We start from the raw sequence: 123,677 nt of genomic DNA, 5'->3' as shown, positions 1-123,677 counted from the left end.
GAGAATATATCGATTGCGCTATTTCTTGCGCCACCTTGCCACAGACTGCGTCCGTCACTAAAACTTTCGTCAGCGCTACACATAGTTTGTCTCTCGCGCGCAACCTTATTTTCGTAAAGTCCGTGGTGCTCAGTTTTGACACTTTAGCGGGAGAGCTTTTAGCGTCAGTCCTCTCCGTCACTCTCCTTCGTCGTTTCATGTCGTCGTCCACCTTGGCCAATTTGTGATCGTCGGAATGACTCTGATCCGGTGTTTGATATTTACGTTTTTCGGCAGAGACCTTGTGTAGATTCCCTTCCCCAGTTGATAACTGAGTAAAAGCTTCCTCTGCTGGCGCTGTTAATTTTTTTCTTTTTTCCTCGGACATTGCTATGGCGCTTTTCACCAGAGGCTTGCTGAAGCTTTTCACACTAAAAGCTGAAAGCTGAAAGCTTTTCACACCCGAATCTTCCTTCGGTTTGCTGGACGGCGTATGGGTGCCGGTGGAAGACTTCTGGTTGAGGCCTCCAAACGGTGAGACAGATTTTACGTCAGAGCTGGAAGAAGGAGAGGTTCTAACCTTTGGCTTCATAATTTTTCCTGTCGGCCCCGATGCAGGCAAAGTTGCAAAAGGCTCACGTCCAGGGTTGTAACCTTTCTTTTTCCCTGGTGCGTCTTTCGGCAGGACGGGCACCACCGCTTTCACAGATGTTACCTTTGTTGTTTTGATGGAACGGCTAGTTTGGCACTTTTCACCAGAGGCTTGCCGAAGAACCTCTTCAAAGCTTTTCACACCCGATCTTCCTTCGGTTTGCCGGACGACGCATGGGTGCCTAGGAGGGACTTCTGTTTGAGGCCGCCATCCGATGTAATAGGCCAGAGCTGGAAGAAGGAGAAGGTCTAACCTTTGGCATCACAGTTTTTGATGTCGGCCCCGATGCAGGCAAAGTCACAACGTCACCCGGAGGAATACTTTTTTGATCCTTTTCATTTGTGTTACTAGTAATCCGAATTCCAGTCTGATCTACGTCAGCACTAGCGAGGTCATCGTTGCTGTGGTAAGTGGTGGGTGTCTTCAACGTAGATTGTTGGTTTCTGATACTCGAACGCGTTATTGGTCCACCGCGAGTAGGACAATTCGATTCATGTTTATTGCAATTTTACGATTTTGGCTGAATCTTTCTCACATTTGGAGAAGTCCGACCATCGATTAAAGTATCAGCAGTTGGCGTGGCTGTTGCAATTCTGGTAATTTCTACCTTTGGCAATACATTTTCCAACTCGGTTGAATTAGCATCGACCGCTTGAATTTGTTCCACCGAATCATCGATGGTCATATTACGATATTTTTCAAACAGTGGATTGCTCAAAACCGCAACAGCCATCATAAAATCTGCTTTACGGTCTTTTCGTAACACTGGAAAACGGAATATAAAAAATAAATTTAACTATTTAGAAATGAAACAAATTTAAAACACAAATTGCAAATTCAACGTACCTGGTTTTACGTAGTCCGCCAAACCACACGGGTAAGACCCGTCTTTGCCAAGGGGAAAAACGCATAAGGTGTTGACTGGCGGCGGTAGAATGCGGTGTCGGTGGTTGTGGATGATGCCAACCGTGGAAACTTCACTTAAACTGTCATAAACAAATTTATAAGCGGGGAGGTCCATTTCACTAAAGGGAGTAATTTGGAAAACGACGACGCGTTCGCCAATCGAGAAGGGTGCTAAGTTGAAGTAAGCGGCAAACCTCTCCAATTTCCCCTCGCCCACGATCTTTAGAGATGTTGGCATTACAATTAGCGGCAAAAATTCAGCTGAATAATCCTGCAAAAATATAACAAACAAGATAATTGCGTATCAAATACTTGGACCTGATCGGAATACTTACATTCACGCAATCGAAGCCAACCTTTAATGCCCTTTGCATAGAGTCAGTGTTCCACTCCAATAGATTCTGTCCCTTTTCGTTTTGGCAAATACCATTCCAGTTTTATCTATCGCATTACCAGACAGCTCCTTACTTTGGTTCCTTTCTGGATCTTCACTGTGTGACGCTATAATTGGAAGGAAAAACATGATTATTCAACAACAGAACCTGAACGGCAACGAATAGAATACCAGTTTCAGATTTGTGACATTCGGATGTGCGTTCCTTGGGACGCGAGTCGAGACGTAGAGAGTCAACACCGGCAGAAACCGCCGAGACTGCCTCCGACACTGCGGTGGGACGGCACACGCTGCTTGCTCCTTCCCCGTAGACTGACACCATGATATATCGAGTCATCCGTAATTGACAATGAAATAAAAACATGAAGAATTAGCACGACCAAAAAAAAACAAGAGTGCAACATTTCCCGCCACGCATTTTCAATATTCCGCTCCCATTAGAACGGCAATGCCTTCAAAAAAAGAGGAACAGCCATCACAGGGCCGTCCATCGGGTGGAGTACTAGGGAAGAAAAAGTTTTACCCACTCTTGTAAAGAGTGTCGGACAGCGCAAGTCACGCGCTGCCCCGACTCCGCTCCCGTTTCAAAGGCAATGCCTTCCAAAAATAAGGAACAGCCATCACAGGGCCGTCCATCGGGTGGAGTACTAGGGAAGAACAATTTTTTACCACTCTTGTAAAGAGTGTCGGACAGCGCAAGTCACGCGCTGCCCCGACTCCGCTCCCGTTTCAACGACAATGCCGTCAAAATAAGGAACACCAACCACACGGCCGTCCATCGGGTGGAATACCAGGATAAAATTTGTCACCACTCTTGTAAAGAGTGTCGAGCAGCGCAAGTCACGCGCTGCCCCGACTCCGCTCCCGTTGCAACGGCATACCATCAAAAAGTAGAAAAACAAAAAGCAACCAGCATTGCGTGCCCACTCACTCTTCCTTTTTCCCCTTGCTCACGCAATAATTGTTTTAACAGAGGAAGCTAAGAAATAAAAGAAAACACTTACCGTTTGAAGAAGAGGCCGCATTGAAAGATGATGTTGTGGCCGGCTTGCACACTCGGGCATTCCCCCAACGCCGATCGTGAGGTGGAGACATTCTAGTTTTAACAAACGGTGGTGGACGGCGCAGGAGTAATTGACGGCAAACCAGGAGAAGTAGTCTGGCCCAAAAAAAGAAAAAAAAAAACAATATTAAGAAGAAATAATTTAACGTTAAATAACAACGTCACACTTACGATTGATTGATTTAAAATAATAAAAGGACGCAACTAGCAGTCAAGTGAAACAAGCCTACGCGTAACAAATTCAATTTTTTTTTAAGTTGGTCCTCAAACACGTGGCCATGAAACATGGCGGCCATGTTTAAGCTTTTTGAGGTTGGGGGGGGGGGGGGGGAAGAAGGGGATTGCAACAGAGAAAAGCACGATTCGTGTTAAATGGTTAAACCAATTTACAGCACACCACCTCACACAGACAATGCATCACATATTTTTCAATTAACAGTGTGTGTGATGTGAGTTACGGGCTCATTCAATCACAAGGTAACTGGCTAGCAAACGTGGGCGACACGAGGAGTAAACGTGACACAAAAACCAACAAGCAAAATGGGCGAATTACCTTGACAAAGAGAGTCGCCGAATAGAGTCGAAATCAAAATAGCAAGGCCAGCAGGGAAAGGTTGCCCGTGAATTCACAGTCAGAAGCGACAGTTGTTTGGGAAAAAATCAAACTTTCAATCAAATTTAGTAGACACAACAGAAACCAAAACGAGACTGCTGCGGTGACTCAAGATCCGTTACCAAAGGCCGCTTCCGAAAACCAAGTTGTTCATTCCGAAACTAGTTCTTTGGCCCTATGCGCTAACACAATTCGAGGAAACGAGAGTCAACTCTTCATCTCGGAGAGTGCAATTCAATTTGTTTCGGAAGTTGATGATTCAGTCGTAGTCGAAGTCAGTAGTCGTCGCCAAAGCTGTGGAATATCCGTGGAAGAGCCGGACAAACCCGTCGACAACGCTCCAGTCTCCAGTGAATTTACCTCTCCTGTCGTCTACGTTCCAGACGATCCGGCAGTGGTCTCTTAATCGGATAATGGTCATTCTTCCGTCTCGAACACGTCCGTCTGTCCGTCGTCACTGTCCGTCTCCGGGCGGTTTTTCCCCTCGTCCAGTCCCGAAGATCACCGCATAAAGTTTCTGCAATTCGAAGAGCAGCTGTCGACGTCTTTGCAAGCCATGAATTTGGAATTGGTACTAGTTCCGGCTGATGGGTAAATCTCCATTAAAAATAACAATTGGTTTTTTCTAAGACATCGACAATTTGTTTTTCCTTTCAGAAATTTTTTGTTCTACGCTCTGGCACTCCAAAATACGGTGTTATGGACTACCATTTCTACATTAGACAAACCGTCGTTGAACATATTGAGTTGAACTCCAACTTTTATAAACCATTTCACACTGCAAAGGAATCCTTTACCAAATACGGTATTTTGTGTTTTTTTTTAATCATCATCAATTTTTTGCCAAATCATTACAATTTTTGTTTACTTGAAAACAGTAAAGAACTTGGAAAAGATGGAACATACGTTGACCATCACGTGCTTGCTGCGTTTTCCAAAGAGTTCAAAGTGAGTTTAATGTTCTTCCTTTTCTAAATAATTCAGTTAGTTTCATGTTCTTGTCTTTCTACTGCGTTCAAAATCAACACACTTGTCTATGCTGTTTTGCGAAAGTTTCACCAAATTTCTTTGTACTCCTGTTTGTCGATCAATAATTTTCAACGTAACTATTTTCGGCAAGTTTCTGTGAAGATTTTCCAACCGGATGGAAGTCACCATTTCCTTGAAAATACAGAAAGTCTTCTTCCCACTGTTCAAGTAGCTTACAACAGCTACAACCACTATTACAGTGTAAAATGCGAAGGAAGAGCTGCTGTTTCTGCTGCCGTTGGTTAAGGATCAATCAATCCCTTTAAAGGTCTTACTTTTTCTTGGCTCCTCCTTCCCCCCCCCCCCCCCAATTTTTTATTGAAGTCTTTCTTTCACGTAAGATGATTGAAATTCAGTTCTGAGCTCGGCTACGTTTTTTTTTTTCTTTAAATTGTTTCCGCTTTTTTTTTGTTCTCTCTTCAGAGAGAGAGAGAAGAGAGAATTTCGAATATATGCTCATCTATGCTCATCTCCTACTGAAAGTTTAACATTTGACATCGTGATACTCAAAATTTTAAATTATTGCAGGCGGCGGTGAAGTATAAATTTCCAGAGATGACGGTCAACCTGGACGCAATAGCTCAAGCGAAGGATACACCAGCCCATCCGGAGGCGACGGAGCTCCAGATCAAACAAGAACCTCTATCTCGCCCTGTGTAACAGGGCTGTCTGTCAGGTTCCTGGGTGCTAGGAGGCTTTCAGTATCCCAAACAGGTTTGTTTTAAACTGACAACTAGTTTGAAGGAATGGTGATAAAGAATTTGCTAATAATTTCTGAACTGTAGTTCTCTCTGCTTTTAAAATATGTTAATGTAAAACAATTTAGATGTAATCAAGGGGGTGTCCGGTGCTTTTTTATTATTGCAAAGAAATTATTACAAGATTTGGGTTTTTCTTAAAAGTATGTTTGAAAGTTAGTGAAAAAGGTAAATCCACGCGATGATTTTCACTGTTTTTTATATTACTAGATAAAAAAAATTGAATTTTTAATACGTATTGTTTTATTCAGCAGCATATTGCTATGTAACAGACGACTCCTTTTTATTTCTAGAATAGACATGTTTACAGATGATTTGTCATTATACAAGGAAAGAACCAAATTCTTTTAGCAGTTTTCTTCTCTCATTTCCCCTCGTGCAGAGTTGTCGCATCATCCCAAATCTGTATTTGTTTTTTCCCTTTTTTGTTACAGTTGGCGGGGATTTGGAATGATGCGACAACTCTGCACGAGGGGAGAAAACGGTCAAAATAAAAAAATAAATGATTTTTAATTTAAGATTTAACAGATTTTAAGTTATTCGAAAAATCTGGAACTTGTTTGTGATCTAGATGCAACGCGGCTCTGTATTTCAAACTAACTCTATCTTCCTAGTTTAACCCGTTCTATTTATGGGTCGCCAAAGTAGTCCTTTTTCAATAAGACTAAGGCTGAAGCTAAAAACGGTAACCATGGCAACGTAAATCGAATCTACCACGTACAGCCAACTAGCAAAAGCATTCTTTTAATTCTGAGCCATGGATACGAGAAGAGTAAATTTATTCTGCTTTTTCCCTCCTAGTGAGATCCTAAATCGTAAGAATAAATAAGTCAGCAGTCTAAGTACTAACTGACAACTGTGCTTACTCCTAGTAAGCAAGCTCTTAGCATTACTTTGTGTTCTTTTTAAACACATGCCGCATCTGCTTCGCCACTCTGCGTTGCCAGATAATACTGCAAAACAAATCTGACCACGAAGAGCCCAATAATGAACAATCGGGACAAAGGTGTTTTTTTAAGTGGACGAATGGAGAACAGAAAAAGGAGTCGGGGGTATATAAATTTATAAACAACTTGAACATAAAAGTGGTTGAAAATTATTGGTGATTAAACGCTGAACAATTGGCAATTGAAAAATTAAGGTCAATTATACCATGTTAAATTTCCCAAAAGGGGATTCAACGGGAAGCTACTTTTTCGCTGAGGCTAAGACTTTAGCCTGCCGTGGGCCTCCAAAAAGGGTTCCTTTACAGCTCAGTACCCATGGAAGGAAATGAGAAAAGCCGGAGCTTAGAGAGAACCGAAATCGGGCTGTGTTGCGGTCGTGTTGATGGTACTTTTTGATAGAAGGCGGCCGGTGATTAACACACTGAAAGGTTTAATGGAGGCTTATTTAAAATAATTAAGAATTCATTGGAATTATTTAACCTTTCACAATCTAGTTGCAGATTCTTAATCTGTATGATCGGTTGAGATTCGTGGATGGCAGTTTTCTTCGGTCTCGGCATTTTAGAACTAACCAAATGTAACCTTAATTCGTTTGCTGGATGAAACTTTACGACTGGTGAATGGGAAAAGAAAAGGGTGCTACTTATAGGTATCATTCGGAGTAGGATGGCCGTTGATGCTAATCCTGTGATGATATCGACGACGGCAGTGCGGGCTGTGAAAATCGATGGGCTTTCGCCGAGTTTGTCTGCGACGCTGCCGTGAGAAACTGGGAAGCGATAAAATGCGTCGACCTCGATGTTGAGTTTACCGGGAATCCATTTGGTGTTGAAGACGCAGCTTGACATCTGGAGGCAAAGGCGCAGTAGGCGCTGGTTATCCAGTTTTTCCAACGCGTAATCATTTAAGATGGGCACTAGTGGTCTATGATCGGTAAATAGATCAAACGATGTGAGTCCTTTCAGAAACTGGCGGAATTAACGTACAGGGCTGTCGGGTGGCCTGGGCCGTAAAATGCTAATTCGGGAACTATTGCCAGTTCTGTTCTTGCAACGACAAATGCGGCTTCGTGATCTGGGGTCCAATCCCAAGCGATGGTTTTTTTGAGGAGCGGGGTAAGTGGCACGAGGCTGCTGCTATCATCGGGCTGAAATTCCCGACTTGTTGGCAGAGCTCAAAAAAAGAACGAAGATCGGTTACATTGGAGGACTGCGGGAATTCACGAATCGCTTGAGTAAGAGCGTGGTTGGGACAAAATCCGTGCTCCGATACCACGTATCCTGCAAACACTCCGGTGTGTGATGCGAATACTGTCTTATTTTTATTAAAGGATACGTTGTGTTTGTCAGCAGTGCGGAAAAGCAGACGGAGGAGGCAGATATGTTCTTCGTAAGTACGGGAGAAGATTATGATGTCATCCATGCATCGTGAGGTGTTGGGGGATATGACCAAAAATTTCATGAAATCGGCCCCCATAGTCGTCTCTAGCGTGCGAAATCCCCATCGGAAGTCTCGTGTATTGGTGTAAACCTTCGGGGTGGAGAAAGTCGTAAGGGCCATAGACTCCTCGCAAAGTGCTCACTGGTGGTATCCTTTGAGGGCGTCTACCACGGTGAAGAAGCGAATACTCTGTGGGATGGAGTGAACTGACTGGAACGGCGTAGGATTTTCGAATTTAGCTCCAATGGGAAATTTGTTCAGCGGTCGGTAGTCAGGGCAAAAGCAAACGCCGCCCTTTTTCTTTGGAAAAAATCAGACTCTGTGGATCCACGGTGTTACAGCTTTGGGTGGGACCTTTCGGATGATGGACTTGGTCGATTTGAGCGTTGAGTTCTTCGCGGAACAAGATTTTTAGTGGCTCCGAAATAAGGCGAGATCCGCTAATTTTCACCGGGATGGCATCGTCACGTAAAACAAAACGTTAGGGTGGGCCATCCATGACTGTGCAAACGCCGTAAAATATTTTTGGAAATTCGGCCATCAGAGACGTCAGATTTTCTTCCTTCTGTGCGTCGGACGGGTATGGTGAAGTCGGCGAAGAGAGTTGGTAAATGCGGGCTTGCGGGTAGCTGTCGTGTAAAATGCCTAGTTGACGCTGTGTCGCTGAGCATAAAACTGGCTGCTGAAGGTTTTACAATACGTGAATGGTGGTTTCCATGGGGCGAGATGAACCATCGTCTGCGGACCAGTCGATAGTGGCTGTGAAAAGAAAGTAAAGATGGGAGAAATTTATAAAAAAAGGGAGAGATAAATTTTTTTCTTTTAAGTTTCTCCCATCTTTACTCTGGGCATATTATATTTGCTCTCTCCTGATAAGTTTCCTCTCCTCATTACCTAGAGAATTTGTGATGAAATGCTTGCAGTAAACTGAAACGACATTTTTTTCTATTTATTATTATTATTTTATTACCTTTTTTAACACCTTCCTTTCAACCGCCCCCCAAATTTTTTTTCCTAATGCTACCCCCTTGCATAGAGGTTACATTTCATTCTTCATTCTCTCTCTCTTCGTTTTTAAGATATCTGTGGCTCCTCATTTGTTTTCTTTTAGAACTCCACAGCTTAATAACATTTGATATCTTATGGTCGGTCGGTACTCATTGCCCCTAAAAAAAGGGATACGTTAGGCCTACGCCTACCTTTTTTCTGTTGACTATCGCCCTCTCTTTCCCTCCTCTTTTCAGTTTCCCAACATTTTTTTTAGGGAAGCAATGAAGGAAGGGGAATACGCTAGTGAAACCACCAGCTCGATAAAATGGTAAAATCGATCAAGGGCACGCTGCTCAATGGGTACGAAAGGGAAAGCCGTCAAATGACATGAGAGTGCATAACGAGAAAATTAATGACAAAGAACAGGAAGTGGATGGCCTACCCAGACCCTTGGTAACAAAAAAGGGGGTTAAAAGAAGAATGGTTATATCGCTAAAACCGTCGGACGTGTGTCCACTATAACAACGAATTAGCTGAGGCAACAACTGCTGCTGCTAGTACACTGTTATAACGCACACGTTGGAGTGTGTCACAGCGACAATAAAAAATTCAATCTACGGAAAAGAGGATAATTACGGATATACTTCCTTGAATTGACATGAAGGAAGAGGAAAACTGTTAATTCTTACCTCTTTTTTTAGAAAACCAATTGAGCAAGGGATTTTTCAGGGATTTCGTGCATGGAACGGAAATTAATTCCCTATGGTCCAATGGTTCGCTCATATCTCTGCAGAACTCTGAACAGAAAAATCTCCTGGAAATCAAATTGCACAACGGGGAATAACAAGGGGAAACGCCCCAACTGTTAAAAGGCAGATATTTCACGAAAGGGAAAGAAAAATAAAAGAGATAAAACTGGGATGGGAATATCAGAAATATGAAAATATAACAATCATTGACGAAGTTACAGAAACCCCGGTTAAATTCAGGGGATGTCACCAAATTTCCCGCTTACTAAAAATCAAACGCCGAAGCTAAATTGCGGCTGGAAGTCGTTTAAACCAGTCTCCAGTCAGAGGACCTTCTCTACAAATGTTTACTTCGGAATTTTTTTGAAATCCACATAGACGGTTACAAACTCAAATTTGTTCACGAATAGAATGACGGAAAGAATTTTAACTGTAAGAAAACGCCTTTAGTATCGTTCAGACTAGAGCTCTTTTCTACGTATAACGTATTACGTTAAAAATTTACGTTTGTACTTCGTAAATTTTGCTTCATTTTTTACGAATCAAAACTTACGAAAAATTGTTCGTAGCCTGTTCAGACTACACTGTTAACTTATGGGAAACAGGGGGAGAACTCAGGGAAAACAAAAGAATGGCGTGAAGCGTATTGCAAAACGGATACGTAAAACGCTCGACTTCGATCAATCTCATTTTTACGTACGCTCAATTTTGACTTCGTTTTGACTACGTAAAGCGTTGTGTCTGAACATTCTTCCGTTCGCAACTACGTAACTCAGAGCGTAAAAACGTTATACGTAGTACGTAAAACGCTCAAAAAGGCTGTAGTCTGAACGTGGTTTTTGGAATAGACGGACTGTTACTGATCGGACGACAGTTCCATCAAAAAGAATTCCTACGTCCATCTATTGCCCAGCCATTTTTTGTCCCATGAGTTTGCATTTTGTCGTATAATTCGCATTTCGCTAATACAAGTTAACGACATAAAAAAGTCTATTAGGAAAAACGCTGTCCTAATAAGCTGTTTTACATGTTTCAACATTTCATTCTGAAAATTACCATTTTTGACTTGTGCATTAACCTTTATTCAAATCTATAAACCTCCAGTCCTTTAGGGGAGGGTTAAACAGGACTTTTTTAACTTAAATGAATGCTCTTTTCGCTACATAAATCATTATAGAAACAACTGCAAATCGCAATACTAGTAGTAAGAAGAAAAAAAATGATATAGATCAGTTTTTCAGTATTGACATTGATTTCCCTCTTTTCTCTCATAAGGAAATATTTGAAAAAATACCTCAAACAACGTCACTAGTCTTCGAAACTTGTATTTCCCGCAATTCCTATATTTAACAATGTACTTTCTTCTTGACCTATAGATGTCACTGTGCAGTGTTCATATCTGTTTTTTTCCTTTCGTTCGCAGGAGGGATTACCAGGAACAAGAAGACCCACCTAATCAGTACTGGCTGCCACTTTCTTGATTGATGTCTAGCTGCGATGTTGTTATCAGAGAGAAATATGCTTTACAAATTTAAATTAATTTCACATAGATTTCGTAACACTCTAACCAGTCCACCCGAATTTTTTTGGTTATTGGCGTACTGGCGATGCTTTGCTAGGTTGGAGGGGCTGAGGCTGTAGAAGCGCTGAGGAGGGAAGTTTAGGTGCTAGGCGTGCTGGGGGAGACGGAGAGGTCTATTTGGCTGAATTTGGTGTGATTTAATTTAACTTCAAATTTTTTATTCCTGGATAGGGAGGACTTTCAATTTCAATTAGGAACACTTTCAAGAGGATTTAAATTGAACCCTCGATCCCTGCTTTCTGCTACTCATCATTTGATGGCCCCATCATTGGAGAATTTTGTACCAGTATTATATATTAAAATAACTCTCCATAGTGTAGTGGTTAAAGATATGGAATATAAATCCTTAAGGTCAAAAAGTCAATGGTTCAAATTGAGAATCAAAGAGAAGTAGAGCTACGTACTTATATGGATTTTAAAAATATTGACAACATCAATTATGAAGTGGAAAAAAATAAAAAAAGCAAACTAAATGAATATTCAAATACTCTGTTTATTACTAATCAATAACAAAAAAATAAACAAAATTAAAAAATAACAAACAAGGAAAATAATTGAACAAATCGAACAAAAAACAACTAAATCACATTTCCAAAAATTCTCTGTGCCTCAGCTTCATCCTTGCACATTTTGGAGCGGAATGAGGCCAGCTCCTTTTGGGCCCATGCCTCATTCCGCTTAGATCTTTCCAAAGCAGCTTCAGCACTAAAACGAAAACTAAAATTTACATAAAAAAAAACATGAAATAACTTGGATAAACTTACTTCTGTCTGTTTTTCTTAAATTTGTTGTAACGAGTTTTAAGCTGCACTCCACGTAATAGATTTGATCTTCTCCTATCTTCAATCCTCTGACGCTCTGAAATCGTCCAAGAATAAAGAAAGGAGACAGGTGGGGAAGATGGCGGGGTATTGAAATCCATATCCATGGATGCTAAAACCCCGTCAACTTCGTCATCACCCAGTGGATTTTCTTCAGGGACAACCACATGAGGAGACAAAGAGACGGGGGGAGAAGCAACACGCAAATCTATCAAACAAAAAAAAACAATGAATAGAACAGAAATATTGGATAACATTAAGGAGACTTACCAGAATTGGGTATTCCATCACGGACAACCACTTGAGGAGACAAAGAGACGGGGGGAAAAGCAACAGGCAAATCTATCAAACAAAAAAAAACAATGAATGTAACAGAAATATTGGATAACATTAAAGAGACTTACCAGAGTTGGGCATGCTGTCAAGGGGAAGTTCAGAAAGAATGTGAAAAACAATTATTCGTTGACTTACCAGTACAATAATGTTCAGTTTTTCCAGTACCTCGGCTTCTACCAAGCTTAAAGACACGTGCATTCCTTCTGAAGCTGAGTCATCAGGCAATTCACTAATGGATGGCTGAGGGATCCTTTGTTTTTTAGACCCAATTGGGGCAATCTCATGCTCGCAGCAACACCTAGTGCATCTTTTTGGCAGTTTCGCGGATGTGGCGGTTCACAACTGGACGCAATAAAAACGAAAAGGTTGCGTGAAAATAAAAATTGAAATACATTGAAATGGAGGATAATTGATGATGATCTGCGAGTTCGGGGGCACGTTTCACTTGAAAAACAAACTGAACTTTTTGTTGCATGATTGATCCCTTCAAGATAAAAATATTATACATTAATTTTTTGTTTATTTTTCATGAACATGAACATTTCATTTTTACAAGTAGAGGGATAAGTACAATAAATGCCAAAAAAGATACAAACAAAAACATGCATAATACTTCTAGGAACGAAGAGGATTGAAAAATTGCTAAATACGTTAGCAGAAAGGCAACTTTGGTCCGAGATATTAGAAATTTTGTGGGATTAGGTGGGGATTCACCTAAACGTGGCCAAACTTGGAAAACATTTCCCTAATTCCTTCAACTCCAAATGGCAGGATAATTATTATCGAGAAATTGATTGCTTAGAACAGAGATTTCCACTTCGCAACGCAATTTGCCTTGGCCAAAGAAATTTGCAAAGTCGCGCCGTAAAGGTCGTATCCGTCGAGGGCATCAAGTGCGTGGACAGCATCGTCTCTGTTTTTAATACGCACATACGCGTAATCCTCTAATATCTTCACACGCTGGATCGGTCCATGAACCTAGAAAACCTCCTGCAATTTTTCTTCCGTGAAATCATGCGGAAGATTCCGCACACAAACAACCTTGAACTAAAGATGTTAAAAACAAAAGAAAAAAAAATTACTCACAAAATACTTTGAAACTAAAAATAAGAGAAGAATGAACAATTTTTTTTTACCTTAGACATTATGTCGTTGCCAGGATGTTCCTTTTGGCACTGTTAAGGGATTTTCTCTGCCCAGTTACGATGATGTTGCAGCCAAATTCTTCACTCAGCCTGTGCTGAGACATCGCTTGGCCGAAGAAGCCGACTTGTTCGTTTCGTATCCCAAGACGCAGAAACCACACATATAGGCGCATTTTTGGGACGTTAACATAAGTCTTCAAGCGTCGGGTTCCTTTTATTTTGAAACCGTGCAACTGGAAAACAGAAACAAAATCACCATTGACATCTAAAGGTATAGAAACTGTTTTAAATGTTACCTCGTGGGTAACAGCTACCTCATATAATTGCCTCATGGGCTGTTTCGCTCTTTAAGAATTTAATAAACGCTTATCCAAGATAAAGATTTCTGGAAGTATCCATAGCTTGCCGAATAGCCAAGATTTTCCAGCATTTGAGAAAATTTGCAACAGTTCATCTTTGCAGACATTGTGAAGAATGTTACAACACAAGATCTGAAAAAAAGGAAATGTTAGTAAATTGTTCTCCTTAATTACGTTGAGAAAACTTACTTCACAACTGTTGAGACTGTTTGGTGGTCTACCTGTAGAGGAGTCATCACAGGGGTCAAAATTTTTCACAGGCTCATCACTTTACACGGGATTTTTGTTAATGTTTCTTTAAGCATGCCTTATCCCATACCCCTTTTTTCCAAAACTTGACCCTGTAAGAAAAATATATAGAAGTCAAGCCATCGGGTTGGGCAACTGCCACCCCTCAACTTAGTTAGGTGGTGGAAATGCCCACTCCAGAAGCTTGCTACAAGATGGATACCACAACGAACCAGAGAAAGTATGGAGGCCCACCACCAAACTGGAAAGACCCCCCTCCACCAAATAGTTGCGAAGTAAGTTTGCCTAACTGCATAAATTGAATGTGAAATCACAACAACATTTTAATAATTTCTCTTTCTTTTAGGTCTTATGGACCCTGTTTGGAAATCTTTTGTTTTGGTTAAGCCATTGAGTTGGACAGCTACCACACCTCAACTCCCATCCAGTGAGGTGGTGGAATTAAAATAAATATCCTGTTCAATCAATGAAACTACCTTTTTTTATTATAGCTCATATCAATATCTAAATATGAAAAAAGGCAATTTAATCCTTATTAATATTCTTCTGGTATTCGTGAAATAAGATTTTATTAACCTATTAATTTACCCACACAAAGTTATCCTGTCTATTAATTTTTTTATCCTTTAAAAGTGATAAGTCTTACAAACAAAATCAAAACAAATCTCCTTTCTAAATTAAGATAGCATTAAAGTTTTCATTCCTACCGATGTGAAAGAAAAAACAATTTGTAAATTTGCAAGTAATTGCAATAATTAAGTAATTGCAAGAATTTTCAAGTAGTAGAATGGCAGCCGATGTATCGACATTTAATCATAAAAATCCAATTCATCTAAAATTCGCCTTCAATGTCAGCACAGTCTTTTAAGTGACACTAGATCACAAGATGATGTAGTTGTGGCTATTCAGAAATCTGGAAATGAGAATTAATTTGCTTCAAATAATTTTGCAAACAAATTTCAGTTTTGCAAACAATTAGTATTGAAAAATGTTTTCTTTGAGGTAAAAGAACTAATTTTTCATTACAATTTCACTTCAGTTCCATGGAAGCGAAACGAGTTCTGGAAGTTTCCAAAAAACAGCATCGATATGTTTTCTCTGCATTTTTTTAGCGTCACCTGAGTAGAAGAACCTCTTTACCTCTTTAGAAGAATTATCTGGAATGTGGGGTTCCCATAAACTCCGCACCGAAGGTTTTTCTCCAATCCAATTATTCAGCTGGGGAATAGAAGAACTGAAAAGGCGATCCTTGATGAACGAAAAGAATTATACAGAGTTGCAGCATTTTCATATCGACCAGGAACTAGTTAATACACTACAAAATGATTGCATCAAAGGTGTTCGTGGTGTCAAAGTACCTAGTATAATCAGTCCATCTCATGATACCGTGGCACAGTTGAGAGATAATTATCCTACCACTGACATAACCTTCGAAAATTCAGTTGAAATATACTTATCGGAAAGATATGTCTTAAACGCATTAAACAATGTTTAGAAACTGACATAATGTGTTTTTATTAAATTATACGTAAGGATAATAAAGAATTCTTTTCTCTCGTTGGTCTGGATAGATTTTCGTTATAAATAGAAGGACCCTACTAAGACATGGACGTCCATGGTATATCCATGGGATGTAAAATTTGGGATCTGGTACATCCCATTTGTACATACAGTGGATGTACGGGGAATATCCTAATTACCTTCCCCTCGACGTACTGTGGGGTATATCAGCAGTACGTCCGTATGTGTCTGTACCCATGTCATCCCAATGGCATCCTTTTTGGTATTTATATTTTTTAAATGTTTCTTATTCGACGTGTACCAAAAACCCAGTAAATAAAACACAAATTATGATGAAACAAGCATTGTATTTTTTAAATGTCCATGACAACATTAAGGAAAACGTGTTAATCATTTCATCTATTTTCTTCCGCATTGTGTTCATCATTATGATCTGCCTCTAGCTCAGGAAGTAAGATTTTTCTTGCTGCGATTCTCCTGGCCGCTTACAAACGATTTTACTGTCTCAAACTGCAAGGCAGCATCGGTGGATTTGCTGCAAGCTGGATTTTGTCTAAGTCCATCTAAAAAACATTCAAAAGATAGCTGATAAAAAACTTTGGATGTACATATGTTATATACGACTTACTCCACACAGCCAAGACTAATGGTGATTTATTCAATTTGTGTTTTTTAATGGTGCCCCTTCTAACACCATTCCAATTACATTGGACTCTTACTTCCACCGAAACGACCTCCTTCCAAGCTCTGTGTACGCTATCTCCCTCTGTTACGCCACCAATGTTTCTTACAAAACGGACCTACAAATTAAATTTTAAATTCACATAAAATCTGAAAATCCAGAAAGAGATCTCGATATGATATTTGCCAATTTACCGATGATGCACGTTTTCTTTCATCAACCAATAACATGTTCTCAAACCGTACAAATTCTTCCAATTTCAAATCCAGATCATCATATTCATCACTAAGCTTCTGTGCATCTGGTCTGACATCATCAGGGGGTTCTTCAATGTCACGACTCAGCAAACCATAACCTGAATTACAAATGAAAGCCATTAGATACACCAATTATACAGTCACATCTATGTATGTGTAACAAGAATACTAACCCAGAGAACGAGGAGGTGAGGGTCTATTTGACAACAATGTTTCATGACCACTGTCATTTCCACTTTCATCTGACGATATTTTCCTCTTCCATCTTGAAGATCTACGAACACTTTTTCTACTGACTGCTTTACTTTGTTGAGACTCGCTATCACTTTCTGCAAAGTCAGTATACTGAACAGCATTTGGCAAATCTTTCCGTGCTTTGGAGTAGGATTCTACAGCAAGTAAATCATACATTAATTATTTTGGAGTAATACATTACATATAATGATAGAATTTTATACCGTAATCCCTTCTCCAAGTAGCTGGATATGTCACCCAAGTATCGTGTTGGACATGCCTCATTTTAATTGGGGTTATTGTTGTTTTGTTACCAGGGGGGTAACTACAAAACAGTTGACCTTCTTCAATAACTAGCCAGAAATCAGGCACGATTGCTGTCTGTAGTGTATCTTCAAAGTGAAAATCAACGATCACGAATGCACCACGCTTGATAAAAAACTTTCATTAACATTTCGGTTTCACATATTTAACAAGCATGTGTAATACTTACATCTTCGTAACACCCATCATTTGCGTATTGCATTTCTAAGAAAAAATCACTTAATTTCTTACTTCCCACTGACAATTTCAGAGTAAACTTCATCAAATTTGACAAATAAGTTGACAAGTCTGCTCTTTGCTGTATCTTGATGCAACAAAGACTACAACGATTTCCGACAGCGTGGTGTGTTGCCAAGTTGAAAGTGGGTCTGAAATGAAATATTTTTATTATAATTTTGAGCTCAATAATAATTTTGCAAAATTCCGTAAATTAAAATTACTTTATTTATTGTTATGTCAAGATTATGTAATGAGTAAAAAAAATATAGAAAAATATTGATCTGACAATTTCTAATACTAGAGATGTCGACTTGTGATTCTCTGACAGCTCTGACTTCTGACTTTTAAGATTTTTTTTGCTCTCTTCACTTTTAGAACTATAAACTAAGCAATCACAGTGCAATGAAATGCCAAATATGATTAGAAAACGACGTCAAAAGGCTATTGTTGGTGCTAGACAAATTAGGAATCGGGTACATGCACAGTTAAACGAATACTATGCACAAGTGGAAAACGAAGATATGCCTAACTTACTGTAAGTATCTTGTGATATCATTGTGATGTGTCTTACACTAAGTTAAATGTCTTACTGTTCTTACTAGAAATATGCCATATGAAGAGAATAATGGAAATGTAGGTGACATACCTGGAAGCTTTAATGAACATCTGGGGCGCACAATGAGACAAGTCACACACCAAAGTTATTCGAACAACTCAGTGAGAGAAGGTATACATAGCTTTTCCCCAATAAAATTATTCTTTCTTAACTAAGTGCAAATCAAGCAGGAACCCCAATCAGACAGTACGGCAATGAAAAAGAAAATCAAGTAGACCTGGACCAAGAACATCAACCGGACAGTGAACCAGACAGTGATTACTGCTTTGATGATCACGACTCATTAAGAATAGAGCTTTCAATTAGCTTTCAAATTGCTTGCGTGACAGTTGTGTCATTATTCATGATAAAACACTGCAATATTTCTTGATTCATAACTTCGTCGATATTGCTGGCACCCCATATGTTATTGGGAAAAGATATCTGAAGGTTGAATCTATGTTTGAGTACCCTCTGTCGTCAACAAATTTGTTTGAAGCTGTCGTGTCTTGTTTATCTGAATTGGAATTATACCCCTTCCATGTTATCATGTATAAATGTATCAGAATTCCAACCAGTTTCCCAGAAATAGGAAAGTTTTTTGTGTCTCGTCTATTGAACTTAAAATTCAACTAATAATCTTATCTTATTTCACTAATATGAATAAACATTGAAATTTAAGATTTTATCTGCTGTGTGTTGTCGTCCTGCGTTGTTTTCCTGAACGAATTGTTTATGTATTTGTTTATCGTGTTTGATAAGAAAGTTATATATATGAGCTTTCATCTTAATCGGATGAAAACTGTACGTACACCAAACATACTTCCGGTACATTCTTTGAATGTACTTGATGGTATGTCCATTGTATATGTTTTTCATATACTGTTGGGATCAAAGAATTTCTTAATTTTTTATCCATTTATGTACATACTGGTAGCGTACCCTGAACATCCACATGGGATGAGGGACGCCAACATCCCGTTGTACATACCTGGGATATCGCTTGGATGACGCGTCTTAGTAGGGGAAAACGCTTACGGTCAGATGCCATCTCTGTATGACTCTTTGATCCTCAATAAAAATTAAATAATCAAAGATAACTTTCCATTCGTTACATTACTTCCCACTGGGTTTTTTGTTTCTAGATTGCTCGTCGATTTTATGAAAAAAACTATAACCAACTTTCTCTTCATATACTCATACGGACACAAAGCAATAAGAAGATCCATCCGGACTATGTTAATTTTGAATTTCTTCTCACGCCTTTCCTAATATTTGCTGTACTTCTCCAGGCAATCTCCAGTTGGCTTGCGAACCTTTGCAAATGTCCTCGCTCTTCGAAGCATGTGATCATTTGACCACCATCCCCCAAGCAACACCACACATATTGGGACTGCTGCAAATAAATGGCGTAACTGATCGTTTGTGGCGTAATATCTATCTATAATATCTATAATTGAAGATTTTGTTTACTTTCTTGTCTCCTGATCATTGACATGAAAAATCTAACCTTGCATATTATTTGTTGCTCACAGATAATTCGATAAATAAACATGGTTGCATTATTTCCTGTCTTGAGTCCGTGATAACGACCCAATAGAAGGGAAATGCTGTTAATTCACAACGGTCAGTGAATCGACAAGTTAGAAGCTTGCAATTGCCGGGCTGCGGGGGACAACCCCCTCCCCCTCCATGAAATCGCATTAACCCAGCTAGCATGTCTTTATTGGTAAAATATTTTTTTCCGACAATATTCTTCGATCGATAACCCACATATTGGTATAATATTATATTATTACTTTGTTGCGACAAGGTGGCTGTTAAATTTTTTTGTTATTTTCCCAATAAATGACTATTATCAAAGATGAATAAATTAATATTATTTTTTTTTATTTTCCCAATAACGGATCATTAAATAAGGAATACATCTTTTCTATGAAAAAGCTTTAGTCTTTTACATTTACCACACGTTCAAAATCCTAAATGATTGGTTAGCTGTTGCCTTTTTAACCGAGAGTGGGTTTGAACCATCAACCTTTGAGTCACCAATCCAATGCTATAACCACTACACTAGCAACGGAAATGATAATAATGTCCCGATGTGACCAGATGGATAATGCATACTTACACATTGTCATGGTTATAGCCCAGCGTGAGCAAAATCGATTTAATTACATCAGTGTAGGAATTTATGATTATTGAGACTATTTGTTTCATAAGTCATTTGTTTGCTGAAAGTGGGTTTGAACCAACCTCCATAGAATTACCTATATGGATATATAAAAATTTAGCAGTTTTAACATTTCTCCTTTATCTCCTTAACGTTTAAGATGAATTAGATTACGTTAGCGTGAAGGTAGAGTTTTAATTTCGAAGTAAGTAAGTTAATTGTTCGAAAATTGTGCAAGATTTGGATTTTAAGACAGTTGGATTGTTCATTTAGGCAATTGTATGCAGAACTAACGAATTGAATACGATATAAAACATTTAGGATTTTGAACGCATGTTAAATGTAAAAGACTATAGCTTTTTCATAAAAAAAGGATTTATTACTTTTTTAATGGTCCGTTATTGGGAAAATAACAAAAAGGAATATTGATTTATTCATCTTTCATAATAGTCATTCATTGGGAAAACAACAAAACAATTTAACAGCCACCTTGACGCAGCAAAGTAATAATATAATATTATACCAATATGTGGGTTATCGACCGAAGAATATTCTCGGAAAACAATATTTTACCATTACGGGACTAGACTTATCCCTTTTTTGGCCGTAGGGACATCCTGGGTGAGATCCTCTGGATCTGTCTATTCCCTGTCGGGACAAACCCCTATAGGGAATCCCCTCTTAACCCTTGTTTACGTGGCTTCTAGAAGTTAAAAACTTTCATTGCTTCAAGTCGAAAAACATTTTTAATATCGCTGTTGGTGTAGTGGTTATAGTATTGGATTGGTAACTCGAGGTGTGATGGTTCAAACCCACTCAAGACCCAAATCAAGAACTTGTCTAATAACAAGTTGAAGATGAATAAATATTCCACGCTGGACTATATAACCATAAAAACAACAACCAGATTTCCGTCAAAATTTTAAAATTAGTAAAACTGTTATTTCACCAATAAAAGTAAAATAAGTAAAACAAGTTGAAAAAATATTGTGGGCCAACAAATTTGGGTGCAAAAATATATTGGAAAAATATTTAAAAAAATTATTTTACCAACATCTCAATTGTAGGAATATAATATTTTAGCAATATTTGGGAAATATACTCTGCTAGCTGGGAAGGAGACACAGCTCGTAGATCAAAACTGGAACCGATTGGTTCAAAAATCTGGAATTTATATCTCATGGTGTACATAACTCAACTTCATCCATAATTTCCTGGGCCACAACCCTAAAGGTGATGCGACCTTTTGGACGACTTTACACACAAGATATAAGAATATGGAAACTGTACATGTCCTTTCTTCCTTAAATGTATAGTCTAAAATATATACATGCATAAGATGACACCCCGATAGTGATTCTGTAATTTTTTTAAGAGAAGAATTACAAAATCCCACCAAATCCCACGAAATAAGCTTCACAAGATTGCAGTCACGATTTGTCCTCATTATTGATGAATAACTGATGAATAAATGGATTGTAAGGAGATGAAAGATATAGTGTCAATTCAAATAAATATTTGGTAAAATTTGTATTTCACTTGGAATTTTAATAATGTTACCGCCATTCTTATCAGACTAACACACGTTCCACTCTTAAATCAACAATCAGCATCAAGAAATCTAAATGTCTCAAAACCTCCCAGACGTAACGACTTAAATGATGAAACCTGAAACTCATATTGGTTCAATCACTACCGTTTTTACGTTTTTCTGGTTCCTCGATTACTACAGGTTCGTCAACAACTTCTGGTTCTGGGACAGGTTCTTCCGTAAATGGTTCTTCGGCTGCTGGTAATTCTTCTGTGACCGGTTCTTCAACCACTGTTTTTTTAATGTTTCAACCACTGTTTTTATTCGATGAAAGGTTCACTATTTCGTTCATTGATTTACTCAAGGAAAATAGAAAACCTTAACCAAAAAATTGAGGAACTGATCAATCCAGAAGAGAAACCGCTCCTTATATTATCCACCGCAACCTGGACAACCAATTAACCCTGCCTTGATACGTTATACCAGAATCAAATTACTAGAATCAAATTGCTTCAAAAACCCTGTCTGTCAACACATTGAAGAATGCGAACGAGAAGATTTTATTTTTCCAACATTCAAATTTGGTAATAGTGGGAAATATTTTGGTATGGTAATACTGGACATGTTTTTTGGGGTAGTAATGGACTGCAAAAGTAGTAGGCTATAAAAATTTCAACATTTTTTTGTAAAAAAAAAACAACATAATTTTGTAAAAAAAACCATCTTTACTTTTATTTGTGATTCAATACTTGAAACTTTCTAAGCACCTCCTCTTTTTACATTTTCAGCGCTGCGTTGTCCATTCCACCCCCAAGCATTAAAGACCAAAGTTTGATAACATATTATTATTATTTTTTTTTTACATATTATATTACTTTAATGACCAATGTAACTATTAAGAATATAATTTTCAATAGTTTTGCAATAGCATTAGAGTTATAACCATGTCTTTTATCACCCCCCTCTCTGTCCAGGTCCCCCCCCCCCTGAAATTTTTTTTTCTCATATTTTTTTTTAAAGCTTTATTACAGCAAAACTAATGATTCGATCTTTATGAAAAAATTAGAGGACAAAGATATTGGGGCGTTCAACAATTTATTTATTTGTTTTCAAAAGTTATGTATAGTTTAAGAGATATTGGGAAAATAATTGTTTTGTCCTGAGTGACCCCGCTCTCCCCTTCTTGCAAATTTCAAAATTGTTTTTTCGTTTACTTCTGTAGGAATTCAAACTTTAATGCTATCTTAATTTAGAAAGGAGATGTACTTTGATTTTGTTTGAAAGACTTATTACTTTTAAAGGATACAAAAATTAATAGACAAGATAACTTTGTGTTGGTAAATTCATAGGGTAAAAAGGTTTTTTTGTGAATACCAGAAGAATATTTATAAGGATTAAATTGCCTTTTTTATATCTAGATATTGCTTTGAGCTATAAAAAAGGGTAGTTTCATTGATTGAACAGAATATTTATTTTAATTCATTTGTTGTGAGTTCATAGTCAATTTAAACAGTTAGGCAAACTTACTTCGCAACTGTTTGGTGGAGGGGGGTCTGTCTAGTTTCCATATCCATCTTGTAGCAAGCTTCCGGAGTGGGTATTTACAACTAACTGAGTTGAGGGATTGCAGTTGCCCAACCCATTGGCTTGAACTCTATATATTTTTTTACAGAGTCAATTTTTGGGAAAAAGGTATGAAGTAAGGCATGCTTAAATAAACATTAACACAAATTCCGTGGAAAGCGATAAACCTGTGAAAAGTGATGACCTCAGGGGTCTAAAACACAGTTTGGTTCCAACATTTCTAATCAGAGTAAACAAAATTTCCTTAACATCAAAGAATACTTAACAAACTTCTAAAAAAATTGAGAAAAGTAGTGGCTTTAGACGTTATTGACCCTTCCTAATTTATCGCCATCTTCTGGAGTGGGTACTTCCACCACCTTACTGGAAGGGAGTTCAGGTTTGGCAGCTATCTTACGCAATGGCTTGACCAAAACATAGATTTTTCTGATAGGGTCTAGTTAACAAACGAACAAAGAAGTCTTTTTAATGAGAAAAATTATATGGGAATTTATTACCCTCCCTCGTGGGAAATTGGGGCATCTTTTACATAATCTTGATATGTGAGGACCCCAGCCTCTGACTCCATCAAATGTACATTGGTATGAAGCGAATCTAGTTTTTGAGATATATCTAATAGTTTTTAAAGTTTTAAATATTATCACGGACTAACCTAACCTCCATACCAATCTAATCATCTTGGAGATGACTGGGTATTTTATTTTTTGTTTGGGAAGGGAATGTTCAACGGAAGTATAGTTGGCCATTGCGAGTGGAGTTGTTAGTGGAGAATAAAGAAGAAGAAGAATCTGAACCTGACGAATGGTCATTTACGTTTTCCGACCCAAAGTCAGTGATGTCGGCACCGGTCGTGTACTCAGTCGGTTCTTCATTCCCATCGCTGTCTTCTTGCTCTTCCTCGAAGGTGGTAAAATGGCCGAGTTCAGTTCAGATTGAGGAATCTATAGTAATCGTTTCAGAAAGTAAAAACCCCAAATTCTTATTCCTCATAATGGTGATTGATGTCGATTTCATAATACAGACATAAAGAGCACGGCAAGGCCTTTTTTGGGTGGAGATTTGGGTAAAGATGATAGTGGATTCTTAGTCGACGAGAAAGAAGAGTGAGAATCTGATAACGATTTGACTTTTCTACGAATCTACTATCAACATGCAAGATGAAAAGGGGGGGTTTGGAGATAACCGGGTATACATATTGAACCAGAGACATACCAAGGTGTGGAATTGTAATGTTTGTTCCTATTATGGTAATTTTACCGGTTGATAAAGAAAAAGCTTAATTCTGCACACATATAGAATTTTGAGACAAAAAATATGCTAATAACTTATCCTCCAACGTGATAATCTTGCATTTCTTTTTCAAAAGATGCACATGTAAAATTGATAGAATCCCGTATTTTATTTCTTCGATATTGTAATGCCGATAAAAAACCTTTATTTCAATCGGTCGATTGGCAGCTTGACTTATCTTTTTTGCTCATAGCTATTTAGTCTAGTATAGCATAAAGTAATATCGTTAGTTGAACTAACACAGATTTAGCAAGTTAAAGTTTTTAACTGGATCAAATAACCTTAATTTGGTCTTTTAGAAAAAGATAACTCCTCTATCATTGCAGATAATGTCTCAATCTTTCTAAGGCCAGCATTCAGCATCCCTCTCCATTTTAATTTATAGAAGTTCTTTTTGAAGCGAAAGGACCTCGTTGGGAAATGTATCATCTACTATTTCAGGAAAAAATAGTTTGTTTAATAAAATTTATGGCGATGTCATCAAAGAATTATCCTTGACAACTTCTGCAAGGAATGTTTCTGTACCGTCAGTCAATGAGTAATTTCTGTTTACAAATTAATTTTTTAATAAGAGTGAAAAAAATTATGTTAATTTACCTATTTTGAGTTATGAACTTTACATACAATACATACAACAATGAGTTTTTTTCATTTTTTTTAGTTTCCGTAAAAATCTGTTACATTCCTTGTTTGAAGTATTAAAACCGACATCTACGCTAAGTGAAAAATCGTGATGTTTTTTTCAACACATTTTGCTTCCCTTAGTATGGAAAGCATAGTGTTTCACGTAAATACTATAGTATACAAAATGCTCATAGAACTTACCATTAAAAAATGCTTTCCACAAATAAGCTGTAGATTCAAAAGTCATTGTTCAACACTTTTAGTCAAACCACTTTTATTGGATTTAAAATGAGCGATAGGGTTGTCTGGTAGCTCAAAATATCTCCTTTTGAATATGAATTGAGTTCTGGATAGGTAGAAGAATGAGAAACGAGTGAAATTGCATACCCCGTTGATTTTAATTTATATTTAATTTTATCCTTAACACCTTACGTAATACTGTTCTTTATTTTTGTCATGATGTCCCAGCAGCAGGTCATATGTGTGTGGAAAAAACTTCAGAGAGTCTGGCAGTGGTACAGGTTGCCCTGAATATCAGTTGATGTTCGTAAATATGTTCTATCTTGCCTTTATTGTCAGTTACATTAACACCAAAGCGGTAAACCATTTGAATTCATTTACCCGATTCCACCTCCAACAAGTTGTTTTGAATCAGTCGTCGTTGACCATCTTGGCCCCTTTAAAAAACCGACACGAGGGAATCAACATATAATTGTTGCCATAGACGCCCTATCTTAGTATGTAGAGATAGCCGCCGTTCCAGACACAACAGCTGAGAAATTGGTCGAATTCCTCACGAATGATGTGGTGTTCACACACAAGTGTCTGGCTTGCATCATTTCAGACCAAGGTACAGCTTTCACCGCCAAGTTTACAGCTGACGCAATGAAAGGATGGAGCATCAGACACGGTTTTTGCCACCGGTGAGCATCCACACATTTCAGGTTTGGTCAAGCGAGTTAACCGGACACTAGTATTGGCTATTGCAGCTTGTGTAAAAACCGATCACAACGAATGAGACACGCACCAAAAAGAAGTAGACTTTGCCATAAACACTTCAGTGCAGAGTACGGCGGAGAAGATGCCGTTTGAAGTTGTGTTCGGCCGCAAACAAAGGGTGCCGTTAGATAATGTTTTTTTCCTGGCGAATGGATCGGTCGCAGTCATGTATATGATTTAAGAAGAGAAGTGTACATTCGCATAATTTAAAAACAGTCTAAAGTGAAAGCATTGGCGGATTTGCGTCGTGAAGTCATGAAGCCGTTAAAACCAGGTTAAATGGTGTTAGTGCGGCGTAAGCCAAAGAAGAAAGAAAAGGCAACAAAATTCTTGCCCAAGTTTACCAGGTTGATGTGGTGGATGGTCGTCGATGCTTAAAGAGGTCCAGACTAAAGATGATGCGCTGACAAAAATCCAACTTAAAATTATGGACATCGCTCCCCCACTCATTGAACTAGCTGCGCGGATGAGAAGTTTTGGCGACGGTCAAACGGAGGAGCCGTCACCGATGGAAGCTAGAATTAGGCGCACAGTGGAAGCATCCCTACAGCAGTGGGGTCGAGCGTACGCCAACATCACCAAGCTAAGACGTGAGGCATACGTGAAAAAAGTTGAGCCACACTTGGAATTTCTTCTGGAAGAAAAGAGTGCATTCGCGGAGGGCAAGGAGGCTCGAGAGCTCTTGTTCACCGACGTTTTCCTGTCACGTAAGCTTAAGGAAGCGCAGAACGACGTCACACTTAATGCGGCTGACAGAGCTATTGCGGCTCGGATCCCGGTTCATTCGGAAGAGGCAGGAGAAAACCGAATTTCCGTCCGGCCCGCCACGGTCAGGCTGCTGGCCAACCTTTTGAGAGTCGGCGCAGCGAGGGCTTCCGCGATTTTGGTTTCCAAGGAAAGAAAAATGGATTTCAGAGGCCGAAAAATAATTTCAGCAACGACAGAAGGTATGTGCCGAGGTTGTCCTTCATTAATTCCCCTTCTTTGCCCGTCATCTCTCCACCTCCAAGCGTAGGTGGTCGCTTGCGGTTGTTTGCGTCTTTTTGGGCCTCTATCACTGACGATCCTTGGGTCTTAGATACGATTTCCAACGGGTTGGATATCGACTTTATTTTGGTCCCGGTTCAGACCGTCCGGCCGAGAGATATTGGCATGTCGGCTAAGATGGCGGCTGTTTGTAGTACGGAAATCGACAGTCTTTTACAGAAGAAAGCGGTTGTGGAGATTTTTGATAAGTCTCCGGGCTTTGTTTGCGCTTTTTTCTGCATTCCTAAAAGCGGTGACGGCTTGTTTAGGCCTATTGTAAACTTGCGTCCATTGAACAGCTACATCCGTTACGAACATTTCAAGATGGAAAATTTGAACTCGGTACGATCGTTATTAAGGGAGGGGGACTTTATGGTTAAAATTGACCTTAAGGATGCGTATTTTTTAGTGGGCGTGCGCGATTCGTTGTGTAAATTCCTTCGTTTTTCTTGGAATGGCAGGATTTTTGAATTCCGTTGTATGGCCTTTGGTCTTGCCCCTGCCCCCCGCGTTTTCACCAAATTAATGAAGGTTGTCGTGGCTTGGCTTAGAAAAAGGGGAATTCGTTTGGTAATCTATTTAGACGACCTTTTGTTTTTTAGCAGCACGAGGGAGGGGGCTCTTTCCGATCTATCGGTGGCCATTTCTTTGCTCGAGAGTTTGGGTTTTATAGTTAATTGGGAAAAATCTGTCGCTATCCCAACCCAAGTTATTGAGTATCTGGGAATTGTTGTTAATTCAATTGATATGTCCTTTGCGCTCCCAGAAAAAAGAGTCATTTTGGTCCGGGATATGTGTAAAAAGGCCCTGGAAGCTAACACGGTGTCGTTACGCAGTATCGCCTCTATTTTGGGGAATTTTAATTGGGCGATACCTACTATTCCTTTCGCCCAATCTCATTACCGGAGTATGCAACGCTTTTATATCAGTGAATCTAAGAAAGCGCAGGGGAATTTATCGTTTTGTTTTGCCTTGCCGCTAGCCGCTAGGGCTGATCTGGAGTGGTGGCTGGAGAATTTAGCTTCCGTTAACGGGAAGCAATTTTTTCCAAAAGTTCCGGATGTGGAGATATGTTCAGACGCTTCATTATCGGGCTGGGGCGCAGTTTGTAATGGCATCACGGCACGGGGTCCTTGGACGCGGTCGGATTCGTCTAAGCACATTAACGAGCTAGAACTCTTAGGCGCTCTTTTCGCGCTTGAGTCTTTCCTTGGGGAGGCCCGGGAGCTTTCAGTGCGTTTGTATCTCGACAACACTACCGCCGTGTGCTACATTAACAAAAATGGAGGTACGCGCTCCTTGGCTTTATCAACAGCAGCCGTTCGCTTGACCGAATTTTGCGAGTCCCGCCGCTTATCGGTGGAGGCAGTTCACTTGGCTGGTGTCTTAAACGTGGTGGCCGATAGAGAATCTCGTTCAAAAAGTGATTCCAGCGACTGGATGTTGTGCCGAAATACATTTGATCGCATCAACGGTACGTTTCCTTCGCGGACGGATTTGTTTAGTTCGTCGTGGAACGCGCAGTTGCCAAATTTTATTTCTTGGGGCCCCCAACCGGGCGCTGCGGGTGTCAATGCGTGCGCTCGCAACTGGAAGGGTTTATCAGGCTATGCCTTCCCCCCATTTGCCCTTATTTTCAAATGTCTTGAAAAAATTTCCAGGGAAAGAGCTAACATTGTTCTGGTTTGCCCAGTGTGGCCGACTCAGCCGTGGTTTCCGGTTCTCCTGGAGCTGGTTTGCGACGTTCCCCTTATACTGAAGCCGACGTCGTCTCTCCTAGTCTCTCCGCTCGGAATTCCCCACCCACTTCTGTCGACGGGATCGCTCCGGCTAGCCGCCTGGAAATTATCCGGGAATCCTTCCATTTGCAAGGATTTTCGAAGCCGTTGGTCGACATTCTCTTGGCCGGCAACCGTCCGGCCACTCACGCAGCTTACGGGTCGGCTTGGCGAAATTGGGTCGATTGGTGCCTTCGAAGGAGTGAGAATCCCCTGTCGCCTCCTTTAAGTTCCGTTTTGGAATTTTTGGCCTCGCTTCATACGGAAGGAAAGGCCTATAGCACCATTAATGTCCACCGTTCCATGCTGTCCAGCACCCTCCCGCACATTGACAACCACCCAATCGGCCAGCACCCTCTGGTGAAAAGTTTAATGAGTGGCTGTTATAACATTAATCCCCCTAAACCGAAGTATAATTCCATTTGGGATCCGGAGCTGGTCGTTCGTTTCGTGTCAGTGCTAGGTGAAAATTCTCGGTTGTCCATTAAAAATCTATCCCTCAAGACAGTTACTCTTGTGGCATTGGCGTCTCTTTTGCGTGTTTCGGAGATAGCGGCAATCTCCACTAATTCATTGATTTTTTCGGAATCCGGCGTTAAATTTGTCCTTTCTAGGCTCAACACAACGGTGCTCTGCAAGAAGTGTTTATTTCCCACTTAGAGGAGGAATTATGTTGCCCGGTATGCGCTCTCGAATCTTATGTGGAGCGTACAGTGAACAGCCGGGCCGTCTCGGCGCCTACTCATGTTTTTATTCTGTTAGTTTCTCCATTCCGTGAAGTTTCGTCCAATACGATCAGCCGTTGGATTAAGTGTTTCATAGGATCCGCCGGAGTTGACACGTCAGTGTTCGGTGCGCATTCAACTAGGGGTGCGGCGGCTTCAAAAGCCGCGACCTCAGGTCTTTCTATCGATGCGATTCTACACGCGGGATGTTGGGCGGCCGAATCGACCTTTAGTAGATTCTACAGAAGGGAATCAGTTCCGTAAGTAGAAGCGGCTGTGTTAATCAACTCAATCTAAGTGCATCACGCTTTGAAGTCACCCTTAGGGTCGAAACGTAACGTTTCGAAGTGTAATTGTTGATTACTAGAGGATCGCGAAGCGATCCGAAGAGTAATCAGGATTACACGAGAAAAGAGAAGTGAGACCCTAAGGGTCTCCTCCCACCGCCCTCCCGTGATTTCTTTTCTGTTGTGATGCTGTTTTTTTGTTTCGGTTTCTTATTATTAATTTTGTCAACTGCCGATTCCAGGTTTCAGTTCAGAAAGACCAATAACGCAGGTGGAAGGAAGAACGGGCAAAACTAGTCCCGGCCTTATATTGTCTGTTCAACGTCACAAGAATTAGCCGTCCTTCATCTGAAGAATTCTTGGCTTGGTTTTTTCCTGGTTTCCAGGTTTTTTCTCCCCAGGTCCTTTATGTTCACGTTTGTTTATTTTTTGTTTTTCACCCGGCAGACTTCCGGCTCTCTGGTTGTTTTTCCTACTCCTCCACCTTATTGTCCGGCCAACGCTGATGTTTTATTGCCTAAATTTTTGTTTCCCATTCGCTAAATGTCTGAGTATTGGGGGCGTTGTCCGGGCCGAGGTAGCCTTCTTTTGTTTTTTTGTATGAGCTAAATCCCTAAATACATCGTGTCTACACCCTTAGGGTCTCACTTCTCTTTTCTCGTGTAATCCTGATTACTCTTCGGATCGCTTCGCGATCCTCTAGTAATCAACAATTGCAAATGGATTGCTAATTCTTTGTTTGTAACTTTTCGCGCGCGCATTTCGAAATAGCCAAAATAACCGTTTGCGAGTGATCGTAGCAGGACTAGACCTGCAATCTTCGGATCCGAAGTCCGACGCCTTATCCATTAGGCCACACGACCATTAACGTTGCCCGTAAGTGCACAATCATCGATTCCTTGCTATGCTACAACAGTTTGAACAAAATTGACGTTGGCAGCGATGGGATTCGAACCCATACCCCCGAAGGGACTGGTGCCTTAAACCAGCGCCTTGGACCGCTCGGCCACGCTACCACGTTTGCAATGTTAACATTCATCTAAATAATACAATAAGAGGTTTACCATCTCAGCTGAAATATTGTAGGGGCTCATCCGGGATTTGAACCCGGGGCCTCTTACACCTAAAGCAAGAATCATACCACTAGACCAATGAGCCACGCAACTTTTTTAAACACCGTTTGTTGCCGGCTACAATTACTAACCATTAATTGTGTCCCATTTTTGAGCTATACATTTCATATTTACACGGTGATGTTGTCAACTTTCCGTTGTAGATATGCGTACCCCAATAGTACATGTTGAATTTTCCATTACTACACTCTATTTTGAATATACATGACTATCAGCTTTATCTATTTTCTGTTGCCCACTCAATGCGTAATCACAAGTGCTCTCCTTCGAGCCGGAGTTGAACCAGCGACCTATGGATTCCTTGCATTTTACATCGTGTCACTACAGTCCACCGCTCTACCAACTGAGCTATCGAAGGTTGTTTTCTTTCTGTCGAACATCGCAATATACTCCATTAACATGCACCAAAAGATCATGTTTTAAATCATCGAAATCACTGAGTTGAAGGAATCAGCACATGGCCCTAAATTCCACCAAATTTAACGACAAATTTACATTGTAGTAGCAGTGCTGGTGACATCCGTTGGAAGGTTCCATGGTGTAATGGTTATCACATCAGACTTTGACTCTGATAATCTGAGTTCGATTTTCAGTGGGACCTTTTTTAATCCCATTTCTATCAATCGTGTTTATTTTTATGCACGACATTTGGATTGTAATAATAATAAAAAAAATTTCGAATCAATAATGAAAGATAATAGGGCTCATTGGTCTAGTAGTATGATACTTGCTTCGGGTGTAAGTGATCCCGGGTTCAATTCCCGGATGGGCCCCAATTGTTTTACTTTTGGCACCGATCCCTGCCATTAGACACATCATGTGTTCTAAGGTACAGTCACGAGTCCCAAATGTTTTTTCCTAAGGAAATACCACAGCTTAATTTGGTATAGGGAATAGAGATCGTACGATAGGGATTCATTGATTCCACTCCTTAGACCAATTTTTTGGGCGGGAACCTCGGATGTTCTCTTTGATGTGTACTTTGGCTTACAACCAGGAGCAATTGCAAATGGATTGCTAATTCTTTGTTTGTAATTTTTCGCGCGCGCATTTCGAAATAGCCAAAATAACCGTTTGCGAGTGATCGTAGCAGGACTCGAACCTGCAATCTTCGGATCCGAAGTCCGATGCCTTATCCATTAGGCCACACGACCATTAACGTTGCCCGTAAGTGCACAAAAATCGATTCCTTGCTATGCTACAACAGTTTGAGCAAAATTGACGTTGGCAGCGATGGGATTCGAACCCATGCCCCCGAAGAGACTGGTGCCTTAAACCAGCGCCTTGGACCGCTCGGCCACGCTACCACGTTTGCAATGTTAACATTCATCTAAATAATACAATAAGAGGTTTACCATCTCAGCTGAAATTTTGTAGGGGCTCATCCGGGATTTGAACCCGGGGCCTCTTACACCCAAAGCAAGAATCATACCACTAGACCAATGAGCCACGCAACTTTTCTAACACCGTTTGTTGCCGGCTACAATTACTAACCATTAATTGTGTCCCATTTTTGAGCTATACATTTCATATTTACACGGTGATGTTGTCAACTTACCGTTGTAGATATGCGTACCCCAATAGTACATGTTGGATTTTCCATTACTACACTCTATTTTGAATATACATGAATATCAGCTTTATCTATTTTCTGTTGCCCACTCAATGCGTAATCACAAGTGCTCTCCTTCGAGCCGGAGTTGAACCAGCGACCTATGGATTCCTTGCATTTTACATCGTGTCACTACAGTCCACCGCTCTACCAACTGAGCTATCGAAGGTTGTTTTCTTTCCGTCGAACATCGCAATATACTCCATTAACATGCACCAAAAGATCATGTTTTAAATCATCGAAATCACTGAGTTGAAGGAATCAGCACATGGCCCTAAATTCCACCAAATTTAACGACAAATTTACATTATAGTAGCAGTGCTGGTGACATCCGTTGGAAGGTTCCATGGTGTAATGGTTATCACATCAGACTTTGACTCTGATAATCTGAGTTCGATTTTCAGTGGGACCTTTTTTAATCCCATTTCTATCAATCGTGTTTATTTTTATGCACGACATTTGGATTGTAATAATAATAAAAAAAATTTCGAATCAATAATGAAAGATAATAGGGCTCATTGGTCTAGTAGTATGATACTTGCTTCGGGTGTAAGTGATCCCGGGTTCAATTCCCGGATGGGCCCCAATTGTTTTACTTTTGGCACCGATCCCTGCCATTAGACACATCATGTGTTCTAAGGTACAGTCACGAGTCCCAAATGTTTTTTCCTAAGGAAATACCACAGCTTAATTTGGTATAGGGAATAGAGATCGTACGATAGGGATTCATTGATTCCACTCCTTAGACCAATTTTTTGGGCGGGAACCTCGGATGTTCTCTTTGATGTGTACTTTGGCTTACAACCAGGAGCAATTGCAAATGGATTGCTAATTCTTTGTTTGTAACTTTTCGCGCGCGCATTTCGAAATAGCCAAAATAACCGTTTGCGAGTGATCGTAGCAGGACTCGAACCTGCAATCTTCGGATCCGAAGTCCGACGCCTTATCCATTAGGCCACACGACCATTAACGTTGCCCGTAAGTGCACAATGATCGATTCCTTGCTATGCTACAACAGTTTGAGCAAAATTGACGTTGGCAGCGATGGGATTCGAACCCATGCCCCCGAAGAGACTGGTGCCTTAAACCAGCGCCTTGGACCGCTTGGCCACGCTACCACGTTTGCAATGTTAACATTCATCTAAATAATACAATAAGCGGTTTACCATCTCAGCTGAAATATTGTAGGGGCTCATCCGGGATTTGAACCCGGGGCCTCTTACACCCGAAGCAAGAATCATACCACTAGACCAATGAGACCACTAGACTAACACCGTTTGTTGCCGGCTACAATTACTAACCATTAATTGTGTCCCATTTTTGAGCTATACATTTCATATTTACACGGTGATGTTGTCAACTTTCCGTTGTAGATATGCGTACCCCAATAGTACAGTATCGTCCAAAAAAATCCGAACGCACCCCTTTTTCAAAAGCCCAGTTTAATGTAGATTCTTCGTTTTTAACTTTCAAGACTTCATATTATGTGTAGAATTAATTGTTTTACAAAGTTCATTTATTATAATTAAGAAAAAAATGCAGAAATATTTTTTTTAAATAAAGAAAGAGACCATGGTGTTCGGATTTTTTTGGACGATACTGTACATGTTGGGTTTTCCATTACTACACTCTATTTTGAATATACATGACTATCAGCTTTATCTATTTTCTGATGCCCATTCAATGCGTAATCGCAAGTGCTCTCCTTCGAGCCGGAGTTGAACCAGCGACCTATGGATTCCTTGCATTTTACATCGTGTCACTACAGTCCACCGCTCTACCAACTGAGCTATCGAAGGTTGTTTTCTTCCCGTCGAACATCGCAATATACTTTATTAACATGCACCAAAAGATCATGTTTTAAATCATCGAAATCACTGAGTTGAAGGAATCAGCACATGGCACTAAATTCCACCAAATTTAACGACAAATTTACATTGTAGTAGCAGTGCTGGTGACATCCGTTAGAATGTTCCATGGTGTTATGGTTATCACATCAGACTTTGACTCTGATAATCTGAGTTCGATTCTCAGTGGGACCTTTTTTAATCCAATTTCTATCAATCGTGTTTATTTTTATGCACGACATTTGGATTGTAATAATAATAAAATAATTTTCGAATCAATAATGAAAGATAATAGGGCTCATTGGTCTAGTAGTATGATACTTGCTTCGGGTGTAAGTGATCCCGGGTTCAATTCCCGGATGGGCCCCAATTGTTTTACTTTTGGCACCGATCCCTGCCATTAGACACATCATGTGTTCTAAGGTACAGTCACGAGTCCCAAATTTTTTTTTCCTAAGGAAATACCACAGCTTAATTTGGTATAGGGAATAGAGATCGTACGATAGGGATTCATTGATTCCACTCCTTAGACCAATTTTTTGGGCGGGAACCTCGGATGTTCTCTTTGATGTGTACTTTGGCTTACAACCAGGAGCAATTGCAAATGGATTGCTAATTCTTTGTTTGTAACTTTTCGCGCGCGCATTTCGAAATAGCCAAAATAACCGTTTGCGAGTGATCGTAGCAGGACTCGAACCTGCAATCTTCGGATCCGAAGTCCGACGCCTTATCCATTAGGCCACACGACCATTAACGTTACCCGTAAGTGCACAATCATCGATTCCTTGCTATGCTACAACAGTTTGAGCAAAATTGACGTTTGCAGCGATGGGATTCGAACCCATGCCCCCGAAGAGACTGGTGCCTTAAACCAGCGCCTTGGACCGCTCGGCCACGCTACCACGTTTGCAATGTTAACATTCATCTAATTAATACAATAAGAGGTTTACCATCTCAGCTGAAATATTGTAGGGGCTCATCCGGGATTTGAACCCGGGGCCTCTTACACCCAAAGCAAGAATCATACCACTACACCAATGAGCCACACAACTTTTCTAACACCGTTTGTTGCCGGCTACAATTACTAACCATTAATTGTGTCCCATTTTTGAGCTATACATTTCATATTTACACGGTGATGTTGTCAATTTTCCGTTGTAGATATGCGTACTCCAATAGTACATGTTGGATTTTCCATTACTACACTCTATTTTGAATATACATGACTATCAGCTTTATCTATTTTCTGTTGCCCTCTCAATGCGTAATCACAAGTGCTCTCCTTCGAGCCGGAGTTGAACCAGCGACCTATGGATTCCTTGCATTTTACATCGTGTCACTACAGTCCACCGCTCTACCAACTGAGCTATCGAAGGTTGTTTTCTTTCTGTCGAACATCGCAATATACTCCATTAACATGCACCAAAAGATCATGTTTTAAATCATCGAAATCACTGAGTTGAAGGAATCAGCACATGGCCCTAAATTCCACCAAATTTAACGACAAATTTACATTGTAGTAGCAGTGCTGGTGACATCCGTTGGAAGGTTCCATGGTGTAATGGTTATCACATCAGACTTTGACTCTGATAATTTGAGTTCGATTCTCAGTGGGACCTTTTTTAATCCAATTTCTATCAATCGTGTTTATTTTTATGCACGACATTTGGATTGTAATAATAATAAAATAATTTTCGAATCAATAATGAAAGATAATAGGGCTCATTGGTCTAGTAGTATGATACTTGCTTCGGGTGTAAGTGATCCCGGGTTCAATTCCCGGATGGGCTCCAATTGTTTTACTTTTGGCACCGATCCCTGCCATTAGACACATTATGTGTTCTAAGGTACAGTCACGAGTCCCAAATGTTTTTTCCTAAGGAAATACCACAGCTTAATTTGGTATAGGGAATAGAGATCGTACGATAGGGATTCATTGATTCCACTCCTTAGACCAATTTTTTGGGCGGGAACCTCGGATGTTCTCTTTGATGTGTACTTTGGCTTACAACCAGGAGCAATTGCAAATGGATTGCTAATTCTTTGTTTGTAACTTTTCGCGCGCGCATTTCGAAATAGCCAAAATAACCGTTTGCGAGTGATCGTAGCAGGACTCGAACCTGCAATCTTCGGATCCGAAGTCCGACGCCTTATCCATTAGGCCACACGACCATTAACGTTGCCCGTAAGTGCACAATCATCGATTCCTTGCTATGCTACAACAGTTTGAGCAAAATTGACGTTTGCAGCGATGGGATTCGAACCCATGCCCCCGAAGAGACTGGTGCCTTAAACCAGCGCCTTGGACCGCTCGGCCACGCTACCACGTTTGCAAGGTTAACATTCATCTAATTAATACAATAAGAGGTTTACCATCTCAGCTGAAATATTGTAGGGGCTCATCCGGGATTTGAACCCGGATAGGGTTCAAATCAGGGTAAGAGGCCCCCTCTTACACCCAAACCAAGAATCATACCACTAGACCAATGAGCCACACAACTTTTCTAACACCGTTTGTTGCCGGCTGCAATTACTAGCCATTAATTGTGTCCCATTTTTGAGCTATACATTTCATATTTACACGGTGATGTTGTCAACTTTCCGTTGTAGATATGCGTACCCCAATAGTACATATTGGATTTTCCATTACTACACTCTATTTTGAATATACATGACCATCAGCTTTATCTATTTTTTGTTGCCCACTCAATGCGTAATCACAAGTGCTCTCCTTCGAGCCGGAGTTGAACCAGCGACCTATGGATTCCTTGCATTTTACATCGTGTCACTACAGTCCACCGCTCTACCAACTGAGCTATCGAAGGTTGTTTTTTTTCCGTTGAACATCGCAATATACTCCATTAACATGAACCAAAAGATCATGTTTTAAATCATCGAAATCACTGAGTTGAAGGAATCAGCACATGGCACTAAATTCCACCAAATTTAACGACAAATTTACATTGTAGTAGCAGTGCTGGTGACATCCGTTGGAAGGTTCCATGGTGTAATGGTTATCACATCAGACTTTGACTCTGATAATTTGAGTTCGATTCTCAGTGGGACCTTTTTTAATCCAATTTCTATCAATCGTGTTTATTTTTATGCACGACATTTGGATTGTAATAATAATAAAATAATTTTCGAATCAATAATGAAAGATAATAGGGCTCATTGGTCTAGTAGTATGATACTTGCTTCGGGTGTAAGTGATCCCGGGTTCAATTCCCGGATGGGCTCCAATTGTTTTACTTTTGGCACCGATCCCTGCCATTAGACACATTATGTGTTCTAAGGTACAGTCACGAGTCCCAAATGTTTTTTCCTAAGGAAATACCACAGCTTAATTTGGTATAGGGAATAGAGATCGTACGATAGGGATTCATTGATTCCACTCCTTAGACCAATTTTTTGGGCGGGAACCTCGGATGTTCTCTTTGATGTGTACTTTGGCTTACAACCAGGAGCAATTGCAAATGGATTGCTAATTCTTTGTTTGTAACTTTTCGCGCGCGCATTTCGAAATAGCCAAAATAACCGTTTGCGAGTGATCGTAGCAGGACTCGAACCTGCAATCTTCGGATCCGAAGTCCGACGCCTTATCCATTAGGCCACACGACCATTAACGTTGCCCGTAAGTGCACAATCATCGATTCCTTGCTATGCTACAACAGTTTGAGCAAAATTGACGTTGGCAGCGATGGGATTCGAACCCATGCCCCCGAAGAGACTGGTGCCTTAAACCAGCGCCTTGGACCGCTCGGCAACGCTACCACGTTTGCAATGTTAACATTCATCTAAATAATACAAATAACAGGTTTACCATCTCAGCTGAAATATTGTAGGGGCTCATCCGGGATTTGAACCCGAGGCCTCTTACACCCAAAGCAAGAATCATACCACTAGACCATGTCCACACAACTTTTCTAACACCGTTTGTTGCCGGTTACAATTACTAACCATTAATTGTGTCCCATTTTTGAGCTATACATTTCATATTTACACGGTGATGTTGTCAACTTTCCGTTGTAGATATGCGTACCCCAATAGTACATGTTGGATTTTCCACTACTACACTCTATTTTGAATATACATGACTATCAGCTTTATCTATTTTCTGTTGCCCACTCAATGCGTAATCACAAGTGCTCTCCTTCGAGCCGGAGTTGAACCAGCGACCTATGGATTCCTTGCATTTTACATCGTGTCACTACAGTCCACCGCTCTACCAACTGAGCTATCGAAGGTTGTTTTCTTTCCGTCGAACATCGCAATATACTCCATTAACAGCACCAAAAGATCATGTTTTAAATCATCGAAATCACTGAGTTGAAGTAATCAGCACATGGCACTAAATTCCACCAAATTTAACGACAAATTTACATTGTAGTAGCAGTGCTGGTGACATCCGTTGGAAGGTTCCATGGTGTAATGGTTATCACATCAGACTTTGACTCTGATAATCTGAGTTCGATTCTCAGTGGGACCTTTTTTAATCCAATTTCTATCAATCGTGTTTATTTTTATGCACGACATTTGGATTGTAATAATAATAAAATAATTTTCGAATCAATAATGAAAGATAATAGGGCTCATTGGTCTAGTAGTATGATACTTGCTTCGGGTGTAAGTGATCCCGGGTTCAATTCCCAAATGGGCCCCAATTGTTTTACTTTTTGGATTGAGACATTTGGATTGTAATAATAATAAAATAATTTTCGAATCAATAATGAAAGATAATAGGGCTCATTGGTCTAGTAGTATGATACTTGCTTCGGGTGTAAGTGATCCCGGGTTCAATTCCCGGATGGGCCCCAATTGTTTTACTTTTGGCACCGATCCCTGCCATTAGACACATCATGTGTTCTAAGGTACAGTCACGAGTCCCAAATGTTTTTTCCTAAGGAAATACCACAGCTTAATTTGGTATAGGGAATAGAGATCGTACGATAGGGATTCATTGATTCCACTCCTTAGACCAATTTTTTGGGCGGGAACCTCGGATGTTCTCTTTGATGTGTACTTTGGCTTACAACCAGGAGCAATTGCAAATGGATTGCTAATTCTTTGTTTGTAACTTTTCGCGCGCGCATTTCGAAATAGCCAAAATAACCGTTTGCGAGTGATCGTAGCAGGACTCGAACCTGCAATCTTCGGATCCGAAGTCCGACGCCTTATCCATTAGGCCACACGACCATTAACGATACCCGTAAGTGCACAATTATCGATTCCTTGCTATGCTACAACAGTTTGAGCAAAATTGACGTTTGCAGCGATGGGATTCGAACCCATGCCCCCGAAGAGACTGGTGCCTTAAACCAGCGCCTTGGACCGCTCGGCCACGCTACCACGTTTGCAATGTTAACATTCATCTAAATAATACAATAAGAGGTTTACCATCTCAGCTTAAATATTTTAGGGGCTCATCCGGGATTTGAACCCGGGGTCTCTTACACCCAAAGCAAGAATCATAACACTAGACCAATGAGCCACGCAACATTTCTAACACCGTTTGTTGCCGGCTACAATTACTAACCATTAATTGTGTCCCATTTTTGTGCTATACATTTCATATTTACACGGTGATGTTGTCAACTTTCCGTTGTAGATATGCGTACCCCAATAGTACATGTTGGATTTTCCATTACTACATTCTATTTTGAATATACATGAATATCAGCTTTATCTATTTTCTGTTGCCCACTCAATGCGTAATCACAAGTGCTCTCCTTCGAGCCGGAGTTGAACCAGCGACCTATGGATTCCTTGCATTTTACATCGTGTCACTACAGTCCACCGCTCTACCAACTGAGCTATCGAAGGTTGTTTTTTTTTCCGTTGAACATCGCTATATACTCCATTAACATGCACCAAAAGATCATGTTTTAAATCATCGAAATCACTGAGTTGAAGGAATCAGCACATGGCACTAAATTCCACCAAATTTTACGACAAATTTACATTGTAGTAGCAGTGCTGGTGACATCCGTTGGAAGGTTCCATGGTGTAATGGTTATCACATCAGACTTTGACTCTGATAATTTGAGTTCGATTCTCAGTGGGACCTTTTTTAATCCAATTTCTATCAATCGTGTTTATTTTTATGCACGACATTTGGATTGTAATAATAATAAAATAATTTTCGAATCAATAATGAAAGATAATAGGGCTCATTGGTCTAGTAGTATGATACTTGCTTCGGGTGTAAGTGATCCCGGGTTCAATTCCCGGATGGGCTCCAATTGTTTTACTTTTGGCACCGATCCCTGCCATTAGACACATTATGTGTTCTAAGGTACAGTCACGAGTCCCAAATGTTTTTTCCTAAGGAAATACCACAGCTTAATTTGGTATAGGGAATAGAGATCGTACGATAGGGATTCATTGATTCCACTCCTTAGACCAATTTTTTGGGCGGGAACCTCGGATGTTCTCTTTGATGTGTACTTTGGCTTACAACCAGGAGCAATTGCAAATGGATTGCTAATTCTTTGTTTGTAACTTTTCGCGCGCGCATTTCGAAATAGCCAAAATAACCGTTTGCGAGTGATCGTAGCAGGACTCGAACCTGCAATCTTCGGATCCGAAGTCCGACGCCTTATCCATTAGGCCACACGACCATTAACGTTGCCCGTAAGTGCACAATCATCGATTCCTTGCTATGCTACAACAGTTTGAGCAAAATTGACGTTGGCAGCGATGGGATTCGAACCCATGCCCCCGAAGAGACTGGTGCCTTAAACTAGCGCCTTGGACCGCTCGGCCACGCTACTTCGTTTCCAATGTTAACATTCATCTAAATAATACAATAAGAGGTTTACCATCTCAGCTGAAATATTGTAGGGGCTCATCCGGGATTTGAACCCGGGGCCTCTTACACCCAAAGCAAGAATTATACCACTAGACCAATGAGCCACGCAACTTTTCTAACACCGTTTGTTGCCGGCAGCAATTACTAACCATTAATTGTGTCCAATTTTTGAGCTAAACATTTCATATTTACACGGTGATGTTGTCAACTTTCCGTTGTAGATATGCGTACCCCAATAGTACATGTTGGATTTTCCATTACTACACTCTATTTTGAATATACATGACTATCAGCTATATCTATTTTCTTTTGCCCACTCAATGCGTAATCACAAGTGCTCTCCTTTGAGCCGGAGTTGAACCAGCGACCTATGGATTCCTTGCATTTTACATCGTGTCACTACAGTCCACCGCTCTACCAACTGAGCTATCGAAGGTTGTTTTATTTCCGTCGAACATCGCAATATACTCCATTAACATGCACCAAAAGATCATGTTTTAAATCATCGAAATCACTGAGTTGAAGGAATCAGCACATGGCACTAAATTCCACCAAATTTAACGACAAATTTACATTGTAGTAGCAGTGCTGGTGACATACGATGGAAGGTTCCATGGTGTAATGGTTATCACATCAGACTTTGACTCTGATAATCTGAGTTCGATTCTCAGTGGGACCTTTTTTAATCCAATTTCTATCAATCGTGTTTATTTTTATGCACGACATTTGGATTGTAATAATAATAAAATAATTTTCGAATCAATAAAGATAATAGGGCTCATTGGTCTAGTAGTATGATACTTGCTTCGGGTGTAAGTGATCCCGGGTTCAATTCCCGGATGGGCCCCAATTGTTTTACTTTTGGCACCGATCCCTGCCATTAGACACATCATGTGTTCTAAGGTACAGTCACGAGTCCCAAATGTTTTTTCCTAAGGAAATACCACAGCTTAATTTGGTATAGGGAATAGAGATCGTACGATAGGGATTCATTGATTTCACTCCTTAGACCAATTTTTTGGGCGGGAACCTCGGATGTTCTCTTTGATGTGTACTTTGGCTTACAACCAGGAGCAATTGCAAATGGATTGCTAATTCTTTGTTTGTAACTTTTCGCGCGCGCATTTCGAAATAGCCAAAATAACCGTTTGCGAGTGATCGTAGCAGGACTCGAACCTGCAATCTTCGGATCCGAAGTCCGACGCCTTATCCATTAGGCCACACGACCATTAACATTGCCCGTAAGTGCACAATCATCGATTCCTTGCTATGCTACAACAGTTTGAGCAAAATTGACGTTGGCAGCGATGGGATTCGAACCCATGCCCCCGAAGAGATCGGTTCCTTTAACTAGCGCCTTGGACCTCTCGGCCACGCTACCACGTTTGCAATGTTAACATTCATCTAAATAATACAATAACAGGTTTACCATCTCAGCTGAAATATTGTAGGGGCTCATCCGGGATTTGAACCCGAGGCCTCTTACACCCAAAGCAAGAATCATACCACTAGACCAATGAGACACACAACTTTTTTAACACCGTTTGTTGCCGGTTACATTTACTAACCATTAATTGTGTCCCATTTTTGAGCTATACATTTCATATTTACACGGTGATGTTGTCAACTTTCCGTTGTAGATATGCGTACCCCAATAGTACATGTTGGATTTTCCACTACTATACTCTATTTTGAATATACATGACTATCAGCTTTATCTATTTTCTGTTGCCCACTCAATGCGTAATCACAAGTGCTCTCCTTCGAGCCGGAGTTGAACCAGCGACCTATGGATTCCTTGCATTTTACATCGTGTCACTACAGTCCACCGCTCTACCAACTGAGCTATCGAAGGTTGTTTTATTTCCGTCGAACATCGCAATATACTACATGCATCAAAAGATCATGTTTTAAATCATCGAAATCACTGAGTTGAAGTAATCAGCACATGGCACTAAATTCCACCAAATTTAACGACAAATTTACATTGTAGTAGCAGTGCTGGTGACATCTGTTGGAAGGTTCCATGGTGTAATGGTTATCACATCAGACTTTGACTCTGATAATCTGAGTTCGATTATCAGTGGGACCTTTTTTAATCCAATTTCTATCAATCGTGTTTATTTTTATGCACGACATTTGGATTGTAATAATAATAAAATAATTTTCGAATCAATAATGAAAGATAATAGGGCTCATTGGTCTAGTAGTATGATACTTGCTTCGGGTGTAAGTGATCCCGGGTTCAATTCCCGGATGGGCCCCAATTGTTTTACTTTTGGCACCGATCCCTGCCATTAGACACATCATGTGTTCTAAGGTACAGTCACGAGTCCCAAATGTTTTTTCCTAAGGAAATACCACAGCTTAATTTGGTATAGGGAATAGAGATCGTACGATAGGGATTCATTGATTCCACTCCTTAGACCAATTTTTTGGGCGGGAACCTCGGATGTTCTCTTTGATGTGTACTTTGGCTTACAACCAGGAGCAATTGCAAATGGATTGCTAATTCTTTGTTTGTAACTTTTCGCGCGCGCATTTCGAAATAGCCAAAATAAACGTTTGCGAGTGATCGTAGCAGGACTCGAACCTGCAATCTTCGGATCCGAAGTCCGACGCCTTATCCATTAGGCCACACGACCATTAACGTTGCCCGTAAGTGCACAATCATCGATTCCTTGCTATGCTACAACAGTTTGAGCAAAATTGACGTTGGCAGCGATGGGATTCGAACCCATGCCCCCGAAGAGACTGGTGCCTCAAACCAGCGCCTTGGACCGCTCGGCCACGCCACAACGTTTACAATGTTAACATTCATATAAATAATACAATAAGAGGTTTACCATCTCAGCTGAAATATTGTAGGGGCTCATCCGGGATTTGAACCCGGGGCCTCTTACACCCAAAGCAAGAATCATACCACTAGACCAATGAGCCACACAACTTTTCTAACACCGTTTGTTGCCGGCTACAATTACTAGCCATTAATTGTGTCCCATTTTTGAGCTATACATTTCATATTTACACGGTGATGTTGTCAACTTTCCGTTGTAGATATGCGTACCCCAATAGTACATATTGGATTTTCCATTACTACACTCTATTTGGAATATACATGACTATCAGCTTTATCTATTTTCTGTTGCCCTCTCAATGCGTAATCACAAGTGCTCTCCTTCGAGCCGGAGTTGAACTAGCGACCTATGGATTCCTTGCATTTTACATCGTGTCACTACAGTCCACCGCTCTACCAACTGAGCTATCGAAGGTTGTTTTCTTTCCGTCGAACATCGCAATATACTCCATTAACATGCACCAAAAGATCATGTTTTAAATCATCGAAATCACTGAGTTGAAAGAATCAGCACATGGCACTAAATTCCACCAAATTTAACGACAAATTTACATTGTAGTAGCAGTGCTGGTGACATCCTTTAGAAGGTTCCATGGTGTAATGGTTATCACATCAGACTTTGACTCTGATAATCTGAGTTCGATTCTCAGTGGGACCTTTTTTAATCCAATTTCTATCAATCGTGTTTATTTTTATGTACGACATTTGGATTGTAATAATAATAAAATAATTTTCGAATCAATTATGAAAGATAATAGGGCTCATTGGTCTAGTAGTATGATACTTGCTTCGGGTGTAAGTGATCCCGGGTTCAATTCCCGGATGGGCCCCAATTGTTTTACTTTTGGCACCGATCCCTGCCATTAGACACATCATGTGTTCTAAGGTACAGTCACGAGTCCCAAATGTTTTTTCCTAAGGAAATACCACAGCTTAATTTGGTATAGGGAATAGAGATCGTACGATAGGGATTCATTGATTCCACTCCTTAGACCAATTTTTTGGGCAGGAACCTCGGATGTTCTCTTTGATGTGTACTTTGGCTTACAACCAGGAGCAATTGCAAATGGATTGCTAATTCTTTGTTTGTAACTTTTCGCGCGCGCATTTCGAAATAGCCAAAATAACCGTTTGCGAGTGATCGTAGCAGGACTCGAACCTGCAATCTTCGGATCCGAAGTCCGACGCCTTATCCATTAGGCCACACGACCATTAACGTTGCCCGTAAGTGCACAATCATCGATTCCTTGCTATGCTACAACAGTTTGAGCAAAATTGACGTTGGCAGCGATGGGATTCGAACCCATGCCCCCGAAGAGACTGGTGCCTTAAACCAGCGCCTTGGACCGCTCGGCCACGCTACCACGTTTGCAATGTTAACATTCATCTAAATAATACAATAAGAGGTTTACCATCTCAGCTGAAATATTGTAGGGGCTCATCCGGGATTTGAACCCGGGGTCTCTTACACCCAAAGCAAGAATCATAACACTAGACCAATGAGCCACGCAACATTTTTAACACCGTTTGTTGCCGGCTACAATTACTAACCATTAATTGTGTCCCATTTTTGTGCTATACATTTCATATTTACACGGTGATGTTGTCAACTTTCCGTTGTAGATATGCGTACCCCAATAGTACATGTTGGATTTTCCATTACTACATTCTATTTTGAATATACATGAATATCAGCTTTATCTATTTTCTGTTCCCCACTCAATGCGTAATCACAAGTGCTCTCCTTCGAGCCGGAGTTGAACCAGCGACCTATGGATTCCTTGCATTTTACATCGTGTCACTACAGTCCACCGCTCTACCAACTGAGCTATCGAAGGTTGTTTTATTTCCGTCGAACATCGCAATATACTCCATTAACATGCATCAAAAGATCATGTTTTAAATCATCGAAATCACTGAGTTGAAGTAATCAGCACATGGCACTAAATTCCACCAAATTTAACGACAAATTTACATTGTAGTAGCAGTGCTGGTGACATCCGTTGGAAGGTTCCATGGTGTAATGGTTATCACATCAGACTTTGACTCTGATAATCTGAGTTCGATTATCAGTGGGACCTTTTTTAATCCAATTTCTATCAATCGTGTTTATTTTTATGCACGACATTTGATTTGTAATAATAATAAAATAATTTTCGAATCAATAATGAAAGATAATAGGGCTCATTGGTCTAGTAGTATGATACTTGCTTCGGGTGTAAGTGATCCCGGGTTCAATTCCCGGATGGGCCCCAATTGTTTTACTTTTGGCACCGATCCCTGCCATTAGACACATCATGTGTTCTAAGGTACAGTCACGAGTCCCAAATGTTTTTTCCTAAGGAAATACCACAGCTTAATTTGGTATAGGGAATAGAGATCGTACGATAGGGATTCATTGATTCCACTCCTTAGACCAATTTTTTGGGCGGGAACCTCGGATGTTCTCTTTGATGTGTACTTTGGCTTACAACCAGGAGCAATTGCAAATGGATTGCTAATTCTTTGTTTGTAACTTTTCGCGCGCGCATTTCGAAATAGCCAAAATAAACGTTTGCGAGTGATCGTAGCAGGACTCGAACCTGCAATCTTCGGATCCGAAGTCCGACGCCTTATCCATTAGGCCACACGACCATTAACGTTGCCCGTAAGTGCACAATCATCGATTCCTTGCTATGCTACAACAGTTTGAGCAAAATTGACGTTGGCAGCGATGGGATTCGAACCCATGCCCCCGAAGAGACTGGTGCCTCAAACCAGCGCGTTGGACCGCTCGGCCACGCCACAACGTTGACAATGTTAACATTCATATAAATAATACAATAAGAGGTTTACCATCTCAGCTGAAATATTGTAGGGGCTCATCCGGGATTTGAACCCGGGGCCTCTTACACCCAAAGCAAGAATCATACCACTAGACCAATGAGCCACACAACTTTACTAACACCGTTTGTTGCCGGCTACAATTACTAGCCATTAATTGTGTCCCATTTTTGAGCTATACATTTCATATTTACACGGTGATGTTGTCAACTTTCCGTTGTAGATATGCGTACCCCAATAGTACATATTGGATTTTCCATTACTACACTCTATTTGGAATATACATGACTATCAGCTTTATCTATTTTCTGTTGCCCTCTCAATGCGTAATCACAAGTGCTCTCCTTCGAGCCGGAGTTGAACCAGCGACCTATGGATTCCTTGCATTTTACATCGTGTCACTACAGTCCACCGCTCTACCAACTGAGCTATCGAAGGTTGTTTTTTTTTCCGTCGAACATCGCAATATACTCCATTAACATGCACCAAAAGATCATGTTTTAAATCATCGAAATCACTGAGTTGAAAGAATCAGCACATGGCACTAAATTCCACCAAATTTAACGACAAATTTACATTGTAGTAGCAGTGCTGGTGACATCCTTTAGAAGGTTCCATGGTGTAATGGTTATCACATCAGACTTTGACTCTGATAATCTGAGTTCGATTCTCAGTGGGACCTTTTTTAATCCAATTTCTATCAATCGTGTTTATTTTTATGCACGACATTTGGATTGTAATAATAATAAAATAATTTTCGAATCAATTATGAAAGATAATAGGGCTCATTGGTCTAGTAGTATGATACTTGCTTCGGGTGTAAGTGATCCCGGGTTCAATTCCCGGATGGGCCCCAATTGTTTTACTTTTGGCACCGATCCCTGCCATTAGACACATCATGTGTTCTAAGGTACAGTCACGAGTCCCAAATGTTTTTTCCTAAGGAAATACCACAGCTTAATTTGGTATAGGGAATAGAGATCGTACGATAGGGATTCATTGATTCCACTCCTTAGACCAATTTTTTGGGCAGGAACCTCGGATGTTCTCTTTGATGTGTACTTTGGCTTACAACCAGGAGCAATTGCAAATGGATTGCTAATTCTTTGTTTGTAACTTTTCGCGCGCGCATTTCGAAATAGCCAAAATAACCGTTTGCGAGTGATCGTAGCAGGACTCGAACCTGCAATCTTTGGATCCGAAGTCCGACGCCTTATCCATTAGGCCACACGACCATTAACGTTGCCCGTAAGTGCACAATCATCGATTCCTTGCTATGCTACAACAGTTTGAGCAAAATTGACGTTGGCAGCGATGGGATTCGAACCCATGCCCCCGAAGAGACTGGTGCCTTAAACCAGCGCCTTGGACCGCTCGGCCACGCCACAACGTTTACAATGTTAACATTCATATAAATAATACAATAAGAGGTTTACCATCTCAGCTGAAATATTGTAGGGGCTCATCCGGGATTTGAACCCGGGGCCTCTTACACCCAAAGCAAGAATCATACCACTAGACCAATGAGCCACACAACTTTACTAACACCGTTTGTTGCCGGCTACAATTACTAGCCATTAATTGTGTCCCATTTTTGAGCTATACATTTCATATTTACACGGTGATGTTGTCAACTTTCCGTTGTAGATATGCGTACCCCAATAGTACATATTGGATTTTCCATTACTACACTCTATTTGGAATATACATGACTATCAGCTTTATCTATTTTCTGTTGCCCTCTCAATGCGTAATCACAAGTGCTCTCCTTCGAGCCGGAGTTGAACCAGCGACCTATGGATTCCTTGCATTTTACATCGTGTCACTACAGTCCACCGCTCTACCAACTGAGCTATCGAAGGTTGTTTTCTTTCCGTTGAACATCGCAATATACTCCATTAACATGCACCAAAAGATCATGTTTTAAATCATCGAAATCACTGAGTTGAAAGAATCAGCACATGGCACTAAATTCCACCAAATTTAACGACAAATTTACATTGTAGTAGCAGTGCTGGTGACATCCTTTAGAAGGTTCCATGGTGTAATGGTTATCACATCAGACTTTGACTCTGATAATCTGAGTTCGATTCTCAGTGGGACCTTTTTTAATCCAATTTCTATCAATCGTGTTTATTTTTATGCACGACATTTGGATTGTAATAATAATAAAATAATTTTCGAATCAATTATGAAAGATAATAGGGCTCATTGGTCTAGTAGTATGATACTTGCTTCGGGTGTAAGTGATCCCGGGTTCAATTCCCGGATGGGCCCCAATTGTTTTACTTTTGGCACCGATCCCTGCCATTAGACACATCATGTGTTCTAAGGTACAGTCACGAGTCCCAAATGTTTTTTCCTAAGGAAATACCACAGCTTAATTTGGTATAGGGAATAGAGATCGTACGATAGGGATTCATTGATTCCACTCCTTAGACCAATTTTTTGGGCAGGAACCTCGGATGTTCTCTTTGATGTGTACTTTGGCTTACAACCAGGAGCAATTGCAAATGGATTGCTAATTCTTTGTTTGTAACTTTTCGCGCGCGCATTTCGAAATAGCCAAAATAACCGTTTGCGAGTGATCGTAGCAGGACTCGAACCTGCAATCTTTGGATCCGAAGTCCGACGCCTTATCCATTAGGCCACACGACCATTAACGTTGCCCGTAAGTGCACAATCATCGATTCCTTGCTATGCTACAACAGTTTGAGCAAAATTGACGTTGGCAGCGATGGGATTCGAACCCATGCCCCCGAAGAGACTGGTGCCTTAAACCAGCGCCTTGGACCGCTCGGCCACGCTACCACGTTTGTAATGTTAACATTCATCTAAATAATACAATAAGAGGTTTACCATCTCAGCTGAAATATTGTAGGGGCTCATCCGGGATTTGAACCCGGGGTCTCTTACACCCAAAGCAAGAATCATAACACTAGACCAATGAGCCACGCAACATTTTTAACACCGTTTGTTGCCGGCTACAATTACTAACCATTAATTGTGTCCCATTTTTGTGCTATACATTTCATATTTACACGGTGATGTTGTCAACTTTCCGTTGTAGATATGCGTACCCCAATAGTACATGTTGGATTTTCCATTACTACATTCTATTTTGAATATACATGAATATCAGCTTTATCTATTTTCTGTTGCCCACTCAATGCGTAATCACAAGTGCTCTCCTTCGAGCCGGAGTTGAACCAGCGACCTATGGATTCCTTGCATTTTACATCGTGTCACTACAGTCCACCGCTCTACCAACTGAGCTATCGAAGGTTGTTTTGTTTTCCGTTGAACATCGCAATATACTCCATTAACATGCACCAAAAGATCATGTTTTAAATCATCGAAATCACTGAGTTGAAGGAATCAGCACATGGCACTAAATTCCACCAAATTTTACGACAAATTTACATTGTAGTAGCAGTGCTGGTGACATCCGTTGGAAGGTTCCATGGTGTAATGGTTATCACATCAGACTTTGACTCTGATAATTTGAGTTCGATTCTCAGTGGGACCTTTTATAATCCAATTTCTATCAATCGTGTTTATTTTTATGCACGACATTTGGATTGTAATAATAATAAAATAATTTTCGAATCAATAATGAAAGATAATAGGGCTCATTGGTCTAGTAGTATGATACTTGCTTCGGGTGTAAGTGATCCCGGGTTCAATTCCCGGATGGGCTCCAATTGTTTTACTTTTGGCACCGATCCCTGCCATTAGACACATCATGTGTTCTAAGGTACAGTCACGAGTCCCAAATGTTTTTTCCTAAGGAAATACCACAGCTTAATTTGGTATAGGGAATAGAGATCGTACGATAGGGATTCATTGATTCCACTCCTTAGACCAATTTTTTGGGCGGGAACCTCGGATGTTCTCTTTGATGTGTACTTTGGCTTACAACCAGGAGCAATTGCAAATGGATTGCTAATTCTTTGTTTGTAACTTTTCGCGCGCGCATTTTGAAATAGCCAAAATAACCGTTTGCGAGTGATCGTAGCAGGACTCGAACCTGCAATCTTCGGATCCGAAGTCCGACGCCTTATCCATTAGGCCACACGACCATTAACGTTGCCCGTAAGTGCACAATCATCGATTCCTTGCTATGCTACAACAGTTTGAGCAAATTTGACGTTGGCAGCGATGGGATTCGAACCCATGCCCCCGAAGAGACTGGTGCCTTAAACCAGCGCCTTGGACCGCTCGGCCACGCTACTACGTTTGCAATGTTAACATTCATCTAAATAATACAATAAGAGGTTTACCATCTCAGCTGAAATATTGTAGGGGCTCATCCGGGATTTGAACCCGAGGCCTCTTACACCCAAACCAAGAATCATACCACTAGACCAATGAGCCACACAACTTTTCTAACACCGTTTGTTGCCGGCTGCAATTACTAGCCATTAATTTTGTCCCATTTTTGAGCTATACATTTCATATTTACACGGTGATGTTGTCAACTTTCCGTTGTAGATATGCGTACTCCAATAGTACATGTTGGATTTTCCATTACTACACTCTATTTTGAATATACATGACTATCAGCTTTATCTATTTTCTGTTGCCCTCTCAATGCGTAATCACAAGTGCTCTCCTTCGAGCCGGAGTTGAACCAGCGACCTATGGATTCCTTGCATTTTACATTGTACCAACTGAGCTATCGAAGGTTGTTTTCTTTCCGTCGAACATCGCAATATACTCCATTAACATGCACCAAAAGATCATGTTTTAAATCATCGAAATCACTGAGTTGAAGGAATCAGCACATGGCACTGAATTCCACCAAATTTAACGACAAATTTACATTGTAGTAGCAGTGCTGGTGACATCCGTTAGAAGGTTCCATGGTGTAATGGTTTTCACATCAGACTTTGACTCTGATAATCTGAGTTCGATTCTCAGTGGGACCTTTTTTAATCCAATTTCTATCAATCGTGTTTATTTTTATGCACGACATTTGGATTGTAATAATAATAAAATAATTTTCGAATCAATAATGAAAGATAATAGGGCTCATTGGTCAAGTAGTATGATACTTGTTTCGGGTGTAAGTGATCCCGGGTTCAATTCCCGGATGGGCCCCAATTGTTTTACTTTTGGCACCGATCCCTGCCATTAGACACATCATGTGTTCTAAGGTACAGTCACGAGTCCCAAATGTTTTTTCCTAAGGAAATACCACAGCTTAATTTGGTATAGGGAATAGAGATCGTACGATAGGGATTCATTGATTCCACTCCTTAGACCAATTTTTTGGGCGGGAACCTCGGATGTTCTCTTTGATGTGTACTTTGGCTTACAACCAGGAGCAATTGCAAATGGATTGCTAATTCTTTGTTTGTAACTTTTCGCGCGCGCATTTCAAAATAGCCAAAATAACCGTTTGCGAGTGATCGTAGCAGGACTCGAACCTTCAATCTTCTGATCCGAAGTCCGACGCCTTATCCATTAGGCCAAACGACCATCAACGTTGCCCGTAAGTGCACAATCATCAATTCCTTGCTATGCTACAACAGTTTGAGCAAAATTGACGTTGGCAGCGATGGGATTCGAACCCATGCCCCCGAAGAGGTGCCTTAAACCAGCGCCTTGGACCGCTCGGCCACGCTACCACGTTTGCAATGTTAACATTCATCTAAATAATACAATAAGAGGTTTACCATCTCAGCTGAAATTTTGTAGGGGCTCATCCGGGATTTGAACCCGGGGCCTCTTACACCCAAAGCAAGAATTATACCACTAGACCAATGAGCCACGCAACTTTTCTAACACCGTTTGTTGCCGGCTACAATTACTAACCATTAATTGTGTCCCATTTTTGAGCTAAACATTTCATATTTACACGGTGATGTTGTCAACTTTCCGTTGTAGATATGCGTACCCCAATAGTACATGTTGGATTTTCCATTACTACACTCTATTTTGAATATACATGACTATCAGCTATATCTATTTTCTTTTGCCCACTCAATGCGTAATCACAAGTGCTCTCCTTTGAGCCGGAGTTGAACCAGCGACCTATGGATTCCTTGCATTTTACATCGTGTCACTACAGTCCACCGCTCTACCAACTGAGCTATCGAAGGTTGTTTTATTTCCGTCGAACATAGCAATATACTCCATTAACATGCACCAAAAGATCATGTTTTAAATCATCGAAATCACTGAGTTGGAGGAATCAGCACATGGCCCTAAATTCCACCAAATTTAACGACAAATTTACATTGTACTAGCAGTGCTGGTGACAAACGATGGAAGGTTCCATGGTGTAATGGTTATCACATCAGACTTTGACTCTGATAATCTGAGTTCGATTTTCAGTGGGACCTTTTTTAATCCCATTTCTATCAATCGTGTTTATTTTTATGCACGACATTTGGATTGTAATAATAATAAAAAAATTTTCGAATCAATAATGAAAGATAATAGGGCTCATTGGTCTAGTAGTATGATACTTGCTTCGGGTGTAAGTGATCCCGGGTTCAATTCCCGGATGGGCCCCAATTGTTTTACTTTTGGCACCGATCCCTGCCATTAGACACATCATGTGTTCTAAGGTATAGTCACGAGTCCCAAATGTTTTTTCCTAAGGAAATACCACAGCTTAATTTGGTATAGGGAATAGAGATCGTACGATAGGGATTCATTGATTCCACTCCTTAGACCAATTTTTTGGGCGGGAACCTCGGATGTTCTCTTTGATGTGTACTTTGGCTTACAACCAGGAGCAATTGCAAATGGATTGCTAATTCTTTGTTTGTAACTTTTCGCGCGCGCATTTCGAAATAGCCAAAATAACCGTTTGCGAGTGATCGTAGCAGGACTCGAACCTGGAATCTTCGGATCCGAAGTCCGACGCCTTATCCATTAGGCCACACGACCATTAACGTTGCCCGTAAGTGCACAATGATCGATTCCTCTATATGCTACAACAGTTTGAGCAAAATTGACTTTGGCAGCGATGGGATTCGAACCCATGCCCCCGAAGAGACTGGTGCCTTAAACCAGCGCCTTGGACCGCTTGGCCACGCTACCACGTTTGCAATGTTAACATTCATCTAAATAATACAATAAGAGGTTTACCATCTCAGCTGAAATATTGTAGGGGCTCATCCGGGATTTGAACCCGGGGCCCCTTACACCCGAAGCAAGAATCATACCACTAGACCAATGAGACCACTAGACTAACACCGTTTGTTGCCGGCTACAATTACTAACCATTAATTGTGTCCCATTTTTGAGCTATACATTTCATATTTACACGGTGATGTTGTCAACTTTCCGTTGTAGATATGCGTACCCCAATAGTACATGTTGGGTTTTCCATTACTACACTCTATTTTGAATATACATTACTATCAGCTTTATCTATTTTCTGTTGCCCACTCAATGCGTAATCGCAAGTGCTCTCCTTCGAGCCGGAGTTGAACCAGCGACCTATGGATTCCTTGCATTTTACATCGTGTCACTACAGTCCACCGCTCTACCAACTGAGCTATCGAAGGTTGTTTTCTTTCCGTCGAACATCGCAATATACTCCATTAACATGCACCAAAAGATCATGTTTTAAATCATCGAAATCACTGAGTTGAAGGAATCAGCACATGGCCCTAAATTCCACCAAATTTAACGACAAATTTACATTGTAGTAGCAGTGCTGGTGACATCCGTTGGAAGGTTCCATGGTGTAATGGTTATCACATCAGACTTTGACTCTGATAATATGAGTTCGATTCTCAGTGGGACCTTTTTTAATCCCATTTCTAGCAATCGTGTTTATTTTTATGCACGACATTTGGATTGTAATAATAATAAAATAATTTTCGAATCAATAATAAAATATAATAGGGCTCATTGGTCTAGTAGTATGATACTTGCTTCGGGTGTAAGTGATCCCGGGTTCAATTCCCGGATGGGCCCCAATTGTTTTACTTTTGGCACCGATCCCTGCCATTAGACACATCATGTGTTCTAAGGTACAGTCACGAGTCCCAAATGTTTTTTCCTAAGGAAATACCACAGCTTAATTTGGTATAGGGAATAGAGATCGTACGATAGGGATTCATTGATTCCACTCCTTAGACCAATTTTTTGGGCGGGAACCTCGGATGTTCTCTTTGATGTGTACTTTGGCTTACAACCAGGAGCAATTGCAAATGGATTGCCAATTCTTTGTTTGTAACTTTTCGCGCGCGCATTTCGAAATAGCCAAAATAACCGTTTGCGAGTGATCGTAGCAGGACTCGAACCTGCAATCTTCGTATCCGAAGTCCGACGCCTTATCCATTAGGCCACACGACCATTAACGTTGCCCGTAAGTGCACAATCATCGATTCCTTGCAATGCTACAACAGTTTGAGCAAAATTGACGTTGGCAGCGATGGGATTCGAACCCATGCCCCCGAAGAGACTGGTGCCTTAAACCAGCGCCTTGGACCGCTCGGCCACGCTACCACGTTTGCAATGTTAACATTCATCTAAATAATACAATAAGAGGTTTACCATCTCAGCTGAAATATTGTAGGGGCTCATCCGGGATTTGAACCCGGGGCCTCTTACACCCGAAGCAAGAATCATACCACTAGACCAATGAGACCACTAGACTAACACTGTTTGTTGCCGGCTACAATTACTAACCATTAATTGTGTCCCATTTTTGAGCTATACATTTCATATTTACACGGTGATGTTGTCAACTTTCCGTTGTAGATATGCGTACCCCAATAGTACATATTGGATTTTCCATTACTACACTCTATTTTGAATATACATGACTATCAGCTTTATCTATTTTCTGTTGCCCACTCAATGCGTAATCACAAGTGCTCTCCTTCGAGCCGGAGTTGAACCAGCGACCTATGGATTCCTTGCATTTTACATCGTGTCACTACAGTCCACCGCTCTACCAACTGAGCTATCGAAGGTTGTTTTTTTTCCGTTGAACATCGCAATATACTCCATTAACATGCACCAAAAGATCATGTTTTAAATCATCGAAATCACTGAGTTGAAGGAATCAGCACATGGCACTAAATTCCACCAAATTTAACGACAAATTTACATTGTAGTAGCAGTGCTGGTGACATCCGTTGGAAGGTTCCATGGTGTAATGGTTATCACATCAGACTTTGACTCTGATAATTTGAGTTCGATTCTCAGTGGGACCTTTTTTAATCCAATTTCTATCAATCGTGTTTATTTTTATGCACGACATTTGGATTGTAATAATAATAAAATAATTTTCGAATCAATAATGAAAGATAATAGGGCTCATTGGTCTAGTAGTATGATACTTGCTTCGGGTGTAAGTGATCCCGGGTTCAATTCCCGGATGGGCTCCAATTGTTTTACTTTTGGCACCGATCCCTGCCATTAGACACATTATGTGTTCTAAGGTACAGTCACGAGTCCCAAATGTTTTTTTCCTAAGGAAATACCACAGCTTAATTTGGTATAGGGAATAGAGATCGTACGATAGGGATTCATTGATTCCACTCCTTAGACCAATTTTTTGGGCGGGAACCTCGGATGTTCTCTTTGATGTGTACTTTGGCTTACAACCAGGAGCAATTGCAAATGGATTGCTAATTCTTTGTTTGTAACTTTTCGCGCGCGCATTTCGAAATAGCCAAAATAACCGTTTGCGAGTGATCGTAGCAGGACTCGAACCTGCAATCTTCGGATCCGAAGTCCGACGCCTTATCCATTAGGCCACACGACCATTAACGTTGCCCGTAAGTGCACAATCATCGATTCCTTGCTATGCTACAACAGTTTGAGCAAAATTGACGTTGGCAGCGATGGGATTCGAACCCATGCCCCCGAAGAGACTGGTGCCTTAAACCAGCGCCTTGGACCGCTCGGCCACGCTACCACGTTTGCAATGTTAACATTCATCTAATTAATACAATAAGAGGTTTACCATCTCAGCTGAAATATTGTAGGGGCTCATCCGGGATTTGAACCCGGGGCCTCTTACACCCAAACCAAGAATCATACCACTAGACCAATGAGCCACACAACTTTTCTAACACCGTTTGTTGCCGGCTGCAATTACTAGCCATTAATTGTGTCCCATTTTTGAGCTATACATTTCATATTTACACGGTGATGTTGTCAACTTTCCGTTGTAGATATGCGTACCCCAATAGTACATATTGGATTTTCCATTACTACACTCTATTTTGAATATACATGACTATCAGCTTTATCTATTTTCTGTTGCCCACTCAATGCGTAATCACAAGTGCTCTCCTTCGAGCCGGAGTTGAACCAGCGACCTATGGATTCCTTGCATTTTACATCGTGTCACTACAGTCCACCGCTCTACCAACTGAGCTATCGAAGGTTGTTTTTTTTTCGTTGAACATCGCAATATACTCCATTAACATGCACCAAAAGATCATGTTTTAAATCATCGAAATCACTGAGTTGAAGGAATCAGCACATGGCACTAAATTCCACCAAATTTAACGACAAATTTACATTGTAGTAGCAGTGCTGGTGACATCCGTAGGAAGGTTCCATGGTGTAATGGTTATCACATCAGACTTTGACTCTGATAATTTGAGTTCGATTCTCAGTGGGACCTTTTTTTATCCAATTTCTATCAATCGTGTTTATTTTTATGCACGACATTTGGATTGTAATAATAATAAAATAATTTTCGAATCAATAATGAAAGATAATAGGGCTCATTGGTCTAGTAGTATGATACTTGCTTCGGGTGTAAGTGATCCCGGGTTCAATTCCCGGATGGGCTCCAATTGTTTTACTTTTGGCACCGATCCCTGCCATTAGACACATTATGTGTTCTAAGGTACAGTCACGAGTCCCAAATGTTTTTTCCTAAGGAAATACCACAGCTTAATTTGGTATAGGGAATAGAGATCGTACGATAGGGATTCATTGATTCCACTCCTTAGACCAATTTTTTGGGCGGGAACCTCGGATGTTCTCTTTGATGTGTACTTTGGCTTACAACCAGGAGCAATTGCAAATGGATTGCTAATTCTTTGTTTGTAACTTTTCGCGCGCGCATTTCGAAATAGCCAAAATAACCGTTTGCGAGTGATCGTAGCAGGACTCGAACCTGCAATCTTCGGATCCGAAGTCCGACGCCTTATCCATTAGGCCACACGACCATTAACGTTGCCCGTAAGTGCACAATCATCGATTCCTTGCTATGCTACAACAGTTTGAGCAAAATTGACGTTGGCAGCGATGGGATTCGAACCCATGCCCCCGAAGAGACTGGTGCCTTAAACCAGCGCCTTGGACCGCTCGGCAACGCTACCACGTTTGCAATGTTAACATTCATCTAAATAATACAAATAACAGGTTTACCATCTCAGCTGAAATATTGTAGGGGCTCATCCGGGATTTGAACCCGAGGCCTCTTACACCTAAAGCAAGAATCATACCACTAGACCATGACCACACAACTTTTCTAACACCGTTTGTTGCCGGTTACAATTACTAACCATTAATTGTGTCCCATTTTTGAGCTATACATTTCATGTTTACACGGTGATGTTGTCAACTTTCCGTTGTAGATATGCGTACCCCAATAGTACATGTTGGATTTTCCACTACTACACTCTATTTTGAATATACATGACTATCAGCTTTATCTATTTTCTGTTGCCCACTCAATGCGTAATCACAAGTGCTCTCCTTCGAGCCGGAGTTGAACCAGCGACCTATGGATTCCTTGCATTTTACATCGTGTCACTACAGTCCACCGCTCTACCAACTGAGCTATCGAAGGTTGTTTTCTTTCCGTCGAACATCGCAATATACTCCATTAACAGCACCAAAAGATCATGTTTTAAATCATCGAAATCACTGAGTTGAAGTAATCAGCACATGGCACTAAATTCCACCAAATTTAACGACAAATTTACATTGTAGTAGCAGTGCTGGTGACATCCGTTGGAAGGTTCCATGGTGTAATGGTTATCACATCAGACTTTGACTCTGATAATCTGAGTTCGATTCTCAGTGGGACCTTTTTTAATCCAATTTCTATCAATCGTGTTTATTTTTATGCACGACATTTGGATTGTAATAATAATAAAATAATTTTCGAATCAATAATGAAAGATAATAGGGCTCATTGGTCTAGTAGTATGATACTTGCTTCGGGTGTAAGTGATCCCGGGTTCAATTCCCAAATGGGCCCCAATTGTTTTACTTTTTGGATTGAGACATTTGGATTGTAATAATAATAAAATAATTTTCGAATCAATAATGAAAGATAATAGGGCTCATTGGTCTAGTAGTATGATACTTTCTTCGGGTGTAAGTGATCCCGGGTTCAATTCCCGGATGGGCCCCAATTGTTTTACTTTTGGCACCGATCCCTGCCATTAGACACATCATGTGTTCTAAGGTACAGTCACGAGTCCCAAATGTTTTTTCCTAAGGAAATACCACAGCTTAATTTGGTATAGGGAATAGAGATCGTACGATAGGGATTCATTGATTTCACTCCTTAGACCAATTTTTTGGGCGGGAACCTCGGATGTTCTCTTTGATGTGTACTTTGGCTTACAACCAGGAGCAATTGCAAATGGATTGCTAATTCTTTGTTTGTAACTTTTCGCGCGCGCATTTCGAAATAGCCAAAATAACCGTTTGCGAGTGATCGTAGCAGGACTCGAACCTGCAATCGTCGGATCCGAAGTCCGACGCCTTATCCATTAGGCCACACGACCATTAACGATACCCGTAAGTGCACAATTATCGATTTCTTGCTATGCTACAACAGTTTGAGCAAAATTGACGTTTGCAGCGATGGGATTCGAACCCATGCCCCCGAAGAGACTGGTGCCTTAAACCAGCGCCTTGGACCGCTTGGCCACGCTACCACGTTTGCAATGTTAACATTCATCTAATTAATACAATAAGAGGTTTACCATCTCAGCTGAAATATTGTAGGGGCTCATCCGGGATTTGAACCCGGGGCTTCTTACACCCAAAGCAAGAATCATACCACTACACCAATGAGCCACGCAACTTTTCTAACACCGTTTGTTGCCGGCTGCAATACTAACCATTAATTGTGTCCCATTTTTGAGCTATACATTTCATATTTACACGGTGATGTTGTCAACTTTCCGTTGTAGATATGCGTACTCCAATAGTACATGTTGGATTTTCCATTACTACACTCTATTTTGAATATACATGACTATCAGCTTTATCTATTTTCTGTTGCCCTCTCAATGCGTAATCACAAGTGCTCTCCTTCGAGCCGGAGTTGAACCAGCGACCTATGGATTCCTTGCATTTTACATCGTGTCATTACAGTCCACCGCTCTACCAACTGAGCTATCGAAGGTTGTTTTCTTTCCGTCGAACATCGCAATATACTCCATTAACATGCACCAAAAGATCATGTTTTAAATCATCGAAATCACTGAGTTGAAGGAATCAGCACATGGCACTAAATTCCACCAAATTTAACGACAAATTTACATTGTAGTAGCAGTGCTGGTGACATCCGTTAGAAGGTTCCATGGTGTTATGGTTATCACATCAGACTTTGACTCTGATAATCTGAGTTCGATTCTCAGTGGGACCTTTTTTAATCCAATTTCTATCAATCGTGTTTAATTTTATGCACGACATTTGGATTGTAATAATAATAAAATAATTTTCGAATCAATAATGAAAGAAAATAGGGCTCATTGGTCTAGTAGTATGATACTTGCTTCGGGTGTAAGTGATCCCGGGTTCAATTCCCGGATGGGCCTCAATTGTTTTACTTTTGGCACCGATCCCTGCCATTAGACACATCATGTGTTCTAAGGTACAGTCACGAGTCCCAAATGTTTTTTCCTAAGGAACTACCACAGCTTAATTTGGTATAGGGAATAGAGATCGTACGATAGGGATTCATTGATTCCACTCCTTAGACCAATTTTTTGGGCGGGAACCTCGGATGTTCTCTTTGATGTGTACTTTGGCTTACAACCAGGAGCAATTGCAAATGGATTGCTAATTCTTTGTTTGTAACTTTTCGCGCGCGCATTTCGAAATAGCCAAAATAACCGTTTGCGAGTGATCGTAGCAGGACTCGAACCTGCAATCTTCGGATCCGAAGTCCGACGCCTTATCCATTAGGCCACACGACCATTAACGTTGCCCGTAAGTGCACAATCATCGATTCCTTGCTATGCTACAACAGTTTGAGCAAAATTGACGTTGGCAGCGATGGGATTCGAACCCATGCCCCCGAAGAGACTGGTGCCTTAAACCAGCGCCTTGGACCGCTCGGCCACGCTACCACGTATGCAATGTTAACATTCATCTAAATAATACAATAAGAGGTTTACCATCTCAGCTTAAATATTGTAGGGGCTCATCCGGGATTTGAACCCGGGGTCTCTTACACCCAAAGCAAGAATCATAACACTAGACCAATGAGCCACGCAACATTTCTAACACCGTTTGTTGCCGGCTACAATTACTAACCATTAATTGTGTCCCATTTTTGTGCTATACATTTCATATTTACACGGTGATGTTGTCAACTTTCCGTTGTAGATATGCGTACCCCAATAGTACATGTTGGATTTTCCATTACTACATTCTATTTTGAATATACATGAATATCAGCTTTATCTATTTTCTGTTGCCCACTCAATGCGTAATCACAAGTGCTCTCCTTCGAGCCGGAGTTGAACCAGCGACCTATGGATTCCTTGCATTTTACATCGTGTCACTACAGTCCACCGCTCTACCAACTGAGCTATCGAAGGTTGTTTTTTTTCCGTTGAACATCGCAATATACTCCATTAACATGCACCAAAAGATCATGTTTTAAATCATCGAAATCACTGAGTTGAAGGAATCAGCACATGGCACTAAATTCCACCAAATTTTACGACAAATTTACATTGTAGTAGCAGTGCTGGTGACATCCGTTGGAAGGTTCCATGGTGTAATGGTTATCACATCAGACTTTGACTCTGATAATTTGAGTTCGATTCTCAGTGGGACCTTTTTTAATCCAATTTCTATCAATCGTGTTTATTTTTATGCACGACATTTGGATTGTAATAATAATAAAATAATTTTCGAATCAATAATGAATGATAATAGGGCTCATTGGTCTAGTAGTATGATACTTGCTTCGGGTGTAAGTGATCCCGGGTTCAATTCCCGGATGGGCCCCAATTGTTTTACTTTTGGCACCGATCCCTGCCATTAGACACATCATGTGTTCTAAGGTACAGTCACGAGTCCCAAATGTTTTTTCCTAAGGAAATACCACAGCTTAATTTGGTATAGGGAATAGAGATCGTACGATAGGGATTCATTGATTCCACTCCTTAGACCAATTTTTTGGGCGGGAACCTCGGATGTTCTCTTTGATGTGTACTTTGGCTTACAACCAGGAGCAATTGCAAATGGATTGCTAATTCTTTGTTTGTAACTTTTCGCGCGCGCATTTCGAAATAGCCAAAATAACCGTTTGCGAGTGATCGTAGCAGGACTCGAACCTGCAATCTTCGGATCCGAAGTCCGACGCCTTATCCATTAGGCCACACGACCATTAACGTTGCCCGTAAGTGCACAATCATCGATTCCTTGCTATGCTACAACAGTTTGAGCAAAATTGACGTTGGCAGCGATGGGATTCGAACCCATGCCCCCGAAGAGACTGGTGCCTTAAACTAGCGCCTTGGACCGCTCGGCCACGCTACTACGTTTCCAATGTTAACATTCATCTAAATAATACAATAAGAGGTTTACCATCTCAGCTGAAATATTGTAGGGGCTCATCCGGGATTTGAACCCGGGGCCTCTTACACCCAAAGCAAGAATTATACCACTAGACCAATGAGCCACGCAACTTTTCTAACACCGTTTGTTGCCGGCTACAATTACTAACCATTAATTGTGTCCCATTTTTGAGCTAAACATTTCATATTTACACGGTGATGTTGTCAACTTTCCGTTGTAGATATGCGTACCCCAATAGTACATGTTGGATTTTCCATTACTACACTCTATTTTGAATATACATGACTATCAGCTATATCTATTTTCTTTTGCCCACTCAATGCGTAATCACAAGTGCTCTCCTTAGAGCCGGAGTTGAACCAGCGACCTATGGATTCCTTGCATTTTACATCGTGTCACTACAGTCCACCGCTCTACCAACTGAGCTATCGAAGGTTGTTTTATTTCCGTCGAACATCGCAATATACTCCATTAACATGCACCAAAAGATCATGTTTTAAATCATCGAAATCACTGAGTTGAAGGAATCAGCACATGGCACTAAATTCCACCAAATTTAACGACAAATTTACATTGTAGTAGCAGTGCTGGTGACATACGATGGAAGGTTCCATGGTGTAATGGTTATCACATCAGACTTTGACTCTGATAATCTGAGTTCGATTCTCAGTGGGACCTTTTTTAATCCAATTTCTATCAATCGTGTTTATTTTTATGCACGACATTTGGATTGTAATAATAATAAAATAATTTTCGAATCAATAAAGATAATAGGGCTCATTGGTCTAGTAGTATGATACTTGCTTCGGGTGTAAGTGATCCCGGGTTCAATTCCCGGATGGGCCCCAATTGTTTTACTTTTGGCACCGATCCCTGCCATTAGACACATCATGTGTTCTAAGGTACAGTCACGAGTCCCAAATGTTTTTTCCTAAGGAAATACCACAGCTTAATTTGGTATAGGGAATAGAGATCGTACGATAGGGATTCATTGATTTCACTCCTTAGACCAATTTTTTGGGCGGGAACCTCGGATGTTCTCTTTGATGTGTACTTTGGCTTACAACCAGGAGCAATTGCAAATGGATTGCTAATTCTTTGTTTGTAACTTTTCGCGCGCGCATTTCGAAATAGCCAAAATAACCGTTTGCGAGTGATCGTAGCAGGACTCGAACCTTCAATCTTCGGATCCGAAGTCCGACGCCTTATCCATTAGGCCACACGACCATTAACATTGCCCGTAAGTGCACAATCATCGATTCCTTGCTATGCTACAACAGTTTGAGCAAAATTGACGTTGGCAGCGATGGGATTCGAACCCATGCCCCCGAAGAGACTGGTGCCTTAAACCAGCGCCTTGGACCTCTCGGCCACGCAATGTTAACATTCATCTAAATAATACAATAACAGGTTTACCATCTCAGCTGAAATATTGTAGGGGCTCATCCGGGATTTGAACCCGAGGCCTCTTACACCAAAAGCAAGAATCATAACACTAGACCAATGAGCCACGCAACATTTCTAACACCGTTTGTTGCCGGCTACAATTACTAACCATTAATTGTGTCCCATTTTTGTGCTATACATTTCATATTTACACGGTGATGTTGTCAACTTTCCGTTGTAGATATGCGTACCCCAATAGTACATGTTGGATTTTCCATTACTACATTCTATTTTGAATATACATGAATATCAGCTTTATCTATTTTCTGTTGCCCACTCAATGCGTAATCACAAGTGCTCTCCTTCGAGCCGGAGTTGAACCAGCGACCTATGGATTCCTTGCATTTTACATCGTGTCACTACAGTCCACCGCTCTACCAACTGAGCTATCGAAGGTTGTTTTTTTTCCGTTGAACATCGCAATATACTCCATTAACATGCACCAAAAGATCATGTTTTAAATCATCGAAATCACTGAGTTGAAGGAATCAGCACATGGCACTAAATTCCACCAAATTTTACGACAAATTTACATTGTAGTAGCAGTGCTGGTGACATCCGTTGGAAGGTTCCATGGTGTAATGGTTATCACATCAGACTTTGACTCTGATAATTTGAGTTCGATTCTCAGTGGGACCTTTTTTAATCCAATTTCTATCAATCGTGTTTATTTTTATGCACGACATTTGGATTGTAATAATAATAAAATAATTTTCGAATCAATAATGAAAGATAATAGGGCTCATTGGTCTAGTAGTATGATACTTGCTTCGGGTGTAAGTGATCCCGGGTTCAATTCCCGGATGGGCCCCAATTGTTTTACTTTTGGCACCGATCCCTGCCATTAGACACATCATGTGTTCTAAGGTACAGTCACGAGTCCCAAATGTTTTTTCCTAAGGAAATACCACAGCTTAATTTGGTATAGGGAATAGAGATCGTACGATAGGGATTCATTGATTCCACTCCTTAGACCAATTTTTTGGGCGGGAACCTCGGATGTTCTCTTTGATGTGTACTTTGGCTTACAACCAGGAGCAATTGCAAATGGATTGCTAATTCTTTGTTTGTAACTTTTCGCGCGCGCATTTCGAAATAGCCAAAATAACCGTTTGCGAGTGATCGTAGCAGGACTCGAACCTGCAATCTTCGGATCCGAAGTCCGACGCCTTATCCATTAGGCCACACGACCATTAACGTTGCCCGTAAGTGCACAATCATCGATTCCTTGCTATGCTACAACAGTTTGAGCAAAATTGACGTTGGCAGCGATGGGATTCGAACCCATGCCCCCGAAGAGACTGGTGCCTTAAACCAGCGCCTTGGACCGCTCGGCCACGCTACTACGTTTCCAATGTTAACATTCATCTAAATAATACAATAAGAGGTTTACCATCTCAGCTGAAATATTGTAGGGGCTCATCCGGGATTTGAACCCGGGGCCTCTTACACCCAAAGCAAGAATTATACCACTAGACCAATGAGCCACGCAACTTTTCTAACACCGTTTGTTGCCGGCTACAATTACTAACCATTAATTGTGTCCCATTTTTGAGCTAAACATTTCATATTTACACGGTGATGTTGTCAACTTTCCGTTGTAGATATGCGTACCCCAATAGTACATGTTGGATTTTCCATTACTACACTCTATTTTGAATATACATGACTATCAGCTATATCTATTTTCTTTTGCCCACTCAATGCGTAATCACAAGTGCTCTCCTTAGAGCCGGAGTTGAACCAGCGACCTATGGATTCCTTGCATTTTACATCGTGTCACTACAGTCCACCGCTCTACCAACTGAGCTATCGAAGGTTGTTTTATTTCCGTCGAACATCGCAATATACTCCATTAACATGCACCAAAAGATCATGTTTTAAATCATCGAAATCACTGAGTTGAAGGAATCAGCACATGGCACTAAATTCCACCAAATTTAACGACAAATTTACATTGTAGTAGCAGTGCTGGTGACATACGATGGAAGGTTCCATGGTGTAATGGTTATCACATCAGACTTTGACTCTGATAATCTGAATTCGATTCTCAGTGGGACCTTTTTTAATCCAATTTCTATCAATCGTGTTTATTTTTATGCACGACATTTGGATTGTAATAATAATAAAATAATTTTCGAATCAATAAAGATAATAGGGCTCATTGGTCTAGTAGTATGATACTTGCTTCGGGTGTAAGTGATCCCGGGTTCAATTCCCGGATGGGCCCCAATTGTTTTACTTTTGGCACCGATCCCTGCCATTAGACACATCATGTGTTCTAAGGTACAGTCACGAGTCCCAAATGTTTTTTCCTAAGGAAATACCACAGCTTAATTTGGTATAGGGAATAGAGATCGTACGATAGGGATTCATTGATTTCACTCCTTAGACCAATTTTTTGGGCGGGAACCTCGGATGTTCTCTTTGATGTGTACTTTGGCTTACAACCAGGAGCAATTGCAAATGGATTGCTAATTCTTTGTTTGTAACTTTTCGCGCGCGCATTTCGAAATAGCCAAAATAACCGTTTGCGAGTGATCGTAGCAGGACTCGAACCTTCAATCTTCGGATCCGAAGTCCGACGCCTTATCCATTAGGCCACACGACCATTAACATTGCCCGTAAGTGCACAATCATCGATTCCTTGCTATGCTACAACAGTTTGAGCAAAATTGACGTTGGCAGCGATGGGATTCGAACCCATGCCCCCGAAGAGACTGGTGCCTTAAACCAGCGCCTTGGACCTCTCGGCCACGCAATGTTAACATTCATCTAAATAATACAATAACAGGTTTACCATCTCAGCTGAAATATTGTAGGGGCTCATCCGGGATTTGAACCCGAGGCCTCTTACACCCAAAGCAAGAATCATACCACTAGACCAATGAGCCACACAACTTTTTTAACACCGTTTGTTGCCGGTTACATTTACTAACCATTAATTGTGTCCCATTTTTGAGCTATACATTTCATATTTACACGGTGATGTTGTCAACTTTCCGTTGTAGATATGCGTACCCCAATAGTACATGTTGGATTTTCCACTACTATACTCTATTTTGAATATACATGACTATCAGCTTTATCTATTTTCTGTTGCCCACTCAATGCGTAATCACAAGTGCTCTCCTTCGAGCCGGAGTTGAACCAGCGACCTATGGATTCCTTGCATTTTACATCGTGTCACTACAGTCCACCGCTCTACCAACTGAGCTATCGAAGGTTGTTTTATTTCCGTCGAACATCGCAATATACTACATGCATCAAAAGATCATGTTTTAAATCATCGAAATCACTGAGTTGAAGTAATCAGCACATGGCACTAAATTCCACCAAATTTAACGACAAATTTACATTGTAGTAGCAGTGCTGGTGACATCCGTTGGAAGGTTCCATGGTGTAATGGTTATCACATCAGACTTTGACTCTGATAATCTGAGTTCGATTATCAGTGGGACCTTTTTTAATCCAATTTCTATCAATCGTGTTTATTTTTATGCACGACATTTGGATTGTAATAATAATAAAATAATTTTCGAATCAATAATGAAAGATAATAGGGCTCATTGGTCTAGTAGTATGATACTTGCTTCGGGTGTAAGTGATCCCGGGTTCAATTCCCGGATGGGCCCCAATTGTTTTACTTTTGGCACCGATCCCTGCCATTAGACACATCATGTGTTCTAAGGTACAGTCACGAGTCCCAAATGTTTTTTCCTAAGGAAATACCACAGCTTAATTTGGTATAGGGAATAGAGATCGTACGATAGGGATTCATTGATTCCACTCCTTAGACCAATTTTTTGGGCGGGAACCTCGGATGTTCTCTTTGATGTGTACTTTGGCTTACAACCAGGAGCAATTGCAAATGGATTGCTAATTCTTTGTTTGTAACTTTTCGCGCGCGCATTTTGAAATAGCCAAAATAAACGTTTGCGAGTGATCGTAGCAGGACTCGAACCTGCAATCTTCGGATCCGAAGTCCGACGCCTTATCCATTAGGCCACACGACCATTAACGTTGCCCGTAAGTGCACAATCATCGATTCCTTGCTATGCTACAACAGTTTGAGCAAAATTGACGTTGGCAGCGATGGGATTCGAACCCATGCCCCCGAAGAGACTGGTGCCTCAAACCAGCGCCTTGGACCGCTCGGCCACGCCACAACGTTTACAATGTTAACATTCATATAAATAATACAATAAGAGGTTTACCATCTCAGCTGAAATATTGTAGGGGCTCATCCGGGATTTGAACCCGGGGCCTCTTACACCCAAAGCAAGAATCATACCACTAGACCAATGAGCCACACAACTTTTCTAACACCGTTTGTTGCCGGCTACAATTACTAGCCATTAATTGTGTCCCATTTTTGAGCTATACATTTCATATTTACACGGTGATGTTGTCAACTTTCCGTTGTAGATATGCGTACCCCAATAGTACATATTGGATTTTCCATTACTACACTCTATTTGGAATATACATGACTATCAGCTTTATCTATTTTCTGTTGCCCTCTCAATGCGTAATCACAAGTGCTCTCCTTCGAGCCGGAGTTGAACCAGCGACCTATGGATTCCTTGCATTTTACATCGTGTCACTACAGTCCACCGCTCTACCAACTGAGCTATCGAAGGTTGTTTTCTTTCCGTCGAACATCGCAATATACTCCATTAACATGCACCAAAAGATCATGTTTTAAATCATCGAAATCACTGAGTTGAAAGAATCAGCACATGGCACTAAATTCCACCAAATTTAACGACAAATTTACATTGTAGTAGCAGTGCTGGTGACATTCTTTAGAAGGTTCCATGGTGTAATGGTTATCACATCAGACTTTGACTCTGATAATCTGAGTTCGATTCTCAGTGGGACCTTTTTTAATCCAATTTCTATCAATCGTGTTTATTTTTATGCACGACATTTGGATTGTAATAATAATAAAATAATTTTCGAATCAATTATGAAAGATAATAGGGCTCATTGGTCTAGTAGTATGATACTTGCTTCGGGTGTAAGTGATCCCGGGTTCAATTCCCGGATGGGCCCCAATTGTTTTACTTTTGGCACCGATCCCTGCCATTAGACACATCATGTGTTCTAAGGTACAGTCACGAGTCCCAAATATTTTTTCCTAAGGAAATACCACAGCTTAATTTGGTATAGGGAATAGAGATCGTACGATAGGGATTCATTGATTCCACTCCTTAGACCAATTTTTTGGGCAGGAACCTCGGATGTTCTCTTTGATGTGTACTTTGGCTTACAACCAGGAGCAATTGCAAATGGATTGCTAATTCTTTGTTTGTAACTTTTCGCGCGCGCATTTCGAAATAGCCAAAATAACCGTTTGCGAGTGATCGTAGCAGGACTCGAACCTGCAATCTTCGGATCCGAAGTCCGACGCCTTATCCATTAGGCCACACGACCATTAACGTTGCCCGTAAGTGCACAATCATCGATTCCTTGCTATGCTACAACAGTTTGAGCAAAATTGACGTTGGCAGCGATGGGATGCGAACCCATGCCCCCGAAGAGACTGGTGCCTTAAACCAGCGCCTTGGACCGCTCGGCCACGCTACCACGTTTGCAATGTTAACATTCATCTAAATAATACAATAAGAGGTTTACCATCTCAGCTGAAATATTGTAGGGGCTCATCCGGGATTTGAACCCGGGGTCTCTTACACCCAAAGCAAGAATCATAACACTAGACCAATGAGCCACGCAACATTTTTAACACCGTTTGTTGCCGGCTACAATTACTAACCATTAATTGTGTCCCATTTTTGTGCTATACATTTCATATTTACACGGTGATGTTGTCAACTTTCCGTTGTAGATATGCGTACCCCAATAGTACATGTTGGATTTTCCATTACTACATTCTATTTTGAATATACATGAATATCAGCTTTATCTATTTTCTGTTGCCCACTCAATGCGTAATCACAAGTGCTCTCCTTCGAGCCGGAGTTGAACCAGCGACCTATGGATTCCTTGCATTTTACATCGTGTCACTACAGTCCACCGCTCTACCAACTGAGCTATCGAAGGTTGTGATATTTCCGTCGAACATCGCAATATACTCCATTAACATGCATCAAAAGATCATGTTTTAAATCATCGAAATCACTGAGTTGAAGTAATCAGCACATGGCACTAAATTCCACCAAATTTAACGACAAATTTACATTGTAGTAGCAGTGCTGGTGACATCCGTTGGAAGGTTCCATGGTGTAATGGTTATCACATCAGACTTTGACTCTGATAATCTGAGTTCGATTATCAGTGGGACCTTTTTTAATCCAATTTCTATCAATCGTGTTTATTTTTATGCACGACATTTGATTTGTAATAATAATAAAATAATTTTCGAATCAATAATGAAAGATAATAGGGCTCATTGGTCTAGTAGTATGATACTTGCTTCGGGTGTAAGTGATCCCGGGTTCAATTCCCGGATGGGCCCCAATTGTTTTACTTTTGGCACCGATCCCTGCCATTAGACACATCATGTGTTCTAAGGTACAGTCACGAGTCCCAAATGTTTTTTCCTAAGGAAATACCACAGCTTAATTTGGTATAGGGAATAGAGATCGTACGATAGGGATTCATTGATTCCACTCCTTAGACCAATTTTTTGGGCGGGAACCTCGGATGTTCTCTTTGATGTGTACTTTGGCTTACAACCAGGAGCAATTGCAAATGGATTGCTAATTCTTTGTTTGTAACTTTTCGCGCGCGCATTTCGAAATAGCCAAAATAAACGTTTGCGAGTGATCGTAGCAGGACTCGAACCTGCAATCTTCGGATCCGAAGTCCGACGCCTTATCCATTAGGCCACACGACCATTAACGTTGCCCGTAAGTGCACAATCATCGATTCCTTGCTATGCTACAACAGTTTGAGCAAAATTGACGTTGGCAGCGATGGGATTCGAACCCATGCCCCCGAAGAGACTGGTGCCTCAAACCAGCGCGTTGGACCGCTCGGCCACGCCACAACGTTTACAATGTTAACATTCATATAAATAATACAATAAGAGGTTTACCATCTCAGCTGAAATATTGTAGGGGCTCATCCGGGATTTGAACCCGGGGCCTCTTACACCCAAAGCAAGAATCATACCACTAGACCAATGAGCCACACAACTTTTCTAACACCGTTTGTTGCCGGCTACAATTACTAGCCATTAATTGTGTCCCATTTTTGAGCTATACATTTCATATTTACACGGTGATGTTGTCAACTTTCCGTTGTAGATATGCGTACCCCAATAGTACATATTGGATTTTCCATTACTACACTCTATTTGGAATATACATGACTATCAGCTTTATCTATTTTCTGTTGCCCTCTCAATGCGTAATCACAAGTGCTCTCCTTCGAGCCGGAGTTGAACCAGCGACCTATGGATTCCTTGCATTTTACATCGTGTCACTACAGTCCACCGCTCTACCAACTGAGCTATCGAAGGTTGTTTTCTTTCCGTCGAACATCGCAATATACTCCATTAACATGCACCAAAAGATCATGTTTTAAATCATCGAAATCACTGAGTTGAAAGAATCAGCACATGGCACTAAATTCCACCAAATTTAACGACAAATTTACATTGTAGTAGCAGTGCTGGTGACATCCTTTAGAAGGTTCCATGGTGTAATGGTTATCACATCAGACTTTGACTCTGATAATCTGAGTTCGATTCTCAGTGGGACCTTTTTTAATCCAATTTCTATCAATCGTGTTTATTTTTATGCACGACATTTGGATTGTAATAATAATAAAATAATTTTCGAATCAATTATGAAAGATAATAGGGCTCATTGGTCTAGTAGTATGATACTTGCTTCGGGTGTAAGTGATCCCGGGTTCAATTCCCGGATGGGCCCCAATTGTTTTACTTTTGGCACCGATCCCTGCCATTAGACACATCATGTGTTCTAAGGTACAGTCACGAGTCCCAAATGTTTTTTCCTAAGGAAATACCACAGCTTAATTTGGTATAGGGAATAGAGATCGTACGATAGGGATTCATTGATTCCACTCCTTAGACCAATTTTTTGGGCAGGAACCTCGGATGTTCTCTTTGATGTGTACTTTGGCTTACAACCAGGAGCAATTGCAAATGGATTGCTAATTCTTTGTTTGTAACTTTTCGCGCGCGCATTTCGAAATAGCCAAAATAACCGTTTGCGAGTGATCGTAGCAGGACTCGAACCTGCAATCTTTGGACCCGAAGTCCGACGCCTTATCCATTAGGCCACACGACCATTAACGTTGCCCGTAAGTGCACAATCATCGATTCCTTGCTATGCTACAACAGTTTGAGCAAAATTGACGTTGGCAGCGATGGGATTCGAACCCATGCCCCCGAAGAGACTGGTGCCTTAAACCAGCGCCTTGGACCGCTCGGCCACGCTACCACGTTTGCAATGTTAACATTCATCTAAATAATACAATAAGAGGTTTACCATCTCAGCTGAAATATTGTAGGGGCTCATCCGGGATTTGAACCCGGGGTCTCTTACACCCAAAGCAAGAATCATAACACTAGACCAATGAGCCACGCAACATTTTTAACACCGTTTGTTGCCGGCTACAATTACTAACCATTAATTGTGTCCCATTTTTGTGCTATACATTTCATATTTACACGGTGATGTTGTCAACTTTCCGTTGTAGATATGCGTACCCCAATAGTACATGTTGGATTTTCCATTACTACATTCTATTTTGAATATACATGAATATCAGCTTTATCTATTTTCTGTTGCCCACTCAATGCGTAATCACAAGTGCTCTCCTTCGAGCCGGAGTTGAACCAGCGACCTATGGATTCCTTGCATTTTACATCGTGTCACTACAGTCCACCGCTCTACCAACTGAGCTATCGAAGGTTGTTTTGTTTTCCGTTGAACATCGCAATATACTCCATTAACATGCACCAAAAGATCATGTTTTAAATCATCGAAATCACTGAGTTGAAGGAATCAGCACATGGCACTAAATTCCACCAAATTTTACGACAAATTTACATTGTAGTAGCAGTGCTGGTGACATCCGTTGGAAGGTTCCATGGTGTAATGGTTATCACATCAGACTTTGACTCTGATAATTTGAGTTCGATTCTCAGTGGGACCTTTTATAATCCAATTTCTATCAATCGTGTTTATTTTTATGCACGACATTTGGATTGTAATAATAATAAAATAATTTTCGAATCAATAATGAAAGATAATAGGGCTCATTGGTCTAGTAGTATGATACTTGCTTCGGGTGTAAGTGATCCCGGGTTCAATTCCCGGATGGGCTCCAATTGTTTTACTTTTGGCACCGATCCCTGCCATTAGACACATCATGTGTTCTAAGGTACAGTCACGAGTCCCAAATGTTTTTTCCTAAGGAAATACCACAGCTTAATTTGGTATAGGGAATAGAGATCGTACGATAGGGATTCATTGATTCCACTCCTTAGACCAATTTTTTGGGCGGGAACCTCGGATGTTCTCTTTGATGTGTACTTTGGCTTACAACCAGGAGCAATTGCAAATGGATTGCTAATTCTTTGTTTGTAACTTTTCGCGCGCGCATTTTGAAATAGCCAAAATAACCGTTTGCGAGTGATCGTAGCAGGACTCGAACCTGCAATCTTCGGATCCGAAGTACGACGCCTTATCCATTAGGCCACACGACCATTAACGTTGCCCGTAAGTGCACAATCATCGATTCCTTGCTATGCTACAACAGTTTGAGCAAATTTGACGTTGGCAGCGATGGGATTCGAACCCATGCCCCCGAAGAGACTGGTGCCTTAAACCAGCGCCTTGGACCGCTCGGCCACGCTACCACGTTTGCAATGTTAACATTCATCTAAATAATACAATAAGAGGTTTACCATCTCAGCTGAAATATTGTAGGGGCTCATCCGGGATTTGAACCCGAGGCCTCTTACACCCAAACCAAGAATCATACCACTAGACCAATGAGCCACACAACTTTTCTAACACCGTTTGTTGCCGGCTGCAATTACTAGCCATTAATTGTGTCCCATTTTTGAGCTATACATTTCATATTTACACGGTGATGTTGTCAACTTTCCGTTGTAGATATGCGTACTCCAATAGTACATGTTGGATTTTCCATTACTACACTCTATTTTGAATATACATGACTATCAGCTTTATCTATTTTCTGTTGCCCTCTCAATGCGTAATCACAAGTGCTCTCCTTCGAGCCGGAGTTGAACCAGCGACCTATGGATTCCTTGCATTTTACATCGTGTCACTACAGTCCACCGCTCTACCAACTGAGCTATCGAAGGTTGTTTTCTTTCCGTCGAACATCGCAATATACTCCATTAACATGCACCAAAAGATCATGTTTTAAATCATCGAAATCACTGAGTTGAAGGAATCAGCACATGGCCCTAAATTCCACCAAATTTAACGACAATTTTACATTGTAGTAGCAGTGCTGGTGACATCCGTTGGAAGGTTCCATGGTGTAATGGTTATCACATCAGACTTTGACTCTGATAATCTGAGTTCGATTCTCAGTGGGACCTTTTTTAATCCAATTTCTATCAATCGTGTTTATTTTTATGCACGACATTTGGATTGTAATAATAATAAAATAATTTTCGAATCAATAATGAAAGATAATAGGGCTCATTGGTCAAGTAGTATGATACTTGTTTCGGGTGTAAGTGATCCCGGGTTCAATTCCCGGATGGGCCCCAATTGTTTTACTTTTGGCACCGATCCCTGCCATTAGACACATCATGTGTTCTAAGGTACAGTCACGAGTCCCAAATGTTTTTTCCTAAGGAAATACCACAGCTTAATTTGGTATAGGGAATAGAGATCGTACGATAGGGATTCATTGATTCCACTCCTTAGACCAATTTTTTGGGCGGGAACCTCGGATGTTCTCTTTGATGTGTACTTTGGCTTACAACCAGGAGCAATTGCAAATGGATTGCTAATTCTTTGTTTGTAACTTTTCGCGCGCGCATTTTGAAATAGCCAAAATAAACGTTTGCGAGTGATCGTAGCAGGACTCGAACCTGCAATCTTCGGATCCGAAGTCCGACGCCTTATCCATTAGGCCACACGACCATTAACGTTGCCCGTAAGTGCACAATCATCGATTCCTTGCTATGCTACAACAGTTTGAGCAAAATTGACGTTGGCAGCGATGGGATTCGAACCCATGCCCCCGAAGAGACTGGTGCCTCAAACCAGCGCGTTGGACCGCTCGGCCACGCCACAACGTTTACAATGTTAACATTCATATAAATAATACAATAAGAGGTTTACCATCTCAGCTGAAATATTGTAGGGGCTCATCCGGGATTTGAACCCGGGGCCTCTTACACCCAAAGCAAGAATCATACCACTAGACCAATGAGCCACACAACTTTTCTAACACCGTTTGTTGCCGGCTACAATTACTAGCCATTAATTGTGTCCCATTTTTGAGCTATACATTTCATATTTACACGGTGATGTTGTCAACTTTCCGTTGTAGATATGCGTACCCCAATAGTACATATTGGATTTTCCATTACTACACTCTATTTGGAATATACATGACTATCAGCTTTATCTATTTTCTGTTGCCCTCTCAATGCGTAATCACAAGTGCTCTCCTTCGAGCCGGAGTTGAACCAGCGACCTATGGATTCCTTGCATTTTACATCGTGTCACTACAGTCCACCGCTCTACCAACTGAGCTATCGAAGGTTGTTTTCTTTCCGTCGAACATCGCAATATACTCCATTAACATGCACCAAAAGATCATGTTTTAAATCATCGAAATCACTGAGTTGAAAGAATCAGCACATGGCACTAAATTCCACCAAATTTAACGACAAATTTACATTGTAGTAGCAGTGCTGGTGACATTCTTTAGAAGGTTCCATGGTGTAATGGTTATCACATCAGACTTTGACTCTGATAATCTGAGTTCGATTCTCAGTGGGACCTTTTTTAATCCAATTTCTATCAATCGTGTTTATTTTTATGCACGACATTTGGATTGTAATAATAATAAAATAATTTTCGAATCAATTATGAAAGATAATAGGGCTCATTGGTCTAGTAGTATGATACTTGCTTCGGGTGTAAGTGATCCCGGGTTCAATTCCCGGATGGGCCCCAATTGTTTTACTTTTGGCACCGATCCCTGCCATTAGACACATCATGTGTTCTAAGGTACAGTCACGAGTCCCAAATGTTTTTTCCTAAGGAAATACCACAGCTTAATTTGGTATAGGGAATAGAGATCGTACGATAGGGATTCATTGATTCCACTCCTTAGACCAATTTTTTGGGCGGGAACCTCGGATGTTCTCTTTGATGTGTACTTTGGCTTACAACCAGGAGCAATTGCAAATGGATTGCTAATTCTTTGTTTGTAACTTTTCGCGCGCGCATTTCGAAATAGCCAAAATAAACGTTTGCGAGTGATCGTAGCAGGACTCGAACGTGCAATCTTCGGATCCGAAGTCCGACGCCTTATCCATTAGGCCACACGACCATTAACGTTGCCCGTAAGTGCACAATCATCGATTCCTTGCTATGCTACAACAGTTTGAGCAAATTTGACGTTGGCAGCGATGGGATTCGAACCCATGCCCCCGAAGAGACTGGTGCCTTAAACCAGCGCCTTGGACCGCTCGGCCACGCTACCACGTTTGCAATGTTAACATTCATCTAAATAATACAATAAGAGGTTTACCATCTCAGCTGAAATATTGTAGGGGCTCATCCGGGATTTGAACCCGGGGCCTCTAACACCCAAAGCAAGAATCAAACCACTAGACCAATGAGCCACACAACTTTTTTAACACCGTTTGTTGCCGGTTACAATTACTAACCATTAATTGTGTCCCATTTTTGAGCTATACATTTCATATTTACACGGTGATGTTGTCAACTTTCCGTTGTAGATATGCGTACCCCAATAGTACATGTTGGATTTTCCACTACTACATTCTATTTTGAATATACATGACTATCAGCTTTATCTATTTTCTGTTGCCCACTCAATGCGTAATCACAAGTGCTCTCCTTCGAGCCGGAGTTGAACCAGCGACCTATGGATTCCTTGCATTTTACATCGTGTCACTACAGTCCACCGCTCTACCAACTGAGCTATCGAAGGTTGTTTTCTTTCCGTCGAACATCGCAATATACTCCATTAACATGCACCAAAAGATCATGTTTTAAATCATCGAAATCACTGAGTTGAAGTAATCAGCACATGGCACTAAATTCCACCAAATTTAACGACAAATTTACATTGTAGTAGCAGTGCTGGTGACATCCGTTGGAAGGTTCCATGGTGTAATGGTTTTCACATGAGACTTTGACTCTGATAATCTGAGTTCGATTCTCAGTGGGACCTTTTTTAATCCAATTTCTATCAATCGTGTTTATTTTTATGCACGACATTTGGATTGTAATAATAATAAAATAATTTTCGAATCAATAATGAAAGATAATAGGGCTCATTGGTCTAGTAGTATGATACTTGCTTCGGGTGTAAGTGATCCCGGGTTCAATTCCCGGATGGGCCCCAATTGTTTTACTTTTGGCACCGATCCCTGCCATTAGACACATCATGTGTTCTAAGGTACAGTCACGAGTCCCAAATGTTTTTTCCTAAGGAAATACCACAGCTTAATTTGGTATAGGGAATAGAGATCGTACGATAGGGATTCATTGATTCCACTCCTTAGACCAATTTTTTGGGCGGGAACCTCGGATGTTCTCTTTGATGTGTACTTTGGCTTACAACCAGGAGCAATTGCAAATGGATTGCTAATTCTTTGTTTGTAACTTTTCGCGCGCGCATTTCGAAATAGCCAAAATAAACGTTTGCGAGTGATCGTAGCAGGACTCGAACCTGCAATCTTCGGATCCGAAGTCCGACGCCTTATCCATTAGGCCACACGACCATTAACGTTGCCCGTAAGTGCACAATCATCGATTCCTTGCTATGCTACAACAGTTTGAGCAAAATTGACGTTGGTAGCGATGGGATTCGAACCCATGGCCCCGAAGAGACTGGTACCTCAAACCAGCGCCTTGGACCGCTCGGCCACGCCACCACGTATACAATGTTAACATTCATCTAAATAATACAATAAGAGGTTTACCATCTCAGCTGAAATATTGTAGGGGCTCATCCGGGATTTGAACCCGGGGCCTCTTACACCCAAAGCAAGAATCATACCACTAGACCAATGAGCCACACAACTTTTCTAACACCGTTTGTTGCCGGCTACAATTACTAGCCATTAATTGTGTCCCATTTTTGAACTATACATTTCATATTTACACGGTGATGTTGTCAACTTTCCGTTGTAGATATGCGTACCCCAATAGTACATGTTGGATTTTCCATTACTACACTCTATTTGGAATATACATGACTATCAGCTTTATCTATTTTCTGTTGCCCACTCAATGCGTAATCTAAAGTGCTCTCCTTCGAGCCTGAGTTGAACCAGCGACCTATGGATTCCTTGCATTTTACATCGTGTCACTACAGTCCACCGCTCTACCAACTGAGCTATCGAAGGTTGTTTTCTTTTCGTCGAACATCGCAATATACTCCATTAACATGCACCAAAAGATCATGTTTTAAATCATCGAAATCACTGAGTTGAAGGAATCAGCACATGGCACTGAATTCCACCAAATTTAACGACAAATTTACATTGTAGTAGCAGTGCTGGTGACATCCGTTAGAAGGTTCCATGGTGTAATGGTTATCACATCAGACTTTGACACTGATAATCTGAGTTCGTTTCTCAGTGGGACCTTTTTTAATCCAATTTCTATCAATCGTGTTTATTTTTATGCACGACATTTGGATTGTAATAATAATAAAATGATTTTCGAATCAATAATGAAAGATAATAGGGCTCATTGGTCTAGTAGTATGATACTTGCTTCGGGTGTAAGTGACAACATGTCCTCTCCAACTTAAGACAAGGCTTTGTCTGAAACTTTTTCATGTAACAGACAAAGACATGTCTTAAGTTTTCCTTATTTTTATTACATTGCTTCCTTATATTTGTTATACATTTATTTTATCCCTTTTCAATTCACAGCATAAACGTCCAAACGTTTATATTCCCTTTCATAATTTTCTAAAACAATTTCTGTTTTAATGGTATGGGTGACATAAAAAATTTGAGACAAAGACATGTCTTAAGTTTTCCTTTTTTTTATTACATTACCTCCTTATATTTGTTATACATTTATTTTATCCCTTTTCAATTCACAGCATAAACGTCCAAACGTTTATATTCCCTTTCATAATTTTCTAAAAAAATTTCTGTTTTAATGGTATGGGTGACATAAAAAATTTCAGACACAGCCTTATCTTAAGTCGCAGAGCATATGTTGAGGGTTGCACATTTTTTGAATTTTTTTTTTCATTTTATCTTAGCATTTCTTTAAAAACTCAAACCTTAGCGTAAAGCAATTATCAAGTTTACTTCAAGATTTGAAAAAAACATTTTTTGAAAATTCTTCCCATTTTCATTGTTGGAGCTTGGATACGTTGCTTAAAAAGTCGGTAAATTTTTAATGTGTAGATATTCACACATGGCCTCCGGCGGTAAATTTGCAGGGTAGAGGCTGTGTTATATTGACTCCGGCGGTAAATTTGCAGGATAGAGGATATTAACGTTTTGCCTCCGGCGGTAAATAAGTAGTGTAGAATTTTTCACGCATTGCTTCCGGCTGTTTTTTTTTCAATATGTATATTCTTTAATTTTACTGTTTAGTTTTGTGTAAAAATTTTTTTTTTCGCGAAATTTTGACTTGTCTGAGTCATGGCTAACAAAAGCATCCGTAAAAAAAATTTATCCTTATAAAAAGTAAGGCTACAATTTCAATCGAACCATGTCAATCGAACCATGAATCTATTTATTTCCTAGCCAGTGCTATAACCATTATGCTATTTCAGATTAAAATTTAACCATTTAAAAAATATATATTTGTTTTGCCTCAACGCCGTGTTTTTTGCGTGAAAAATTTTCTATCACGATATATCGTCGGGACCGCACCTTGGCTGCGCGTACCCATCCCCTGAAACGCCGTTATTCACAATAAACGATGTAGGCGGGAGTGGGCTTGAACCACCATACTTGACATCTGAAAGCCAGAGCCATAGCCACAACACCGTCAGCTACTATTGTGTGACCTTTGCTAGATTCAATTGGCCTCCGGCGGTAAATTTGTAGGGTAGAGATGTTCACGCATTGCCTGACATAGGATATTCACGCTTGGCCTCCGGCGGTAAATTTGTAGGGTAGAGAAATCCCGCACGGCCTCCGGGGGTAAATTCGCAGGGTAGAGCGGCATAGCCTCCGGCGGTATCCTTGTAAGATAGATGTGATGACGTATTGCCTCCGGTGGTAAGCTCGACCAATCACAGCGTGCGCTCACACCTACAGACAAACAAACAGACAGATACACAAACAAACTCCTCCCCATTTTAGCCCTTTGCGCTTTATAGACAAGGGACTATTATATATAGCGCTACTAAGCGAAAGGTAAACGCGAAGATTACATATGTGCGATATATTTTATATCCAGTCAGATTTATTTTAGATATATTTTATTTATGAGAAAATTTATGAATGCTGAAAGTTGTTTTAGATATATATATTCGTTTTAGATCTAGCGCTATATATTAAGCGCGCATGGCGCTAAAAATAAATTGAAATTATCTTTCGCGCGATGATCTAAATTACGCGCAATTAATTCCATCATATTATAAAAGAGCGATATAAGCGCTAAAATAAATATTTAGCGCTACATATCATACAAACATAACGCGCATCGCAATCAAGTCAATTGCTCTTATAATTTATTTGTACTTAACTTGTGAACGAAGCGCTAAATTCGTAAATTTACGAAACGCACAAGCGCTGAAATAAATAGTTTGCGCTAATAAACGCGCATCGTATCAAATATTATTAAATGGGCGCGACAATGAAAACGATTGCGGTGACTTGTCGGACGAGTACCGAACGCTTGTCCGTTATTTTAGTGCTTATCACGGATCCGGCCATCCATTATTTTAGCGCTAAGTGCCGCCCGTCTGCTCAGTGAACAAAAAAAACAAAGTCAAATATTTCGCGCTAGATCTATATTGCTATATAAGCGAGCATGGCGCTAATAACGATAAATTTTTCCTTAACTTTTGAGGGATGCGATAAATTAATCGCAATCAAGTTTAATATAGTATAATTTATGAAACGAAGATAAACCGCTATAAAAAATCTTGAGCTTGAAAAATTACGAAGTCAAATAGGCTAATTCGTGCTAGATCTAGTGCTATGTAAGCGCGAATTGTGCTAATGTTTTTTTGATTAACTTGCGCACGTTGCGCTAAATTTATTCTAATTTATTTCATCCTATTATTTATGAAACGCGCAAGCACTGAAATAAATATTTAACGCTGCTTACCGCGCATCATAATCAAGTAGGCTAAATTGAACTGTCGCACTTCTGGCAAATTTCCGGCTGAAATAAATTGCGCCAAATTTTGAGCATCACACGTTACTTTATCGCTAAGCGTCGCCTGTCCACTGTTACAGAAGCTCGCTCCATGAAAATAATTACGTTAAATATTTCGCGCTAGATTTCTCGCTAATAAGCGTGCATGACGCTTATGATTTAATTAAGATTAACTTACGCACAATTTGCTATTTATTGTTATTTATTACTCTTTGCCATGAATTTTATCATAATAATAAAGAAAAAATTCATTTCTATTAAAAAAATTAATTCATATAGCTACTTAACGCGCATCGAATTAAAGTAAATACAACGGAAGCACATTCCGCAAAGTTTGGGCTGAAATTTATTGCGGTAATATTTCGCCGTTTAATTCCGGGATTGCAGTACTGCCCCTTTGCGACTACATGAACCACATGTGTGTCGTTGCAAGCAAGCGGTAGTCTCACTAGTCTGGCCAGCACGGAATTTAAGGGTAAAATATTATTTTTAGCACTTGCTCGTTTCTTAAATTTTATAATGATATTTATCGTGCGCTATTTAGCTTATCGCAAGCAAGTTGTCCAGATCATTAGTGCAATGCGCGCTTATGAGCTAGATCTAGCACGATATTTTTGAATTAATTATTTGCGCGGAGTGAGCCGCCTAAAACAGTATAGACAGGTGGTTCTTCGCTCAGAGACGGACATTAGCGCTAAAAAAGTCAAATAATTCGTGCTAGATTTGCGCTATGTCGCCTGTCCGCTATTTAAGGCTGCTGGCAAAGCGGAAATAACAGCATACACTTTTAAACGCGTAGTAGGCTTCTAATAATTTACTTGCGCTTCACTATAGCACGCGATGCCGGATGCGCTAGGCCTATACTTTATCGAAAATTCATTTCGTCAGATTTATTACGAAACGCGAAAGCGATTAAATAAATATGTTATTGCGCTACCTAACGCGCATCGCACTAAAATTTATTTAACAGGCGAGACAAGGAAAACGATTGTGGCGACAGCGGTCAGACGAGTAGCACACGCACCCGTCCGTTATTTAAGCGTAATCGTCGCCCATCCCGTTCTTGGCGGCTCACTGCACGAAAAATAACGAAGTCAATTATTTCGAGCAAGAATTAGGGCTATCTTTCTAAGCGCTCATGGCGCTAATGATTTATTTGTGCTTAACTTTTGCGGGATGCGCTAGACGTAGCGCTATCAAGTTCATTATATAATTTACGAAACCCGGATATCCAGGTAAAAAAATATTTAGCGCGAAATATAGATTAGTCAAATATTTTGCGCTAGATCTATAGACTGGATCTAGCGCGATGTAAGCTCGCATTGCGCTTGTCATTTACTTGTGATAAACTTGTGCACGATAAGCAAAATTTAGCGCGGTTATTTTCATTATTTTATTAGCGAAACGCGCAAACGCTAAATTAAATATTCTGCGCTACTTAAGGCTAACGCACATCGCATTTAAGTAAATTCAACAAGCGCGCTTCTCGCAAATTTTGGTTTTAAATTATAATTTGTTTTATTTATTGAGTAGCGAGGTCTCTCGGCCGTAAAGAAAAGCCGTCAACGACGGGTAGCCGATCAACCGGGACAGATCGACCGTCGTGAAACCCATAATCGGACTAATCTGTGTACGTGTCGTCGCCAGCAAGTGAATTTTATGATTAAAATATTAGCGGGATAAATTTCATATGAAAATTGATGAGAGAGCTCGTTTAGTGTGATGCGCGTTAAGTAGCGCACAAAATTTTTTTAATCGCGCGTAAGTTATGTAGAAGAAAAAAATTAGCGCAATGCGCGCTTAGTAGCGCTATAGATCTAGCGCGTTATTATTAAATTAATTATTTGTTTAGAGCGAGCCGCCCAAAACAGTAGACAGGCGGTACTTAGCGCTAAAATGGCGAACCGGCCCGCAATAATCGCTAAAAATAGACATGCGTGTGACTGTACATTTCTATAAGGCCAATAGATCAAATTACAGGCGCATTTTTAGCCTATGTGTATGCGTCTGCAAGATGCGCAAAATTTAGCGCCATTAATTTCAAGCCAAAATTTACGAGAAGTGCGCCCGTTCATTTTACTTAAATGCGATGTGCGTTAAGTGGCGCTAAGCGTTTCGTAAATTATATGTGAAATGTATTGCACAGAATTTAGCGCATCGCGCGTGCGTTAATCTCAATTAAATCATTTTCGACAAGCGCGCTTACATAGCGCTAGATCTAGCACGAAATATTTGACTTATCGATTTTTCGCTGAAAATATTTATTTTAGCTGGTTCTCCTCGTTTCGTAAATGCTATCAATGAACTTAATTGCGCTTCGTTTAGCGCAATTCACAAAAGTTAAACAAAATGCAATCATTATCGCCATGCACGCTTAGATTAGTGCTAGATCTAGCACAAAATATTCAACGAAACTGTTTATTGCTGTGCGAGCCGCTTAAAACAGATGACGGATTTCGCTTAGCGCTAAAATAACGGACGAACCCGCAATAAGCACTAAAATAATGAACGATCGTGCGCTACTCGTCTGCCCCGTGACCGCAATCGTATTCGTTGTCGCGTCCGTTTAATTAAATCGTGCGTGAATATCCTATGTCAGGCAATGCGTGAACATCTCTACCCTACAAATTTACCGCCGGAGGCTAATTGAATCTAGCAAAGGTTACACAATCTTAGCAGCTGACGGTGTAGTGGCTATGGCTCTGGCTTTCAGATGTCAAGTATGGTGGTTCAAGCCCACTCCCGTCTACATCGTTTATCGTGAATAACGTCGTTTCAGGGGATGGGTACGTGCAGCCAAGGTGCGGTCCCGACGATATATCGTGATAGAAAATTTTTCACGCAAAAAACACGGCGTTGACGCAAAACAAATATATATTTTTTAAATGATTAAGTTTTAATCTGAAATAGCATAATGGTTACAGCACTGGCTTGAAAATAAAGAGATTCATGGTTCAATATCAGTTATAGTCTTACTTTTTATAAGGATAAATTTTTTTTTTACGGATGCTTTTGTCAGCCATGACTCAGACAAGTCAAAATTTCGCGAAAAAAAAAAATTTACACCAAACTAAACAGTAAAATTAAAGAATATACATATTGAAAAAAAAACAGCCGGAAGCAATGCGTGAAAAATTCTACACTACTAATTTACCGCCGGAGGCAAAGCGTTAATATCCTCTATCCTGCAAATTTACCGCCGGAGTCAATATAACACAACCTCTACCCTGCAAATTTACCGCCGGAGGCCATGTGTGAATATCTACACATTAAAAATTTACCGACTTTTTAAGCAACGTATCCAAGCTCCAACAATGAAAATGGGAAGAATCTTCAAAAAATGTTTTTTTCAAATCTTGAAGTAAACTTGATAATTGCTTTACGCTAAGGTTTAAGTTTTTTAAAGAAATGCTAAGATAAAAAGAAAAAAATTCTCAAAATGTGCAACCCTCAACATGCTCTGCGACTTAAGAAAAAGTGTCTGAAATTTTTTATGTAACCCATACCATTGAAACAGAAATTTTTTTTTAATATAAACGTTTGGACGTTTATGCTGTGAATTGAAAAGGGATAAAATAAATGTATAACAAATATAAGGAGGCAATGTAATAAAAATAAGGAAAACTTAAGACATGTCTTTGTCTGAAATTTTTTATGTCACCCATACCATTAAAACAGAAATTTTTTTAAGAAAATTATGAAAGGGAATATAAACGTTTGGACGTTTATGCTGTGAATTGAAAATGGATAAAATAAATGTATAACAAATATAAGGAGGCAATGTAATAAAAATAAGGAAAACTTAAGACATGTCTTTGAATGTTACATGAAAAAGTTTCAGACAAAGGCTTGTCTTAAGTCGGAGAGGACATGTTGGTAAGTGATCCCGGGTTCAATTCCCGGATGGGCCCCAATTGTTTTACTTTTGGCACCGATCCCTGCCATTAGATATATCATGTGTTCTAAGGTACAGTCACGAGTCCCAAATGTTTTTTCCTAAGGAAATACCACAGCTTAACTTGGTATAGGGAATAGAGATCGTACGATAGGGATTCATTGATTCCACTCCTTAGACCAATTTTTTGGGCGGGAACCTCGGATGTTCTCTTTGATGTGTACTTTGGCTTACAACCAGGAGCAATTGCAAATGGATTGCTTATTCTTTGTTTGTAACTTTTCGCGCGCGCATTTCGAAATAGCCAAAATAACCGTTTGCGAGTGATCGTAGCAGGACTCGAACCTGCAATCTTCGGATCCGAAGTCCGACGCTTTATCCATTAGGCCACACGACCATTAACGTTGCCCGTAAGTGCACAATCATCGATTCCTTGCTATGCTACAACAGTTTGAGCAAAATTGACGTTGGCAGCGATGGGATTCGAACCCATGCCCCCGAAGAGACTGGTGCCTTAAACCAGCGCCTTGGACCGCTCGGCCACGCTACCACGTTTGCAATGTTAACATTCATCTAAGTAATACAATAAGAGTTTTACCATCTCAGCTGAAATATTGTAGGGGCTCATCCGGGATTTGAACCCGGGGCCTCTTACACCCAAAGCAAGAATCATACCACTAGACCAATAAGCCACCCAGCTTTTCTAACACCGTTTGTTGCCGGCTACAAATACTAGCCATTAATTGTGTCCCATTTTTGAGCTTTACATTTCATATTTACACGGTGATGTTGTCAACTTTCCATTGTAGATATGCGTACCCCATTAGTACATGTTGGATTTTCCATAACTACACTCTATTTTGAATATACATGACTATCAGCTTTATCTATTTTCTGTTGCCCACTCAATGCGTAATCCCAAGTGCTCTCCTTCGAGCAGGAGTTGAACCAGCGACCTATGGATTCCTTGCATTTTACATCGTGTCACTACAGTCCACCGCTCTACCAACTGAGCTATCGAAGGTTGTTTTCTTTCCGTCGAACATCGCAATATACTCCATTAACATGCGACAAAAGATCATGTTTTAAATCATCGAAATCACTGAGTTGAAGGAATCAGCACATGGCACTAAATTCCACCAAATTTAACGACAAATTTACATTGTAGTAGCAGTGCTGGTGACATCTGTTGGAAGTTTCCATGGTGTAATGGTTATCACATCAGACTTTGACTCTGATAATCTGAGTTCGATTCGCAGTGGGACCTTTTTTAATCCAATTTCTATCAATCGTGTTTATTTTTATGCACGACATTTGGATTGTAATAATAATAAAATAATTTTCGAATCAATAATGACAGATAACATTGGTCTAGTAGTATGATACTTGCTTCGGGTGTAAGTGATCCCGGGTTCAATTCCCGGATGGGCCCCAATTGTTTTACTTTCGGCACCGATCCCTGCCATTAGACACATCATGTGTTCTAAGGTACAGTCACGAGTCCCAAATGTTTTTTCCTAAGGAAATACCACAGCTTAATTTGGTATAGGGAATAGAGATCGTACGATAGGGATTCATTGATTCCACTCCTTAGACCATTTTTTTGGGCGGGAACCTCGGATGTTCTCTTTGATGTGTACTTTGGCTTACAACCAGGAGCAATTGCAAATGGATTGCTAATTCTTTGTTTGTAACTTTTCGCGCGCGCATTTCGAAATAGCCAAAATAACCGTTTGCGAGTGATCGTAGCAGGACTCGAACCTGCAATCTTCGGATCCGAAGTCCGACGCCTTATCCCTTAGGCCACACGACCATTAACGTTGCCCGTAAGTGCACAATCATCGATTCCTTGCTATGCTACAACATTTTGAGAAAAATTGACGTTGGCAGCGATGGGATTCGAACCCATGCCCCCGAAGAGACTGGTGCCTTAAACCAGCGCCTTGGACCGCTCGGCCACTCTACCACGTTTGAAATGTTAACATTCATCTAAATAATACAATAAGAGGTTTACCATCTCAGCTGAAATATTATAGGGGCTCATCCGGGATTTGAACCCCCTCTTACACCCAAAGCAAGAATCATACCACTAGACCAATGAGCCACACAACTTTTCTAACACCGTTTGTTGCCGGCTACAAATACTAGCCATTAATTGTGTCCCATTTTTGAGCTTTACATTTCATATTTACACGGTTACTCATTGGTCTAGTAGTATGATACTTGCTTCGGTTGTAAGTGATCCAGGGTTCAATTCCCGGATGGGCCCCAATTGTTTTACTTTTGGCACCGATCCCTGCCATTATACACATCATGTGTTCTAAGGTACAGTCACGAGTCCCAAATGTTTTTTCCTAAGGAAATACCACAGCTTAATTTGGTATAGGGAATAGAGATCGTACGATAGGGATTCATTGATTCCACTCCTTAGACCAATTTTTTGGGCGGGAACCTCGGATGTTCTCTTTGATGTGTACTTTGGCTTACAACCAGGAGCAATTGCAAATGGATTGCTAATTCTTTGTTTGTAACTTTTCGCGCGCGCATTTCGAAATAGCCAAAATAACCGTTTGCGAGTGATCGTAGCAGGACTCGAACCTGCAATCTTCGGATCCGAAGTCCGACGCCTTATCCATTAGGCCACACGACCATTAACATTGTCCGTAAGTGCACAATCATCGATTCCTTGCTATGCTACAACAGTTTGAGCAAAATTGACGTTGGCACAATGGGATTCGAACCCATGCCCCCGAAGAGACTGGTGCCTTAAACCAGCGCCTTGGACCGCTCGGCCACGCTACCACGTTTGCAATGTTAACATTCATCTAAATAATACAATAAGAGGTTTACCATCTCAGCTGAAATATTGTAGGGGCTCATCCGGGATTTGAACCCGGGGCCTCTTACACCCAAAGCAAGAATCATACCACTAGACCAATGAGCCACGCAACTTTTCTAACACCGTTTGTTGCCGGCTACAATTACTAACCATTAATTGTGTCCCATTTTTGAGCTATACATTTCATATTTACACGGTGATGTTGTCAACTTTCCGTTGTAGATATGCGTACCCCAATAGTACATGTTGGATTTTCCATTACTACACTCTATTTTGAATATACATGACTATCAGATTTATCTATTTTCTGTTGCCAACTCAATGCGTAATCACAAGTGCTCTCCTTCGAGCCGGAGTTGAACCAGCGACCTATGGATTCCTTGCATTTTACATCGTGTCACTACAGTCCACCGCTCTACCAACTGAGCTATCGAAGGTTGTTTTCTTTCCGTCGAACATCGCAATATACTCCATTAACATGCACCAAAAGATCATGTTTTAAATCATCGAAATCACTGAGTTGAAGGAATCAGCACATGGCCCTAAATTCCACCAAATTTAACGACAAATTTACATTGTAGTAGCAGTGCTGGTGACATCCGTTAGAAGGTTCCATGGTGTAATGGTTATCACATCAGACTTTGACTCTGATAATCTGAGTTCGATTCTCAGTGGGACCTTTTTTAATCCAATTTCTATCAATCGTGTTTATTTTTATGCACGACATTTGAATTGTAATAATAATAAAATAATTTTCGAATCAATAATGAAAGATAATAGGGCTCATTGGTCTAGTAGTATGATACTTGCTTCGGGTGTAAGTGATCCCGGGTTCAATTCCCGGATGGGCCCCAATTGTTTTACTTTTGGCACCGATCCCTGCCATTAGACACATCATGTGTTCTAAGGTACAGTCACGAGTCCCAAATGTTTTTTCCTAAGGAAATACCACAGCTTAATTTGGTATAGGGAATAGAGATCGTACGATAGGGATTCATTGATTCCACTCCTTAGACCAATTTTTTGGGCGGGAACCTCGGATGTTCTCTTTGATGTGTACTTTGGCTTACAACCAGGAGCAATTGCAAATGGATTGCTAATTCTTTGTTTGTAACTTTTCGCGCGCGCATTTCGAAATAGCCAAAATAACCGTTTACGAGTGATCGTAGCAGGACTCGAACCTTCAATCTTCGGATCCGAAGTCCGACGCCTTATCCATTAGGCCACACGACCATTAACGTTGCCGGTAAGTGCACAATCATCGATTCCTTGCTATGCTGCTTGAGCAAAATTGCCGATGGCAGCGATGGGATTCGAACCCATGCCCCCGAAGAGACTGGTGTCTTAAACCAGCGCCTTGGACCGCTCGGCCACTCTACCCATTTTGCAATGTTAACATTCATCTAAATAATACAATACGAGGTTTACCATCTCAGCTGAAATATTGTAGGGGCTCATCCGGGATTTGAACCCGGGGACTCTTACACCCAAAGCAAGAATCATACCACTACACCAATGAGCCACACAACTTTTCTAACACCGTTTGTTGCCGGCTACAATTACTAGCCATTAATTGTGTCCCATTTTTGAGCTATACATTTCATATTTACACGGTGATGTTGTCAACTTTCCGTTGTAGATATGCATACCCCAATAGTAATAATAATAATAATAATAATGTATTTCACTTAATATAGCGCCTTTTCCATTAACATGATCAAAGGCGCTTTCTTTCCCGACGAGCACGTTGATCAATTACATCTCTAAATGCAACAGTTATTAAATGGGTCTTCAGGCGAGAGCGGAACTGGGCTAGGGAAGACGCAATACGGACATTCTGAGGAAGAGAATTCCAAAGCTGGGGAGCATACGTCTTGAAGGACCGGCAGCCATAAGTATTGGTACGGGACTTCATTGAAATTAGTCTATCACAGGCCAAGCGAGAGGAGACAGGTAGACGGAGGAGGGACGACAAGTAACGAGGAGCCAGACAGTGAAGACAACGATACGTGAGCAGAGCAATTTTGAAATCAATTCGAAATGCAATAGGGAGCCAATGGAGATCGAGGAGAATAGGAGAAATCGGGTCGCACTTTTTCGCGCCTTTGATGAGACGAGCCGCTGCATTCTGGACACGCTGGAGACGATCTAGTGATGACTTCGGCAGTCCCACTAGGAGAGAGTTGCAGTAGTCTAGTTGAGTGATGACAAAGGCATGAATAAGTTGAGCAAGTGCGGACTCGGTGAGGAATTTTCTTATTTGAGAAATTCTCCTCAGATGGTAGAAAGCCTTCTTGCAAGCCGAACGAACTTGAGCATCCATGGTGAGGTGCGAGTCAAGTATCACACCAAGACTTCTCACTGTAGAGACCGGTCGAATATCAGCGTCGCCAACAGTCAGGAAATAAGGAGCAGGTTCAACACCCACATGCTTGGAGTACACCAACATGACTTCAGTCTTCGAGTCGTTGTATTTGATCATGTTTTGCGCACCCCATCTCCTCGTTTCAGCTATGCAGGCAGATAGAGGAGAAAAAGCTCGCCGTTGATCAGCACCATCTTTGGAGATCCGAAATGATACATATTTCTGGTCGTCATCGGCATACTGATGATCAGAGATACCATAGCTGGTAGATATTTCATGGATCGGGGTGGTGTATAGGATATACAGGACAGGACCGAGCACAGACCCTTGAGGAACACCAGAGGGGAGAAGAAGAGCAGATGAAAATTGGCCTGACACACTGACAGATTGACGCCGATCCGAAAGGTAAGATTGAAACCATGCTAGCGTGGGGCCACAAATACCAAATTTAGCAGAAAGCCGAGCAATAAGGATCTGATGGTCAACAAGGTCAAAAGCAGCACTCTGATCAAGGAAGGCAACAACAGTAGCTACATCTTTTTCGTCAGCAGAAACAAGTAAATCATTACAGACTTTCAAAAGAGCAGTTTCAGTAGAGTGAAACGGCCTGTAGGCCAACTGCACGGGGACGAAGAGAGACTCAGATTCAGTTTCCAGATAATCATGAAGTTGTCTAACGATAGTATATTTTGGATTTTCCATTACTACACTCTATTTTGAATATACATGACTATCAGCTTTATCTATTTTCTGTTGCCCACTCAATGCGTAATCACAAGTGCTCTACTTCGAACCGGAGTTGAACCAGCGACCTATGGATTCCTTGCATTTTACATCGTGTCACTACAGTCCACCGCTCTACCAACTGAGCTATCGAAGGTTGTTTTTTTTTCCGTCGAACATCGCAATATACCCCATTAACATGCACCAAAAGATCTGTTTTAAATCATCGAAATCACTGAGTTGAAGGAATCAGCACATGGCACTAAATTCCACCAAATTTTTCGACAAATTTACATTGTAGTAGCAGTGCTGGTGACATCCGTTGGAAGGTTCCATGGTGTAATGGTTATCACATCAGACTTTGACTCTGATAATCTGAGTTCGATTCTCAGTGGAACCTTTTTTAATCCAATTTCTATCAATCGTGTTTATTTTTATGCACGACATTTGGATTGTAATAATAATAAAATAATTTTCGAACAATGAAAGATAATAGGGCTCATTGGTCTAGTAGTATGATTCTTGCTTTGGGTGTAAGAGGCCCCGGGTTCAAATCCCGGATGAGCCCCCACAATATTTCAGCTGAGATGGTAAACCTCTTATTGTATTATTTAGATGAATGTTAACATTGCAAACGTGGTAGCGTGGCCGAGCGGTCTAAGGCGCTGGTTTAAGGCACCAGTCTCTTCGGGGGCATGGGTTCGAATCCCATCGCTGCCAACGTCAATTTTGCTCAAACTGTTGTAGCATAGCAAGGAATCGATGATTGTGCACTTACCGGCAACGTTAATGGTCGTGTGGCCTAATGGATAAGGCGTCGGACTTCGGATCCGAAGATTCCAGGTTCGAGTCCTGCTACGATCACTCGCAAACGGTTATTTTGGCTATTTCGAAATGCGCGCGCGAAAAGTTACAAACAAAGAATTAGCAATCCATTTGCAATTGCTCCTGGTTGTAAGCCAAAGTACACATCAAAGAGAACATCCGAGGTTCCCGCCCAAAAAATTGGTCTAAGGAGTGGAATCAATGAATCCCTATCGTACGATCTCTATTCCCTATACCAAATTAAGCTGTGGTATTTCCTTAGGAAAAAACATTTGGGACTCGTGACTGTACCTTAGAACACATGATGTGTCTAATGGCAGGGATCGGTGCCAAAATAAAACGGTGTAAATTTGGTGTAAACTGAGTGTAAAACTGAGTGTAAGGGAGTGTAAACACCTTGCAGAATTTCCACGATTACACTATGGCGTAAAAAAGTGTAATTCGGAGTGTAGAAAGTTTGGTGTGGAAGCGAGTTCTGAGCGAACGAAACGGGGGAAATTTCTTAGCGCTAGCGAAGCGAGGTGGAGATGTTTGCCAGTTTTCAGCTTTGTTTATAACAAGTTGTATTAGGAAATAAAGCGAAGCGGATCGAATTACGAATCATTTTCTTATAAAAATTGAATTTCATCTTGATTAATCAATACATTTCGTCTCATCAAGGAAAACATGAAATTGATAATATTTCCTCCAGTATTATTAGCATTTACAGCAACACTTGGGGCTTCAGCAGATACTCCATATTGATAATCACCATCTTTAAATATATTCCATCATCAATATTATCATCTGAAAAATTCATTGTTGTATTTAGACTATTATTTTTTAATCCAAATGTTTCACAATAAAACCAATTTTTTTGATATGTTATTTGATTACATAATACTCAATTATCTAGATATTTTCTCATTTCTCGATATTCATCTCCTGTTACATTTGAAGACCAAAAACTTCCTGGTGGTTTTATAGATGAATTTGGATTATAACAAGCTAATTTATAATATGTCAATGGTCTCGCACCCATACTTGTTTGAATATATTGTACTTTTGATCCATTTATATTTGAATGATCATAGAATATTGTACTGATTCATTTCCATTATAAACTACATATAACAATCTTTTTAATTTTTATCTTACACCTTTTGGTAGATTAATTTTTATTTGAGATGTATTTCGAAGACCAACTTGTCTTCAAGTCGTAGTAAATGGAATTGATAATACTAATTTTCCTAAAAGAACACTCAATGATTGACGAATAAATTCATTCTGTTCTAAAGCTAAATACAAATTTATATTATTAACATCAAAACCAGAAATAATAAGAGCTGCAAAAACACTATTAGCAACCTTACCAGCACTTATAATAACTGAAGTACCTTGAGGATTTGCAACAGTAGCACAATAATAACCAATTCTATTTGTATATTAACTTTGAAATCTTAAAAACATTTCTCTTGCAAATATAACATTTTTATCCATACCCACAATAGTATCAACAAAGAACTAAAAGGTAATTATCTATTTATTGTAATAGAATCGCCAGGAACACCAATAATTAATGATTTAATATCTGTTTGAAATGGTGCAGGTGATAGTGTATTCATAGTACCAGTAACAGCTGCAGTTTCAACACCAACAGATGCGATAGGTATTCGATCGATTAAAAAAGGAAGAAGATTTTTATCACTAACATACAGGATACAATATATGATTATATCATTATTTAAATAAACATCCTTCGTTGTTCTGATTGGTCTAACAGTATTTACATATCGATAAACATAATAAATATCAGCTAAATTTAGACCTCCGCCATCACCAAAAGTCATTGAATTACAAAAATCCATTCCATTTTCAAAAAAACAAGAACAGTGTTGGCAGCATATGCTGCCCATCTATTTTCTGACGAAATTGGAAAAGTGTAAATATAAGTAATATATGATTTTGATAAATTATATACACTTCTTTATGGTAATTTAAATTCTATTAATGATGAAGAAGAAGGATTGAAAGGAATGCTAGTTCCAGCAGCATTATTCATTGATCTTAGCAAATCTATTTTTAATAATAAAACCTCTAGAATCTTAATAAATATTTGTATTTCGAATAAGCCCCATTTTTTTTATCTACTATAGTCTAAGGTTATTTTTCTAATTTTTTAAATAAATATTTCATAAAATTATATATATTTTCAAAGAAAGTTTCTCTTTTATACATTAGAACAGTAAATATCATATTCCGTCCATTTAAATCTACTACATTATTATTTTCATCAGTTAATGTGAAATTAGCAACTTCATTCTTTACATTTCTCATTTATTTACTATAACCTTCTATATCAGGACATAAATAAACAATATTACTCAACTGATTTGAATTTCCATTATAAATAGCTTGCAAAACATCTGAATCTCCTCCATCGACTATATCACTTCTTAAAAATAATGTATTCTCATTGATAAACTTAACTACATTAGTTAAATTTAAAGTGATTGTACATCTCAATATTTATTTATTTATTTTATTCAATTTCTATAGCGCACTTTACAACTACATGATCAAATGACGCTTTAGGTAGAGTCACTCAAGAAAATATGTACAATTTGGGTCATTTATAACATTTACTGAACAAATAGGATTTCAACAGAGTTTTAAAATTCTTCAGCTCCGTCATTTTCTTGATGTTATCCGGCAGGTCGTTCCACAGCCTCGGACCCATTCTTGAGAATGTGCGCGAGCCATAGAGCCCAGGTTTTCCTGGTGGGACAGCTAGATCACTAGAAAACGACGATCTGAGGGTCCGTGGTGGGTTGTAACGCTCAATCAGGGATGACAAATATGGAGGGGCATATCCATGCAGACACTTAAAGGCCAAAACCAAACACTTAAAGCTGATGCGCTCGTTGACTGGCAGCCAACGCAGGGTTTTGAGATGGTTGGAAACAGGATCAAACCTCCTCGCTCCGACAATCAATCTGGCAGCAGCGTTTTGGACTCTCTGCAGTCTCAGGATCTGTTCCTTTGGAAGACCAGCAAACAGCGAGTTGGCGTAGTCCAGTCGGGAAAGAACCATAGCTTGAACCAAGGTTTTCGCCGCATGTGGTGACAGGTATTTCCTGATTTTTCCCAGTGTGCGAATGTGAAAAAATGCTGACTTGCACACGCTGTTGATATGCGGGATCATGGTCAAATTGCTGTCGAAGATCACTCCAAGATTTTTCACCACTAGAGAAGGTTGAACCAAGTCATCTCCAACCTGAAGAGGTAGATTTTCAATCAGCTTGGATCGGTTCGGAGTCGATGTGTAGAGAAGTTCGCTCTTACACACGTTAAGCTTCACCCGATTTGCAGTAAACCAAGTTTCCGAGCGCGCTGCACAACTTGCCATCATGCTTAGGGCCGATAGCTGTTGAGATGGAGCGGGACGGAGTCGAAAGCCAATCCGGAGCTGAGTGTCATCAGAGAACTGACCCATCTTCAGAACGTTTAGGCCACCGTTGTTAAGATTGGTACCTTCTAGCACCGACGAAAGAGGATTCGCGTAGGCGAGGTAAAGAAGCGGGCCAAGTACAGAGCCCTGTGGGACCCCCGAAGTTAGAGTGACGCTGTCAGATGGCAGAGCATTCACAACAACAGACTGAGAACGGCCGTCAAGATAGGAGGAAAACCAATCCAGGGCAACTCCCGATACTCCACAGTGAGATGAAAGTCTCTGCATCAAGATGGTATGATCGATGGTGTCGAACGCAGCGCTAAGATCCAAAAGAAGAAGTGCAGCACCATCCCCACGATCCGCCGCAGCCAGTAGATCCTCACAAATACATAAAAGTGCTGTTTCGGTTGAATGATTCAAACGGTATGCCGACTGATGGACGGACAGTATAGAATTGGCCGAAAAATGTTCATGAATCTGAGCAGCGACAACCCGTTCAATGAGTTTCGATATGTACGACAAATTAGAAACGGGTCTGTAATTTGAGAGCTCTTCAGGATCAAGGGAAGGTTTCTTCAACAAGGGAGTAACCAGTGCATGTTTCATCTTTGGAGGGAAGGCGCCGGACGAAAGTGAAAGATTGATAATCCTAGTGATTGGATCCACCAACACGTGTAATACCTTCTTCAGGAGCCAAGTTGGTAGTGGGTCCAGACTGCAGGATTTTGTTGGTGAAGACACGATTATAGCTTTGACACTATCTGGGCTGACCGGTTTAAACACGTGAAGGCGGTCGGACTCACGTCTGGATGAAAGGAACTGAGCATCTTTGAGGAATGGATGGTCTTGATTGTCCACTGACGCGGCAGCCGCATCGATTCCAAGTCTGATCGTCATGATTTTTTGGCGAAAAAAATCGCTAAACTTCGTGGCAAGGTCATGGCCAGACGAGTGGGATGGAAGTGGAGACATTGTTGGCTTGCCAGTCAGAGTACTGACGAGACGAAAGAGAGATCTCTGATCACCCAAGCACTCCATCACCTTTGCGTTCAGGTAGCCAGTCTTCTCACGTTTCAGAAGAAAAGCATGCATGGAACAGCATTCACGAAAAATCCGTAAATGAACATTGAGTCCAGACTTCCGCCAGACACGCTCAGTCTTTCTAAGCTTAGATCGATGCAAGCGAATCTCGCCAGTCAGCCATGGGGCTCTATGTCGAAGAGTTATAGTCTTCGTACGCAAAGGTGCATGCTTCAGAAGTAATTCACCAATCCCCATGTCGTATTGGTCAACGAGACTCTCAAGAGAGAGAGCAGGGTCACACAGCAAAGGTAGACATTTGAGATCATTGACAAAATCTTCAATGTTGATTGACTTGAACGATCTGTACGACACCGTTTTCGTAGGATGTAGAGGGCGCTTAAGGTTCAAAGAGCAACTGATGGCAAAGTGATCGCTGAAAAGTCCTGCTAGTGACACTTCTGAAATGAGATCGTCGGAGGCACGAGTAAGAACTAGATCTAAAGTATGCCCTTTGTCGTGTGTCGCCACGTTGACTAGTTGCACAAGACCGAACGAGTCGATCAGGTCGAGAAAACTGCAGGCCGATGGATTCAGTGGTGAATCAACGTGAAAATTGAAATCCCCAACTATTACAAGCTTTTCGCGAGATGAGACGATTCCCTCCAGAAGTAGACCAAATTCAGACATGAACGCTTGAACTTGCTCGCGATCCTGCTTCGGTGGACGGTAGATAATGAGCAAACGGAAATTTTGGCTTGAGGATCGCAAGGAGACTAACAAGTGAAGGCACTCGAAAGAGATGGAAACCGGCTCACTCTGGCGTTTAACATCGATGGTGTTTTTGTAAAAAAGAGCCACGCCCCCGCCCTGTTTACCCGACCTCCGCGGATTATGAATCGAAGCGAAGCCTTCGGGGCAGAGAGAAAGAGCAATCGCATCACCACGATCAACAGTTAGCCAAGTTTCAGTTACCGCCAACAGATCGAGATTATTGGTGTCAATGTGGTCGATCAGAAGTTCCGCTTTCGACGCAACAGAGCGCGCATTAACAAGGCCAAGCTTTGCACTATCAGCTGGTTTCCGGGTTAAGTAACCTTTACGTCGCCCTCTCCTGGTGGGAAGGCGTAACAGCAGACCACACTCACGCAGGGCCCTGTAGTCGGTGGCACTGACCCTCAGGGGATTTGCACAGATGTTGCCGAAACCCATAATGGACGTCACCCAGTAGCAGTACAGATAAACAAAGGCAAAATCACAAATGCTAATAAGAAATATTAGCGCCCAGATAAAGCCTTAAAACCACTGAAAACACATGCACGAACCATTCACAAACTCTGTAGTAACAAACACTGTCCAGATAAACGAAAGTAAATGACCACAAACACAAAAATTTGAGAGACAACAATATTGGTGCAGCCATCAAATGGCGCGACTCAGATAAATCAATACTTGAATTAAAAACTAAAGTACTAATACCTTTTTCAAATCCAAACTGTTCAAATAGTACATTGTCTATTTTGATTGCAACGCTATCATTCATATTGATTGGTTTAACTGAAATAGTCAACTTACCTGTAGCAGTACTTGTGTAACTATTTGGTTAAGTCATAATATACTTATACTTTCCAGTTACAGAACTCAATAGTTGAGATAGAACATTACAAAATGAATTCAAATTATAATTTCCAATTGGAATAGCTACTTTATAACTCACTCCATTTTCAATCAATGTAAAGGTATTAGATCCATTCTGAATCAAGTAATATGAAATTGGAATACATTGATTAATACAAATTGTGTCATACTCTACATTGAATGGAATTTCCATTTTTATAGCAAAACTACCATTACTCCCACTAAGTATTTTATCTGAATCGATATATATATATATATATAAGACATTTTTTTCTTCATTATAATACATTTAAAGATATATATTCTCAGTCTAATATCTGTATTCCTGAATAGTCTCTGAATAGTCTCTATAATAAAGATATCGATCACAAACACCTTATCATTCAGAAGAAGATGATGATGAATTTGAAATAGTATCTAAAAGAAAACCTAAAAAGACATCATCGTCTTATAAAGAACCATCTTATTAAGAAATTTTCAGTAAATGAGTTATCACTTACAGTAGAAAGGAGTAAACAAAATAATAAACCAACAACGAAAACAATTATAAAAGCTAGTACCTAAAGCTGTTGAAAAGAAAGAAACAGAAATATTATCTTCTTTTTTAAAATAAAATTTTCTCTGTTTAGATTATAGATTATAGATTATTGATTATAGATTATAGATTATAGATTATAGATTATAGATTATAGAAATGTTTACAACTAATGAAATTATTAAAAGAAGTATTCAAAAATAAAATTGACATTGAATTTAAATTCATAACAACAATTTTATCATTTTTTAAAAATGATACTCGTTTTTACAAAGAGAATAAACCAACACTTGATCATAATCTATTTGAATTCATAATAGAAGAAAGCAAAAAAGTATATCTGAATGTTATTTTTGTAAAACTACAAACTATTGTATATCATGAACCTGAATATAATCCATTACCTGATTCTGATTCTGATTCTGATTCTGATATTGATTCTGATTCTGATTATGATTATGAAACAGAATCGGAATCATATATAGTTTTAATATATAGTTTTAATATAAAGAAATTTTTCTTCTATCCTAATATTAATAATATTACTGAATACGTAATCGGACGCCGACTCACGTGCGTTCAGCATTTTCATCACATTTATTCTCTAACGTAGTACAGGACGCAACTTTCAGCGCCAGAAGTCTAATGAGCACGCACGTTGCTTGGAAGTTAGAGGCAGTTGTAAAGTGTGCGTCGAGCGATTGATTGATGCGCGCTTACGGTAGACACGCGAGAGAGACCTAATACGCGCATCATCCATTATTTCCATCTTATTAAATATATGTAAGCTGAACAATATTCATAATAAAACCGATATTTTAACATGTTAAAAATGCAGAAGTTTTATGAAAACATATGTGAACGCATAAGATAACTTTTCTTGAGCTTATTTTCTCTAATTTCGTTTGTTTTCAGTTTTCAACTGATATTCAAACTGTCTTACTTCATAGTTTAATTTTTCGCTGCGAAAAGAATCTTGAAAGATGCCTCCGAAGTTCAAGTGGAACTGCTGAAGCGCCGGGTCACGGTCCCGTCTGTCCGTTTGCTATCCTTGGAAACAACGGCCCCATCAACGGGTTGCCACCTTTGGTGCCGCAACATCCGGGGCCACCCTCTTTTGGCCACGTTTCGGGTGGACTGCCGCATCGACAGCATCAGCAGCAGCAGCAACAACAACAACAGCGGCAGCAAAAACAACAACAGCAGCAGCAAAAAAAAAAACAACAGCAGCAGCAACAACAACAACAGCAGCAGCAGCAACAACAACAACAGCAGCAACAGCAACAACAACAACAACAACTACAGCCGCAGTTGAGCGCACCGCAGTTGCTGGGTGAGCTATCAACCTAAACCCCGAACTGGCGGCACAAATTCAGGCCGCTTTCGGGATGCAGGCGACTCCAATGGTCCCACAAAAACAAGCGCCAGGGGTTCCGAGGTTCGCTTTGGAAAGTAAACAGCAGCTATGGGCTGCGGTTGCCCAGGCCCCAATAACGATCAAGCTTCTAGCCAAAACGTTACTTCGTCACGGTGCAGAAGAAGCCCTCGTAAAAATCTTTGCGGACGCTTCACACCATGAGCATGCGCCCTTATCGCATGCTCTGGACCTGATAGGTGCTTCAGCGCCTGATTGGTGCGACGAAATCCGATCTTGGGGGAAGAAATAATGCTGAAGGTGCGTCTCCTGAGAGCAAACGAACAGGTTGGCAAGGACCGCAAGTGGCAGAAGACTTCGAACGGTAATGATTTATTTTCTTCCGACGACGATGATGGCGACGACCGCGAGCCAGATGACGACACTTCGCGCAACCGAAGAAGTTGGATGATTTCTCGATAAATATTCTGACCTCCGATCTAATGGATCGGACCGGCGCTGGCCTTACTAGGGCCAGGCTGAGGTCGTTGCAAGAGCAAGTCTGGGCGGCGAAGCCGCTAGACGTGCGCTTTCAATTAATGAATAAAAATCGCGATTGGCGCGATAAGCGGCTACCGGCCTGCAGCGAAGATCTCGTAGTCCAGGCACTCGCTGACTCAGGCGTAGCGAACAGCGTTGTGCAGCTATCGGCTGTGGGCAAAGACGTCATCCAGATGAAAAAGATCTTGGAGGAAGCCGAGAAGACGCATACCGGGCCTTTGATGCGGAGCACATTCGCTGCATGCTCTTCTCGGCGTACGTACTGTATCTCCGCGTGAACGTGCCGACGACGATTGTTCAGGTCTTGAAACAAGAATATGACGTCGCTGTAGCACGTGACGCATACTTTTCCGATATGGAAAGCAACGCGCGCACTCACTACTCAGCGGAGGTTGTCCGTACAAAGGCGGAGTAGGAAGCCGCAGGAGGTGGAAAGACCGCGGCTACTGGTCAGCGTACTGGGGATCAAAAAGACCGCGACGATAAATACATTCGATAATTGCAATGGCGCATCAAAAACCTGGAGTCGCGGGATCGCCAGGGATCCTGGCACTATGGCAGCAGTAACAAGCCTCAGGAAAGAAAGTTTGATCTATTGGATCTTTCTAAACATTTTGTTGAGGTCGGATCATCTCAAGAAGGATCAGCGCGAGAGGCGCTAGCAATACCAGCGGCCAATGACTTCAAGCGAGTCAATTCGAATTTCGAATTTAAATTTAGAGCGAGTCACAGGCTCGCAATACTTCTAAACAGACCGAATAGTATGATTGGTGACCTGAAAGGCATACGATGCTACAGGGACATAAAACAGATTTTTGAAACGGAAGGCTTCACATGCTCCTTGTGCAGAAAGAAGGGGCATGGGCAGGAATTATGTCCATTCTTAATTGAGAAACAGGACTTAGATAGTCTATCAGCTCCTTTCAGAGCCGGTTATGAGTTGCTAATATCTTTGGATAGGATAGAACCAGTGGAGGTCGATTGTAGCATTCAGTGGCAGGACGATCACAGGAGTCACGCCAAGCGGATTCTTCTGTTTAAGTCGAATTTTCTTAGCAAGAATAACGAGTTACTGGCTCGTGTTCTTAACGCAGCTAGTCTCTCGGGTTCGGATGACCTAATCCAAGAACTTACGGAGTGGTCCTTGTTGACTAAATTGGTCAGATGGAAAGTTGCAGGAGCAAATAATTTCCAATTAGCTATGTTAGGCCTAGGGTTCAAAATCCGCCCTGCGGTTCCCGTACCAGAGGTACAGTTTGGCAACAGCGCCCTGAGTGCAGAGCATTTATCGTTCGTAAGGGATGATATATCGTCTAGGCTACAGAAGGGTCAATTTATGGTCGTTGACAAGAGCTTCGCTAAATTGATTCACCCAATATCTGTGGCCACCAAAAAAGGGTCGACGAAACTAAGACTGATCATGGACAAAAGGTTCATTAATTTTTGCTTACCACACGTCACCTTCACGATTGACACATTGTCCAATGCAGTCCCCGATTTAATTATAATTGGGAAGGATGAACTGTTATTTTCCTTTGATTTGGAGGATGCGTATCTGAATGTGCGAATGCACTCAAATTCGATTCCTTACCTATGATTCGAGTTCGAAGGTAAGGTATACGCTTGCACAAGGTTGTTTTTCGGGTTCTCGCTAGCACCGCTGGTGCTCGCAAAACAGTAAGAATGCTAGTAGACTTATGTGCCAAGCAAGTGATTAAGTTAATCTTCTATATTAACGACTTCTTATGTGCTGCAAACAAATCGTTCGCGGAAGAGCAAAGTCCTTTGACGAAGTGGATGCTTGACTTCTTATAGCTGAAGTACTCGGAGAAGAAGTCGGTATGGAAACCAACCACGGAGTTGGAGTTTCTTGGGCTAATTCTTAATTCCGAATTTAAAGTGCCGCATGGAAAACTTTCTCTATTCCAAAGTTTGTTGGTAAGCTTTTGAGTAAAGCGAGATAGGTCAGTGCTCACGATACCGAATCGGTGGAGGTCAGCCTGAACGACATACAGAAGATCTTATGATCTCTGCAGTTCTTTAGTTTGGCTTTAGAGCCGGCTAAGATACTCAGTAGGAGCCTACAGCACCTCACGAAGGGTGCAACTGGCAAGCATACTAGAGTGCGACTCTCCGAATCGGCGCTAAGTGAACTTAGGTTCTGGCATTCGGAAGAGTGTTGGAGTTGGAACGGGAAATCCTTCAGGTCTAGGTTGGACCTGGATTTAGAGTTCCCTCCAATAAGCTTGAATGTGTATGCGAGCGATGAGAGCTGGGGCGGAGTCTTGCGCCATCCGGACGGGGACATTTGCGTCTTCGGTGGTTTTTCAGGAGTTGTGCGGAATTACGTCATTGTTAAGCAAATTTACTGGTATTCTTTCGCTTATTAGTGGACTGGTAAGCGGACTGATAAGCCGACAAAAAAACACTGGCTAAATGACGTGTTTACTGGAGTTGTCTGGATGCCATTGGAAACATTGGATGCACTTTGAGCTCAGAAAACCATATATCTGGTGTACGCGTGCCGCGGGTACCAGTGCGCATTAGAATCACTGCAGTGCGCGCAATCCGAAACCCTGCGCAACGTGCACAATTTAACAGCCCACATATGTTACCTATTTTTAGGAAATAGTGTGAACATATTTTAGTTAAGCCCACACATGTGTGCCAGTAAAGTTATGGTAGCCGAACGTTGGCCCGATAGTACAGGTACCAAAATATGTTCGATGTTACTGCTGAAGATAGGTTGCTGGGTTTGTGGATCGGTTTGAAAAAATAAATGCCGCACAATAAATCTGTCATTTGACCAATGACAGATCCGTTACTTGATTTTCGGACGCAGGTTTCATGATAGCCGTTACTTCTAATGTCGGGAGACCAGTGACCCCTTGGGGTTTTATGATGCTCTGAACTCTAAACCCACGTTATTTTGCCATAAAACACACGGGAACCAATGTTTCCAGAGCAATGACAGATTTCCAGACAACTCCACTGGTAATCGAAACACTGGTAAGCGCACTGGTAAGCACTGGTAAGCTTACTGGTTATTTCACTGGTAGTCAATGGTATAAATTTAAAAAAAAGACTGGTTTTCACAGCCAAAAAAAAGGAAGAGTGTAATAAAAATCTCGACAGTGCACAGAACACTAAGTCGCTCCACTGCATGCTGTCTATAAGGCGTTTCGAGGCAACTCCAGTGAGTTTTTCAATTAGGGTTATTGAAGCTATTCATCTGTCTTCGCCTTCTTCTTTTTTGGCTGTTGAATCGCCTGGTGTTGAGAGGAGGCCTTTCTTTGCGAGCGTTTATTGTTCGAGGATGAAGATGTTGGAGCTTTTGACTTCTTTGGCTTGGTAGTCAGCGCAGTGAATGATGCGATTGGGTCAGCGATCAAACCTGGCGACTTTCGGCAGTAGTGGCAATACCAGACAAAGTCCTCTTCGGAGTTAGGCTTTAGCTTCGTCTCTTCTCGTAGTGTTTCGTCTTTCTCTAAACAACACTGGTAGTGAACTGCTAGATTGCACTGCGGGTTGTCGCCTAAATAAACCTCGACACCTTTCGTGTCAAGGCACAGATAGCAAAAGACACAGTCGCCTTTGTGGTCAAGAATCTCCCAGTCAGTCTCTTCTCCGGAGTCATCAGCAGCGGGCGTTGCCGGAGCTTCTTCCTTTATGTTGGTTATGTCGCTGTCACTGTCATCGCCACTGGCTGACTCCGATGATGACGAACTGTCCTCGTCATCGTCATCGTTCTTCTTTTTTTTTTCCTTTGGGATTTGCGTTCATGCTTAAAGAAATTTAAATGACAATGTATTTAGTTATACCCTATCAAGCTCTTTCTCCTCCTGCGATAATCTTTTTTTTTCTTTTTTTCTGTGTAACATTAGAAAATTATTTTACTGGTTTAATGTATACCTCTGCTTGTTGGTTAGCTCTGACTTCATTCGAGTTCATGTACGAAGCGAAATTGTTAGGATTAACCACTTTGGTCTGTCTCGGGGTTGGCCTTTGTTGGTTGTGGGGCTTGACTTGAGGTACAACACCACTACTCTTGTTGGAGATCCTTTACGCTGGACCAACTGGCTTTTTGGTTTGGGTTTGTGGGGGAGGGGGTGGCGCTGGAATCTTTACTGAAGAGAGAGCTGCCAGTGCCTACACATAAAAATATGATATTTTGATACTTCGTATTTTACATTTTTTGTTTTCTTGTTGGATTCCCCCTCTGTGTCATCAGTTGACTTATCTTGAAAGAAGATCTTGCTCAAATCTGCAGGTGTCTGATTGGCGCCGTTTAAGGGAGTTGCTCCACTTGAAGAGTTGGACTCCTCTTGATTGGGAAAAATGAATATAAAAATGAAGTTTACTGTTCTGCAGTGCTAGTTTTATTTTTCCGACTTCTGCTGGAGAGAAGATTGAAGACAACATAGCATACTGTGCATCAGTATGAGCATCTGGACGAACTGCGCCACTCACGAGATTCTGTCGACTGGTTCGGTTGCTTGTTGACCGTTTAGATCTTTTCGTTTTACCGACAGCTTTTGGCTCTGCTCCAGTGGTTTGTTCGGCGACAGAAGGTGTGCTCTCGCTATTGCTAGACACTGGAGTCGAATGTTGAGCACACACTTGAGCACGCAGACGCTGTAACTCTGCACGGCGTTTTGGAAAAGACGACCTTGACAACTCGGGTTTATAGTACCCATTCACTCCGCCAAATAGATTTTCGATTCTGCTTTTTAGGTACGACTCCGGAGAAGCACCGTCCACCACTTCGCAGAATTGTTGGTATTTTTTAAAAAAATTGTTGTGCTCTGGATTATCAAGGGGGTTCCAAGCGTTTCTATCTTGCAATGAGAGATGATGGCGTTCCTGTAGAGCAATAACATAATTTACAGAAAATGAATTACGGATCGCCATGACAGCTTAAGAAAGATCTTGTTGTCTTCGAGCCAGATCTGGTAATCCTCATTGTGAGTCTTTATGTTCTTCCCTTTAATTCCTGCTACTTTTTCCTTGAATGAAATGCCAGAAGGGTCCTTGTTTAAGATCTGATGGAAGAATAGGAAGGCAAAGAAGCTGAGCTGCTCGCCGCTATACTTTTGACTTTCAAACTTCTGAGATCTAAGCAATAAAATAAAAAAATATTAATATAATTAATATGTTGGGTTATACCTCTCTTCTTCTTCACGTTATTGTCTTTTTCTTCGTCTGCTTCGCCGAGTTCGTCAGCGTCATCCATGGCACTTGATTCACCGCGGTTTGTTTCCTCTGTAGACACCTGCACGGTGCGGGACAACGAGGAAGGAACTGGCGTCGATACACTCAGTGGCACAGACGGCTGCGTTTGCACAGTAAACGGAGATGGATTGTCTTGGGGTGCAAACATGTTTGCTGTTGCTGGCGATGGGGCCGGTGGCGGCAACGGGCGGAATGCGTTGGATACTGGTGCTGACGTCGGTGAATTGTGACCATACCAGTCATCAGGGTTCTGAAAAATTGTATTTAGAGGAACTTGACTTTTTCTGGGGTGCTTGTGGTGAAGGAATCTTGAAAAATGATAACTGTCGTTGTCATATATGGCAGAGGTTAGAGGGCGAAGATGATGCGGCGGCGTTTGATAGTAGTGTGGGTAATTTCCATGGCCATAATGAGAACCGTAAAAAATAGGAGCAGGCGTGCTGTTAATGGCAGAAGCGCCAGTGTTTGCTAAAATAGGAGCAGGCGTACTGGCGGTACCTCGAAGACTGACTATTTCCTCGCCTATGACAGTGGCGCTGTTTTTAAGCTGGGTAGGAGTCAAAGCAGACATTTTTGTCAATAGGCTGCTTATCGGCGTGTCGGCTCCAGAGGCCGACGACAACATCTTCAAGAAATCTCGAACATCCGGTCTATTAGCGACTGATAGCAAGTTTTCTATACTGGAGTCAGCGACAGTACTGGAAATAGCCTGTTGGCATGGCACCAAACTCTGAAAAAAACTTACTCAACTCAAGACGAGGAACACATACCACGCCAGGAATAGCATTTGGAGATGGGCCGTGACTTTGACCATCCTTTAGGGCAGCTTCCAAAGACAAAGAGGATTCATTTGTAGACGCAGGGTGGGACGGGACAAGGTTCCTGCTATGAATTCGATGAACCAAAAATATTTAGCGAACTAACTTGAAACACTTAACTATAAAAATAAGATTTTGCAATACCGCCTACCAGTATACCAGCAAACCAATGACGTCCTTATAACCAATGGCACAACGAACATATGTGAACGCACATACGAGATATGTAAAAATACCATTCCCTCTTGAAACTTTTAAGGCGTAGATACCTTAACTCCACTAGATATCGATGAACAATGTGTTCTCCTCTATGTTTGGGCCCGATGAAGCTTGACGTGGTTATAGTGTCAGGAATTTTTCAGCCGTGGCGTGTCACCCTAAAATATTCGAGTATTATTCTCAATTTTGCGGTGTGCCAATTTTAAAAGACAAGTACTGTTAGAAAATTTCTCCAAAGTCCTTTAAATTTTTTTTTATTTTTAATCACAACCAGACAGGAACTTTTCGAATTACTTTATTATCTACGCGTATACCCCACAACCAGTCAATGTGGTTTTTTTGGCAACAAAGCATGTTACTGCACAATGTCAGAGAAATTCCAACGTCAGATGGAATATCTAATCTCGAAAACGAAATTTGTCGAATACTGGAACAGACAAAGATTCTCGGCCGATAACATGCTACCGCATTTTTTCTCGCTCTTCACGAATGGCTGTGTGGATACAGTCGATGTCACTACACGAAAGCCAGTGGACTCCACTCACAGAAACTCGAAATATACCGGAAAATCCAAGACCTGCTGCATAAAATGGCAAGTGCTCTGCGACAACCAAGGTCATATTATTCACATCACCGGGCCTTTCTCTTCGCTTAAATACGATGGCCATATATGGCAAGAATCACTTGATGATGTCAACCTTTGGAATGGTATGGATGACGAAAATCCCGAACACAGCAATCGATTCGAGGTTTTCATCGGTGATAACCACTACATGACAGCCCCCCAATGTGCGACACCAGTCAACAAACCACATCGTGCGAAACTCGACCCTCTCGAGCTACAGTATAATAACTACTGCGGAAGCGTCCGGTCAACCATTGAGCAAGTCTTCGGTTACTTAAAAACATGGGCTATAATCGGCGGTGTGTACCGAGGGATGCTAGGCCGCGAGACAGGTTACAATTTTTTGTCCACTGCAATCCAATTCTGTAGCGAGCTGTACAACGCACGGTTCACTATTCTTGGTCACAAGAAGCGCGACATCCGCGTGTACGCAAGAGATGCTCAAGGCGTGCCTCTATGTCCCCCGCCCAACTTGACACCTGAGAATATCCGAACTAGACTAAATCTTCATAACCAACTATCTCAATTTAATGTGGTCTCCCAGGCGAAGTATTATTATGCGTGTGATGTCAACTCACGCAAAGACAGTATGTCATTTCGAACTGGCGATCACGTGTGGGTTTTCGATGAAGAACAACAAGATTTCATCAAAGCTAACATCACCGGGTGTGTAAACGGATTATTCTCTATTCGCTCAGCCGACAAAAAATTAATCCGTGCTTGCGTCACTCCATCAATAATTTTCCCTCGTATTAAAAACTCTGGTGATAAGCCAATAGTATCTCATTTCATAATACCATCTCAATTATTTGCATCAGCTACATCAAATGCCAACCCCATCACAAACGAAAATGTTCCGGCTTATAAACAACATGAAAATGTAAATGAAATTACCAATGCCAGTTCACATGCCAGTCAGCCAATGTCGCCAATCCTTCAGAGTCCACCTGCTGTGCATGCTCCCATTAACGCAGACTTTGATGTCGGAGCTCATAACTGCGACTACTCGTTTGATGATGAAATAGAATTTCTAGATGACGAGTTCCTTTTCGAAATGGGAATTGACGTCGAAGATCAGCAAGAGGATGAATCCGCAGAAGAACTCGATAAAACCAGCTACAGTGAACGGTCCATTTATATGGAGCAAGACACAGAGGCTCATTCCACCGACACCAACTCAGAGATGATCCCCGATGACTCTAATGATTCCCCATCAGAACGCCCACCTAATCCTTGGGATGTTTTTTCGAACGCTGACAATGACACAATTATCTGTTCATCCTACCTTGACAAAGAGCAAATTACCAAGAAAGACGCAGCGCGATTACTGAATAAAGGCTGGATCAGCGATCAAATCATTAATTTCTTTTGCACCAGTGTCAGCCGGCACAACTTCACCAATCCTCTTCAACATAACACTCGGAAATGCTACCTTTCCAACGTTTGGCTACTCTATAAAATATCAAGCATGTCCATTTATGGTGAAATCGGTAGATACGACTACAACTCAGTTCGCAGATTCTTTAGAGCTCAGGATGTGAAGCCATGGGAACTCGATACCATTTGCTTGCCACTCAACATACAAAAATGCCACTGGCTATCATCAAAGTATCATCATCAAAGTACTGGAGATGGAGATACTGGTAGTCGACTCGAAGCCCGAGTTTGCAGCACATGTATCGCGAAAACAAATTGGCGAATACACAAAGAAATGGTACCGAGACGAGATAAAATCAGGAAAGAAATTAATTACAGAAAAAGACGGACCTTTATTCATTCAAAACCCTGTGTTACGCGAAGAGACAGTTCGAGATATTAACGTTAAGCTTCATAACATCCCCTCTTGGCAAGTGATTCCACTCACTCTCTGGCACCAAGGCGAGGATAACGACTGGGATTGTGGGGTTCTGACGATGCTAGCAATGTTCTACTTCGCGTCAGCTCAAAGGCATCAAATGCAAACACCGGCAATCACTGAGAGCCAGGTCAATCAAACCAGATCGATTTTGTTAAACTTCCTTGGCTATAAATATAAAACAAATTCAAATGAAGAGTTCGAACCGAACTTACTTTTTGATTTAATATTGTAGACATGTAATTCATTAACTGAAAATTAAAAATATTCATAAGTTGTGTCATTAAGTCACGAATAAATTTGATTCTACAACGGACGAGTTTCAGACTGGTTAGCACTGGTAAGCACTGGTAATCACTGGTAAGCAGGCGCCATTCTAACATCACTGGCATTATAGAACCCTGCGCAGAGTACACTGGTTACGCATAGCGCAGTGTACTCTGCGCAACACGGGGATTCCGAAAATATAAAATAAAAGGTAGATCAGATTCACAAAATTACCAGTCTACCAGTCCAACCACTGGGTTCCGCACAACTCCATAAACAAGAGCCTTCGACTCTTGCCTGCCATTGTTGTATGCATGTCGGGAATGAGCCAAAAAAGCGCCCGAACAAACGCAAAAATATTGGTAAAGAAGAAGAAGTGAAGCAAGGTATGTGTTTATGTTTTATTACTTTAATTTCAATAAGACCAGCATGCATACTACGACGAAGCTTATCGTTATTTACCACTTAATCACATCCTTCGGCATCAATTGGCAAGAGATGAAGTTCCAGATAACCCCACGAACACAACTGTGCATGTATATCGAAGGAGAGTTGCCGACGAGAACTCCCCATTCTTCAGAGAGAGACCTGAGTTAAAGCTCAACCCTTATGTGCTAGAACAAGGGCGACTGTCGCATAACTGCAATCGCCCGTTGAATCATCAGCTTCATCCTATAAAAAATTATGGGCTATTTCGCGTGCCTATCACCATGGAGTACCTTCCTTATTTCGTCTTCTATCTTATGTTTATAAATGACCCCATGCAGATGAACAAAGCCCTTTTCGCCTTTCAAAGAAAATGCGAAACTTCTTCGATAGACTGTGCTCTTCCATGACTTTTTTCTCTAATTACGTCGTCCCTTATTGCCCTTTAGAGAAGTCAAGCCACACAAAGAGTGGCGATAAGTTCACTTTGTGTTCCGAAGTATTTATTTTCTTAATGTCTTCGACAATTACCGAACAATGCCCTGGGTTCACTCATTATTCAGCTGCTCTTTACGGTCTTGTCTTGTGTCTGCAGCGTTTGATGTCAACAACTCACACTTTGACATCGCTTGACACTCTAGAGCAAGATATTGCTTACTTCGTAACGTTGCTGCAGCTTCGGGATACTTACAAGACCTTCAGATTCATCAATTTCCACTTAAGTAGGTATATTTTTGCTTAATAACCCGGATCTGACCCAGGCTTTTATTTAAAAAAAAAACCTGGGTTGACCCGGGACTTTTGATGTTGTTGTGCTTAACCCGGGCTATTTCATACCTGTATCTTACTTATTTTTGTTAGTTCTTCATCTGTCTATGTATATCAAGTGGTTTGGCACTGTCCTAGGCTGGTGGTCAATGATCATCGAGCACAAGCAGTATCAACTGAAGAAAAGCTGTCGAACACCCAAGAATTACATCAAGCATCTAGTAATGCAACAAGAGCAATACGAGCACTTGCAAAGGTTAAAAAGAACCAACAACGATTTTGAACTTGAGGAAGAGAACAAGTTTTTGTTCTCATTCGAGGCGAATAAGGTTGTCGTGATCGCGAAAGGCTATCCTGTCAGTGATACTAATCACATGTTCGAATCTTTGTATAAGAAGTTCGCTGCCGACGTTCGATTGAAATTCCCAGATAAACACGTGGAGATGCTCATGGATTCAAGAGTAGAAGACTCTCAAATCTTATCTTATAAAAAGATTCGAGTCGGCAATAGCGTGTTCTCCACTAAGAAACACAGCGAAGGGAAAAAAAGAGCGGATTGCTACATGGAATTAAAGCCAAAGGCACAGATGAAGCACTCGCAGCACTTTGTGGATCAACCGGTTGTGCGTCAGCGAGCACGTGCACGCCAACGTGTCGCTGCAGAACCTGTGATTCCGCAGTTTGCTATTTGTCAAGGCATTTACTCTACCCACCCGTTCCAATCAGGAGAGTTCAAAGACCACGTCGTCTATTACTTTGCGTGCACTCGCTTGAAAACCCTTGGTCATCATCGCAGCCTGTGGTATGTAGATCTGAGTGAAGAGGGCATTGAAGATTCTTCAACAGAACTCATGAATCCAAACGATTTTATGGAGTTGCAAGTGGTGGTTGCTCAGCATGGTGATCTTGAAGATGGACAGAAATCAGTCATGCGAATAGGCAGAGATACAATACTGTATGCGCCTTTGAATGCATAAAATTAATAAATTACTTATTTAATTAATTAACGAACTAAATAACAAAAAAAATGAGAGAATAAATACATAAAAGTATAAGCCAATCACATGGAAAAGCCAGGGACTTTCCTGAAATGAACCGAGACAAAAATTCAATTCAATCATATTGAATTGAAATTTATGAATATAGCATTAAAAGCTAATAAGATCAATAAGAATATAAGATAGTTAAGCAAAAAAAAATTTTCATATGACGGGTCTCGGGAAAAGCCCGGGTCAAAAAATTTTTGACCCGGGACTTTTTTATGACTATGCATATTATCATGTTTCATGCAAAAGTAGTTTAAAAAGTCCCGGGTCGAAAAAAAAGCCAGATCGAAAATTTCCAGTGAGCTACAAAGATCAGGTTGGACTTGGCACTTCGAAAACACTCACTATCTACACTTTGCAGCCAATGAGCCCGTCTATTGCTACTTGTCCCGAAAAGCGAGCGAATACGAATACTCTTACTGATACTTCGCACATGTTTGATCCAATTTTTTCTTTTTTAACCATCTCATGATCCTCAGTTCCGAAAAGCTCCCTGAAAATAATGTAGAAGCCACGAAGAACTCATTCATAACTAATCCGAACTCGTCGATGCATACGTATAGTCACGTGTATCCTCAAGCTCCTGGCCAAATACAAGGTTCCCACAACGGCCCACAAAGCTATCACCCATCACTAATGCCTATACACTCTCAAAATCCCACCAAAATTCATGGTGGTCACCATTTTTCTAACCCCTATTTCCCCACTCACATTCCGATGCACTCTCAAACTGCCGGTCAAGGACAAGGTGTCACTCACCAGGCTTCAAGTCAGTATCACCCCGCTAACATTCCTACATACTCTCAAGATCCTACCCAAGTACAAGATGCTCAGCCAGTTACAAGCCATCCTGACCCCGTTCATATGCCAATGCATCATGAAGCTCCCGGCCAAACACAAGGTCGCCATCAGGGCTCGGTACAATACAATGTAACCCAAACTTACAATCAGCATTATAATCAAGGCGTTGCTTCTACACAATTCCCGATATCTCCTTATGATGGCTCCAATGTTTATCCTACACAAGCTATCACTCAATACCATCATCAGAGTTTTCATCGCCAATTCGACCACGATAACTCTGCATACAATTCGTCATCATCTGAACAATACCCAAACTCTCATCATTTTCAACACAACAACAGTTTGAATGCCAAACGTGAGGACTATATTCGACATGGAGGAAGTGTCTATACACCACAGTCGTGCGATCAATCGTCGCATTCACAAACACAGCTTTACATTAACGACGGTACTCCAACGCAGTTACATGCTAATGGAAGGTCTCGCTCTCGCTCTAGATCTCGACCGAGTTCAGACAAAAAATCGAAAGGTTCAAAAAGAAAGTAATTCCTATTACTTTTGTCACATTAATTTATTGTCAGATCTAGCCAAGGCGAAAAGAAATGGTGTCGACATTATTTATGGTTATTTAATCCTATCATTTTATAGACCTCTCGAAAAGTCAATGTACGATCTCCGTCAGTTAGCCTTCATATCGATGTGATTCGAGTTTTTCCTTATTCGTAAACACAACATGACCTACGAGAGCATCAAACCTGGCTCATCGAAGTATCACTACCAAGATTTGATTGTATACCTAGAACGTAGGCAAATATTTTTGCGAGATACAAATCTTCGTGATGTAAGTGTAATATATTTTATGTATTATTCGCTTCAAACAGCAAACTCGTCATCTTCAACTGCTTGGTACTAATAAGTGGTGCCCCGAAAAAAATAGCTGGCATTCTGATCTCGTAAGCTAATACCAGTTGGATGAATGGGCGAGACCCAAATACTGTGAATGAACTGGACTTCTTGGATTTAATTTGCTGTGATGTTTTTTCCTCTTATCTTGAGCTCGATCGTGAAAAGCAACGAGATTCATATCCTGAGCGAAGAAAATACTACGAGAAGTTGGATAAACAAGAGAAGAAGAAATTAGCTCGAGATAGTTCAACAGGTGAAGACTTAGACGCAGAAAATAGTGATAGTGACGACGACGATAAGAGCACGAAAAGAGTAATCCATCCGCCTTGACGAGATCCATCAGCTCACACAACCCTCGACGTAAAAGACCAGCTTCATCAGATTCGAACAAAACGCGCTCTGATATGAAGACTCTAATCGCACAGCTCCAAGAAGATCGCGAGGAATCGCAGAGGATGATGAAAGTGATGCAGAATTTACTCCGTGCAGAAATCCAAAAGAACAACGAAGGCAACAACCAAGCACAGTCTGTGGCTCAGCAATCCTCTTCGTCGATGTCTTCGTCCACGGAAAGAAGCGCTATATCTACTCCTTCATCGTCAATGTCTCTACAGTCTACTTCACCGCGACAGACAAGAGTTTATAAAGGTTGGACAGAAGGCCTTGACGCAATCTGTTCTGCTGCTCTAGACAACGTCGAAGGTTAGTTTTCTTGTAATATTATAAGAGTTGACGTCACTTAGTACCAGATGCAAACAATGAAAATGGAAACTCGAACTCGAAGTCTCAATCAAGATTCGAGCAAGACAATAAACCTGGTCGCGAGGTATTAGTTTAACTATTTTCAGCGTTCATCCTCTCACTCAATTATTGATTAAACTTACAGGATTTACTGTACATGCAAGAACAAGTCAAGTTGGTTGGAAAACAAAACGAGGTGTCATAGATCCCAAGAAGCCAACTCTCAAAAGCTTCAACAAGTCTCTCGCTAAAAGAGAAGAAAAACAGAAAATAAAGAAAAATGCCAAAGAAATCAAAACCCAAAAGAAGAACGACCAACAGCTAGCAAAAATCCATTGGGCGCGGAACAATAAACGTGTTGCAACCCGCGAGCTATCTAAGAAAGAGCGCCGAGAGTTACTGCTATTGGTTAGCTTAGATTTCTTTTTTTTTTCACTATTGACAAAAGCACGAAAAAAAAGTAAAAAACGAAGTTCAGGAAAAGAAAAACCCTCACAGAAAATCTAGACCGGTAATCAATGCTATAATATTACTTATTTCTTCTGTAATAGACTCAAATGTGTGACGATCTATTGGTTGATGAAGATGAAAATGACGATGAGACAGAACACAGCGAGGAAGACAGCGAGGATGAAGTCGACTCCTCTAATGAAAGCGATAAAGGAATCGATATCGATGAAAATGATGACGACGAAGATGATGATTCCGAGTCGAAGCTCAAAGACAAAGACTTCAACAACCTAGATGATGTAAAAAAACTTTTTTTTTTACTTTAACCATTTATAGAACTCTCGATATTTTTGTTACTACACGGAGGATGAGTCAAAGAACATCGACGAGACGTTCGTCAAAGACAAGGACGGGGATCAAATTTTTTGCCACGCTTGTAAAGATGGTGGTGCTCTCAACATGTGCTCGACTTGTCACAAAGGCATACACAAAGAATGCTTCTTCTCCGAACTCAAGAGAGTGCCGCACAGGGGAAGCAAGCGAACTGATCTAGCGAAAAGTAGCTGGAAGTGCCGCTACTGTCTGCTCTTCCCCAAAAAGCCAGAATGAGCACTCCCCCTTCTATTCCTTGTTAATAAAGCAATAAACATCAATTATAAACTAAAATATGCAATAAATAAGCAAAATTAAGTTTGTCGCAGTGGTTATGGCACTAACAACGGTCAAACATCGCGACAGTCGCAGTGTAACCGTTGCACTTTTGTCGCGGTTGTCGCTGTGTCGCGGTACAAAAAATGGTCTCGCGAGCCGTTACACTGCGACAATATCACCCCATCTGGCACTCAGCTAAAATTTGACCGCGACAACCGCGACACCGCGACAAATTCTGTCTCGGTCACGGTTGTCATCATTTTACCGTGTTTGTCGCAGTGTCGCGATGCCGGTGGCAGATCTTAGCACAACTCCAAGGGCAATGGATATCGATTCTTGACCGTAACTTTATTTAAGCCTCGATAATCGACACAGAGGCGAAGTGAACCATCCTTTTTTTAACGAATAAAATAGGAGCACCAGCGGGGCTTGAAGAGGGACGAATAAAACCTTTTATCAAATTATCTTCCAAGTACTCTGAGAGAGTTTGTAGTTCAGATTGACAAAGCGAGTATATAGGACCGAAAGGAACTTTCCCCTCCTGGTTGACAAGAGGTATTTTATGATCATGTGGACCGTGCTTGGGAAGCGTATCGGCCTCTATCTCACTGAACACTGCTACATGTTGGAGATACTTTTCCGGAATATTTGAAGTTGACTTAGTCTTGTCGGTATCAACGGATTGCGTGACAACCGATGAGGCAGAGACAGGAAAGACAGGAAGAAAGGGGTGTTCAACAAGGGAATAAATCTCCGGGTAAATATGGACTCTTTATTGCGAGACAAACACTTGATTGAGCAGGAAGCGGAAGAAAAGATTAGTCGATGTTTGGACCACAAGATTGTGGGATCATGAGTTTTTAACCAGGGGACACCAAGAATAACAGGATAGTGCCCTAGTGTGACGATATCAAATACAATTTCCTCAGAATGGCAACCAATTTTCATAACAAGGGTACATTCTTCAGTAATTTGACCAGAGACGAGAGGGCGCCCATCCACGGCCACGACAGGAACTGGGCATTCTTTCTTACGACGAGGAAGATTTATAGGGATTTCGCAAAAGAAGAGTCAATGAATGATGACATGGCCCCCGAGTCTATCATGGCATACGTGCGATGGGTTCTTGATTTAAAATTTGTTTTTTGATTCGGAATTGTTTTGAGACTGATGTCGAGGATTATGTGTTCGCAAAGCGACACACCAGAAACTAAACCAGAAGCAGAATTCGAAGCAACAGAATCGGTAGCGAGGGGCGCTACCGAAAAGGAGTTAACAGGAGAAGGATTCATTGAAGCAGAGAGAGTAACAGGAAGAGATGTAGAAACGAAGGAACTGATTGGAGAAGTTAAGGGTCTAATTGGAAGAACAGAGTCTCCGCTGTCATCATCAAAACAAATGAGAACAGGGTCATGATCAGGGGGTTTTGGTGGAGGGACCAGTGAGAGTTGATCAATCAACACTGGTCCGTCTAGTTTTTTTAACCAGACTCGGATTGACGATGAAACTAGACAGGACATTGGTTGGCTTGATGGCCTGGTTGACCACAATAGAGACACAACTTGTTGTCGATTCGGCGTTTTCGCTCCTCTGGGGTGAGGGGAGAGAATTGTTTTCGTGATGCCCCGATTTCCATTGGAGTAGGAACGACCAAAGCATTCGACTTGTATTCGGAAGAAGAACTGAGGCTTAAATTCGGAGGAAAACGACTCAGGGGAACATTTTTATTTGGAAAAAACGACCTTTTTGGGGGCAACTGATTTTGACTACGGATGAGACGACGTTCACGAAGGTGATTGTCAAGAAGGGTGATCTTTGTGGCATATTCACCAAAGTCTTCCGGAAGGTCGCGCGTAGCAATTTCATCTTGGATTTCTTCAGCAAGGCCCTTGACGAAATGATACTTCAAGGAGTCCGTGTTCCATTTTGTGCGCAAAGCGAGTTGTTGGAAAGTAGCTGCGTATTCCGAAGCAGGAGAATGACCTTGCTTCAAGCGAGAGAGCTCACGCTCGGCAGTGGCAACGGGGTCAGGATCGCCAAAGGCTGCGCGAAGTTTTTCGAAAAACGAGTTACAATCATTTAGAGACGTGTGTTCGAAAGTCGAGTTCATCGTATCAAGGAGAGGTTGAGCCCAAGTAAACGCGGGCCCACGAAGAAAAGAGCAGGCGTATATGACCATAGATTTTGAGTGGTAAAACGCGAGGGTTGAATAGAAATTACCATTTTCAACTGAGTGATGAACTCGTTCAACTTCTTGCGATCACCACTAAAATATTCGGGCTGGGATATTTTTGGTTCATACACCCTTGGGTTAATTGGATTGGGGCCCTGGTGAGGCAGTACTTGAGGCTGAGGCTCCACTGAAGATTGGGCCACATCGGCAAGGAGGTTTTGGAGATCTTTAACATCATCATCGGAGATTGCAGTTCTTCGATTGACGTCGGACAGGAGTTGATAAAAGTGAGTTGCTCTATCAGGAAGCGACATTTTGATGGAAAGAAAACGGGGTTCTAAAGAAGTTTTAGTTTGGAAAGAGCAAGACGGAAAACAGGGAATAGAGTAAGAGAGAAGCAACTATAGAAAGTTGAAAGGTAAAAAGAGTTATAATTCGAATTTGTCAAAGAGTCAGTTCGTTTGGTTTCTATTCCTTTTAGACTTTGGCTTGAAGGTACTCTGAGGTCGAACTCGAAAGTAAACTCGTTTGTTAGAGGATACTATGCACAGCCGATGGCAAACACAGAGATCAAAGCGGCGAACCAGCAATGTTATCAAGCGGGGAGAAGCGGAAAAGAAGGTTACGAAAGGACTAATCAGCAACAACGAATAATAACAAAATAGAGTATAGTTCTGATAAACTGTAATAGATGGGACTATTCAAGGGAAGAGTTCAAAGGGGAGTTTGTTTTATTAATTTCAAAGGAAAGGAAAACAAGAAACAAGAAATAAGAAACAAGAAACACACAAAGAACAAGACAAGACTAATAGGAAATAACTTGTTATCAGAACTTGAGAATTAAGAGGTCAAAAAGTTATTTAAGAAAAGGAAGAAGACTAATAATTCACCCAGCCTTGATGACTCTAAGTTAATAATTTACCAAGCCTTGATGACTCTTAAGTTAATAATTCACCCAGCCTTGATGACTCTAAGATAATAATTCACCAAGCCTTGATGACTCTAAGTTACATCTGAAGATGTAACTGAATCAGGCCACTGAACATATGTTAAAGTGAACACTGGAAATTTTCGACATTTGTCATACCGGTATAATACCGGTATATTAATTATTTTCGGTATATGTATTTTTTTTCGGTATATTCCTTTTTTTTTCGGTATTGTTCCGGTAATATTTTTATTCTTGGCGTTCATTTTTTTTATACCGGTATCATTCCGGTATAGTGCCGCAGATGCTTTTTAATTTTACTTTAAGTTTATTTAAATTTTATAATGTGCTAGTGCTGTCGCGTTGTATACTATAATAAATTTATAACTCTTCATGTACTAAATGAAATTGTTTTATGTTATAAAGCTGTCTATGGCTCCACTGGAGTATAGGTTAGGACGTCACGCCCTAATCTCATTACACTGAGCATGCCGATAGGAAGTTGTCCATGCTGAGCAACAACCACTTGTAGCTGGCAGATATCTTTGGTCTTCAACATTTTCGTATGGCGGTTGACGGCACCTTCTGGAGTCTCGTCTATTGTCCACAAACACCGATGATACCCGCTTGTCTTCATTGTTTCGCATTTGAAAAAATAGTACACGTTGTGTTTCTTTTCTTTCGTCACGAATGGTTTGATTGCGTAAATATTTTGGCATCTAGCGAAAGTAGGGAAAGCATTTTCCTTGTCTGGGTCATAGGATACTGAGCTATTTACCGGGGAATCTTTGTTTCTTATCTCCATATAAAAATCCATCTTGGTCTTTTGATGCTTTCTGATATAGCGAGATGGCTTCTTTATAACGTTTTTCACCTCGAATACACAATTGCCGCATCTAATTTTTTTGTAGGAAAAGACTTTAGCTTTAAAAGGGCAGCATTGGGCTAATATTTCGGCAGCTTCCTGGGGATAAAGATCCTCGATGTCATTTTTGAAAGCAGTGAAAACGGAATTTTTTTCGTGAATGTTCTCGCAAACGAAGTGCTTCCCGATACATGTTATCAAACTTTCGTCATGGTCAAAAGTATGGGGCTGTTTTTCTTTGTTCAAGACGGCTTTGTTTTGTTGTTTGATAAACTCGCGGCGCACTTTCTCCATTACCACGTGTTTCTCGTAATTCTTCGGGGTTTTGCACGTTCTCTTGAGTTGATACTGCAGCCTTTCGAAGAGCATTGACCACCAACCCATTATGCATCCATAGTATCGAATGTACATCGGCAAATGAAGAACTAAGTGAAAATAAAAGAAAAGAAAAAATGAATATTATTCCGGAATAATACCGGTATTATACTGTTTAAAAATGCGAAAAAATAGGTATAATACCGGTATTATTCCGGTAAAATTAACTCACCTAAGTGAAAATTGATGAATCGAAACGTTTTTGTTGTGTCTAAGTGCTGCAGGAGCGTCACAAAGAAGGCGAGGTCGGTCTCAAGCTTTGAGAGAGAGGCCAAGGTGTGGCTGCTGCATATCAGTCTGTGCAGACAAAGAATAATACCGTAGAGAGCATAATTTCGCGCTGGATTGAATCCATAGCGAGGCTCCGTTGTCGTAGAAGAATGAAGGAAAATAAAAATCTCAGAGCATAAAGTGAATTTGTCGCCTTACTTTACATGAGAGCGGTTTGCGATAATGCGCCTTGGTATCGAGTACTGGCTTGGTAGGCGTAATTCTCCGCCGAGTCCATCGAAGAAGTCTCTCATCTTCTTCGATAGAGTGAAAGGGCTAGTTAGACCTTCACCTTCAAGCGCGTTGATGATGGTGTCGAGAATATTTGAAATTATGTGCATCGGATCGTTTGTGAACTGCTTCCAGTACAAGAAAGCGGCGCCTAACCAAACTAATATCAAAGGAACACGATATATGCCGTTTATCATTGCTGGATGATCGCCTCGGCCCGCAAAATTATGAGATATCGTCCCCTTTTTTGTGGCGAACTCTGAATCAATCAATTCGGGTCTTTCGTTGTAATACTTTTCGTCGTTGTCCTCGTATTAATCGGCATCAGACTGTTCTTCTGGTACTTCTTCGCTCGACAAGAGATCTTTCGCGAGATGATAACGCAGCCAATGGTCATCGGGAAGATATTCGAACGCGTCATCGTAGAATGGATGCTGCTTAACCTCCACTTTAAAAAAATAATTAATTATTTGTAATCACCTTCTACTTTTTCTTCTACTGTGTTCCCTTTTTTTGCTTTGATTTTCTCTTTCTTAGGCTAACACCATCCGCCAATACACAGTAAAAAGGCGGGTTTTGGAGCTACACGTAAAGAAACTTTCAGCCGCGCCTGTATAATATAAAAACAACTTAGAGAATTTTTATCATCCCACCTTAAGCGATAGTCTTTTTCTTGTTGTCTGTTGTGCCGGTAAGCTGTGAAATAGCTAACCAGCTTGTTTCAACATTCACATTTAACTTTTGTGCGAACACGGTGGCCACGAACCTGACGAAGATTGAGTTAAACCATCATGGAGACTAACCCGACTAGTTATTCCCTTATTTGGAGTTTTTTTCAGGCACACTCGTGTGCTTTCAACATATGTGACGCAGGGGTCAAGAAATGTTTGGGAGGAAAATGTCGGAAGGTGGAGAAGGAGGTGGCGATGACGGTGCAGAGTTCGACTTTTGGTTCTCCTTTGTTGGTCATGACTTCCCTTTGACTTCATTAGCTATATGTTTGTTTTTTCGCTCCTCGTTTATATTTCTGACAAGTCGGTGGCGAAACAAAGTTGATCGACTATATTGGATCTATCAAGAAAGAACCAAACGTCCTCGCCATGTTTAGGGCTAATAACCTGCCTCTTATTACGATGGCTCCGAGGTATATATTTATATTTTGTTTTCATTTAACTTTTATTTAAAGTGTTCGTGCTTATTTTGGGTCTTCAATTTACGGGGAGACACTCGATGGTCTTCTGAAAAATGGCGTTGGTACAATGGACTCGCCATTGTACCTTGTTATCAATACTCATGCTTCCATTATGGATGCAAACGTTTGGATTTCTTTTTTATTTTATACTATTTATTTTTATGAACAAAGGCTGCTGTTTCCGGACCTCACTACGTATACAACCACGTTGGAACCAACGCACAAAGAGGAGCAGGAAAACATAAAGGATTTGCCCAACAAATCATTTTTGGGGGTTTGGAACCTAAGCTACCAAGTCCGTCTCCGACCTCTGCGCCGTCTCCTGGTTCTGCGCCTCATCATGACTCCTCGCCTTATCCTTGTCCACAGCAGACGGCGATTAGCATGTCATCTGCTTCTGGGTCTACAGCTAGTGCTTCTGCTCCACAGTCACCTTTGGAGATGCTTGCGGACGCAAGCATCGATGCGAACGATGACGACAGGGCCGACATGAAGGCATTCGACGAAAAAGATGCAGATTTGATTCTCGGACGAGCGATCAGAAAGTACAGCCAGGAATAGTAAGTTAATTTTGATTCTGTTTTGTTCATTTTTTTATTTTTTATAGCCACACGAAAGGAATGCGATGGACAGATATAACACATCCAAAATAAGAGCAGATAATCATTGAGTGCTTCAAAGAAATTGGATACCACCCCGCACCAAACGTTATTCTTCCTGATTACAACCAGCCACTGTACACTATCGATAAGTACAACAAATTGAAACACGGTATATGTTCCACGATAATTTACTTATAACCCTTCATAGTTATCCAGCGTCATCTAAGCCGAAACCCCAAAAAGTATACGGCGCCTCCCAAAGAACCGAAGCCGAAGCCTCCGAAGACTAAGAAACGAAAAAAGAAAGCAGAGTCAAGTCCTGAACCGTCTGATGATGATGAAGATGTTGAAGATAAACTTAGTTCAGAAGAAAGTAGCGAGTCGGAGGAGGAAGAGGAAAAGGAGGAGGAGGTATCTGGAAAAAAGAAGCGGAAGAAAGAAGTGATGGTTGCAAGAAAGACAAAGCCTACTCCTGAGCCGAAGCCAGAGCCTGTAGCTGAGAAACCAAAGAAAAAAAGAAAAAAAAAAGAATTAATTTTTCTGTTATATTTCTCAAAAATTGCAATAAACTTATTTATTTAATTAAAAACAATTTTTATATGCGTAATTAACGGCAGAATACCGGAATAATAATCGGCATTTATTGCAGAATACCGATTAAATAACGGCATTATGCCTATTAAATAACGGCATTATGCCGAATAAATAACGGCATTATGCTAAATAAATAACGGCATTATGCCGATTAAATTACGGCATTATGCCGAAGATATTGGCCAAATAATACCGGTATATACCAAAAATCGACACCGAAAAAACGGGGGGGGGGTTGCAAAAACGGTAGGTATGTACCGGTATCACATAATTACACCGTAAAGTGATAAAATACCGGTATTATACCGATAATATACCGATGAAAAATTTCCAGTGATCTTTGTCCACTGCGACCCACTCCGAATCTTCTTTTTTGGTGATAATCGCTGCAGCTGGTGCACTGGCAGTCTCCGTTTCTACTGGTATTGCAATTGTCAAATCGAGGACATCGTCTTCTTCTTCGATGTCAACTTGCTCTGCATATGTGTCCAATTGGCTGCCAGTGCTGATATCGGTGTCCATGTAGTCAGGATCATCGTCTTGATCTGTCCGTTTTCGTTTCTTTTTCCCTTGAACTTCCATTTCGTGCTGCATGCATGAAAGAAAGGATAAACCAAACAATTAGATCGAATAAATACAATGATAAATAGCATACATCAAGTAGCAACTGGTCTTCTGAAGTCATCTTTTGATTTGCATGGTTAGCAACCTTTTTCTCTTTCTAAA

General features: G+C 40.8%; 3 protein-coding genes and 191 non-coding genes across 194 annotated transcripts; 61 read left to right on the top strand and 133 right to left on the bottom strand.

Moving 5' to 3' along the window:
* Window positions 1-15,860: 15,860 nt before the first annotated feature.
* LOC124204962 lies at window positions 15,861-17,358 on the bottom strand. Its single transcript, XM_046602221.1, has 6 exons — window positions 17,200-17,358; window positions 16,931-17,135; window positions 16,646-16,861; window positions 16,410-16,570; window positions 16,162-16,333; window positions 15,861-16,096 (listed from the first exon to the last, which is right to left on the bottom strand). Exons 1-6 carry the CDS (start codon window positions 17,290-17,292, stop codon window positions 15,978-15,980), a joined length of 966 nt encoding a protein of 321 aa, XP_046458177.1. The 5' UTR covers window positions 17,293-17,358; the 3' UTR covers window positions 15,861-15,977.
* Window positions 17,359-17,635: 277 nt separating this feature from the next.
* LOC124204961 lies at window positions 17,636-18,525 on the top strand. Its single transcript, XM_046602220.1, has 3 exons — window positions 17,636-17,784; window positions 17,852-17,976; window positions 18,036-18,525. Exons 1-3 carry the CDS (start codon window positions 17,657-17,659, stop codon window positions 18,233-18,235), a joined length of 453 nt encoding a protein of 150 aa, XP_046458176.1. The 5' UTR covers window positions 17,636-17,656; the 3' UTR covers window positions 18,236-18,525.
* A 12,267-nt stretch (window positions 18,526-30,792) lies between these two features.
* On the bottom strand, window positions 30,793-30,874 carry Trnal-aag. The gene has a single exon. It is a non-coding gene; the product is annotated as a tRNA-Leu (tRNA).
* A 70-nt stretch (window positions 30,875-30,944) lies between these two features.
* Window positions 30,945-31,016, bottom strand: Trnal-uag. Its single transcript has one exon. It is a non-coding gene; the product is annotated as a tRNA-Leu (tRNA).
* Window positions 31,017-31,253: 237 nt separating this feature from the next.
* On the bottom strand, window positions 31,254-31,349 carry Trnay-gua. Its single transcript has 2 exons — window positions 31,313-31,349; window positions 31,254-31,289 (listed from the first exon to the last, which is right to left on the bottom strand). It is a non-coding gene; the product is annotated as a tRNA-Tyr (tRNA).
* A 171-nt stretch (window positions 31,350-31,520) lies between these two features.
* Trnaq-uug lies at window positions 31,521-31,592 on the top strand. Its single transcript has one exon. It is a non-coding gene; the product is annotated as a tRNA-Gln (tRNA).
* A 100-nt stretch (window positions 31,593-31,692) lies between these two features.
* On the top strand, window positions 31,693-31,764 carry Trnap-cgg. The gene has a single exon. It is a non-coding gene; the product is annotated as a tRNA-Pro (tRNA).
* Window positions 31,765-32,072: 308 nt separating this feature from the next.
* Trnar-ucg lies at window positions 32,073-32,145 on the bottom strand. Its single transcript has one exon. It is a non-coding gene; the product is annotated as a tRNA-Arg (tRNA).
* A 71-nt stretch (window positions 32,146-32,216) lies between these two features.
* Window positions 32,217-32,298, bottom strand: Trnal-aag. Its single transcript has one exon. It is a non-coding gene; the product is annotated as a tRNA-Leu (tRNA).
* A 70-nt stretch (window positions 32,299-32,368) lies between these two features.
* Window positions 32,369-32,440, bottom strand: Trnap-ugg. The gene has a single exon. It is a non-coding gene; the product is annotated as a tRNA-Pro (tRNA).
* A 236-nt stretch (window positions 32,441-32,676) lies between these two features.
* Trnay-gua lies at window positions 32,677-32,772 on the bottom strand. Its single transcript has 2 exons — window positions 32,736-32,772; window positions 32,677-32,712 (listed from the first exon to the last, which is right to left on the bottom strand). It is a non-coding gene; the product is annotated as a tRNA-Tyr (tRNA).
* Window positions 32,773-32,943: 171 nt separating this feature from the next.
* Window positions 32,944-33,015, top strand: Trnaq-uug. The gene has a single exon. It is a non-coding gene; the product is annotated as a tRNA-Gln (tRNA).
* A 100-nt stretch (window positions 33,016-33,115) lies between these two features.
* Window positions 33,116-33,187, top strand: Trnap-cgg. Its single transcript has one exon. It is a non-coding gene; the product is annotated as a tRNA-Pro (tRNA).
* Window positions 33,188-33,495: 308 nt separating this feature from the next.
* Window positions 33,496-33,568, bottom strand: Trnar-ucg. Its single transcript has one exon. It is a non-coding gene; the product is annotated as a tRNA-Arg (tRNA).
* A 71-nt stretch (window positions 33,569-33,639) lies between these two features.
* On the bottom strand, window positions 33,640-33,721 carry Trnal-aag. The gene has a single exon. It is a non-coding gene; the product is annotated as a tRNA-Leu (tRNA).
* A 65-nt stretch (window positions 33,722-33,786) lies between these two features.
* On the bottom strand, window positions 33,787-33,863 carry Trnap-cgg. Its single transcript has one exon. It is a non-coding gene; the product is annotated as a tRNA-Pro (tRNA).
* Window positions 33,864-34,306: 443 nt separating this feature from the next.
* On the bottom strand, window positions 34,307-34,402 carry Trnay-gua. Its single transcript has 2 exons — window positions 34,366-34,402; window positions 34,307-34,342 (listed from the first exon to the last, which is right to left on the bottom strand). It is a non-coding gene; the product is annotated as a tRNA-Tyr (tRNA).
* A 343-nt stretch (window positions 34,403-34,745) lies between these two features.
* Trnap-cgg lies at window positions 34,746-34,817 on the top strand. The gene has a single exon. It is a non-coding gene; the product is annotated as a tRNA-Pro (tRNA).
* A 309-nt stretch (window positions 34,818-35,126) lies between these two features.
* On the bottom strand, window positions 35,127-35,199 carry Trnar-ucg. The gene has a single exon. It is a non-coding gene; the product is annotated as a tRNA-Arg (tRNA).
* Window positions 35,200-35,270: 71 nt separating this feature from the next.
* Window positions 35,271-35,352, bottom strand: Trnal-aag. The gene has a single exon. It is a non-coding gene; the product is annotated as a tRNA-Leu (tRNA).
* Window positions 35,353-35,422: 70 nt separating this feature from the next.
* Trnap-ugg lies at window positions 35,423-35,494 on the bottom strand. The gene has a single exon. It is a non-coding gene; the product is annotated as a tRNA-Pro (tRNA).
* A 236-nt stretch (window positions 35,495-35,730) lies between these two features.
* Window positions 35,731-35,826, bottom strand: Trnay-gua. The gene is made up of 2 exons: window positions 35,790-35,826; window positions 35,731-35,766 (listed from the first exon to the last, which is right to left on the bottom strand). It is a non-coding gene; the product is annotated as a tRNA-Tyr (tRNA).
* Window positions 35,827-35,997: 171 nt separating this feature from the next.
* On the top strand, window positions 35,998-36,069 carry Trnaq-uug. The gene has a single exon. It is a non-coding gene; the product is annotated as a tRNA-Gln (tRNA).
* A 480-nt stretch (window positions 36,070-36,549) lies between these two features.
* Window positions 36,550-36,622, bottom strand: Trnar-ucg. The gene has a single exon. It is a non-coding gene; the product is annotated as a tRNA-Arg (tRNA).
* Window positions 36,623-36,693: 71 nt separating this feature from the next.
* On the bottom strand, window positions 36,694-36,775 carry Trnal-aag. The gene has a single exon. It is a non-coding gene; the product is annotated as a tRNA-Leu (tRNA).
* A 404-nt stretch (window positions 36,776-37,179) lies between these two features.
* Window positions 37,180-37,275, bottom strand: Trnay-gua. Its single transcript has 2 exons — window positions 37,239-37,275; window positions 37,180-37,215 (listed from the first exon to the last, which is right to left on the bottom strand). It is a non-coding gene; the product is annotated as a tRNA-Tyr (tRNA).
* Window positions 37,276-37,446: 171 nt separating this feature from the next.
* Window positions 37,447-37,518, top strand: Trnaq-uug. The gene has a single exon. It is a non-coding gene; the product is annotated as a tRNA-Gln (tRNA).
* Window positions 37,519-37,998: 480 nt separating this feature from the next.
* Window positions 37,999-38,071, bottom strand: Trnar-ucg. Its single transcript has one exon. It is a non-coding gene; the product is annotated as a tRNA-Arg (tRNA).
* A 71-nt stretch (window positions 38,072-38,142) lies between these two features.
* Window positions 38,143-38,224, bottom strand: Trnal-aag. The gene has a single exon. It is a non-coding gene; the product is annotated as a tRNA-Leu (tRNA).
* Window positions 38,225-38,601: 377 nt separating this feature from the next.
* Window positions 38,602-38,697, bottom strand: Trnay-gua. The gene is made up of 2 exons: window positions 38,661-38,697; window positions 38,602-38,637 (listed from the first exon to the last, which is right to left on the bottom strand). It is a non-coding gene; the product is annotated as a tRNA-Tyr (tRNA).
* A 170-nt stretch (window positions 38,698-38,867) lies between these two features.
* Window positions 38,868-38,939, top strand: Trnaq-uug. The gene has a single exon. It is a non-coding gene; the product is annotated as a tRNA-Gln (tRNA).
* A 254-nt stretch (window positions 38,940-39,193) lies between these two features.
* Trnap-cgg lies at window positions 39,194-39,265 on the top strand. Its single transcript has one exon. It is a non-coding gene; the product is annotated as a tRNA-Pro (tRNA).
* A 308-nt stretch (window positions 39,266-39,573) lies between these two features.
* On the bottom strand, window positions 39,574-39,646 carry Trnar-ucg. Its single transcript has one exon. It is a non-coding gene; the product is annotated as a tRNA-Arg (tRNA).
* A 71-nt stretch (window positions 39,647-39,717) lies between these two features.
* On the bottom strand, window positions 39,718-39,799 carry Trnal-aag. Its single transcript has one exon. It is a non-coding gene; the product is annotated as a tRNA-Leu (tRNA).
* A 70-nt stretch (window positions 39,800-39,869) lies between these two features.
* Window positions 39,870-39,941, bottom strand: Trnap-ugg. The gene has a single exon. It is a non-coding gene; the product is annotated as a tRNA-Pro (tRNA).
* A 236-nt stretch (window positions 39,942-40,177) lies between these two features.
* Window positions 40,178-40,273, bottom strand: Trnay-gua. Its single transcript has 2 exons — window positions 40,237-40,273; window positions 40,178-40,213 (listed from the first exon to the last, which is right to left on the bottom strand). It is a non-coding gene; the product is annotated as a tRNA-Tyr (tRNA).
* Window positions 40,274-40,445: 172 nt separating this feature from the next.
* Trnaq-uug lies at window positions 40,446-40,517 on the top strand. Its single transcript has one exon. It is a non-coding gene; the product is annotated as a tRNA-Gln (tRNA).
* Window positions 40,518-40,997: 480 nt separating this feature from the next.
* On the bottom strand, window positions 40,998-41,070 carry Trnar-ucg. Its single transcript has one exon. It is a non-coding gene; the product is annotated as a tRNA-Arg (tRNA).
* A 223-nt stretch (window positions 41,071-41,293) lies between these two features.
* On the bottom strand, window positions 41,294-41,365 carry Trnap-ugg. The gene has a single exon. It is a non-coding gene; the product is annotated as a tRNA-Pro (tRNA).
* Window positions 41,366-41,601: 236 nt separating this feature from the next.
* Window positions 41,602-41,697, bottom strand: Trnay-gua. Its single transcript has 2 exons — window positions 41,661-41,697; window positions 41,602-41,637 (listed from the first exon to the last, which is right to left on the bottom strand). It is a non-coding gene; the product is annotated as a tRNA-Tyr (tRNA).
* A 171-nt stretch (window positions 41,698-41,868) lies between these two features.
* Window positions 41,869-41,940, top strand: Trnaq-uug. Its single transcript has one exon. It is a non-coding gene; the product is annotated as a tRNA-Gln (tRNA).
* Window positions 41,941-42,036: 96 nt separating this feature from the next.
* Trnap-cgg lies at window positions 42,037-42,108 on the top strand. Its single transcript has one exon. It is a non-coding gene; the product is annotated as a tRNA-Pro (tRNA).
* Window positions 42,109-42,416: 308 nt separating this feature from the next.
* Window positions 42,417-42,489, bottom strand: Trnar-ucg. The gene has a single exon. It is a non-coding gene; the product is annotated as a tRNA-Arg (tRNA).
* Window positions 42,490-42,707: 218 nt separating this feature from the next.
* Window positions 42,708-42,784, bottom strand: Trnap-ugg. Its single transcript has one exon. It is a non-coding gene; the product is annotated as a tRNA-Pro (tRNA).
* A 236-nt stretch (window positions 42,785-43,020) lies between these two features.
* Trnay-gua lies at window positions 43,021-43,116 on the bottom strand. Its single transcript has 2 exons — window positions 43,080-43,116; window positions 43,021-43,056 (listed from the first exon to the last, which is right to left on the bottom strand). It is a non-coding gene; the product is annotated as a tRNA-Tyr (tRNA).
* Window positions 43,117-43,281: 165 nt separating this feature from the next.
* On the top strand, window positions 43,282-43,353 carry Trnaq-uug. Its single transcript has one exon. It is a non-coding gene; the product is annotated as a tRNA-Gln (tRNA).
* A 100-nt stretch (window positions 43,354-43,453) lies between these two features.
* On the top strand, window positions 43,454-43,525 carry Trnap-cgg. Its single transcript has one exon. It is a non-coding gene; the product is annotated as a tRNA-Pro (tRNA).
* Window positions 43,526-43,833: 308 nt separating this feature from the next.
* Window positions 43,834-43,906, bottom strand: Trnar-ucg. The gene has a single exon. It is a non-coding gene; the product is annotated as a tRNA-Arg (tRNA).
* Window positions 43,907-43,977: 71 nt separating this feature from the next.
* Trnal-gag lies at window positions 43,978-44,059 on the bottom strand. Its single transcript has one exon. It is a non-coding gene; the product is annotated as a tRNA-Leu (tRNA).
* Window positions 44,060-44,129: 70 nt separating this feature from the next.
* Window positions 44,130-44,201, bottom strand: Trnap-ugg. Its single transcript has one exon. It is a non-coding gene; the product is annotated as a tRNA-Pro (tRNA).
* A 236-nt stretch (window positions 44,202-44,437) lies between these two features.
* On the bottom strand, window positions 44,438-44,533 carry Trnay-gua. The gene is made up of 2 exons: window positions 44,497-44,533; window positions 44,438-44,473 (listed from the first exon to the last, which is right to left on the bottom strand). It is a non-coding gene; the product is annotated as a tRNA-Tyr (tRNA).
* Window positions 44,534-44,704: 171 nt separating this feature from the next.
* On the top strand, window positions 44,705-44,776 carry Trnaq-uug. Its single transcript has one exon. It is a non-coding gene; the product is annotated as a tRNA-Gln (tRNA).
* Window positions 44,777-44,876: 100 nt separating this feature from the next.
* On the top strand, window positions 44,877-44,948 carry Trnap-cgg. Its single transcript has one exon. It is a non-coding gene; the product is annotated as a tRNA-Pro (tRNA).
* A 308-nt stretch (window positions 44,949-45,256) lies between these two features.
* On the bottom strand, window positions 45,257-45,329 carry Trnar-ucg. Its single transcript has one exon. It is a non-coding gene; the product is annotated as a tRNA-Arg (tRNA).
* Window positions 45,330-45,400: 71 nt separating this feature from the next.
* Window positions 45,401-45,482, bottom strand: Trnal-aag. Its single transcript has one exon. It is a non-coding gene; the product is annotated as a tRNA-Leu (tRNA).
* A 70-nt stretch (window positions 45,483-45,552) lies between these two features.
* Window positions 45,553-45,624, bottom strand: Trnap-ugg. The gene has a single exon. It is a non-coding gene; the product is annotated as a tRNA-Pro (tRNA).
* A 236-nt stretch (window positions 45,625-45,860) lies between these two features.
* On the bottom strand, window positions 45,861-45,956 carry Trnay-gua. The gene is made up of 2 exons: window positions 45,920-45,956; window positions 45,861-45,896 (listed from the first exon to the last, which is right to left on the bottom strand). It is a non-coding gene; the product is annotated as a tRNA-Tyr (tRNA).
* A 171-nt stretch (window positions 45,957-46,127) lies between these two features.
* On the top strand, window positions 46,128-46,199 carry Trnaq-uug. The gene has a single exon. It is a non-coding gene; the product is annotated as a tRNA-Gln (tRNA).
* Window positions 46,200-46,299: 100 nt separating this feature from the next.
* Window positions 46,300-46,371, top strand: Trnap-cgg. The gene has a single exon. It is a non-coding gene; the product is annotated as a tRNA-Pro (tRNA).
* A 308-nt stretch (window positions 46,372-46,679) lies between these two features.
* Trnar-ucg lies at window positions 46,680-46,752 on the bottom strand. Its single transcript has one exon. It is a non-coding gene; the product is annotated as a tRNA-Arg (tRNA).
* A 223-nt stretch (window positions 46,753-46,975) lies between these two features.
* Window positions 46,976-47,047, bottom strand: Trnap-ugg. Its single transcript has one exon. It is a non-coding gene; the product is annotated as a tRNA-Pro (tRNA).
* Window positions 47,048-47,283: 236 nt separating this feature from the next.
* On the bottom strand, window positions 47,284-47,379 carry Trnay-gua. The gene is made up of 2 exons: window positions 47,343-47,379; window positions 47,284-47,319 (listed from the first exon to the last, which is right to left on the bottom strand). It is a non-coding gene; the product is annotated as a tRNA-Tyr (tRNA).
* A 172-nt stretch (window positions 47,380-47,551) lies between these two features.
* On the top strand, window positions 47,552-47,623 carry Trnaq-uug. Its single transcript has one exon. It is a non-coding gene; the product is annotated as a tRNA-Gln (tRNA).
* A 100-nt stretch (window positions 47,624-47,723) lies between these two features.
* On the top strand, window positions 47,724-47,795 carry Trnap-cgg. Its single transcript has one exon. It is a non-coding gene; the product is annotated as a tRNA-Pro (tRNA).
* A 308-nt stretch (window positions 47,796-48,103) lies between these two features.
* Window positions 48,104-48,176, bottom strand: Trnar-ucg. The gene has a single exon. It is a non-coding gene; the product is annotated as a tRNA-Arg (tRNA).
* Window positions 48,177-48,247: 71 nt separating this feature from the next.
* On the bottom strand, window positions 48,248-48,329 carry Trnal-aag. The gene has a single exon. It is a non-coding gene; the product is annotated as a tRNA-Leu (tRNA).
* A 70-nt stretch (window positions 48,330-48,399) lies between these two features.
* Trnap-ugg lies at window positions 48,400-48,471 on the bottom strand. Its single transcript has one exon. It is a non-coding gene; the product is annotated as a tRNA-Pro (tRNA).
* A 236-nt stretch (window positions 48,472-48,707) lies between these two features.
* Trnay-gua lies at window positions 48,708-48,803 on the bottom strand. Its single transcript has 2 exons — window positions 48,767-48,803; window positions 48,708-48,743 (listed from the first exon to the last, which is right to left on the bottom strand). It is a non-coding gene; the product is annotated as a tRNA-Tyr (tRNA).
* A 171-nt stretch (window positions 48,804-48,974) lies between these two features.
* Window positions 48,975-49,046, top strand: Trnaq-uug. The gene has a single exon. It is a non-coding gene; the product is annotated as a tRNA-Gln (tRNA).
* Window positions 49,047-49,146: 100 nt separating this feature from the next.
* Trnap-cgg lies at window positions 49,147-49,218 on the top strand. The gene has a single exon. It is a non-coding gene; the product is annotated as a tRNA-Pro (tRNA).
* A 308-nt stretch (window positions 49,219-49,526) lies between these two features.
* Trnar-ucg lies at window positions 49,527-49,599 on the bottom strand. The gene has a single exon. It is a non-coding gene; the product is annotated as a tRNA-Arg (tRNA).
* Window positions 49,600-49,670: 71 nt separating this feature from the next.
* Trnal-aag lies at window positions 49,671-49,752 on the bottom strand. The gene has a single exon. It is a non-coding gene; the product is annotated as a tRNA-Leu (tRNA).
* A 70-nt stretch (window positions 49,753-49,822) lies between these two features.
* On the bottom strand, window positions 49,823-49,894 carry Trnap-ugg. Its single transcript has one exon. It is a non-coding gene; the product is annotated as a tRNA-Pro (tRNA).
* A 236-nt stretch (window positions 49,895-50,130) lies between these two features.
* Window positions 50,131-50,226, bottom strand: Trnay-gua. Its single transcript has 2 exons — window positions 50,190-50,226; window positions 50,131-50,166 (listed from the first exon to the last, which is right to left on the bottom strand). It is a non-coding gene; the product is annotated as a tRNA-Tyr (tRNA).
* A 172-nt stretch (window positions 50,227-50,398) lies between these two features.
* Window positions 50,399-50,470, top strand: Trnaq-uug. The gene has a single exon. It is a non-coding gene; the product is annotated as a tRNA-Gln (tRNA).
* A 480-nt stretch (window positions 50,471-50,950) lies between these two features.
* On the bottom strand, window positions 50,951-51,023 carry Trnar-ucg. The gene has a single exon. It is a non-coding gene; the product is annotated as a tRNA-Arg (tRNA).
* A 71-nt stretch (window positions 51,024-51,094) lies between these two features.
* On the bottom strand, window positions 51,095-51,176 carry Trnal-aag. The gene has a single exon. It is a non-coding gene; the product is annotated as a tRNA-Leu (tRNA).
* A 624-nt stretch (window positions 51,177-51,800) lies between these two features.
* On the top strand, window positions 51,801-51,872 carry Trnaq-uug. Its single transcript has one exon. It is a non-coding gene; the product is annotated as a tRNA-Gln (tRNA).
* A 624-nt stretch (window positions 51,873-52,496) lies between these two features.
* Trnal-aag lies at window positions 52,497-52,574 on the bottom strand. Its single transcript is given in 2 exon segments — window positions 52,497-52,531; window positions 52,537-52,574. It is a non-coding gene; the product is annotated as a tRNA-Leu (tRNA).
* A 70-nt stretch (window positions 52,575-52,644) lies between these two features.
* Window positions 52,645-52,716, bottom strand: Trnap-ugg. Its single transcript has one exon. It is a non-coding gene; the product is annotated as a tRNA-Pro (tRNA).
* Window positions 52,717-52,952: 236 nt separating this feature from the next.
* Window positions 52,953-53,048, bottom strand: Trnay-gua. The gene is made up of 2 exons: window positions 53,012-53,048; window positions 52,953-52,988 (listed from the first exon to the last, which is right to left on the bottom strand). It is a non-coding gene; the product is annotated as a tRNA-Tyr (tRNA).
* A 171-nt stretch (window positions 53,049-53,219) lies between these two features.
* Window positions 53,220-53,291, top strand: Trnaq-uug. Its single transcript has one exon. It is a non-coding gene; the product is annotated as a tRNA-Gln (tRNA).
* Window positions 53,292-53,391: 100 nt separating this feature from the next.
* On the top strand, window positions 53,392-53,463 carry Trnap-cgg. The gene has a single exon. It is a non-coding gene; the product is annotated as a tRNA-Pro (tRNA).
* Window positions 53,464-53,771: 308 nt separating this feature from the next.
* On the bottom strand, window positions 53,772-53,844 carry Trnar-ucg. Its single transcript has one exon. It is a non-coding gene; the product is annotated as a tRNA-Arg (tRNA).
* Window positions 53,845-53,915: 71 nt separating this feature from the next.
* Trnal-aag lies at window positions 53,916-53,997 on the bottom strand. Its single transcript has one exon. It is a non-coding gene; the product is annotated as a tRNA-Leu (tRNA).
* Window positions 53,998-54,062: 65 nt separating this feature from the next.
* Window positions 54,063-54,139, bottom strand: Trnap-cgg. Its single transcript has one exon. It is a non-coding gene; the product is annotated as a tRNA-Pro (tRNA).
* A 232-nt stretch (window positions 54,140-54,371) lies between these two features.
* Window positions 54,372-54,467, bottom strand: Trnay-gua. The gene is made up of 2 exons: window positions 54,431-54,467; window positions 54,372-54,407 (listed from the first exon to the last, which is right to left on the bottom strand). It is a non-coding gene; the product is annotated as a tRNA-Tyr (tRNA).
* Window positions 54,468-54,638: 171 nt separating this feature from the next.
* Trnaq-uug lies at window positions 54,639-54,710 on the top strand. Its single transcript has one exon. It is a non-coding gene; the product is annotated as a tRNA-Gln (tRNA).
* Window positions 54,711-54,810: 100 nt separating this feature from the next.
* Window positions 54,811-54,882, top strand: Trnap-cgg. Its single transcript has one exon. It is a non-coding gene; the product is annotated as a tRNA-Pro (tRNA).
* A 308-nt stretch (window positions 54,883-55,190) lies between these two features.
* Window positions 55,191-55,263, bottom strand: Trnar-ucg. Its single transcript has one exon. It is a non-coding gene; the product is annotated as a tRNA-Arg (tRNA).
* Window positions 55,264-55,334: 71 nt separating this feature from the next.
* On the bottom strand, window positions 55,335-55,416 carry Trnal-aag. The gene has a single exon. It is a non-coding gene; the product is annotated as a tRNA-Leu (tRNA).
* Window positions 55,417-55,481: 65 nt separating this feature from the next.
* Trnap-cgg lies at window positions 55,482-55,558 on the bottom strand. The gene has a single exon. It is a non-coding gene; the product is annotated as a tRNA-Pro (tRNA).
* Window positions 55,559-55,790: 232 nt separating this feature from the next.
* On the bottom strand, window positions 55,791-55,886 carry Trnay-gua. Its single transcript has 2 exons — window positions 55,850-55,886; window positions 55,791-55,826 (listed from the first exon to the last, which is right to left on the bottom strand). It is a non-coding gene; the product is annotated as a tRNA-Tyr (tRNA).
* Window positions 55,887-56,057: 171 nt separating this feature from the next.
* On the top strand, window positions 56,058-56,129 carry Trnaq-uug. Its single transcript has one exon. It is a non-coding gene; the product is annotated as a tRNA-Gln (tRNA).
* A 481-nt stretch (window positions 56,130-56,610) lies between these two features.
* Trnar-ucg lies at window positions 56,611-56,683 on the bottom strand. The gene has a single exon. It is a non-coding gene; the product is annotated as a tRNA-Arg (tRNA).
* A 71-nt stretch (window positions 56,684-56,754) lies between these two features.
* Trnal-aag lies at window positions 56,755-56,836 on the bottom strand. Its single transcript has one exon. It is a non-coding gene; the product is annotated as a tRNA-Leu (tRNA).
* Window positions 56,837-56,906: 70 nt separating this feature from the next.
* On the bottom strand, window positions 56,907-56,978 carry Trnap-ugg. The gene has a single exon. It is a non-coding gene; the product is annotated as a tRNA-Pro (tRNA).
* Window positions 56,979-57,214: 236 nt separating this feature from the next.
* Trnay-gua lies at window positions 57,215-57,310 on the bottom strand. Its single transcript has 2 exons — window positions 57,274-57,310; window positions 57,215-57,250 (listed from the first exon to the last, which is right to left on the bottom strand). It is a non-coding gene; the product is annotated as a tRNA-Tyr (tRNA).
* Window positions 57,311-57,481: 171 nt separating this feature from the next.
* Trnaq-uug lies at window positions 57,482-57,553 on the top strand. The gene has a single exon. It is a non-coding gene; the product is annotated as a tRNA-Gln (tRNA).
* A 480-nt stretch (window positions 57,554-58,033) lies between these two features.
* Trnar-ucg lies at window positions 58,034-58,106 on the bottom strand. Its single transcript has one exon. It is a non-coding gene; the product is annotated as a tRNA-Arg (tRNA).
* A 71-nt stretch (window positions 58,107-58,177) lies between these two features.
* On the bottom strand, window positions 58,178-58,259 carry Trnal-aag. The gene has a single exon. It is a non-coding gene; the product is annotated as a tRNA-Leu (tRNA).
* Window positions 58,260-58,636: 377 nt separating this feature from the next.
* Trnay-gua lies at window positions 58,637-58,732 on the bottom strand. The gene is made up of 2 exons: window positions 58,696-58,732; window positions 58,637-58,672 (listed from the first exon to the last, which is right to left on the bottom strand). It is a non-coding gene; the product is annotated as a tRNA-Tyr (tRNA).
* Window positions 58,733-58,902: 170 nt separating this feature from the next.
* Window positions 58,903-58,974, top strand: Trnaq-uug. The gene has a single exon. It is a non-coding gene; the product is annotated as a tRNA-Gln (tRNA).
* Window positions 58,975-59,608: 634 nt separating this feature from the next.
* Trnar-ucg lies at window positions 59,609-59,681 on the bottom strand. Its single transcript has one exon. It is a non-coding gene; the product is annotated as a tRNA-Arg (tRNA).
* Window positions 59,682-59,752: 71 nt separating this feature from the next.
* Trnal-aag lies at window positions 59,753-59,834 on the bottom strand. The gene has a single exon. It is a non-coding gene; the product is annotated as a tRNA-Leu (tRNA).
* A 377-nt stretch (window positions 59,835-60,211) lies between these two features.
* On the bottom strand, window positions 60,212-60,307 carry Trnay-gua. The gene is made up of 2 exons: window positions 60,271-60,307; window positions 60,212-60,247 (listed from the first exon to the last, which is right to left on the bottom strand). It is a non-coding gene; the product is annotated as a tRNA-Tyr (tRNA).
* Window positions 60,308-60,478: 171 nt separating this feature from the next.
* On the top strand, window positions 60,479-60,550 carry Trnaq-uug. The gene has a single exon. It is a non-coding gene; the product is annotated as a tRNA-Gln (tRNA).
* A 100-nt stretch (window positions 60,551-60,650) lies between these two features.
* On the top strand, window positions 60,651-60,722 carry Trnap-cgg. Its single transcript has one exon. It is a non-coding gene; the product is annotated as a tRNA-Pro (tRNA).
* A 308-nt stretch (window positions 60,723-61,030) lies between these two features.
* Trnar-ucg lies at window positions 61,031-61,103 on the bottom strand. Its single transcript has one exon. It is a non-coding gene; the product is annotated as a tRNA-Arg (tRNA).
* Window positions 61,104-61,174: 71 nt separating this feature from the next.
* On the bottom strand, window positions 61,175-61,256 carry Trnal-aag. The gene has a single exon. It is a non-coding gene; the product is annotated as a tRNA-Leu (tRNA).
* A 70-nt stretch (window positions 61,257-61,326) lies between these two features.
* On the bottom strand, window positions 61,327-61,398 carry Trnap-ugg. The gene has a single exon. It is a non-coding gene; the product is annotated as a tRNA-Pro (tRNA).
* A 236-nt stretch (window positions 61,399-61,634) lies between these two features.
* On the bottom strand, window positions 61,635-61,730 carry Trnay-gua. The gene is made up of 2 exons: window positions 61,694-61,730; window positions 61,635-61,670 (listed from the first exon to the last, which is right to left on the bottom strand). It is a non-coding gene; the product is annotated as a tRNA-Tyr (tRNA).
* Window positions 61,731-61,901: 171 nt separating this feature from the next.
* Window positions 61,902-61,973, top strand: Trnaq-uug. The gene has a single exon. It is a non-coding gene; the product is annotated as a tRNA-Gln (tRNA).
* A 100-nt stretch (window positions 61,974-62,073) lies between these two features.
* Window positions 62,074-62,145, top strand: Trnap-cgg. The gene has a single exon. It is a non-coding gene; the product is annotated as a tRNA-Pro (tRNA).
* A 308-nt stretch (window positions 62,146-62,453) lies between these two features.
* Trnar-ucg lies at window positions 62,454-62,526 on the bottom strand. Its single transcript has one exon. It is a non-coding gene; the product is annotated as a tRNA-Arg (tRNA).
* Window positions 62,527-62,749: 223 nt separating this feature from the next.
* Trnap-ugg lies at window positions 62,750-62,821 on the bottom strand. Its single transcript has one exon. It is a non-coding gene; the product is annotated as a tRNA-Pro (tRNA).
* A 236-nt stretch (window positions 62,822-63,057) lies between these two features.
* Trnay-gua lies at window positions 63,058-63,153 on the bottom strand. The gene is made up of 2 exons: window positions 63,117-63,153; window positions 63,058-63,093 (listed from the first exon to the last, which is right to left on the bottom strand). It is a non-coding gene; the product is annotated as a tRNA-Tyr (tRNA).
* A 171-nt stretch (window positions 63,154-63,324) lies between these two features.
* On the top strand, window positions 63,325-63,396 carry Trnaq-uug. Its single transcript has one exon. It is a non-coding gene; the product is annotated as a tRNA-Gln (tRNA).
* A 96-nt stretch (window positions 63,397-63,492) lies between these two features.
* On the top strand, window positions 63,493-63,564 carry Trnap-cgg. Its single transcript has one exon. It is a non-coding gene; the product is annotated as a tRNA-Pro (tRNA).
* Window positions 63,565-63,872: 308 nt separating this feature from the next.
* Window positions 63,873-63,945, bottom strand: Trnar-ucg. Its single transcript has one exon. It is a non-coding gene; the product is annotated as a tRNA-Arg (tRNA).
* A 519-nt stretch (window positions 63,946-64,464) lies between these two features.
* Trnay-gua lies at window positions 64,465-64,560 on the bottom strand. The gene is made up of 2 exons: window positions 64,524-64,560; window positions 64,465-64,500 (listed from the first exon to the last, which is right to left on the bottom strand). It is a non-coding gene; the product is annotated as a tRNA-Tyr (tRNA).
* Window positions 64,561-64,731: 171 nt separating this feature from the next.
* On the top strand, window positions 64,732-64,803 carry Trnaq-uug. The gene has a single exon. It is a non-coding gene; the product is annotated as a tRNA-Gln (tRNA).
* Window positions 64,804-64,903: 100 nt separating this feature from the next.
* Window positions 64,904-64,975, top strand: Trnap-cgg. The gene has a single exon. It is a non-coding gene; the product is annotated as a tRNA-Pro (tRNA).
* Window positions 64,976-65,283: 308 nt separating this feature from the next.
* Window positions 65,284-65,356, bottom strand: Trnar-ucg. The gene has a single exon. It is a non-coding gene; the product is annotated as a tRNA-Arg (tRNA).
* Window positions 65,357-65,427: 71 nt separating this feature from the next.
* Window positions 65,428-65,509, bottom strand: Trnal-aag. The gene has a single exon. It is a non-coding gene; the product is annotated as a tRNA-Leu (tRNA).
* Window positions 65,510-65,579: 70 nt separating this feature from the next.
* Trnap-ugg lies at window positions 65,580-65,651 on the bottom strand. Its single transcript has one exon. It is a non-coding gene; the product is annotated as a tRNA-Pro (tRNA).
* Window positions 65,652-65,887: 236 nt separating this feature from the next.
* Window positions 65,888-65,983, bottom strand: Trnay-gua. Its single transcript has 2 exons — window positions 65,947-65,983; window positions 65,888-65,923 (listed from the first exon to the last, which is right to left on the bottom strand). It is a non-coding gene; the product is annotated as a tRNA-Tyr (tRNA).
* Window positions 65,984-66,154: 171 nt separating this feature from the next.
* Window positions 66,155-66,226, top strand: Trnaq-uug. Its single transcript has one exon. It is a non-coding gene; the product is annotated as a tRNA-Gln (tRNA).
* Window positions 66,227-66,322: 96 nt separating this feature from the next.
* On the top strand, window positions 66,323-66,394 carry Trnap-cgg. The gene has a single exon. It is a non-coding gene; the product is annotated as a tRNA-Pro (tRNA).
* A 308-nt stretch (window positions 66,395-66,702) lies between these two features.
* On the bottom strand, window positions 66,703-66,775 carry Trnar-ucg. Its single transcript has one exon. It is a non-coding gene; the product is annotated as a tRNA-Arg (tRNA).
* A 211-nt stretch (window positions 66,776-66,986) lies between these two features.
* Window positions 66,987-67,058, bottom strand: Trnap-ugg. The gene has a single exon. It is a non-coding gene; the product is annotated as a tRNA-Pro (tRNA).
* A 236-nt stretch (window positions 67,059-67,294) lies between these two features.
* Window positions 67,295-67,390, bottom strand: Trnay-gua. Its single transcript has 2 exons — window positions 67,354-67,390; window positions 67,295-67,330 (listed from the first exon to the last, which is right to left on the bottom strand). It is a non-coding gene; the product is annotated as a tRNA-Tyr (tRNA).
* A 165-nt stretch (window positions 67,391-67,555) lies between these two features.
* Trnaq-uug lies at window positions 67,556-67,627 on the top strand. Its single transcript has one exon. It is a non-coding gene; the product is annotated as a tRNA-Gln (tRNA).
* Window positions 67,628-67,727: 100 nt separating this feature from the next.
* On the top strand, window positions 67,728-67,799 carry Trnap-cgg. The gene has a single exon. It is a non-coding gene; the product is annotated as a tRNA-Pro (tRNA).
* A 308-nt stretch (window positions 67,800-68,107) lies between these two features.
* On the bottom strand, window positions 68,108-68,180 carry Trnar-ucg. The gene has a single exon. It is a non-coding gene; the product is annotated as a tRNA-Arg (tRNA).
* A 71-nt stretch (window positions 68,181-68,251) lies between these two features.
* On the bottom strand, window positions 68,252-68,333 carry Trnal-gag. Its single transcript has one exon. It is a non-coding gene; the product is annotated as a tRNA-Leu (tRNA).
* A 70-nt stretch (window positions 68,334-68,403) lies between these two features.
* On the bottom strand, window positions 68,404-68,475 carry Trnap-ugg. The gene has a single exon. It is a non-coding gene; the product is annotated as a tRNA-Pro (tRNA).
* Window positions 68,476-68,711: 236 nt separating this feature from the next.
* Window positions 68,712-68,807, bottom strand: Trnay-gua. The gene is made up of 2 exons: window positions 68,771-68,807; window positions 68,712-68,747 (listed from the first exon to the last, which is right to left on the bottom strand). It is a non-coding gene; the product is annotated as a tRNA-Tyr (tRNA).
* A 171-nt stretch (window positions 68,808-68,978) lies between these two features.
* Trnaq-uug lies at window positions 68,979-69,050 on the top strand. The gene has a single exon. It is a non-coding gene; the product is annotated as a tRNA-Gln (tRNA).
* A 100-nt stretch (window positions 69,051-69,150) lies between these two features.
* Trnap-cgg lies at window positions 69,151-69,222 on the top strand. Its single transcript has one exon. It is a non-coding gene; the product is annotated as a tRNA-Pro (tRNA).
* A 308-nt stretch (window positions 69,223-69,530) lies between these two features.
* On the bottom strand, window positions 69,531-69,603 carry Trnar-ucg. The gene has a single exon. It is a non-coding gene; the product is annotated as a tRNA-Arg (tRNA).
* Window positions 69,604-69,674: 71 nt separating this feature from the next.
* Trnal-aag lies at window positions 69,675-69,756 on the bottom strand. The gene has a single exon. It is a non-coding gene; the product is annotated as a tRNA-Leu (tRNA).
* Window positions 69,757-69,826: 70 nt separating this feature from the next.
* On the bottom strand, window positions 69,827-69,898 carry Trnap-ugg. Its single transcript has one exon. It is a non-coding gene; the product is annotated as a tRNA-Pro (tRNA).
* A 236-nt stretch (window positions 69,899-70,134) lies between these two features.
* On the bottom strand, window positions 70,135-70,230 carry Trnay-gua. Its single transcript has 2 exons — window positions 70,194-70,230; window positions 70,135-70,170 (listed from the first exon to the last, which is right to left on the bottom strand). It is a non-coding gene; the product is annotated as a tRNA-Tyr (tRNA).
* A 171-nt stretch (window positions 70,231-70,401) lies between these two features.
* Trnaq-uug lies at window positions 70,402-70,473 on the top strand. The gene has a single exon. It is a non-coding gene; the product is annotated as a tRNA-Gln (tRNA).
* Window positions 70,474-70,573: 100 nt separating this feature from the next.
* Trnap-cgg lies at window positions 70,574-70,645 on the top strand. Its single transcript has one exon. It is a non-coding gene; the product is annotated as a tRNA-Pro (tRNA).
* A 308-nt stretch (window positions 70,646-70,953) lies between these two features.
* Window positions 70,954-71,026, bottom strand: Trnar-ucg. The gene has a single exon. It is a non-coding gene; the product is annotated as a tRNA-Arg (tRNA).
* Window positions 71,027-71,249: 223 nt separating this feature from the next.
* Window positions 71,250-71,321, bottom strand: Trnap-ugg. The gene has a single exon. It is a non-coding gene; the product is annotated as a tRNA-Pro (tRNA).
* Window positions 71,322-71,557: 236 nt separating this feature from the next.
* Window positions 71,558-71,653, bottom strand: Trnay-gua. Its single transcript has 2 exons — window positions 71,617-71,653; window positions 71,558-71,593 (listed from the first exon to the last, which is right to left on the bottom strand). It is a non-coding gene; the product is annotated as a tRNA-Tyr (tRNA).
* Window positions 71,654-71,824: 171 nt separating this feature from the next.
* Window positions 71,825-71,896, top strand: Trnaq-uug. The gene has a single exon. It is a non-coding gene; the product is annotated as a tRNA-Gln (tRNA).
* A 100-nt stretch (window positions 71,897-71,996) lies between these two features.
* Trnap-cgg lies at window positions 71,997-72,068 on the top strand. Its single transcript has one exon. It is a non-coding gene; the product is annotated as a tRNA-Pro (tRNA).
* Window positions 72,069-72,376: 308 nt separating this feature from the next.
* Trnar-ucg lies at window positions 72,377-72,449 on the bottom strand. The gene has a single exon. It is a non-coding gene; the product is annotated as a tRNA-Arg (tRNA).
* A 71-nt stretch (window positions 72,450-72,520) lies between these two features.
* Window positions 72,521-72,602, bottom strand: Trnal-aag. Its single transcript has one exon. It is a non-coding gene; the product is annotated as a tRNA-Leu (tRNA).
* Window positions 72,603-72,672: 70 nt separating this feature from the next.
* Window positions 72,673-72,744, bottom strand: Trnap-ugg. The gene has a single exon. It is a non-coding gene; the product is annotated as a tRNA-Pro (tRNA).
* Window positions 72,745-72,980: 236 nt separating this feature from the next.
* Window positions 72,981-73,076, bottom strand: Trnay-gua. The gene is made up of 2 exons: window positions 73,040-73,076; window positions 72,981-73,016 (listed from the first exon to the last, which is right to left on the bottom strand). It is a non-coding gene; the product is annotated as a tRNA-Tyr (tRNA).
* A 172-nt stretch (window positions 73,077-73,248) lies between these two features.
* On the top strand, window positions 73,249-73,320 carry Trnaq-uug. The gene has a single exon. It is a non-coding gene; the product is annotated as a tRNA-Gln (tRNA).
* Window positions 73,321-73,800: 480 nt separating this feature from the next.
* On the bottom strand, window positions 73,801-73,873 carry Trnar-ucg. Its single transcript has one exon. It is a non-coding gene; the product is annotated as a tRNA-Arg (tRNA).
* Window positions 73,874-73,944: 71 nt separating this feature from the next.
* On the bottom strand, window positions 73,945-74,026 carry Trnal-aag. The gene has a single exon. It is a non-coding gene; the product is annotated as a tRNA-Leu (tRNA).
* A 378-nt stretch (window positions 74,027-74,404) lies between these two features.
* Window positions 74,405-74,500, bottom strand: Trnay-gua. The gene is made up of 2 exons: window positions 74,464-74,500; window positions 74,405-74,440 (listed from the first exon to the last, which is right to left on the bottom strand). It is a non-coding gene; the product is annotated as a tRNA-Tyr (tRNA).
* A 171-nt stretch (window positions 74,501-74,671) lies between these two features.
* On the top strand, window positions 74,672-74,743 carry Trnaq-uug. The gene has a single exon. It is a non-coding gene; the product is annotated as a tRNA-Gln (tRNA).
* Window positions 74,744-75,223: 480 nt separating this feature from the next.
* Trnar-ucg lies at window positions 75,224-75,296 on the bottom strand. Its single transcript has one exon. It is a non-coding gene; the product is annotated as a tRNA-Arg (tRNA).
* A 223-nt stretch (window positions 75,297-75,519) lies between these two features.
* Trnap-ugg lies at window positions 75,520-75,591 on the bottom strand. Its single transcript has one exon. It is a non-coding gene; the product is annotated as a tRNA-Pro (tRNA).
* A 236-nt stretch (window positions 75,592-75,827) lies between these two features.
* Trnay-gua lies at window positions 75,828-75,923 on the bottom strand. The gene is made up of 2 exons: window positions 75,887-75,923; window positions 75,828-75,863 (listed from the first exon to the last, which is right to left on the bottom strand). It is a non-coding gene; the product is annotated as a tRNA-Tyr (tRNA).
* Window positions 75,924-76,094: 171 nt separating this feature from the next.
* Window positions 76,095-76,166, top strand: Trnaq-uug. The gene has a single exon. It is a non-coding gene; the product is annotated as a tRNA-Gln (tRNA).
* Window positions 76,167-76,266: 100 nt separating this feature from the next.
* Window positions 76,267-76,338, top strand: Trnap-cgg. The gene has a single exon. It is a non-coding gene; the product is annotated as a tRNA-Pro (tRNA).
* A 308-nt stretch (window positions 76,339-76,646) lies between these two features.
* Window positions 76,647-76,719, bottom strand: Trnar-ucg. The gene has a single exon. It is a non-coding gene; the product is annotated as a tRNA-Arg (tRNA).
* A 71-nt stretch (window positions 76,720-76,790) lies between these two features.
* On the bottom strand, window positions 76,791-76,872 carry Trnal-aag. The gene has a single exon. It is a non-coding gene; the product is annotated as a tRNA-Leu (tRNA).
* A 70-nt stretch (window positions 76,873-76,942) lies between these two features.
* On the bottom strand, window positions 76,943-77,014 carry Trnap-ugg. Its single transcript has one exon. It is a non-coding gene; the product is annotated as a tRNA-Pro (tRNA).
* Window positions 77,015-77,250: 236 nt separating this feature from the next.
* On the bottom strand, window positions 77,251-77,346 carry Trnay-gua. Its single transcript has 2 exons — window positions 77,310-77,346; window positions 77,251-77,286 (listed from the first exon to the last, which is right to left on the bottom strand). It is a non-coding gene; the product is annotated as a tRNA-Tyr (tRNA).
* A 343-nt stretch (window positions 77,347-77,689) lies between these two features.
* Trnap-cgg lies at window positions 77,690-77,761 on the top strand. The gene has a single exon. It is a non-coding gene; the product is annotated as a tRNA-Pro (tRNA).
* Window positions 77,762-78,069: 308 nt separating this feature from the next.
* On the bottom strand, window positions 78,070-78,142 carry Trnar-ucg. The gene has a single exon. It is a non-coding gene; the product is annotated as a tRNA-Arg (tRNA).
* A 71-nt stretch (window positions 78,143-78,213) lies between these two features.
* On the bottom strand, window positions 78,214-78,295 carry Trnal-gag. The gene has a single exon. It is a non-coding gene; the product is annotated as a tRNA-Leu (tRNA).
* A 70-nt stretch (window positions 78,296-78,365) lies between these two features.
* Window positions 78,366-78,437, bottom strand: Trnap-ugg. The gene has a single exon. It is a non-coding gene; the product is annotated as a tRNA-Pro (tRNA).
* Window positions 78,438-78,673: 236 nt separating this feature from the next.
* Trnay-gua lies at window positions 78,674-78,769 on the bottom strand. Its single transcript has 2 exons — window positions 78,733-78,769; window positions 78,674-78,709 (listed from the first exon to the last, which is right to left on the bottom strand). It is a non-coding gene; the product is annotated as a tRNA-Tyr (tRNA).
* A 7,175-nt stretch (window positions 78,770-85,944) lies between these two features.
* Trnar-ucg lies at window positions 85,945-86,017 on the bottom strand. The gene has a single exon. It is a non-coding gene; the product is annotated as a tRNA-Arg (tRNA).
* A 71-nt stretch (window positions 86,018-86,088) lies between these two features.
* Window positions 86,089-86,170, bottom strand: Trnal-aag. Its single transcript has one exon. It is a non-coding gene; the product is annotated as a tRNA-Leu (tRNA).
* A 70-nt stretch (window positions 86,171-86,240) lies between these two features.
* Trnap-ugg lies at window positions 86,241-86,312 on the bottom strand. Its single transcript has one exon. It is a non-coding gene; the product is annotated as a tRNA-Pro (tRNA).
* Window positions 86,313-86,548: 236 nt separating this feature from the next.
* Window positions 86,549-86,644, bottom strand: Trnay-gua. Its single transcript has 2 exons — window positions 86,608-86,644; window positions 86,549-86,584 (listed from the first exon to the last, which is right to left on the bottom strand). It is a non-coding gene; the product is annotated as a tRNA-Tyr (tRNA).
* Window positions 86,645-87,360: 716 nt separating this feature from the next.
* Trnar-ucg lies at window positions 87,361-87,433 on the bottom strand. Its single transcript has one exon. It is a non-coding gene; the product is annotated as a tRNA-Arg (tRNA).
* Window positions 87,434-87,504: 71 nt separating this feature from the next.
* Window positions 87,505-87,586, bottom strand: Trnal-aag. The gene has a single exon. It is a non-coding gene; the product is annotated as a tRNA-Leu (tRNA).
* A 611-nt stretch (window positions 87,587-88,197) lies between these two features.
* On the bottom strand, window positions 88,198-88,270 carry Trnar-ucg. The gene has a single exon. It is a non-coding gene; the product is annotated as a tRNA-Arg (tRNA).
* A 70-nt stretch (window positions 88,271-88,340) lies between these two features.
* Trnal-aag lies at window positions 88,341-88,423 on the bottom strand. The gene has a single exon. It is a non-coding gene; the product is annotated as a tRNA-Leu (tRNA).
* A 69-nt stretch (window positions 88,424-88,492) lies between these two features.
* Trnap-ugg lies at window positions 88,493-88,564 on the bottom strand. The gene has a single exon. It is a non-coding gene; the product is annotated as a tRNA-Pro (tRNA).
* Window positions 88,565-88,800: 236 nt separating this feature from the next.
* Window positions 88,801-88,896, bottom strand: Trnay-gua. Its single transcript has 2 exons — window positions 88,860-88,896; window positions 88,801-88,836 (listed from the first exon to the last, which is right to left on the bottom strand). It is a non-coding gene; the product is annotated as a tRNA-Tyr (tRNA).
* Window positions 88,897-89,067: 171 nt separating this feature from the next.
* On the top strand, window positions 89,068-89,139 carry Trnaq-uug. Its single transcript has one exon. It is a non-coding gene; the product is annotated as a tRNA-Gln (tRNA).
* A 100-nt stretch (window positions 89,140-89,239) lies between these two features.
* On the top strand, window positions 89,240-89,311 carry Trnap-cgg. Its single transcript has one exon. It is a non-coding gene; the product is annotated as a tRNA-Pro (tRNA).
* A 308-nt stretch (window positions 89,312-89,619) lies between these two features.
* On the bottom strand, window positions 89,620-89,692 carry Trnar-ucg. The gene has a single exon. It is a non-coding gene; the product is annotated as a tRNA-Arg (tRNA).
* Window positions 89,693-89,757: 65 nt separating this feature from the next.
* Trnal-aag lies at window positions 89,758-89,839 on the bottom strand. The gene has a single exon. It is a non-coding gene; the product is annotated as a tRNA-Leu (tRNA).
* A 1,769-nt stretch (window positions 89,840-91,608) lies between these two features.
* Trnay-gua lies at window positions 91,609-91,704 on the bottom strand. The gene is made up of 2 exons: window positions 91,668-91,704; window positions 91,609-91,644 (listed from the first exon to the last, which is right to left on the bottom strand). It is a non-coding gene; the product is annotated as a tRNA-Tyr (tRNA).
* A 171-nt stretch (window positions 91,705-91,875) lies between these two features.
* Window positions 91,876-91,947, top strand: Trnaq-uug. The gene has a single exon. It is a non-coding gene; the product is annotated as a tRNA-Gln (tRNA).
* A 96-nt stretch (window positions 91,948-92,043) lies between these two features.
* On the top strand, window positions 92,044-92,115 carry Trnap-ugg. The gene has a single exon. It is a non-coding gene; the product is annotated as a tRNA-Pro (tRNA).
* Window positions 92,116-92,185: 70 nt separating this feature from the next.
* Trnal-aag lies at window positions 92,186-92,267 on the top strand. The gene has a single exon. It is a non-coding gene; the product is annotated as a tRNA-Leu (tRNA).
* Window positions 92,268-92,338: 71 nt separating this feature from the next.
* Window positions 92,339-92,411, top strand: Trnar-ucg. Its single transcript has one exon. It is a non-coding gene; the product is annotated as a tRNA-Arg (tRNA).
* A 2,569-nt stretch (window positions 92,412-94,980) lies between these two features.
* Window positions 94,981-98,037, bottom strand: LOC124203502. The gene has a single exon (XM_046600177.1). It carries the CDS (start codon window positions 98,035-98,037, stop codon window positions 94,981-94,983), a length of 3,057 nt encoding a protein of 1,018 aa, XP_046456133.1.
* Between the last annotated feature and the right edge of the window lie 25,640 nt (window positions 98,038-123,677).

The sequence above is a fragment of the Daphnia pulex genome, chromosome 10, assembly GCF_021134715.1.
Source record: "Daphnia pulex isolate KAP4 chromosome 10, ASM2113471v1".
NCBI lineage: Eukaryota > Metazoa > Arthropoda > Branchiopoda > Diplostraca > Daphniidae > Daphnia > Daphnia pulex.
This window is presented reverse-complemented; position numbering and strand designations above follow the sequence as displayed.

What these genes read in the sequence shown, in the direction of transcription:
- LOC124203502 (XM_046600177.1), bottom strand. Translation starts at nt 98,037, where the DNA reads ATGGGTTTCGGCAACATCTGTGCAAATCCCCTGAGGGTCAGTGCCACC.
- LOC124204961 (XM_046602220.1), top strand. Translation starts at nt 17,657, where the DNA reads ATGCCAAATATGATTAGAAAACGACGTCAAAAGGCTATTGTTGGTGCT. An exon ending in GAAGATATGCCTAACTTACT is followed by an intron (nt 17,785 to 17,851) that starts GTAAGTATCTTG and finishes TGTTCTTACTAG; the next exon opens with AAATATGCCATATGAAGAGA. An exon ending in GAACAACTCAGTGAGAGAAG is followed by an intron (nt 17,977 to 18,035) that starts GTATACATAGCT and finishes CAAATCAAGCAG; the next exon opens with GAACCCCAATCAGACAGTAC.
- LOC124204962 (XM_046602221.1), bottom strand. Translation starts at nt 17,292, where the DNA reads ATGAAGTTTACTCTGAAATTGTCAGTGGGAAGTAAGAAATTAAGTGAT. An exon ending in ATGATGGGTGTTACGAAGAT is followed by an intron (nt 17,136 to 17,199) that starts GTAAGTATTACA and finishes TTTTTTATCAAG; the next exon opens with CGTGGTGCATTCGTGATCGT. An exon ending in CTCACCTCCTCGTTCTCTGG is followed by an intron (nt 16,571 to 16,645) that starts GTTAGTATTCTT and finishes TTTGTAATTCAG; the next exon opens with GTTATGGTTTGCTGAGTCGT.